Source organism: Haliotis rufescens, unplaced genomic scaffold, assembly GCF_023055435.1.
Source record: "Haliotis rufescens isolate VD_foot unplaced genomic scaffold, xgHalRufe1.0.p SCAF_10, whole genome shotgun sequence".
In the NCBI taxonomy this organism is placed as follows: Eukaryota; Metazoa; Mollusca; class Gastropoda; order Lepetellida; family Haliotidae; genus Haliotis; species Haliotis rufescens.
The window spans coordinates 42229226-42359633 of record NW_025963780.1 but is presented as its reverse complement, the minus strand read 5'-3'; the positions used below and the strand labels follow the sequence as shown (position 1 = coordinate 42359633).

The following is a 130408-nucleotide window of genomic DNA, read 5'->3' as shown; positions in this document are numbered from 1 at the left end:
AAGCATGGCTACATACCACGTCCTATCATACTCTGTGCGCCACTGACGCAATTCCCCATACTTAATACTACTCTGCGTTACTCACACAAGTAAATCATACTTGACCTACTCCACGTAAATATATCGTGTATGTTTGACCTCTTTCAGCATTCGAACAATGATCTTAGTAAAGTGAGTGAGTGAGTATGGTTTTACGCCGCTTTAAGCAATGTTTTACGCCGCTTTTAGCAATATTCCAGCAATATGAAGGCGGGGGACACCAGAAATGGGCTTCACACATTGTACCCATGTCGGGAATCGAACCCGGGTCTTAGGCGTGACGAGCGAACGCTTTACCCACTAGGCTACCCGACCGCCCCGATGTTAGTAAAGGTGGCAGACTTGGGTGCACTTCAATAACGACAATAAAACGACACAGTGATGTGATTTCTTTCAAAAATATATAACTGTGAACAGTATCTTAACAACCAGAATATGTTTACTAGTTTCATATAATATGCCATGTCTAGGAAATAGTTGTAAAATCTGCATTTTTCCTACCATCATTATTTTATTGAGGAGGGCGGTCCTACATTTTGTTTGTTTGTTGTTTAACGCATCTCTCAGCTATACTCCAGCTACTTGGCGGCGGTCTGTAAATAATGGAGTCTGGACCAGACAATCCAGTGATTGATATCATGAGCATCGACCTACACAACTGAGATACAATGACATGCATCAACCAGTAGTAAGGATGGCGGTCCTAGAGTAGTAGTGGTTTTTTTCATATTGTTAATGTCATTATTATTATTGTTATTATTATTGTTGTTGTTGGTCGTTAATATAATCATTATTTAAATTGAATTATGGTGTTTTAATGTTACTATAACAAGTATTCATCTCAACTATTATTACCAGTATCAATATTATGATCATTGATATCTTTGTTTTAATATTTAATTACCATTGGTGTTAGTACTGTGTGAACCTATTCAGTATCAAAGCGGTGGGGTAGCCTAGTGGTTAGAGCGTTTGTTCGTCACCCCGAAATCCCGGGTTTGATTTGGCACACATGGGTACAATATGTGGTGACAATTTGTGGTGTGCCCAGCCGTGATATTGCTGGAATATTCTTAAAAGTGGCTTAAAACTGTCTAACGCCACACTCAACAATATTCCAGCAATATGACCGCACCAGTGCGTGTTTGTCTGTCTAACGCCACACTCAACAATATTCCAGCTATATGACGGCCTCAGTGCGTGTTTGTCTGTCTAACGCCACACTCAACAATATTCCAGCTATATGACGGCATAAGTGGGTGTTTGTCTGTATAAACCACACTCAACAATATTCCAGCTATATGACGGCATCAGTGGGTGTGTGTCTGTCTAACGCCACACTCAACAATATTCCAGCTACATGACGGCATCAGTGGGTGTTTGTCTGTTTAACGCCACACTCAACAATATTCCAGCTATATGACGGCATCAGTGGGTGTTTGTCTGTCTAACGCCACACTCAACAATATTCCAGCTATATGACGGCATCAGTGCGTGTTTGTCTGTCTAACGCCACACTCAACAATATTCCAGCTGTATGACGGCATCAGTGCGTGTTTGTCTGTCTAACGCCACACTCAACAATATTCCAGCTGTATGACGGCATCAGTGCGTGTTTGTCTGTCTAACGCCACACTCAACAATATTCCAGCAACATGACGGCATCAGTGCGTGTTTGTCTGTCTGACGCCACTCAACAATATTCCAGCTATATGACGGCATCAGTGCGTGTTTGTCTGTCTAACGCCACACTCAACAATATTCCAGCTATATGACGGCATCAGTGCGTGTTTGTCTGTCTAACGCCACACTCAACAATATTCCAGCTACATGACGGCATCAGTGCGTGTATAAGTACCGACTTATAATAGCAGCTACCGGCAGTATTTGATATGCGTAATAAACATATACTTGTTATGAATAACGATCTACATATGACTGGCGTGTTTAGCCTTCTCTTGAGTCCAAAGGAGTTGTTAACATGCTTGATATGCGTTGTATATTTCACAACACTAAGACTTTAACAATGTCCTTTCATAGTCATCAGTAGTGAAAATAGAATTCACTTCCTACAACTTATAAGTTAAAGGTTCCAACATGTGTCAAGTCAACACAACATAATCTCTTTGAAGAATTGTACTCGATCTTCTTAACGCTGTGTCAACAAGTATATTTACATCAACCAAGCTACCACTCCGTATTGACAGCAAACTAAATTGCGCTAGGAGCGGCAAGTGGGAATATAACGTCTTTATCTGGTGTTGTATATCCAACTATACACAGGACAATGGGCATGCATATGTTGTGCTTAACAACATAAACTGTAGCTAGTCTAACACACAGCTTACAAATATAAATACGTATAAGGCTAAATATAAAAAGGAACAATGGATCCCCCGAGTTTAAAGGAATGAGTGAGTAGAGTTTTACGCCGCTTCTGGCAATATTTCAGCTCTCACTGCGGTTGGACACCACAAATGGGCTTCGCATATTGAACCCACGTCGGAATCGAACCTGGGTCTTTGGCGTGACGAGCGAACGCTTCAACCACCCACCTACTAAACCGACCCCTCGGAGTATTAATGAAACCTCAAGTTGAGAATGAGAATGGGTTGCTGAGTTGAGAAGTAGTGAGAATGGATATAATATGGAATTATAAACTATGTTTGATATGTTTTATTGAAATATATGTATATGTGTGTCGCTGTAAGCTATGTTGGGTCGCCCTGGGCTACAATTCGACAGCACGCAAGTACTACAACCTCTGTCACCTCACACGTGCACGTGTCACTCACATGTAAAGTACATTCTGTTTAGTCAATACAATGAAGCATAGGATGGTGTATATGTATTCATCTGCAATGTCTACTCGGCAGAGCTCCAGATAAGCTGCGTATCTGCGTAAAATACGCATAAAAATGCAGAAATACGCAGTAAAATAAAATCCAAGCGTATCAAATACGCAACGAACATTACAGATTCGCTACAAAAATAAAACTTGTGCGTATCATCAAAATATTGTGAAGTAACCCTGCGTATTCGATTAGCAAATCAGCAACTTATTTTGAAATTATAAACGGACATTCCGTCAACCTTGCCAAACTCCATGATGACAGTTACATCATGATCATTTGCCATCACACTTTCTTGTGGAAGTATCGTGGTATTTTTGAGTCCCATAAAGCTCTCGAACCCACATGACAACAGTTTGCAGGGACTAGATGAAGTGTTTTTAAATATTTATCTTAAATACCCACATGTGTAAAAACTAGTGGGTAACAGAAATTTGAATACCCAGAAAGAATTACTGATACCTAATGATTTTAAAATGCATGGGTAAAATACCCACAACACCAAAAGCTTATCTGGAGCTCTGCTAATCGTGATAGCGTACTTCATTTCAGGTAAGCACGCGACTGTACACATTAGAATAACAGTATGTAGGTGATGGATGGATGCAGAATGAACGAACGAATGAATAATTATTATGTTAATTGTGTTATTCTAGAACGAATGCTTGGTTTATCCTAATTGTTCAACGAGGAATACAGCTAACGACAACAAAAGTCCCTTGTGTCTCGGTGATATTTGAAACTGATTGTCAAGGTGAACCAACAAATTGTTAACTTTACATAAAATTCAATACAATTAATAATAAATAAAATTACCTGAGCGTAACAAGGCGCTCTGACAGCATTGGTCCACTGCGCCCTGGTCGATAACGAAACTGATACCACAGACAGCACTGAACCGGAATGTCAGACACAAACGAAGTTACCGACTGAAGCGCTGCAATACTCTGTGCAGAGTTATTTCCCTTGGACGTGCAAGAAACCGAGATCGTGGTTCGAATACCAGATCTGCACTGGCAATATTTCTTTGTTTGTCAGGATCATGCAATATATGCATTTTCGAATATTAACGATAAACATGCATATGCAGAGCATCGGGGATAGAACAGAAACACGCAACCTGTACACAACCTATAGTCACATGATGAACTTGAATTGGACGAGACCCGTGAAGATCTGGGGTAGAATAGGACTCCAGCAACACTTGCTTGCCGTAAAATGCGACTATGCTTGTCGTAAGAGGCGACTAACGGGATCGGTTGGTCAGGCTCGCTGAGTTGGTGGATGCATGCCATCGTATCCCAATTGCGTGGATCGACGCTCATGATGTCAATCACTGGACTGTCTGGTCCAGACTCGATTATTTACAGACCGCCGTCATACAGCTGGAATATTGCTGTGTACGGCGTTAAACAACAAACAACAATAACAAATTGGACCAGGATCACAGCTGGCACCGAGGAGCCGTGGTTTACCATCTCCTCTTTCAGCTCTCCTCGGAGGAATGACGTCCATCTCCAGTTCAATCTTACAACTTTCACAGCGTTCAACATTTTGTTTGGTCCCAGAAGAAAATGAGTTATTTTTCTGTTTATTGATATCCGTACAAATAAAATTCCACTCCTACTTACACTGCAAGCCGTACTTCACACAGGCATAACATGATTTGGAGTTTTGAATGCAAATTCCGATGAAAACCAATCTCATTAAAATCAGATGGCACCAATTGACCAATCAGATTCCACCACTCACATCACTTGCATTGCTTCAAACAAAATGGCGACCGCCTCCGTGGTCTTGTGGTAGAGCGTCCGCCCGGAGAGCGGAAGGTCCAGGGTTCGATCCCGGGCCGCGTCATACAAAAAGACGTTAAAAGATTGTACTTGTTGTTACCCTGTCTGGCGCTCGGCATTAAGGGGCTAAAACAAGGACTGGTCGGCTCGGAGTCAGTATACTGTGTCTGAGTGGGGTATTCATGTTAAACTGCGGCATGGTATCTCAGTGAGCCTAGCACTATAAATCGGCATCAGTCCGGACTAGTACAAGCAGCCACACACACACATACACGTGCATGCACGTCGCTATATAAGTGCAATAATCTTGGACGCGACGTTAAACTCAATTTCACCTCACCTCAAACAGAATGGCGGCGCCCAGTCAATAACCTCTACCTTCAGTGAATCCCTGATAGCCCGAGCCTTGACATCCAGGGGTAGCTCTTGGATTCCAGTAGACACCAATCTCATTAAAATCAGAGACCCGTGAAGATTCCGGGGTAGAAGAGGTCTTCAGCAACCCATGCTTACCGTAAAAGGCGACTATGCATGTCGTAAAAGGCGACTAACGTGATCGGGTGGTCAGGCTCGCTGACTTGGTTGATGCATGTCATCGTATCCCAGTTGCATGGATCGATGTTCATGATATTTATCACTAGATTGTCTGGTCCAGACTCGATTATTTACAGACCGCCGTCATATAGTTGGAATATTGCTGAGTGCGGCGTTAAACAACCAACCAACCAACATTAAAATCAGATCTTAATTCTCGCTATCGCTTTAATTTGCGGCAGCGAGAACTTAGATCTGATTTTAATGAGATTGAGTAGACACATGATACCTCCAAACATCATATGGTGGTCCTTGCCATACCTATCACCATTAAATGGGGGAATCCTAGGATAACGTTGATAAACATCTGAAGAGGATTGGGTAGCAGCTTCGGCTGTAGGCTCTGGATTGACAGAGGAAACCATTCTTCCAAGTCTTCAGGTGTATTGGCTTTAGGAGTTTCCTCACCAGGTTTAAACACACCAAGCATTTTCTGAATGTCCTCTTGTGTGAATTCCATGATTATTTCACAACATGGAGAAACACAGTAGTTCTGATATTCACGTATCCAGATTGAAACGCCAATATTCAAATCACAAAAATACCCACCGGACGTAACAAACAAATGTTTCTCATTGTGAGGGTGGAGGGTGGTGCTCCTGTGACGTCACGTACTGTCAGACTCACTTGTAAACCCTTCTCCTCACTGGGGGGTCCATACAAACAAAGTACTCTATTTATCAGACCTCTCTATACTTGCTCCTAACAGGGCCATGAACGCGCCCAAATAATATTTAGGTGATTCATAAACACGATGGAGTGTGTCCAACATTACGAGTGAGTGAGTGAGTTGGCTTTAACGCCGCTTTTAACAATATTCCAGTTATACCACGGCGTGTCAGCTTAATGCGGGAGGAAAGCCCGAAGTGATGCAGGTCTCAGACGTTTACCACTTCGGTGAAACCCACGAGCACGGGTATGGTGCTGACAAACATAGAAACATAATCGGCGCGAACCGGGATTCGAACCCACAATCAAGGAACGCAACTCAAATCGCGGCGCCTTAGACGACTGGGCCATCCGTAACCCCGTCCAACATTACGATGGCTGGTCAAAAGGTTCTAAGGCTGATTTACTTTCAACTATGGGCCATAACAAAGTGAACTGGTACATTGTTTGAGTAGTTCATTGCAAGTGTATTTGGTCTGTTGAGGCCGTTTGTATGTTAGTGACAGCCAGTTGAACGAGATAGGGGTCCAAATGGAAACGGAAAAGAACGAGTACCGAACACTCATCAAGTTTTTGACCAATGTCATGCATTTCGGAGCCCGAGTCGCCAAAGAGCGAGGTACACGCGCGAAGGCCCAACTAACATGTATCACGTGCAAGGGCGACTCACACAATGCTTTAATACTTGAAACATTGAGTTCTTGAATATAACTTTTAAATACGGTTAAAAAAATGTTTAAGCATTTTAGCTTCTTTGAATATTAGAAATGCCTTAAATAATGTGACCACTGGATCCCGATGTTTTATATTTATCATTGAATATACACTTGTCCACCCACACCCTCATCCACCCACCCCACCCCCTGCCCCTACACACACTCCACCTACCCCACCCACCCCACACACCCCACATACTGCGAAGCATATGTACTTTTCCTATTAAACCAGCGTCTTGGTTATTTTTTTTAACCCCGTCCCCCTTATATACTATTCCACTTTTGATAGGGATATATTTCCATGTCCGTATATTTAATTAGTCTGACATCTCATTATCCCTTTCCAATGGTGAGTAGTATATATATCCAACTACCCCGAATGCACTGCATAACCTAACTCAGTAACTAGTCCAATCTGTACTGTAAATAAAAACTCTTCAGCAAAATCATCGTGGACCTTAAGAGAAGGAAAGGTATGTTTGGTTATTTCTGGTCTATCAGTATGCCGTTACGCACGTTGATATAACACGCATGGTCTGATTAATGTTCTATTAGGGAATTGTATGACATTAACATAAATGTATATGGAACCAAAAATATGCAAGGTGAATTATCGAATGCGTTTGGTTTGAGGCTTTTTCTAGTCATTATTTCATTTGTGTGGCGTGTCAGCTTGATGTGTGTGGAAAGCATGAAGTGATAACGGTAATTTAGAACTTTAGTGAAACCCACAACGACGTGTTAGTGTAGGCGAGGCTAGTTGGTGTTGGTGAACCTGGAAACACAGAAAGCGCAAATCTGGAATTCGATTCCACGAATATAAGGGTAAGCATATTGTCAAGGACCAGATCCTTGAAGATCCTGGGTAGAATAGGTCTTCAGCAACCCACGCTTGTCCCCCGTGAAGATCCTGGGTAGAATAGGTCTTCAGCAAACCACGCTTGTCCCCCGTGAAGATCCGGGGTAGAAAAGGTCTTCAGCAACCCATGCTTGCCCTTAAACAACAAACAATGAAACAACAAAATGTCGCTACATAATCACTCTCATTTTTTTGTAGTTGCTACTATTAATGTTGAGGGTTATTTTTATGTCTTCGTCATATGTTGCAGTCTTCCCTTAACTAACGTCTTACATTCAGTGTATGTAAATGCATTATTTGGTTTGGTTTGGTTTGTTGTTTTACGCCGCACTCAGCAATATTCCAGCTATATGACGCGGTCTGTAAATAATCGAGTCGGGACCAGACATATAGCTGGATTATTGCTGGGTGCGGCGTTAAACGACAACCAACCATACATCATTTGTCGACTATGCCCTCATACCATCCAACATAAGTAACTGCATCATACACTGCAGCATACTTGATCATTGTCAGTACGATACTTCGGACCACTTGCCTTGCCTTGTCTGCATACAATGTACACATCAAACTCCACCCAATGTGGAACCAACACATGTTCCAAAGTGGCACACACCAGACGAATTACACATAAGTATGTATACAAAACAAGCTGAGACTCTTCTCTCCTCCGTAGAGGGTGGTGGTTAAAGCGTTAGCTCGTCACGCTGAACACCCGGGTTCGATTCCCGACATGGGTACAATGTGTGAAGCCCATTTCTGGTTTCCCCCGCCGTGATATTGCTGGAATATTGCTAAAAGCGGCGTACTCCCACTCACCCTCCTCCGCATGTATAGCATCTGATAATGCTCAACCTGATGCCATAGAGCACTTTAACGCAGAGTTAAGTAAATGTCTTATGAAGGCTAGCTCTAACCTTATCCCCCAAAGTGTGAAATGAGGGTGGCCAGATGTGAATGGATAGCAGACAATATGGCCAGGGGAGGGAACTCTAGATTATACAAATCCTATAAAAATCCAATAAGGAAATTTAGACGTTTACATTGAAAATCAAAACGTAAACAGGGCAAAGAAATAAGTACAGAACTAGAAAAGACATGTGAAGCCGATATTAATACATTCAAGAACATGTTTGTAATAGCTGAGACGTAAGAGTCCATTTGTCGATAAACTAGTTTACAATGGACGTAGTGCTGTTCCTTCAGCTGATATATGTCAACTGTGGGGTGACTATTATTCAGACTTGGCAAAACCTCACCACTCTTTTGACGAAAACTTTAAACGCACCATTGTATCCAAAACTCATATATTGTAGAAGAGAGCCGTCATCATCATGATCCACTAGATGATATCCTGTATACAGAAATCCAAGTCTCAGAGTGAGTGAGTGAGTGAGTGAGTTGGGTTTAACGCCGCTTTTTACAGTATTCCAGTTATATCGCGGTGTGTCAGCTTAATGTGGGAGGAAAGCCCGAAGTGATGCAGGTCTCAGACGTTTTTCGGTGAAACCCACGCGCACGGGTATGGTGCTGACAAACCTAGAAACATAATAGGGGCGAACCGGGATTCGAACCCACAATCATAGGTTTCTGGCGTGCCCAAGCGACGCAACTCTGCACAGCGAATCCCGGCGCCTTAGGCGACTGGGCCACCCATCTCAGAAATAAGGTCAATAAAAGAAACAAGTCTCGAGGACTTGGTATCACAAATGAGCATCTAATATTTGAAGGAGAGGCGCTTTTTGTAACATTCAAACACTCATTCAATCAAATACTTGCATCCCAGTATTATCCATGTGCCTTCAGAAAAGGTATGATAATACCTATTTATAAAGGCAAAAACGACAAACATGATCCACGTAACTACAGGGGCATAACTCTTACATCGTGTCTATCTAAACTCCTAGAGAAAATCATTTTAAATAGAATTGAAAAATATACACATACAATGTTTTACAGTTTTGTTTCAGAAAAGAACATGGCGAAATCATGTCTGTATTCACTGTTTTAGAATCTGCTAATTTCTACCTGGAAAGAGAATCGCAAGTGTTTGCTGCATGTTTAGATAATGTATTTCGATCGTATTTGGCATGGCGGTCTATTTGTAAAATTACATGACCTTGGTGTGAAGGGTAAATAATGGAACCTACTTTTCCATAACTATACAGAAAGCTGTGTTTTTATATTATACAACGGAGAAAAATCTGATAAGTTTCCCATTAAACAAGGTGTTGGGCAAGGTCGAGTTATGTCAGCATGGTTCTTTCTCGTTTTTATAAATGATCTTACATGTGAACTAAGAAAAGCAAACGATGGCCTCTGTTTATGGAATCTGTACACCCTGTGTTGTATTGGTCGATCACACAACACTCCTGTCTACTACCCCTCGGGGCCTACAGTCCTTACTTGAATCAGTTCGTTTAAATGCCAACAAATGGAGACTCGCCTATAATGCCTCTAACAGTAAATCACTTGTATTCTGCAAAACACGCCAGCTTCATAATAAAGTAAGCTACAAGCTGGGCGATGCAACAATTGACACTTCCGACTCTGACGAATATGGAGGAATAATCATAAACAGTAATTTATCCCGTAAAGAAAGAATCATGACGTGTTGCAAAAGCAAGAAAATGTGTTAATTCATTACGATCACTTGGTCTTAACGATTCCGATCTCCACCCAGTTGCGTGTGTCAATATATGGAAAAGAATGATTTTATCGACAAGCTTTTTTAATGGATGGGAATTATTACCAGTCTTGTACGATAAAGAAGAAATACCTAATGTATATCTACTAGACACTTATACCTTACTGCTCGCAAAATGTACATGGTAAATTGTTTATTCATGTCACTGTATAACATGATTTCATTGCATGTAGTCAAGTAATCTAATTGATGTATTGTAAATAATGTATTTGCCTATGTAAAATCTTCGGATTCAACTCTGGATGAAATAAAGAAATTCATTCATTCATAATTGTATGGTTATGTGAATGAGTGAGTGAGTGGGCTGGGAAAACGCCGCTTTGAAAAATATTTTGCATGTGCCCTTAATTGGCTTTTAATAAAACGTTGTTTACGAGAGACCTCGGGGTATATTTAGTCACGTCAGTGCTTTGTATGTTCAGCCATAAAGTTTAGCTTACAGTCACAGCACAATGAACCGTGAACATACATACATACATAAATTATTTGCTATTGTCAAATGAACAATGGTAGTATATCAACAAACATATATAGTTCGGTTTTCAGTGAATTAGTTTTGTATGCATGCTAGGTTAATCATGCATGACCGTCATGCAGTCCCTTGCCCTACCAATGACATGACCATCATAAGCCTGCTGATACGACAATATGACAAAATAACATTGACTATCATGATTCGTATACACCAACCGACTGGTCATTAGAGACGAAGTGATCGACAAGGCGCGTTCGCATCATAGCTGTGCCATGATTTCTTGTCTTCCAGTTGTCCTGCATGCTCGCCCGTTTCGTCAAAAAACTGTTGCTTTTTTATATGAAATGACTTCGAGTCACTACCTGACTGATAAAACTGTAAATGCATTTGCCTAACATTTTTCACATTTTGTCGCAAGAGGAGTTTTCAAAAGTGTGGCCATGACATATTGTTCCGTTTGTTTTGTTTGTAGTTTAACGCCGCACTCAGCAATATTCCAACGGTCTGTAAATAATCGAGTCTGGACCAGACAATCTAGTGACTGACATCATGAGCATCGATCGACGCAATTGTATCAACCAAGTCAGCGAACCTGACCACCCGATCCCGTTAGTCGCCTCTTACGACAATCATAGTCGCCTTTTACGGCAAGCATGGTTGCTGAAGACCTATTCTACCCTGGATCTTCACGGGTCAAGACATCTAAACGTGACGCCATATTGTAAACAAATTGTGTCAAGGTCGATTTGACATATGGTACCTCGGCCCCAGTTTCTGTCGATCGTACACGCGATACAAACATAATACAACTTTTGAAAACATCAACATAACTTCTAATATGATGACACCAATACCTTTTGTATTTCGGTTAAGCGCTCATGGATACGATGTGCTGTAAAGTTCGATGTCTTTTTGTATTTCCTTTCATTGAAACTGTGATAATGGCGCTATGATTGGTTTGCTGAAATAGTATTTTCCGTGTGCTGGGTGTACGTGTAACAAGATGTGATTGTTCAAGATAACTGATATCTAATTATGTATATATATATTTTTTATCAAATACTCATTATAAATATCATCAGAAAATGGAATATATTATCGTAACATGATAGGGTTCGTTTTTTAAACATTCTGCAATATAGCCCCGAGATCAAATTGATTTTAGATTTACAATATTGATGTCGAGTGTACTCTCGATTATCGTTTGGTAATTTATCGCAAGTCTTTAACTTTCATTTGATATGTTATCTGTAGTATCAGCTATGAGTAAATGTGTTGTTTTTTATTTTTTTTACGTTCAATGATCTCACAATCTGCAATTTTATTTGTGTAGGCATGGGCACTTAATACTTCTTTAGGGACCATGGTGTAGGCTAACAGACGGTCGGGGATTTCCCTCCGCTTGGCAGGTGCGCGTGGTTTGACCGCGCGGGTTGTGACGTGGATCAGAAGGCAGCTTAATCGACTTTTACGGTACGAGTTTCAAACTGGCGACCACGCTTCGAAACATATTTTGGCATATACTCGATTGAAATCTGAAAAACTGAACAACAGAATGTCCTGGAATGGCTAATGGATGGTCTAGATTGTATGAATACAGTCATAAAGCCCATAACTGTCGTTCGGAAAACCCGGTGTGTGATTTTTTTCGAGGTTGCACGATCAAAAATCACATTCTAACTGTCACTTTCATGATCTGATAAGCGATGCTCTGATTGGTCAGATGAAAGGTCGTTCTGACATGACCCGCAATGGGATGTCCTCAGATCTTTGTTCAGCGGTAGCGAGAACTAAGATCTGATTTTAATGAGATTGAAAATCGGTGTCGTAAGTTAATATTTTACAGACTTACGGGCCTTACTCCGTGCTCTAAAGTCGCATTTATTAAAAAATAATATGAAAGAAAATGTTTTTAACAATAATTTAATCCAAGTAATTCATATTTTCGTATTTTTCTCTTTCACTTAATCTAGCTACGATGGCTGGTCAGAAAGTTCTAAGCCTAACACAAAAAATTATGAAAGTGTTTTTTATTTTATTTTTCAACATAATCTCCCTGCTTTTAAATACACTTCTCATATCAACAGTGAAGCTTTTCAATTCCAGTCGGGAATGGAATGTTTTGAAGCCACCCTGAAAAACAGATTCACGGCAGCATTGAGGTCATCGTTGTCGTCATAGGTGTTCTTTCAGTTTAGGAAACAGGTGGGAATCACTTGGTGCCAGGTCTGGCGAGTATGGAGGTGGGGAAGCTTTTCGAACCCTTATTGTCGCACAGCAGCCTTTGCAAGTCGAGAGGCGTGAGAAGAGGCATTGTCATGAAATAGCAGGACTCCAGCAGTCAGCTTTCCTCGTCGCTTTTCTTTGATAGAATCTCTCAGGCGATGAAGAAAATCAGCATGGTTGGCACCAGTAATCCTCTTTTGACTTTCTAAGTAATCTTTGCATCCCAGAATACAGTGGCCATAACTTTCTTAACTGATCTTGAATACTTGAATTAATTGCGTGCCAGAGAAGTGGAATGGTGCCATTCCATGGATTGACGTTTTCACTCGGGATCATATTGGTAGACCCATGTTTCATCACTCGTTACTAATCTCTTTTTCAATTTGACGAAATCCTCCTCGATTAGCTCTAAATTATCTCCTGCAGTGTCAGAGCTTTTTGTCTTAGATCAGAATTTAGAAACGTTGACACACAACGAGCAGATATCTTAGCATAAGTTTTTTCTACCTCCTTTTTTCTAAGTTGAGGGACGTCCAGACCGAGGGTCACCAACAAGGCTTGTTCTCCCAGCCTAAAACATAACTACCCAACGGTGGAATAGCTAGGGCACTTATCCCCATACACTTGTGACATGTGGTCATGATTTTTTGGGGAAGTACTTTTTCTCTGAAGTCAAAACTTAATGACTGCTCGGTACTCGTACTTTTCCATTTTTGTGTCCATTTGGACCCTTTTCACGTTCAACTGGCTTCCAATAATATACAAACGGCATCAACGGACCAAAACTACCAGCCTTCGGAACACAATCTTTGAAACAGTTTGTGCGTGAACTGGTTGGTTTGTTGGTTGTTTAACGCCGCACTCGGCAATATTCCAGCTATATCAGTGTCTTGAGGCTGTTGTCCTTGCATGCATGATCTCAAATAGTGCACGATCTAGACTACTTCTTGTAAACATTTCTTGCAATGTTTGGTGCATATTTTCCAAGTCCAGGGGAAACTCGAATAGCTCGATGGTGGATAGCATTGACAGCTCTATCGTTCACCATATTGCCGATCCATAGTTTAAAACTGACCATACCATAATGTCGTATAGTTTTGTAAAAACGTTAAATGGCAAGCCGTTTGTATTTCGAAATTAAAAGTCCAAGGGATCTGTTTGCTGATTTCGCCGCACGTTTTTACCATTGCGTTACGGTCTAGGTGTTCTGGGCGATCGGGTAGCCTAGTGGTTAAAGCGTTCGCTCGTCACGCCGAAAACCCTTTCGATTCCCGACATGGGTACAATGTGTGAGGCCCATTCTGGAATATTGCTTAAAGCGGCGTAAAACCATACTCACTCACTAGGTGTTCGGTTAAAAGCACACAGAGATAATAATACGAAAGTTCAACGCCTGAAACAATATCACCACAATAGAATACGGTTGCTGTTCTTGGAATGCTATGACCTCTAAAGTGTACAATTGTGGAGTTTATATACAGGGCTGATAATGGATAAGTCTGCTGCACTTTCTGCCAATAGAACGATATCGTCTGCATAAGCTAAAGCAGCAATATTTTCTCTCCGATTTGAATACCCTTTCCAAGTTCGTTGATGGTATTTAGTGGATCATTAATATACATATTAAACAACAAAGGTGATAGAAGACATTCCTGTTTCAGTCCTCTGTTCACAGAAAAACACGATGTATATATGTGATTAATGCGCACCCATCATTCCACATTGTGATATAACGACTTGGTGGCTTGCAACACTTTACCTCCTATGCCCGCTTCATTTAAAATATGTCTGCCAATTCCATCATGTGCCTTTTTAAGATTAATAATCGCTGTGAATGTAGACTTTCTCAATAACTTTCTCTTTTCAATTATACTTGTCAATGATGAGATGTGGTCAAACGTTGATCTTCCTTTTCTAACACCGTCAGATATAATGTCCTTCTTTTCAGTTCGACTTGTGAAGATCCGGGTTATAGAATGGGTCTTCGGCAACCCATGCTTGGCGTAAAAGGCGACTATGCTTGTCGTAAAGAGGAGACTAACGGGATCGGGTGGTCAGGCTCGCTGATTTGGTTGGGGCATGTCATCGATCCCAGTTGCGTGGATCGATGCTCATGATGTCAATCACTGGATTGTCTGGTCAAGACTGGATTATTTACAGACCGCCGTACATACTGATCCATCCTCCAGCACGATTTCCATGGGTATTTCTTTTCTCCGTTCACTACCGATACCGACCTTTCCTATCCTCCAGAACTCTGTTCTCGTCACTTGTTTTTAAACAAAACTGTGAATTAATGACAAAATTGTAAATATATTAACTTGGTCTCGGCGCTATATGGCTGAAATAATGCCGATGCGACGTTAAATTTTAACTCACTCACTCACTCACTGTTCTCGTCACAAATATTTACCAGTTCCTTATGTACCCGACTTCAATATTGTCTTTTCTCTCGTTGAACACACTTGTCAAACTCTTTCCCGTACACACATATGTATTTAACACACCAAGTTGATTTGTGAGTTAGCGACAGCCACAGTTTCCCTTCATATGAATTGTCCCTAGTATTAACATTATTATCTGTATCAAAAATAGTGTCTTATATTACAATGCCTACTCCATCGATCCCCGGGGGCAAGTCTATGTAAACGTGTACGTCCACTGATATAACGTCGTTGTTACTTAAATGAGTCTCTGTAATACGCATTATATCAATGGCCGAAGAGGTTGAAAAAATCTGACGTAGAATGGAGTGAGTGAGTATAGTTTTGTGCCGCTTTTAGCAATAATCCAGCAATATCACAGCAGGGGACATCAGAAATGGGCTTTAAACATTGTACCCATGTCGGGAATCGAACCCGGGTCTTCGGCGTGACGAACGAACGCTTCAACCACTAGGCTACCCGACCGCATGGAGAATAGAATGGAGAATTACTGTCAGTTGACCAGACTTTTACGTTCAAGTAACCTCCTACCCACTAGCGAGACGACGATACACGGTCAGTTTGTGACCGGCTTCTGCCCCGCCTACCCGATGACCTGCAGACTGAGCTGTAGCCAGTGTCTCCATTCATTTTTAAGATATTATATCGCTAGCTTATGATATTTTCAATTGAAAATACAATCTATCATAAAATCAACTGAGAGGAAAAGCTTCTTTTGTGCCTCACTTTATCTGTAAAATAAAGAAATACATCCTTCTTAGGTAGGCTCAACCACCCTTCGTAACATTATTTGGACAATACCTCTGTATACTTTCAACTTTGTCTGCTTCACTACGCATACATATATACATACAACAGATATAAAAATACAATGTTTCTGTAGCTTGTGCAGGGTTATGCATATATATATATATATATATATATATATATATATATATATATATATATATATATATATATATATATATATATACAGTAAACTACGTTTATAACGAATATATATATTTAATGCACAACCGGAAATATTACATTATTTACTTTATGAATACTTTCGATTTTTTAAGAAACATTTTATTGTTTTGTTTTATGCGGATACGTTTTTCAGTTTTCATTAAAAACAACTTTGGCTCGGAATTCTGTAAAAAAAACATGATATATTTCGGCCATATGTTTGTTTCTGTGATAGAAGTAGTAGATAGTAGTTACATGGTCCCGCATGTGCACACACGCGCGCGAATATTTAAGGGTCAATTTCCATTCTTATCGCACTCGGTCACCACATGGTCATTCAACCATTGACCATTGTCCAGGGACATGAAAGAGAGTTATTGTCACACCCCTTATCCCTGCCACAATAACAGCGCTTCTCCATGACCCGTGACGTTTAAACAGTACGTGGCCCTGCATGGCACGTTGCGTAACGAATAACTGTTAATGAACACAATCTACTGAGTAATAAAGAAGGCGAGTTATTAGCGTGTCAAATCTGTCAGCATGTATATATATTTAAACCTGTTGATATTGTCATGGCAGAAAGGCGAAATATATATGAAATATTCATAAAATTACTATTTATTTCCTACTTACTAAAATAAATATTAAATATATATTATACCTGCAGTCCAATTTCGTGTTGTTTCCGTCAGACTTAGTTTTAGCTATAACCCGGAAGACGTCGCGCGCAACTTGGCGGCAAATTTGGACAACAGTACACACATTAGAGGAGCGGCAAGCTGTCCTGGCGGTACAGAAAAAATTCTGGGATCTGTAAGTTTGTCAAGTTCTTGGTTACGGTTTTGAATGAGAAAGAGTTGACAGAAACTCTTTTTGCATATGTGCACTTTAATATTGTTAAATTTAATTTTGCAACCTCAAGCTTTTGTAATCATATGCTCTTCCGTTTCAGACAAAGTATAGGCCTATTGACACAATGCTACATCAATACATTTCTCTAAAACCTTAATGTGCTAAAATGTCGATGTGTTTATTTAGTTTATCGTGTTAAAAAATATATATTAGATATATTGTGAGATTGATCATTCGTACTATGATTTGTGTGATTTATAGTTTGTGGTGGTATATAAATATCCGCTTGGCGCCATTTACTGATCAGTGCCCAAATATAGGTGAATAGAAACTGTATTCAAATCACGATAACCATAATTTATACGAAAATAGGTGTGTGTTTGTTTGCACGTCAAAATATCACTCAATGTTTTCCTTTTAACCGAATAGTTACATCGAAATACTGAATTAATATATCTATACTAAGGTATTGGTAGGCGATTGATGATGATGTCAATATGGCGCGTTCCTGAACAAAAACATACGGATGTTAAATATTCCGAAGAAAATTCGGCGAGCATTGACGATATCTAATATATGATATTATCATTACGACAGCGGTCAACAGAATTGTTTTTGATCATATCGTACAAATTTCAACCTATCCTAGCGTACCCAGGGTTATATAGGTACATATAGGCCTATATAGACCCAGGAACTTGAATAACGAATCTACTCGTGTCCATTCATGGTTTTTCTTCAGATCTTTTCACTGTCCTTTTTCACATTTATTTCGTGGATACATATCGATTACTGCACGTTGCAAAACATCTCCGGCGACGTAAACAATTGCAACTCCGCAGATTGATGACGCAATATCCTGGCAGTAAATAATATTATGCTTCCTTGAGCGTCAAGCGATCTGTCCTCCTTGCCAGTTTGTGTTTATGAATTTACCTATACCCGGGAAGAAATTCAACTGTATCAACCATTCTTGGTCAGCGAACATTTAGACAAAGAGCATGAAATTAACACGGAAATAGTATTTTTGGCGGCGAACAGCGCGTGGGACAATCCTACCTATTGACCAATCGGCGCGCGTCTGAGGTCATCGCGTGCAGACATTTTCATTCATGTGTGTAGTTACACACGAAGCCCACTAAAAACTACGGATTCGGTCCCACGTGGATACCTCATCTTTCACGGGGCGGTTTATCTTCAGTGATATAACGAAGAGTTGGTGAGTAGATTTTAAGCTATAATTGAACAGATTTACCGTATAGAATACCCCCCACACACACACACGTGATTGTGTCACGATTACCAGTATTGATTAGGCCTAGTCGATTGCCCACGTGTTTTGACAGGATATATATCGACATAAGTGATACCAAGTAACAAGCAAAATCCAAACGGTAATACGAAAGGGTATTTTATCAAGCAGTAATATGATTTTTTTTTTAGAAAACGGACACATCAATAAAGTTACCGTAACGTTATTAATTTAAGGTAAATTAGAACTGCTCTGCAGATCTTCGAGCCCTCGACACGTGTTGTACCGGATGCATGCATGTCTGTTCTACTGTGATCAAGTGACTGGACACGGGTCAGTGTTTGTAAAACACCAAAGAGAGAATTGTTTTCATTCTCGAATATTGTTACGTACTTGAAATATATGGAAGTACTCAATACAACACAATTCAGCAATTGATCATATATATGTAATTATCTATATAAATATTACTTTCCTGTTTACAAACAGTAGAGGTTACCATATTTTCAATATGGATATATGCTTTAAATGATAATTATTATTTTAAAATTATTTTTTTAGGAGTGATGTTAATTAAATTCGAAATTGCAGGAAAGTGATAGAAATTAAATAGAATTCTAGTACTGGCCTAAGAATTGATGTTGAATGTTCAGTGGAATCTCTTTTGTTTGTGCAAGTGCATCTGCAGCACTAGAAATGTTATTTTAATTTACATGCAATCTCACTTTGAGACCAAAGGAAACTATCTTATTTATAGACCACCGTCATAGAGCTGGACTGTTGCTGAGTGCGGTGTTAAACAACAAACAAATGTGTTGTTGGTGAATTGTAAAGAAAGAATTGCTTTAACCCAAAGCTAGTTTAAATTCTTGTTCCTATGACTAATTAAATTTTTCAGGAAAACAATTATTGTCCATGTTTTGTCACTGTACCCGTGACCCCAACTCCCCGTGGGGGTTCTGGGTTACAATATACATGTATACCCCAGCAACCTATGTTGGAGACAAAATGGACCAGGTGGTCAGGCTTGACATCGTTCATAGAGTGTCATCGTGCCTTGACCGCACTATCATTGCTTAAAATATCAATCACTTGATTGTCTGGTCCAGACTTGTTTATTGACATGTGGTCGTCATATAGCTGGAACATTGATGAGTGGGAGTTGAACCACAATGATCATATATAACCCTGCCTAACAATATTCTCCATAACATTTTTAGTTTAGGTAATGTATTTTATTGTTTACTTTACAGAAATAAAATAATGTCCTGTTATAATACCAATACTGGAAAAAACAGTTGTGTGGCTTCAAATAGACTAAACTGCAGGTGACAAAGAAAATATACACCCATGTTTGATGGTGGCTAAAAATGAAACAAACAAGAAAAGTCTATTCGATGGCGATATGTTTGATACGTGTATCATTGTGGTGTACTTGACCTTAAGCTTGCAGTGTTTCGGCAACTGTTCTTCAACCTAGTAACATTTTGATAATATTTTTAATTTAATAAATCTAATTTTCAAGTGTATACTTTCTTTTGCCTGTCAGTTTATGAAGACTAAACATTTTGATAATATTTGTAATTTAATAAATCTAATTTTCAAGTGTATACTTTCTTTTGCCTGTCAGTTTATGAAGACTACACAAATTGTATTTGGATCATGTTCATGAATAATCATGATAATGTCCCCAGTGGCGGAGTTGTACTCCGAGCAAGACCGACCTTACCATTGCATGATGAAAGCCCCTTTTCATGACAGCAATTGACCTGAAAATGAGATCTCTTAAATTCTTTCATTTCAATTCTAATTGGAAAATTATGAATATACTGTATCATATTTAGTTATTATAGATTCATCATTTGTGTATATGTTATAGATTCATCATATGAGTCATAATCGCAAAGTAAATTTGCTCATAATTGTGTTTCAGAAATTAGCTCCTTTGTACGCATGCTGAAAAAGCTTCATTGGGTATTTACGCGTGATGATTTTATAATTTGAGTTTTTCATTTAATGCATGTGTGTGTGTGGGGGGGATATTTTACGCAAATGCGCTGCTTATCTGTATATGCATATGTATACCACATATATGTGTTCCATGCATGGCTGGTTTGTGATCTCCCCTCTCTCTCTGGGTGAGGTAGAACGAGTACATTTAAGTTTTAACATCCAAGATTACTGCACTTACACTAGTTCAAATTTGATGCATATATGGGGACGAATATCGGCCTCTGAGCAGGACTAGATAAATACCTGGTAAAATATGTATATAATATAAACATAATATAAAAATAATATTAATATATGAATAATGTAATTGTTGTTGCTTTGTCATTAATACACCAGTTAGGTTTGGATTAAGATGGTTTTGTGACAGCTGTGCCACCCACACATTTGTCAGGAGCACTGAGATACTTGACACTGACACTGGGCAGCTGGTGTACATGGTGGTCCCCTGTGTCAGTACAGCATTGCTGTGGGTGAGATACTCCCTGTCGGTAAGTAGAACCATCAGTTACGTCAGGGTTCCAAATTCTATTTTTTAAAGTGACGCACAGTTGAAAGCGTCGGGCTAGCAAGCCCCAGGTGCTGAGAGCGTATCCCGCTTGTGACCGAGTTGTTATTCTGCCTTGGGATCATCAACAGTGTTGTCACTAGTGTACAGTACATACACCCTGTGCACTGTGCTCAAGATAACCCACTCGTCCGATGGTAGATGACGAGATAGTGGACACACGAATACGTACATACACCCTGTGCACTCAAGAGAACCCACTCGTCCGATGGTAGATGACGAGATAGTGGACACACGAATACGTACATACACCCTGTGCACTCAAGAGAACCCACTCGTCCGATGGTAGATGACGAGATAGTGGACACACAAATACGTACATACACCCAAAACATGTCATGGTGGTTCCCTGTGCAGTGTCCAACCCAGAATTGAAAATCAAGGGGGGACTTGTCCCCCCCATCATGTAGAAAATAGGAGGGATTTTGAAAAAGTAGGGGGGATAATTGCTTTCTTCAAAAATGTCTTATTTTGTATTATGTACTGGAACATCATCATATAAAAAAGTGCAACAGATCAGAATAAAGAACTGAAATGAATAACAATGCTTTGTGCATTTTTCTATTTTGATTAAAAAAGTCTGTAATTCTTTTGATTTGCGCGACATGGTCATTCACTATTCAAAAGATCGTCTGCTATGACAGTCGGCGATTCATATTGTGTGATTTCAGAAACGAAACTAAAACTAACTAAAATGCTCAAAAATATTTTCAGAACTATTCAAGATAGAATATTTATTGTCTTTAAACATCTTGTCAAAGGTTTTTGATTAATAAACAACAAAATACAACATAATTTTGATCAAAGTTTTGATACATTTTCTACTAAAGTAAATCAAATTTCGTTTCCTATGCCAATCCTATCGATAATTTATTCGGCCAAGCTCCTCACAGCGATAGTACGTTCCCGGAGCTCTCTATACTTTGAAGCTGAACAACTTCACTGGTGGAGTACATTAATTATTTTCTGGTGTTTGAACTTTAAATTGTTTTGAAGGAAAGTTAGAGAAAGTTACTTTGAAGCTGAACAACTTCAGTAGTCTTGTTATTATAAAATAATTTTGACTGTTCCAAAATCATGAAAGGTTCAATCTTGACATGCTTTAAGCAAAGACGTATATACAGTATATATACGTCTTTGCTTTAAGTCTTGTTTTTTTATCATTGCGTATCGAGATACGTATTGTATCATGACCAGAATATCAAGATGCGCATCGTATCGTGACCTTCCTGTATCGTTGCAGCCCTAGTAGATATTACAGGTACCTTTCTCAACATATGCACAAACATGTCCAAATAATCATTATTAGTTTGCCATCAATGGTCATTTTCATCTTTATACAGTTTTTGTATTTTCTAAATCCATAAAAAAAGCATCCTTTCAGAGCTGCAGATAAGCAGCGTATTTGCGTAAAATACCCCCAACCCCCCCCTAAATATATTCAAAATCCACGTTAATTTGTGTACAGAAACGCATACATTAAATAAAAAACTCAAATGTATAAAAACATGGTAAATACTCAATGAAGCTTTTCCAGCATGTGTACAAAGGAGCTAATTACGACCTGATTCAAGCCTATTTATTTAGAACAGCTATATACATCTAAAACATTATTTTATTTTTTTAAAGCTTAAAATACCCAACATGCCCAAAAGAGTGATGATTAGATGAGTGAAAAAATATTGGTTACCCAATGAAAAATGTAATAACGCAATTAAAATAGAAACCCAAGAGTAAAAACTCAATGGCTCAAAAGGTTATCTGGAGCTCTGTCCTTCTGCAGATCATGTTGTACTAAACATGGTTAGAACAGATTTCTGCCTAACAAAACCAGCCAGTTTTGGAACTAAGTAAGCTCACATTGCTTGTTTTCAGAGCTGAGGAAGAAATTCAAGATGGCCAGGAACCACTCTGCAACCAGTGAATCTATGAAGCCACTGATGAACACACACAATGATTCAGCTCTCGGCTTCATCACTGATGATGACCCCCCAACCTACAAGGAAACAACGCTGACGTCAACACCCATGAAAGGCTCCGAATCTGTCAAGATAGCCATTGAGGATACACAGAGTAAGTGTCATGGCCGCTCCTGGGATTCTAAGATAAGAATCCAATCTAAGCATGGGGCAGATTTAAAATAAAATCTTATGGTTTAAGACATCAAATTAGGTCTTCAGCAACCCATGCTTGCCGTAAAAGGCGACTATGCTTGTCGTAAAAGGCGACTAACGGGATCGGGTTGTCAGACTCGCTGACTTGGTTGATTCATTTCATCGATCCCAATTGCGTGGATCGATGCTCATGATGTCAATCACTGGATTGTCTGGTCCAGACTCGATTATTTACAGACCGCCGTTATAAAGCTGGAATACTGCTGAGTGCGCGTTAAACAACAAACCAACCAATCAACATCAAATTATGAAAGTCAGAGGTGAGGCAGGCTACTGCATACATATTATGTGGAGTGTGTACTTTCAAATGGCTCACCCTCTCATGGCTATGTCGGCTTCGAATTGATCACAAGCTGTCTGTCTGTCTGTCTCTGTGTGTGTCTGTGTCTGTGTGTGTTAGACAAGACTTGATTATTTAAGGCTGTGTGATATAGCTAGAAAATTGCTGAGAGCTGCGTTAAATAACCAAGTGGCTTATCAGGTTGCAGGCAAATACAAACCCCAAGTATATGAAAAAACATTGACCTTTATAATTTAGTAGTAGCTTCTATTGTTTTAGCTTGTCTTATGTTTACCTGTTTGCATGCTCTGATCATTGAGGCAAGGTTGGACTAGTCGTCTAACGTGACAGAATTCACTCGGAATTGTATCTGGTAGGATTGCCCGAAACGTGTGAATGTGGGGATGGAGTCCTGGGCCCCGTTCCACAAAGCGATCTTAGCACTAAGGTGATTGTAAGTCCAATACTTTAACATAGGTTTACGATCATCGTAGCGCTAAGATCGCTTTGAGGAACAGCTCACCGGTCCTCACTGATCATGTTTCTGGATTGTCAGCGCCAGCACCAGCACCAGCACAAGACCTGCATCACTTCGGTCTTCCTCTCACATCAGGCTAACACACTGTTGTATAAATGTAGTACTGCTGAACATGTTGAAAGTGGCTCGCACACCCATGATCGTTGATCAATCACAGTAATAGCATCTGATAAACTGGAGCTTTGTGTTGTGCAGGTTCGTCCTCAGCCAGCATGGACTCGGGCTCCAGCAGCCTCATCTCCAACCTGACGCTCCTCCACTCCAAGATGGAGGACTTCTTCAAGGAGAAGCAGAAGATCTTCGTGAAAGTGAGTGCATCAGGGTTGATTGTTAAAACTAAAATCCTCGTCCTCATCCTGTATAAAAAAGAACCTGTGAATTACAGACACTGGTCCCTGTATATCAGGATCGGCGACATGGGAAAATACCAGACTATCTTTTGTCAGTCGGCTGCAGAATAATTTGGATTAAGTTGTTTTTTTTACCTTTTGTTTTCATTTCAAGTAGAGTACTGTATTTTTGTTCCAACATGTCTTTACTAGGACTGTTACGATTCACTCGCGTATTCGGTGAATCAAACCGTATCCATTCATGAATTGAATTCGTTATTCGTGGCCCAAATGAATATTTATGAATATGCAGTCATATATCCATAAGAACATATTATATGCATAGATGTCTTCAAAAGACAACACTCTCATAATATTTAATTTGATAGTATTGTGGTCACTGGTCATAGTCGCATTTGTGCAGATACTAGTTCCTGGATCAGTGCAGTATATAAATGTATGATATATTAATAATTAACAAACCATGTCAAATAATTTATGTTGTTATTGTTTCACTGATTACAACAAATAATACATCAACTGCTGACTTGTTATTGTATTCATGAATTGCTCTTCGTATTCGTTATCCTATATTCGTGATACGAATCGTATTCGTCTCACAGTGTATTCGTTGCAGCCGTAGTGTTTACTGTGGTGAATTCTTTTGGACGGCAGCCATACCAAGTTAAATAGTATCGGCATATCAGATCATTAACAAAGTTTGGTAACACAAGTTATTTTACACAACCCCAATGAAAATAAATCAACCAATGGCAATACTGTATTTGTTGTCCACGGCGCCCAACTCCAGGAAGCGCCCCTGCCCACACTAGACCAATCTGTACGACCGTATCAGGGCCCTGACAAAGACCTAAAGTTTACACAACAGTCCATATTTTCTAGTGTATATTACAGATCTTTTGCTAAAAAATCCTCAACAGCGGATAAGGGGTGTATAACTGACTTGTAACTATTATCAAAGATGTTTGCTCACTACTGCTCAATTTCTGAAAACCGTCACTGGGGCGCTTATTGGCGACTACAGAAAATCTGCTACAGATATGTATCACGAGTTGTCTCCCTTTCCCTAACTGAGTTGTCTCCCCTTACAGGGCCTACTGGTTGTACTGGCAGTCGCCTACCTGGCCTACTTCATATATGCACTGTACCTGCACGCCACCCGTCAATGCGAGACCAGCGCTGTCCCTCTCATCGTTGTCACCATCATCGCTCTAGTCTTCATCGTCTTCAGAAACATCAACAACATGTTTGGTGACAACATTAGAAAGTTCATGAAAGTCATTCAGTCTGCCATCAAGAGTAAATGGCACATTCTAAAATGGTAAGTTGTTCACGTACATATGTGTTTTGTTAACAGAAAAGTAACTTCTCACACTAAAACCCCTTGCCTCTTTGTTTTTTAGCTCTGATCCCACAAGTTGAAAGGACTTTGAATTAGGATGCACCTTATGGGAGTGTGTTGGGTTTAATGCCAGTTTGAACGGTATTGGTTATCAATACCATAGAATGTCAGCTTAATGTAGGAGGAAAGTTATGTAAAAGTGTTCTGATTGTAGTTGCTTACAAGCGAGAGCCTAAAGCATTGGTATGGTGCTGACAAATGAGACCACAAGCATGGTACTGTGTTGACAAAAAAGACTACAATCATGGCTACTGTGTTGACAAATAAGACTACAAGCATGGCTACTGTGTTGACAAATAAGACTACAAGCGTGGCTACTGTGTTGACAAATAAGACTACAAGCATGGCTACTGTGTTGACAAATAAGACCACAAGCATGGCTACTGTGTTGACAAATAAGACTACAAGCATGGCTACCGTGTTGACAAATAAGACTACAAGCGTGGCTACTGTGTTGACAAATAAGACTACAAGCATGGCTACTGTGTTGACAAATAAGACCACAAGCATGGCTACTGTGTTGACAAATAAGACTACAAGCATGGTACTGTGTTGACAAATAAGACTACAAGCATGGTACTGTGTTGACAAATGAGACCACACAAGCATGGCTACTGTGTTGACAAATAAGACTACAAGCATGGCTACTGTGTTGACAAATAAGACTACAAGCGTGGCTACTGTGTTGACAAATAAGACTACAAGCATGGCTACTGTGTTGACAAATAAGACCACAAGCATGGCTACTGTGTTGACAAATAAGACTACAAGCGTGGCTACTGTGTTGACAAATAAGACTACAAGCATGGCTACTGTGTTGACAAATAAGACTACAAGCGTGGCTACTGTGTTGACAAATAAGACTACAAGCATGGCTACTGTGTTGACAAATAAGACTACAAGCATGGCTACTGTGTTGACAAATAAGACTACAAGCGTGGCTACTGTGTTGACAAATAAGACTACAAGCATGGCTACTGTGTTGACAAATAAGACCACAAGCATGGCTACTGTGTTGACAAATAAGACTACAAGCATGGTACTGTGTTGACAAATAAGACTACAAGCATGGTACTGTGTTGACAAATGAGACCACACAAGCATGGCTACTGTGTTGACAAATAAGACTACAAGCATGGCTACTGTGTTGACAAATAAGACTACAAGTATGGCTACTGTGTTGACAAATAAGACCACAAGCATGACTACTGTGTTGACAAATAAGACCACAAGCATGGCTACTGTGTTGACAAATAAGACTACAAGCATGGCTACTGTGTTGACAAATAAGACTACAAGCATGGCTACTGTGTTGACAAATAAGACTACAAGCATGGTACTGTGTTGACAAATAAGACTACAAGCATGGCTACTGTGTTGACAAATAAGACCACAAGTATGGCTACTGTGTTGACAAATAAGACTACAAGCATCGTACTGTGTTGACAAATAAGACTACAAGCATGGCTACTGTGTTGACAAATAAGACTACAAGCATGGCTACTGTGTTGACAAATAAGACTACAAGCATGGCTACTGTGTTGACAAATAAGACTACAAGCAAGGTACTGTGTTGACAAATGAGACCACACAAGCATGGCTACTGTGTTGACAAATAAGACTACAAGCATGGTACTGTGTTCACAAATAAGACCACAAGTATGGCTACTGTGTTGACAAATTAGACCACAAGCATGGCTACTGTGTTGACAAATAAGACCACAAGCATGGCTACTGTGTTGACAAATAAGACCACAAGCATGACTACTGTGTTGACAAATAAGACCACAAGCATGGCTACTGTGTTGACAAATAAGACTACAAGCATGGCTACTGTGTTGACAAATAAGACCACAAGTATGGCTACTGTGTTGACAAATAAGACTACAAGCATGGCTACTGTGTTGACAAATGAGACCACACAAGCATGGCTACTGTGTTGACAAATAAGACTACAAGCATGGTACTGTGTTCACAAATAAGACCACAAGTATGGCTACTGTGTTGACAAATTAGACCACAAGCATGGCTACTGTGTTGACAAATAAGACCACAAGCATGGCTACTGTGTTGACAAATAAGACCACAAGCATGACTACTGTGTTGACAAATAAGACCACAAGCATGGCTACTGTGTTGACAAATAAGACTACAAGTATGGCTACTGTGTTGACAAATAAGACCACAAGTATGGCTACTGTGTTGACAAATAAGACCACAAGCATGGCTACTGTGTTGACAAATAAGACTACAAGTATGGCTACTGTGTTGACAAATAAGACTACAAGTATGGCTACTGTGTTGACAAATAAGACTACAAGCATGGTACTGTGTTGACAAATAAGACTACAAGCATGGCTACTGTGTTGACAAATAAGACTACAAGTATGGCTACTGTGTTGACAAATAAGACTACAAGCATGGCTACTGTGTTTACAAATAAGACTACAAGTATGGCTACTGTGTTGACAAATAAGACCACAAGTATGGCTACTGTGTTGACAAATAAGACTACAAGCATGGCTACTGTGTTGACAAATAAGACTACAAGCGTGGCTACTGTGTTGACAAATAAGACTACAAGCATGGCTACTGTGTTTACAAATAAGACTACAAGTATGGCTACTGTGTTGACAAATAAGACCACAAGTATGGCTACTGTGTTGACAAATAAGACTACAAGCATGGCTACTGTGTTGACAAATAAGACTACAAGCATGTCTACTGTGTTGACAAATAAGACCACAAGCATGGCTACTGTGTTGACAAATAAGACTACAAGCATGGTACTGTGTTCACAAATAAGACTACAAGCATGGCTACTGTGTTGACAAATAAGACTACAGGCATGTCTACTGTGTTGACAAATAAGACCACAAGCATGGCTACTGTGTTGACAAATAAGACTACAAGCATGGTACTGTGTTCACAAATAAGACTACAAGCATGGCTACTGTGTTGACAAATAAGACTACAAGCATGTCTACTGTGTTGACAAATAAGACCACAAGCATGGCTACTGTGTTGACAAATAAGACTACAAGCATGGTACTGTGTTCACAAATAAGACTACAAGCATGGTTACTGTGTTGACAAATAAGACTACAAGCATGGCTACTGTGTTGACAAATAAGACTACAAGTATGGTACTGTGTTGACAAATAAGACCACAAGCATGGCTACTGTGTTGACAAATAAGACTACAAGCATGGCTACTGTGTTGACAAATAAGACTACAAGTATGGTACTGTGTTGACAAATAAGACTACAAGCATGACTACTGTGTTGACAAATAAGACCACAAGCATGGTACTGTGTTGACAAATAAGACTACAAGCATGGCTACTGTGTTGACAAATAAGACCACAAGCATGGCTACTGTGTTGACAAATAAGACTACAAGCATGGCTACTGTGTTGACAAATAAGACCACAAGCATGGCTACTGTGCTGACAAATAAGACTACAAGCATGACTACTGTGCTGACAAATAAGACCACAAGCATGGCTACTGTGCTGACAAATAAGACTACAAGCATGGCTACTGTGTTGACAAATAAGACCACAAGCATGGCTACTGTGTTGACAAATAAGACTACAAGCATGACTACTGTGTTGACAAATAAGACCACAAGCATGGTACTGTGTTGACAAATAAGACTACAAGCATGGCTACTATGTTGACAAATTAGACCACAAGCATGGCTACTGTGTTGACAAATAAGACTACAAGTATGGTACTGTGTTGACAAATAAGACTACAAGCATGACTACTGTGTTGACAAATAAGACCACAAGCATGGTACTGTGTTGACAAATAAGACCACAAGCATGGCTACTGTGTTGACAAATAAGACTACAAGTATGGCTACTGTGTTGACAAATAAGACCACAAGCATGACTACTGTGTTGACAAATAAGACTACAAGCATGGCTACTGTGTTGACAAATAAGACTACAAGCATGGCTACTGTGTTGACAAATAAGACTACAAGCGTGACTACTGTGTTGACAAATAAGACTACAAGCATGGCTACTGTGTTGACAAATAAGACTACAAGCATGGCTACTGTGTTGACAAATAAGACCACAAGCATGGCTACTGTGTTGACAAATAAGACTACAAGCATGGCTACTATGTTGACAAATTAGACCACAAGCATGGCTACTGTGTTGACAAATAAGACTACAAGTATGGCTACTGTGTTGACAAATAAGACTACAAGTATGGCTACTGTGTTGACAAATAAGACTACAAGCATGGTACTGTGTTGACAAATAAGACCACAAGCATGGCTACTGTGTTGACAAATAAGACTACAAGCATGACTACTGTGTTGACAAATAAGACCACAAGCATGGTACTGTGTTGACAAATAAGACTACAAGCATGGTACTGTGTTGACAAATAAGACTACAAGCATGACTACTGTGTTGACAAATAAGACCACAAGCATGGTACTGTGTTGACAAATAAGACCACAAGCATGGCTACTGTGTTGACAAATAAGACTACAAGCATGACTACTGTGCTGACAAATAAGACCACAAGCATGGCTACTGTGCTGACAAATAAGACTACAAGCATGGCTACTGTGTTGACAAATAAGACTACAAGCATGTCTACTGTGTTGACAAATAAGACTACAAGCATGGTACTGTGTTGACAAATAAGACCACAAGCATGGCTACTGTGTTGACAAATAAGAACACAAGTATGGCTACTGTGTTGACAAATAAGACCACAAGCATGGTACTGTGTTGACAAATAAGACTACAAGTATGGCTACTGTGTTGACAAATAAGACTACAAGCATGACTACTGTGTTGACAAATAAGACCACAAGCATGGTACTGTGTTGACAAATAAGACTACAAGCATGGTACTGTGTTGACAAATAAGACTACAAGCATGGCTACTATGTTGACAAATTAGACCACAAGCATGGCTACTGTGTTGACAAATAAGACCACAAGCGTGGGTACGGTGTTGACAAATGAGACTACAAGCATGGCTACTGTGTTGACAAATAAGACTACAAGCATTGTTACTGTGGTGACAAATAAGACTACAAGCATGGCTACTGTGCTGACAAATAAGACTACAAGCATGGCTACTGTGCTGACAAATGAGACCACAAGTGTGGGTACTGTGTTGACAAATGAGACCACACAAGCGTGGGTACGGTGTTGACAAATAAGACTACAAGCATGGCTGCTGTGTTGACAAATAAGACTACAAGCATGGCTACTATGTTGACAAATTAGACCACAAGCATGGCTACTGTGTTGACAAATAAGACCACAAGCGTGGGTACGGTGTTGACAAATGAGACTACAAGCATGGCTACTGTGTTGACAAATAAGACTACAAGCATTGTTACTGTGGTGACAAATAAGACTACAAGCATGGCTACTGTGCTGACAAATAAGACTACAAGCATGGCTACTGTGCTGACAAATGAGACCACAAGTGTGGGTACTGTGTTGACAAATGAGACCACACAAGCGTGGGTACGGTGTTGACAAATAAGACCACAAGTGTGGGTACGGTGTTGACAAGTGAGACTACACAAGCATGGTTACTGTGTTGACAAATAAGACTACAAGCATGGCTACTGTGCTGACAAATAAGACTACAAGCATGGGTACTGTGTTGACAAATAAGACTACAAGCATGGTACTGTGTTGACAAATAAGACTACAAGCATGGTACTGTGTTTACAAATAAGACTACAAGCATGGTACTGTGTTGACAAATAAGACTACAGGCATGGTACTGTGTTGACAAATAAGACTACAAGTATGGCTACTGTGTTGACAAATAAGACTACAAGCATGGTACTGTGTTTACAAATAAGACTACAAGCATGGTACTGTGTTGACAAATAAGACTACAAGCATGGTACTGTGTTGACAAATAAGACTACAAGCATGGCTACTGTGTTGACAAATAAGACTACAGGCATGGCTACTGTGTTTACAAATAAGACTACAAGCATGGTACTGTGTTGACAAATAAGACTACAAGTATGGCTACTGTGTTGACAAATAAGACTACAAGCATGGTACTGTGTTAACAAGTATGACTACTGTGTTGACAAATAAGACCACAAGTGGGTACTGTGTTGACAAGTGAGACTACAAGCTTGGGTACGGTGTTTACAAATGAGACCACAAGCATGGGTACTGTGCTGACAAATGAGACCACAAGTGTGGGTACGGTGTTGACAAGTGAGGATGATAATCCATGTCTAGTCCAGACAATGCCTTGACTTTTGATATGTGATGTGTTCATGCACTCTTCTTTAAGATTGAAAATATTGGTCTGAATATGCCATTGATAGAGAACAAGGTTCGCACAGGCTTGAAAAAGTCTTGAATTTTAAGGTCCCTCTTGAAAAGCCTGTTTTTTAGTGTCAAAATTTAAAAGCATTGAAAATCACCAAAAAGTATTTGAGATGACAGATTATATGACTATCAATTATAATTTGCCTTATGTTAAGAAATTGACTCTGATTTTTCAGTGATTTTCAACACTTATGACTTCATGACAGTGATAGAAACTAACGGTTTTAGTCCATTTGTCCTTATAATGATAATGTATAGTACCTTTACTATTGGGCATTTTTGCGAGGACTACAGGACTAGTGCCAATTTCTAACGCTGCATGAGTGACATTTTGACAAGAGATAATTTATCATGTTAGTATTGGACTGTGACTGTTTCAGGGTTGCTTTGTTCTTGGTGTATGGCGGCATGCTTGCACTGATCATCTACACCGTGTGGGAGGTCCCTAGCAACCTGGTGTCCCTCGCCGGCATCATCACCTTCATCATCGTCCTCTTTCTCTTGTCCTCCAGCCCCACACAGGTAACATCTTGCCCACTGACCACAGAATTAGTCATCGCCCACCCTACAACCAATCCCACTCCCACACACTGACCAACCAGTCACAACCACCCACTTTACAACCACCTCTCCCACACCCACTGACCAGTCACACACCCACTAACCAACCAGTCAAAACTACCCACACCACACACACCGACCACAGACTGACCAACCGCTCCCACTCCCACACCCACTCCCACACCCACTCCCACTCCCGCTCCCACACCCACTCCCACTCCCACACCCACTCCCACTGCCACACCAACTCCCACTCCCACACCAACTTCCACTCCCACACCCACACCCACTGACCAGTCACACGCCAACCAACCGCTCAAACTGGTCACAACTACCCACACCTCACACAATGACCACACATACACTGACCAACCAGTCACACGCCAACCAAGGGCTCACCCACCCACTGACACAAGACACTCCCACTGTTTACTCCCCCCCCCCCCCCCCCCACACACACACACACACACTCGCACTACTCACACTGCTTGCTTACCCACTGACTGCTTACTTTCTCAATGTCATATAGCTGGAATATTGCTAAAAGCAGCGTAAAACCATACTCACTCACTCACTCACTGACTCAATGTCATATAGCTGGAATATTGCTAAAAGCGGCGTAAAACCATACTCACTCACTCACTCACTCACTCACTCACTCACTCACTCACTCACTCACTCACTCAATGTCATATAGCTGGAATATTGCTAAAAGCGGCGTAAAACCATACTCACTCACTCACTCACTCACTCAATGTCATATAGCTGGAATATTGCTAAAAGCGGCGTAAAACCACTCACTCACTCACTCACTCACTCAATGTCATATAGCTGGAATATTGCTAAAAGCGGCGTAAAACCATACTCACTCACTCACTCACTGACTCAATGTCATATAGCTGGAATATTGCTGAGTGGCAGCGTTAAACAACAAACAAACTTTCTCAATGCTGGCTACCATAGGAGTTAATGATTTCCTGATCATCGACTGGTATATCTCATTATTGTCCCAAGCCAAGGGCACTTAGTCTGGAATCCAAGATAAATCCCTACACTGTCATATTACTGACTGCAGTGCTTCACAAATCCTTGGTGATGATCCAGTAAGTTATCTTCATCTGTTAATGGGTGCTGGTTTCAGGTGCGATGGCGGCCGGTGCTCGGCGGGTTCACGCTTCAGTTTTACTTTGCTGTGCTAATCCTGAAGTGGGATATCGGCTACAGGGTGTTCTACTTTCTTGGGAAGGAGATTCAGAAGTTCCTGGCATTTACCGATTTCGGTTCCAAATTTGTCTTCGGAGATAAATACACTGACCACATCTTTGCTATGAAGGTAAGTCCACCCACTTCATGTCATACTCTGGTATCATGTTCACAATTTGTATCGCATAGTTTGCTTGGCTATGAGATCAGCACTTCTTACAATAGTTTAAAAGAAATTTGTCCTGTTTTCTCCCTGAAGCTATTCTATGACAGTTTCCACAAGTGACATTTGAAGATCCGGGGTAGAATAGGTCTTCAGAAACCCATGCTTGTTGAAAAAGGCGACTATGCTTGTCGTAAGAGGCGACTAATGGGATCGGGTGGTCAGGCTCACTGACTTGGTTGATACATGTCATCAATCCAAATATCGTGAATCGATGCTCATGATGTCAGTCACTGGATTGTCTGGTCAAGACTTAATTGTTTACAGACCGGCATCATATAGCTGGAATAGTGGTGAGTGCAACATAAAACAACCAACACACACACACAGTTCCCACCAATAGTTTATTGCAGACACCAGAATGCAAACAACAGCTGTTAAACTTTGTTAAACTTTTTTGTGTCTCATCATGTTACAGGGTATTCAGGGTGTAGAACACTTCCAAAAAAACATTAGATGGTAATGAGTGACGCTATATGAATCCTGTCGTCAGACTTGTTGTCTTCGTTGATAGCTTGTCTAACATCCACTGCAGTGATTTCATTAAAGTATCAGTCATTGCTTTATCTGGTGCAAACATTATTCAGGCCCTGTCATATACCTTTAATATTTCTGAACATGGTGTTAAACAAATAAACAAAAATACTATACTACTAAATGTTTATATATAACTTCTGTTTCCATGGTTACAGGTGCTTCCGGTGATCATCTTCTTCAGCTGCTTCATCTCTATCCTGTACTACCTCGGCACCATGCAGTTCATCATCGGCAACATCGCCTTCGTGATGAAGAGCTTGCTGGGTACAACGGCTGCCGAGAGTCTGTGTGCCGCTGGCAACATCTTCGTCGGCCAGGTTAGCAAATAATCTGTCCATTGTCTCCATTGCTGTAAATATACAGTCATTCCCTGCTTATATGGACTTCAGATATCGGGAAACCTCGGTAATCCTTCCGCTGGTGGTAATCGTTTCGCAAGAAGTCAATTAACCAAGTGACACTGAGTTACGTTTGAGACGAGCTCTGTCATCTGTCATGAGTTGCATAATTGAAGGGAAGTAACTCTTCCAGTAAGAAGCTGGTTTCAGTTATACGGAAATTCGTTTATACGGACGAATTGTGAAATGACGCGTGAAGTGTCCGTATAAACGAGGCACGACTAGTCGGGTAGTCTGGCTTGGTAACTTGGTTGCATCATCATGCTTTCAGAATGCACATCACAGGTGTGTCTGGTCCAGACATGATGGGGGCGGTGGGGTCGCCTAGTGGTTAAAGCGTTCGCTCGTCACGCCCAAAACCCGGGTTCATTTCCCAACATGGGTACAATGTGTGAAGTCCATTTGTGATGTCCCCCATTCGTGGTATTGCTGGAATATTGCAAAAAGTTGCATAAAAATTCACTCACTCACTCACTCACTCACTCACTCACTCACTCACTCACTCACTCACTCACTCACTCACTCACTCACTCACTCACTCACTCACTCACTCACTCACTCACTCACTCACCCACCCACCCACCCACCCACCCACTCACTCACTCACTCACTCACTCACTCACTCACTCACTCACTCACTCACCCACCCACTCACTCACTCACTCCAGATATGATGAATTACAGGAAACGGTCACCTGGAATACGGCTGACTGTGGTATTAAGCAAGCAAACTGTCCATTTGCAGGGTTTACCTTGTCTTACAAAAGTGGAGGACTAGGGGATCCCCAATAATAAATTTTAAGGGTCTTTACAGGAAATGTGCGGGTCCTTTATAAATATAAATGGTGTAGTGTAGTGTACTGTAAGTCATTTCTTTAGAGCCTGGAATGAATCAATGATCATGTGGACAGTGTCCATGTTTGATGGATGAAACAACAAACACCCATAACCCATGCTCCTGGTGTGCTGTAAGAATGATGAATGTTATTGTGCGTCCCTTGGGACGCGCTATATTCATTTTTCTCCATCCATACTGGACGCACAATTGTGTCGTGTAAAACCCTGCTTTTGTTTACAGTGAAAATATCTAACTTTTGTTCTTCAACATTAATGTCTTTTCTAGACGGAGGCTCCCATCTTAATCAGACCGTACCTGAACGTGATGACTCGTTCGGAGCTGCACGCCGTCATGGTGGGAGGTTTTGCCACTATTGCTGGGGGTGTGCTGGCTGCCTATGTGTCGTTTGGTGTTCCTGCAGAACACCTGTTGTGTGCGAGTGTGATGAACGCCCCCTGTGCCCTGGCCGTGTCCAAACTGCTCCACCCAGAGACGGAGACTAGCAAGCTGGAGGACATCGATGACTTGGAGCAAGAGGACGATGACAAGTGAGTGAGGCACACCTTGACAAGTAGGGATGTGGTCGATAGAACCAACTCCTGTACCCGTGATATAGCCTTGACTAGAGAACTGCCATGCCATGATAAAGCCTTGACTAGGGAACTGCCACGCCATGATAAAGCCTTGACTAGAGAACTGCCACGCCATGATAAAGCCTTGACTAGAGAACTGCCACGCCATGATAAAGCCTTGACTAGAGAACTGCCACGCCATGATAAAGCCTTGACTAGAAAACTACCACGCCATGATAAAGCCTTGACTAGAAAACTACCACGCCATGATAAAGCCTCAAATAGTAAACTACCACGCCATGATAAAGCCTCAAATAGTAAACTACCACACATAGATCCCAACTCACTCATACTTGTATTTCCAGCAAACCTCGCAACTTCCTTGAGGCTGCAGCTGCTGGGGCATCCACCTCCATCTGCCTCGTCGCCAACATCGCCGCCAACCTCATCGCCTTCTTGGCTCTGCTTGCCTTTGTCAATGCAGTCCTGTCCTGGTTTGGGGCCTTCGTCTGCTTCCCACAGCTCTCGTTTGAGGTGAGGACTTGTTTATTGCTGATCTGTGTGGGTGAATGCTGGGATGGGGTAACTCAAGCACTCAGGTCGGGTGGGCCCTGAGTAGGACCTGGGTACCCAAGGGACTACCACACCCGTGGTTATTCACGTGATACATGTATTTTGATAATGACAATAACAAAAAAACACCATGGTTACACTACAAGTCGCTAATGTACACATTTCTTTCTGACTATGCACATTTTACTTCTGACTATCTAAATAGTTTTGGCCATGGTTCCAGTAAAACAATCCCAATCGGACATTTTGTACCAAACAGCGGGTACGTGGGTCGGGTGAACAGTTCTCAACTGGACATGTGACCTGGGTAGTGAATCTGGTCTTGTCACTGCCCCATTGTTTGAATTGGAATTCCTGCATTCTGATTAGCTAAATTGGTCACATGTTATTGTTATTGCATTCATTTCCCAAGAATGTAAAAAATTAAGCCACGCCCACCATGGCGAAAATGTTTGGGAATCCCAATATAACAGTCGAGGGAATTCCCTTCCTGCTCATGTGTATCGTCATGCACAGGACATTTAGCAGAACTCGTGCATATTCATTGTCCAAACAACCATGAGAGACCGAAGGCCAAGAAGGAATGAAACTGCTCGTTCGCCTGGTTTTTTTTCCACTTGCCTCGGTTCCACAACTTTCATGTCTTAGGTTTCATTTCTAACTAGCATTTTTCCAACTGTGTCTTCCCGTTCTCAGGGATCTAATGTTTGAATCTGGCTACGTGGATTCATAGATCTTTTCAGCGGGTTTTCGATTCATACCTCAATGAAAATTTAATTGTTTATGTCACATGCCTTACATTTCCAACCTTGCTTGAATGGAATATATCAGCTGTTAAGAACATTAATACATTGGTATTTACAGACAATATTAATTCAAGAAACTTTGATATATTTGGAGATAGGTACATTAATGGAGCCTGGTATGTACAAGGTAGACTTTGGTAAATTGGAGGGACAAAGTGGTACATGTCATTCAACTTCTATAACTACACCTTTTGCACAGTCTACACTCCATCAGGATTTTGATGTCTTGCTGTTTCAATACTCAGCTCCATGTTATATAGTCAGGCTCAGCTGTTTGACTAAATCCTGATGTTTAGTAAATGAAGCCTGGGATAAATAAACTTCACAAGCAAACTGGATAAACACATGGAAAACTGACAGACTGACGCCACATAGCTGAAATATTGCTGAGTGCAGCGTTACACAACAAACTAACATTCAGGCGAAGCATCATATATGGCTCTGTTGGCTTGTGTGTTTTCTCAACAGAAAACTTGAGCTACAGTGCCTTGCTCTTTCGACCAGAAATTATTTTGAAAAATTCCTCTTTAAAAAAGAACTAAGAAGACAATAAATTTAAATGTTCCCAAACCGTATAACTTTCTTTTGCTCCAGAAAATCTGTTCCTATGTCTTTATGCCCGTGGCGTACCTGATGGGGGTGGAGTGGAAGGACGCAGGGGTGGTGGGCGAACTAGTCGGCATCAAGACTTTCCTCAATGAGTTTGTGGCCTATAAGGAGCTAGCCAAGTTCATCACCAACCGTGAAGAATGCAAGGATGGAACTACCATCTCCGTAAGTGTTTCTCAACTAAAGATTTTAATCAAGATAACAGCAAAATACCGTATTTGACGTAATAAGTGCCCAGGGAGCTCTCAAAATTAGAAATAAGGGGTTTATAAATTTTGTGGTTTATGCTGACAGCCTGAAATGTTTATATACATATACGACAGATATATTTTACCAGAATTTAATCGCCAATATTTAAGGGTGCATATAACACACGAGTGCGTATTATACGCGAATAAATAAGTCTTGTGTACGTCGAATACGGTAGTCCACATTATTTAGGGGGGAAATAATACACTGGTGCATCGTGAATGTTCATGTGATGATCCCATACATGAAACTTTTTTTTCTGTATTGATACAAGACAAAACACTTGTGTCGTAATTTGTGTTTCAAGTTCTCTACTAAGAAAAGCCGCTATGAACATGTGTCTACAGCTAGCTTTTCCTTTTAAACCTGCTCTGAACTATTTATAGTCAAGGAATTTCAACAAGATTTGACTTAAATATTTGTATTGCAATACGTATCGTATCGTGTCCTGGCTTTATCGTTATACCCCTAACATCATTAAGTAATGCAAAGTATTTTCATGTTCATTGGCCTAGAAGTAGTCACATGTCATTTGACGGTAAAACATATTGACTCTGTGTCAGGTCTGACTAATTATGGTAGTGACCTGTGTTATTTATGATAGAATGGGAATTACCTAGAAATGGTATTCCCCATACCTAAGTCATTCAGATTTCTCTTTTTGTTGGAACCAACTAACATTATTGTAGCTAATGTATATTGAAATGTTAAATCTGCCTTTGTCTCTATATTTCATAATAAATCAATTATGTACTTTATATGCGGTTAATACTTGTTTTTATCAACCTGAAAAAACCCAATATCATCATGTGCTTTGCCCTCTGTCAATATTGCGGGCGATTGGATAGCCTAGTGGTTAAAGTATTCACTTGTCGCACCGATGGCCTGGGTTAGATTCCCACATGGGTACAATCTGTGAAACCCGTTTTTGGTGTTCCCTGTCGATATATTGTGGTAATATTGCTAAAAGCAGTGTAAGCCCCATCTTCCTGAGGCAAGGGAGTTAACTTACTGTATAAGTCCAGTTTCCACCCTTGCTTTTGGTTGGTATTATGGAGTTATATTTTGGCTGGACTAACGAGTCTATGTAAAGTCCAATCAAAATCATGTACGAAATTAACATCTGGTTCCTAAACTGCAGTGCAGATATTGGTTGATTGCAGGATTTTTTAAAGCATGTGTACCGTCAACTTATTTTCCGAATCTTTATGTTTTTTAATGAGGTGCTCACTGATCTTGATTATCAATCAGGTCATCTTCAATGGGCACTAACATTTTGTTTGAAGCAAATGCAAGTGATATTGGGGGTGGAATCTGATTGGTCAGTAGGTGGGACATAGAAGGGACACAACTCGCAATAGCCACTGGTGGCGCTACAATCGAGCCAAAAATTCCATTCTAGTTTGACAAGGGTGGCAACTATAATTGTATTTGTGTTAACACCCTTGCCTCTGGAAGATGTGTAAATCAATCATTTTGTCAATATTGCTTCTTTTGGGGTCAATCAAAACAGGTATTGACCTCATATAATGTCCCATCTTCCCTAGGCAAGAGAGTAAACTGACTATAAAAGTCCAGTTTCCACCCTTGCCGAACTAGGCTGGTATTATGGAGTTACATTTTGTCTGGACTAACGAGTCTATGCATAGTCCAATCAAAATCGCTCACCGAAATCAAAATCCGGTTCGTAAACTGTCGTGCAGATTTCGATCGATTGCAGGATTTGCAAAGCATGTGCACCGCCAACTCGTTATCAGCAGATATTTTCCAAATCTTTTCATGTTTTTAATCAAGGTGCATTTCGCGATGTAAGACCCGTTTTATCACAATATAGATCTTGATTATTGATCAGATCGTTCTGACTGAGCGCCACCATTTTGTGTGAAGCAAACGCAAGTGATACGAGAGGTGGAATCTGATTGGTCCATAGGAGAGGCTTAGAAGGGACATAATTGGTAATAGCCATTGGTGGCGCAACGATCGAGCCCAGTTATTCCAGCCTAGTTCGGCAAGGGTGGAAACTGGACTTTTAAAGTCAGTTAACTCCCTTGCCTCGGGAAGATGATAATGTCCTAGAAAGAGTATTGTAGATTCTTAAGACACTCAAAAGAGGTTTGATTCCCCTTTTGAAAATACATAATATCATTCACATCAAGGACACGAGTATATTGACAATTGACCCCCGACCCCTCAAATGAAAATAAGTAAATCATGTCACGTACATATATGTTACTTTTCTTTGATTGTATGGTATATTTTGATTTGTCACCAGCGGCGGTCTGAGATTATGGCCACGTACGCACTGTGTGGCTTCTCCAACCTGAGCTCCATCGGCATCCAACTGGGTGGCCTTGGACCAATGGCACCCAAACGTGTGAAAGACTTGGCCCAGATTGTCATCCGTGCACTGTTTGGAGGAATTGTGGCATGTCTCATGACAGCCTCCATTGCAGGTAGGTACAGTTGGGGTGATTGGCTGAACAGCCTGTGTATTCAACTGTCGGGCTCACAAAAGAGGCTTAAGCCGTAGTTACCCTAGCTGCTAAGAAGATATAGTTCACCTGTTTGTTTTCGCAGAAGGTATCAGGAGAGGGTCATCAACACATATGTGTCTCTAGGGTCGGGTTCTAAAAAATAAGACACATATGAAGGTCATGAAATCAAATGTACACTTGGGGAAAGTCTCCTAAGAATATGATGTGCAATTGGGGAGGAAAAAACCTCTGACCCACCCATCACTGTAATTAATGACCAGTCGACCCGTGAAGATCCGGGGAGGAATAGGTCTTCAGCACCCCATGCGTGCCGTAAAAGGCGACTATGCTTGTCGTAAGAGGAGACTAATGGGATCGGGTGATCAGGCTCGCTGACTTGGTTGATGCATGTCATCGTATCCCAATGGCGTGGATCGATGCTCATGATATCAATCACTGGATTGTCTGGTCCAGACTCGATTATTTACAGACTGCCGTCATATAGCTGGAATATTGCTGAGGGCGGCGTTAAACAACAAACAAACTAAGTGACCAGTCCCTACAACTAAACTGCAAATCAAGTTGGTTTTTTTCACAAATGTTGTTTTCCTCTCTGTCCAGGTCTACTGATGGCGGACCACTCCGCATCATCCATCCCCTGCATCAACAACGCAACAGCGATTAACATCACATCGAACTCCGTCCTCAACGACACATCATATTCCGTGCTCAATGACACTGTACCCATGGTGTTCAACATGACACTATCTTAGTGTTGCCAGGGAACCAATATATAGCATCTTTGACTGCCAAATTGGTTCCTTTGGAAGAAATGAAAGAGGTGTGTGTTTGAAATGTGTGAAGTGTGTTTGTAAAGGATGATGTCTTGATAGGGACCACAAACAAAGCATTTAATGTATTCAAGGAGTTTGTGGAACAATAATGAAACTCCTCTAAATTTTCAATAAAATGAGCCCTCTTAGTTTTGTGAGGCATTCAAGGTATTTTGCATCCAAATGTATAAAAAGTATACTACTCAAAAGAAAGTCAAAGAACACCCAATTTTCATATTACTATAGTTAATCTCTCATGACAACAACTAGTCATATGAAAGAATCAGGTGTTCTTTAACTTCTTTTGAGTAGTATATTTTAAACATGTCGTTTACATTATACAAAAAATAAGCCCACTGAATTTGGTAAGAACTACAGACAAGGTCGTTGTATTATACATTGTTATGGATTGGTTATATATATTCATGAATACAGTTTCTCTATGTTGCAAGGGGACTGTATTCCATGGGCGAAGGATCTCATTGTAACCTCCATTGCAATACTAGTGCTACAAGTTCATAATAATTATAATAATACACCATCTTCCTGCTTCCAAATATTTTTAATCAAAATCATAACCAAGACTTGTAAATCAAACCTGCCTTGTCCTTCAGCATAATGTGTAGTAACATGTGACAAGCAAGCATAAATACACTTAACACACTTATTAGTAGACTCGGCTCCTTGTTAATGCTATTGTCAGAGTAATCATTATGTTTAGTAACCAGGTGCTAGTAAGAATGAATATTGAGTTTCCCTCTTGTGGTACTATTTAATGACCACGAAACTGTCAGATGTGCTGAGTCAGCAACAGCTGTGTGCGACAGCTGGCCTGTATACCGGTGCTCTGAGTGTATCGATGCGATCAAATTACAAGATACTGCATCTTATGTCATATCGCTTACTCTGATGGCAGAATCCAAATGAAACCAGGTCAGATATTTTAAATTGTACATTGATTCCAGTACACAGACGCCAATAATTGATTTTACAGAAGCATTACAAAATTTTGAGCCAAATTCTGTCAATATGATTTAGTGAAACATATTTTTAGACTAATTAACTGATTACTGTAAATCTTGAAATTAACGCAAGCGTGAATGAAATGTGAAAAATGGGAGGGGTCTTTGCTCACATTATTAAACATTGCATTTATATCAACAATAAGACATTTTGGATAGCAGAAATACCAACCTAGACATACGCTGAAAACAAACAACTATGTATTCCACATCACTGTTTATTGAGCAGCACTTGTTACAATTATCTAAACAATGCCATGCAAACACTGAATTGTCACTCAAGACAAGAGTTCTATGTCATCACTGATCACACCTGACAGATCAGTCCAGACAGACGCCACCCACACAGCACGGCGTCTTTGTTCTTTGCGACTGCATCAAGGGCCGACACAAGCCAGCGCGCATGTATTGTTTTAGCGGAAGTACTCTACTCAGCGCTTATAAGCGGTGCTATTTGGTGTGTGATTGGATTAATGTAAGGTTGGGTTAAGGTGAGGATTCTCCTGTAAATCTGACGGAGGAAGACATAAATCCAATGATACTTGAGGAGGGGGTGTCGCATTTTTTGCTTGGGGCCAGCGGTCGCATTCTTTTGGAGATGCATTTATTTTGCGACTGACAGTATTGACCCCTAATACAGACATCATCATAATTATTACATATACAATAAACGAATAATCACTTGTTACATATTTTGAGTTGTTTGGGGATAAAGTGCCATACCCTCAATGTATTAATGTTTACTTATTTTAGATCCCAGTAGTTCCTGGAACTTTATTTTGAGGATATCATCTCTGCTTGATATTGCATTTATAATATTTTCATGTTCAATTTTGAGTGTTGAAATGCAAATATATCTAGTCTACAACAGCTTATCCATGAAGTCAAGATTATTAATGAAAGTTCCTCATATCTAGTGTATTCTGAAACAGTAGCACCGCAAGTACTACGACCGTTGAGATTGTTTTGTGAGAATAAGCTATATCTCCTACTGCCCAGTAGTACCATGTCAGTAGTCTTCATCTACCGTATCCGACGTTATAAGCGCCCAGGGCGCTCTCAAAATAAATAATAGGGGGCTCTAATTAGAATATTATTTTGGTGAAAAAAAACAGAGTTAAAAGATAAATTTCGTGGTTTATGCTGACAGCCTGAAATGTTTATATACGACAGATATATGTTTCGAGAATTTATTTGCCCATAATTAAGTGTGCATATAACACACGAGTGCGTATTATACGCGAATAAATAAGTCTTGTGTACATTGATCAATCGGAAGGGTTCTAATTGGGTTTGTTCACTAGCCAATATATTAGCAAATATCGCCGTGGGTGCTTATTAGAGCTTATTACGTCGAATACGGTATTCACTTACTCCGTTCCCCAATGTTGAGCTACTTGTTGAATCAGCACTACCCTATCATGAAGATCTCCAGAGAAATCTCATTTGTTTCCTATTGTCGGAACAAATAGTTTATCGTATATACTGAGGAAATAAGGGAACATTCAGGCAGGGCAATACGACACTATTATATTATTTTTATTTTTTAAATAGTGTTTTTTACTTGGCCCTACTTGTATTTCTAACTAATTCTTCTGAGTCTGGGACACGAGTGACAACATTATTATTCAAACATATCTTGTGTTCCATCAATGGACTGTATTCTTTCATAACCTGGCAGCACACATTATTTTGTTCTTGTTTTATTTTATTGAAATGTCTCATTATTGTACATAGCGATTGTGCCAATGCTCCATGTTGGATTACGTTTAAACTTGTATGATACTTGTATGGTATCAGTGTTTATACAGTGGATATAGGGGCGGTCGGGTAGCCTAGTGGTTAAAGCATTGGCTCGTCATGCCGAAGACCCGGGTTCGATTCCCGACATGGGTACAATGTGTGAAGCCCATTTCTGGTGTCCCCCGCCGTGATATTGCTGGAATATTGCTAAAAGCGGCGTAAAACCATACTCACTCACTCACAGTGGATATAGTTCCAACAAACCAAGGTGTGCCTTCTATGACCATGAAGATATGTTATCCAATGGTGGGACGATACACCGATGCATCAGGAGGATTGCAATTGTTTTTTCTCCATACAAGTATTGATCACAATCGCACACTAAGTAAACAGTATCGATTCTTACCTTAAATGTATTCTTTAATAAATCTTACACCAACACTAATTATAAGTGAAAATGAGTAGTGGAAACACTGCTAACAGTAAATAGTTAGTGTGCCATGTTTGCATGAAGATTCCAGGGTAGAATAGGTCTTCAGCAACCCATGCTTGCCGTAAAAGGTGACTATGCTTGTTGTAAAAGGCGACTAACGGGATCGAGCGGTCAGGCTTGCTGACTTGGTTGATGCATGTCATCGATCCCAATTGCTTTGATCGATGCTCATGATGTCAATTACTGGATTGTCTGGTCCAGACTCGATTATTTACTGACCGCCGCCATGTAGTTGGAATATTGCTGAGTTGCGCTAAACAAACAAACAAATAAGCTTGTAATAAAAAATATCAATGAGAAGTGACACTTTTGTGCCCAAGAAACAAATCCATTTGGCCAAGCTCGCTTTTTACATAGCACTTTTTGTTATGCTGTTACACTGTTAATGATGCAACTATGTGAGATTCAATTACATTTTCAACACCGATATATTTGGAGAGTATTTTGTATTGTGGAATGTGGAAATGATGTACAAGGTTATTTAGTATTATTTAATTTATTTGCTTTTGTAGTATTAGAATGACATCATTTTTAGAATTGATGTCATTTTGTCAATGTGTAGAAGATCAATTCTGTCCTGTATTTCATCAAAGGAAGGGAGCCATGTTTTCTATTCAACTTGATGTGCAATACTTCATCATGCATTTCATCGAAGAAAGGGAGCCATGTTTTATTCAAATTATTTTGTCATACTCCATAACATGAGACATTTTCATGTTTTTATGTATCTTTAATCAGAGTGCATATCATTATCTCACAAGCCATATCGCTGATCCACATTATTACGGATAGTTAATCAAATAACATGGTATTTTAACATGTAAAATGGGCATATAATGCCTCAAAAAGAAGCCATATCGCTGATCAATATTTATATTGATAGTTAATCAATTAACATGTTTTTTTAACATGTAAAATGGGCATATATTGTCTCAAAAACAAGCCATATTGATGATCCAAACTGTTATTGATAATCATTTGTTTTATTTGGTTTTTAACATGTAACATGGGCATACAATGTCTTGAAGTAGAAATCTCAAGGGGTGAATGTGGTTTCTGAAGCGACACTCATTTCAAAATGTGCACCTCAAATACGAATAAAATGAAAAATAATTTAGTATTATACCTATCTAGCCATCTGATAATGTTTTTTATGGTATGTAGCATGTCAAAAGATATCTGCCTGTTATGCCAGTGACGGAAATTAACACGACTACCTTGTCACACGAACTAGCCACCACAAACATACAACATTCCATGGACTTATGTACAGGTATGTCTTGTGAACACTGACATGGTATTATGTCTTACAAAGTTTCTGATCTGATGAAATAAGTTCTCCCTTGTACGGTGGGTGGTGAAATACGACAATATGTGTAGGATATCTTTAGGACCATAGGAAATAGTAGCTCAGAATTTCTTGATAGTTTCTGTTGGTGAGGCTGCAGATCTAGTCGTCTTTAATATAAATTTGGAAAAAAATGAGATGGGGAGATATTTTATTTGTTTATTTTCAAGAAATGTGTCAAGCACTTGTGTACATTACTTGTGGATGGATTCACATCCAGACAAGTAGTTTGGTAGGAATGTCATCAAGCAAAGAAAGAAGGGAACTCACATAACTTTTCTTGTCTGTAGATACTTGGGAACATTCAGGTGGAGTGTTTGTCAGTGAGGGAGGTGGGAGTAAATATCTAATAATTGATATTTATGATCTTACACAAGCTACATGTCTAATTAATGTAAAGTACTTAACTGAAGTTAAAGACCAAACCATGGAAAAAATTGGGTGTTATTTTGTTTTAGTACTGTATGTCATGGTACAGTGGTCATGTGCAGGTAGAACATACTACAACTTGCAAGACTTGATATAGTAACTAATTTTCAAAAAAGTTCCTTTCTTTGTTGTTTGTTCTGCAGGAATTGAGAGTATAAATATTAGAATGTGAGCTTAGCTTCTTTTGCTTGCCTGCGTAATCATTTCTGTTTGTGTATGTCAACCATGGTCAACTTACGCTAGCCTGTTAACATTTTTAATGTTTGATATTTCATATTAATATTGCCCCATTTGCTCTCTTTCTCCCCCCTCCCAGGTGCGATGACATTACAGATAGATGTTTTCTGTGTTCTGACATAACCTACAAATGAAATCCAGTATACAGAAACTGTTTTTATGTCATGTAATATTTCTCTCTGCAGTCATTTGCACAAACCTTTTTGTGTGCACAAAATAAAGCTGTTAATTCTACCTTGTGTTTTGCCTCATATTATTGTCCTGATTCAGCAGATTTACTGTGGTCCACCGGACTCATTTAGAAACTGCCTTTAATATGTTTTTGTATTTATGGAGTCATAATGACATCATGGGCATTGATCCACGCTATTGGGATATGATGACGTGCATCAACCGACCCGTGAAGATTCCGGGGTGGAATAGGTCATCAGCAACCCATACTTGTCGTAAAAGGCGACTAACGGGATCGGGTGGTCAGGCTCGCTGATTTGCTTGATACATGTCATCGATCCCAATTGTGTGGATCGATGCTCATGATATCAATCACTGGATTGTCTGGTCCAGACTCAAATATTTACAGACCGCCGTCATATAGCTGGAATATTGCTGAGTGCGGCTTTAAACAACAAACCAAACCAACGTGCATCAACCAAGTCAGCAAGCCAGACCAGCCGATCCTGTTAGACGCCTCTTATGACAAGCACAGTCGCCTTTAATGGCAAGCATGGGTTGCTGAAGACCTATTCTACCCCGGAATCTTCACGGGTCTGTAAAAACAGATATACCACTAGGCTACCCGACCGCCCATACATGTAAAAACATTTATTTCTTACCTACTTACTTACTTTGGAGATTTAACGTGCGCTTTCCGACTGATGCATATTTCGCACACGGACATTTATTTCTTAGACTGGCTGCTTTTCAACAGAGGCAGTGGGCCCTAGTTATGACAAATGTGTGGCCTTAGTATTGTTTGGAAGGCAATTGATGAATGCAGTGTGTGAGTTCGGTTCTAAATGCTTTGAATTATGTCTTAATTTGGGATGTCAGATCATCTTTGTATCCACTAGTTGCAAATTTACACCTGATACTCCAAAACTGATTTATGTACAAAGGCGGTATCGGTTTTCAAAAAGTAATCTTGACAAAATTTTGCAATTACTGCAACTACTCGATGTAATCTTACTGCATACCCGAAACAAACGAATAAATCTCATTGCATAATACTAGCAGAATAAGCCTAAGTTAACCAGTCATGTTTGTTTAAATCTATTTGGTTGATGGTAACAACCACTAGGCCATATAGAAAATGGAGAACTTCACACAAAAATGATGAAAATAAGGCATGAAGATACTTATAATATATAGTGACCTATTGCACAATTGAAGAATAAACCCTTGTGGTCGTTTATCGTACAGAAAAAACTGCAGTGAGAATATACCATGTTTATTCTCCCTGCAGTGTTTTATTGTACGATAAACAACGACCAGAAGGTGTTTAATTTTTATAGGAGATATCAGCATTACATACATCCTCTATAAGAATGTTAGTAAAAAGTAAACGCTTAAAAAATATTACCCGTATTTACGTAATGACTATTCCCCGAATAGAAGTCCAATTTATGAACAGGGGTTGGGGGGTAAATCTGGTCTTTCCCGCATATTCTCACAATTTTCACATCCATAATCAGAACCTGTTCTCCCAGACTGAATGTCACATCTCTCCCACTTTTGGATGCGAACATTCGGCCATTGCGTTCACCTACGTTTCCATGTTACATCTATGGGGAACAACTCACTATAGACACTTCCCTCTAAAAAATAACGTCGTCCAATTTATGACGTCTTCAAGTTGTGTGAGCATTTTCAAATCATCTCCAGAAATGATGGCATGATAGAACAATGTTTTACTGTGCAATAAACAATGTTCTTTGCGATTTATTGTGTACCTATCTTTTATGTTGATAAGTGAGGGAGGTGTATCGTGTGACAGTGTGTCAGCTGGTGGGACAATAACCGCGAGAACCAATTACAGGTATGGTGCTAAGCAGATCTTTCATTATAACCTACTGCTGTGTTCAATAAAAGGTGCCCATCTACAAGCAACTACTCTGAGTAATATCACTTTTGTATATCACAACTCAATTCCCTTCTACAATTCCCTCCGTACATTGACCTACCACAATGACAGAATAAGTATCAGAGCTAACATGTTTATTATCGTACAAAAAATACAATCACAATGTTCAAAAGATACAAAATATTCATTAAATACCAAAGCTGCCACATGTCCTTGTATGTGATATGGAGGATTGAGGTGAGGTGGAATGGGGTTTAATGTCGCGTCCAAGATTATTGCACTTATATATCGACGTGCATGTACGTGTGTGTGTGTTTGTGCATCTTCCCGCGGCAAAGGTGTTAACTGACTTTATGATAGAACGCCTTCTCAAAACATTGGCCATGTCGCTTTACTCAATATCTCCGCAAACCCTAAAGAGTTCGCGTTTACTATAAACATCAGAAGCGGATCCAGGAATTTAAAAAGGGTGTTTGGGGCGGTGCACATAATACGCACGGGTGCAGTTGACATGTAAGGCGTTTGAAAAGGGTGCGTTTAAGTTAAGCACAGGGTCGAGAAACTAATAATAATAACAACAAACAAATTCACAGACGAGGCCGAAAAGTATTCGAACACGTATGCCTCTCCAAAGATAAATAACCAAGGGCGGGTAACCCCTTTTGGTTTTGAATTACCTCCCTTATTCCATCATGGCGTCGACCGGCAAATCCAGAAAATCTCGAAGTAAAAATTCGAGCCCAGGCGCGACTCCATCTAAAAAGAAACGACCGGGAACAGTGAGACATTTTACACGTCGAAGTTGTTTGCTTTCACTTTATGACCACGATAGTGGACAATGAACTGTCGTAGTAATGATTGCATTTGGATCGCACTGGTCGCAGCAATCGCCTGAATCGGTGACCAGCTGGTGATATGCATGATCACAACTTAGCCCCCTTTCAAAGTTTCATTGTGAATGAACCTCCGTAAATAATCCCTAAGTCACACGTTTTAGTGTTGGTGTTGCTACGGTGTAAGCAGAAAGCAGTCTATGTGGTGAACTTGCTTAATAACTAGCCTAGCATGGATATTCGATTGTGGAAAATTGGCAACAATGCAGCTTACCATAGCGCTAATTGGCTCAGACTGCCGACTGTGTCTTTCGCTTCACAGATCTTGCGTGCCTCTTCAATCCTTAGGGTTAGTTGTGTTTGGGTAAGATAACCCAACTCTAGCCTTGGCCTTTGGATCATCGTTCCGATCAAGCACCCCTTTACGATTATCACAATATTAGGGTTAGGTACCTCTTTCTGATCAAACACCCCATCACGATCCTTTGGGAAGGTCACCACTTCCCTATCAAACACCCCTTTATGAAACTTAGGGTTAGGCACCACTTTACGAGGGTTAGAGTTAGTTGTGGGGTAGGGTATGGTTTAGCTATGTCTTAATCAATGAATGAAGTGATCCAACATAATTTGAGCAAACTTCGTTCATTTTTTATGAAGTTTCTAGTTTCACAGACAAATTCCTACTGCATATGCGCATAAAGGTAAACAATCGGGTGCTGATGACTTAGTAAACAAGCACTAATTATTTGTGATAGCACTCGTGGTCCTGTGGTAGGGTGTTCATTAATTAGATTATTATTGCTCATTATTATTTAGCTTCAAGTTGGCAACATGAGTTTGATTCTCCACGCAGCGCTAATCATGCTAATTGAAATCGGAAAAAGTGTGCCCAGTAAAGTAGACCACTCTCGGAATATTCGTTGGCATCCAACAAAACGTGGATAAACGTAGATGTTTCTTGGTACCCTAAAGCGTGAGACCCAGAGGCATGTTTTAAAGGCCCCTGACATTGATACATGTAACTACCTTTGGTATCCAACTTTATTATAAGGTGGTAAAACCTGATGGGTCCAATCAATTCTACTCCTGTCGTGGTTATATTTGCAACATTTTGGTGTTTTCGACCATCAACATCGATTATGGTAACATGGGTAAAGTTTTCTGCTTGCCGAAGGCCAAATAGATATGATGTCTACTTGCTTCTCATCACTTACATTTATTATTTGCTGCAGCAGAGTTCCTGTATGTGTAATGCCTGAACTTCATCAGTAACTACAGATCTGTAAAGAAATACATTATGCAACTTGTTCAGTAACTATAGATCTGTAAAGAAATACATTATGCAACTTGTTCAGTAACTATAGATCTGTAAAGAAATACATTATGCAACTTGTTCAGTAACTACAGATCTGTAAAGAAATACGTTACGCAAGTTGATCAGTAACTACAGATCTGTAAAGAAATACATTATGCAACTTGTTCAGTAACTATTGATCTGTAAAGAAATACATTATTCAACTTGTTCAGTAACTACAGATCTGTAAAGAAATACATTATGCAACTTGTTCAGTAACTACAGATCTGTAAAGAAATACATTACGCAAGTTGATCAGTAACTATAGATCTGTAAAGAAATACATTATGCAACTTGTTTAGTAACTACAGATCTGTAAAGAAATACATTATGCAACTTGTTTAGTAACTACAGATCTGTTAAGAAATACATTAAGCAAGTTGATCAGTAACTGTAGATCTGTAAAGAAATACATTATGCAACTTGTTTAGTAACTACAGATCTGTAAAGAAATACATTACGCAAGTTGATCAGTAACTACAGATCTGTAAAGAAATACATTACGCAAGTTGATCAGTAACTACAGATCTGTAAAGAAATACATTATGCAACTTGTTCAGTAACTACAGATCTGTAAAGAAATACGTTACGCAAGTTGATCAGTAACTACAGATCTGTAAAGAAATACATTATGCAACTTGTTCAGTAACTATTGATCTGTAAAGAAATACATTATTCAACTTGTTCAGTAACTACAGATCTGTAAAGAAATACATTATGCAACTTGTTCAGTAACTACAGATCTGTAAAGAAATACATTACGCAAGTTGATCAGTAACTATAGATCTGTAAAGAAATACATTATGCAACTTGTTTAGTAACTACAGATCTGTAAAGAAATACATTATGCAACTTGTTTAGTAACTACAGATCTGTTAAGAAATACATTACGCAAGTTGATCAGTAACTACAGATCTGTAAAGAAATACATTATGCAACTTGTTTGGTAACTACAGATCTGTAAAGAAATACATTACGCAAGTTGATCAGTAACTACAGATCTGTAAAGAAATACATTATGCAACTTGTTCAGTAACTATAGATCTGTAAAGAAATACATTACGCAAGTTGATCAGTAACTATAGATCTGTAAAGAAATACAATACGCAAGTTGATCAGTAACTATAGATCTGTAAAGAAATACATTACGCAAGTCGATCAGTAACTACAGATCTGTAAAGAAATACATTATGCAACTTGTTCAGTAACCACAGATCTGTAAAGAAATACATTACGCAAGTTGATCAGTAACTATAGATATGTAAAGAAATACATTACGCAAGTTGATCAGTAACTATAGATCTGTAAAGAAATACAATACGCAAGTTGATCAGTAACTATAGATCTGTAAAGAAATACATTACGCAAGTTGATCAGTAACTACAGATCTGTAAAGAAATACATTATGCAACTTGTTCAGTAACTATAGATCTGTAAAGAAATACATTACGCAAGTTGATCAGTAACTATAGATCTGTAAAGAAATACATTACGCAAGTTGATCAGTAACTACAGATCTGTAAAGAAATACATTATGCAACTTGTTCAGTAACTATTGATCTGTAAAGAAATACATTATTCAACTTGTTCAGTAACTACAGATCTGTAAAGAAATACATTATGCAACTTGTTCAGTAACTACAGATCTGTAAAGAAATACATTACGCAAGTTGATCAGTAACTACAGATCTGTAAAGAAATACATTATGCAACTTGTTTAGTAACTACAGATCTGTAAAGAAATACATTACGCAAGTTGATCAGTAACTACAGATCTGTAAAGAAATACATTATGCAACTTGTTTAGTAACTACAGATCTGTTAAGAAATACATTAAGCAAGTTGATCAGTAACTGTAGATCTGTAAAGAAATACATTATGCAACTTGTTTAGTAACTACAGATCTGTAAAGAAATACATTACGCAAGTTGATCAGTAACTACAGATCTGTAAAGAAATACATTACGCAAGTTGATCAGTAACTACAGATCTGTAAAGAAATACATTATGCAACTTGTTCAGTAACTACAGATCTGTAAAGAAATACGTTACGCAAGTTGATCAGTAACTACAGATCTGTAAAGAAATACATTATGCAACTTGTTCAGTAACTATTGATCTGTAAAGAAATACATTATTCAACTTGTTCAGTAACTACAGATCTGTAAAGAAATACATTATGCAACTTGTTCAGTAACTACAGATCTGTAAAGAAATACATTACGCAAGTTGATCAGTAACTATAGATCTGTAAAGAAATACATTATGCAACTTGTTTAGTAACTACAGATCTGTAAAGAAATACATTATGCAACTTGTTTAGTAACTACAGATCTGTTAAGAAATACATTACGCAAGTTGATCAGTAACTACAGATCTGTAAAGAAATACATTATGCAACTTGTTTGGTAACTACAGATCTGTAAAGAAATACATTACGCAAGTTGATCAGTAACTACAGATCTGTAAAGAAATACATTATGCAACTTGTTCAGTAACTATAGATCTGTAAAGAAATACATTACGCAAGTTGATCAGTAACTATAGATCTGTAAAGAAATACAATACGCAAGTTGATCAGTAACTATAGATCTGTAAAGAAATACATTACGCAAGTCGATCAGTAACTACAGATCTGTAAAGAAATACATTATGCAACTTGTTCAGTAACCACAGATCTGTAAAGAAATACATTACGCAAGTTGATCAGTAACTATAGATATGTAAAGAAATACATTACGCAAGTTGATCAGTAACTATAGATCTGTAAAGAAATACAATACGCAAGTTGATCAGTAACTATAGATCTGTAAAGAAATACATTACGCAAGTTGATCAGTAACTACAGATCTGTAAAGAAATACATTATGCAACTTGTTCAGTAACTATAGATCTGTAAAGAAATACATTACGCAAGTTGATCAGTAACTATAGATCTGTAAAGAAATACATTACGCAAGTTGATCAGTAACTACAGATCTGTAAAGAAATACATTATGCAACTTGTTCAGTAACTATTGATCTGTAAAGAAATACATTATTCAACTTGTTCAGTAACTACAGATCTGTAAAGAAATACATTATGCAACTTGTTCAGTAACTACAGATCTGTAAAGAAATACATTACGCAAGTTGATCAGTAACTACAGATCTGTAAAGAAATACATTATGCAACTTGTTTAGTAACTACAGATCTGTAAAGAAATACATTACGCAAGTTGATCAGTAACTACAGATCTGTAAAGAAATACATTATGCAACTTGTTTAGTAACTATAGATCTGTAAAGAAATACATTACGCAAGTTGATCAGTAACTATAGATCTGTAAAGAAATACAATACGCAAGTTGATCAGTAACTATAGATCTGTAAAGAAATACATTACGCAAGTTGATCAGTAACTATAGATCTGTAAAGAAATACATTACGCAAGTTGATCAGTAACTACAGATCTGTAAAGAAATACATTATGCAACTTGTTCAGTAACTATTGATCTGTAAAGAAATACATTATTCAACTTGTTCAGTAACTACAGATCTGTAAAGAAATACATTATGCAACTTGTTCAGTAACTACAGATCTGTAAAGAAATACATTACGCAAGTTGATCAGTAACTACAGATCTGTAAAGAAATACATTATGCAACTTGTTTAGTAACTACAGATCTGTAAAGAAATACATTACGCAAGTTGATCAGTAACTACAGATCTGTAAAGAAATACATTATGCAACTTGTTCAGTAACTATAGATCTGTAAAGAAATACATTACGCAAGTTGATCAGTAACTATAGATCTGTAAAGAAATACAATACGCAAGTTGATCAGTAACTATAGATCTGTAAAGAAATACATTACGCAAGTCGATCAGTAACTACAGATCTGTAAAGAAATACATTATGCAACTTGTTCAGTAACCACAGATCTGTAAAGAAATACATTACGCAAGTTGATCAGTAACTATAGATCTGTAAAGAAATACATTACGCAAGTTGATCAGTAACTATAGATCTGTAAAGAAATACAATACGCAAGTTGATCAGTAACTATAGATCTGTAAAGAAATACAATACGCAAGTTGATCAGTAACTACAGATCTGTAAAGAAATACATTATGCAACTTGTTCAGTAACTATAGATCTGTAAAGAAATACATTACGCAAGTTGATCAGTAACTATAGATATGTAAAGAAATACATTACGCAAGTTGATCAGTAACTACAGATCTGTAAAGAAATACATTATGCAACTTGTTCAGTAACTATAGATCTGTAAAGAAATACATTACGCAAGTTGATCAGTAACTACAGATCTGTAAACTGATAACTAGTGACTGATAACTTGATCTATCGTCACTGATAAATTCCAGTATTTCATTCATATGTATATAATAAAAAGACGTTTCAAGCAAATTGTAAATCAGATAAATACAGTAAAAAATAAAATCAACAAACATATTTTTTTTAAATGTCAAACTTACATTAAGTTACCATGGTTACTATTTCCATCATTTTGTGCGATTGTGGAATGTAGTCAAATGATACCTCACCTTTTATCGCCTCGACACAATGTTTAATGCCAAAATATATGCATGAGAAATCTGTCAGCTTAGATTCTTATAAAAAACAAACTTATTTAAGTTATTGATGCATTATTTAAATAATGTGATAGACTTTACTTTCATATTTATCAATGTTTATAAACAGTAGGATTACACCTTTCAAAGGGTGTATGGCATGTAAGTAGCAAAGATGTTTAACAAGCTGTTTTCTGTCTCTGGGAACTCGGTGTGATAGCAGTAAAGCTTCTGGTTGACTGGTTGACTGGTTGTGTTTTGTAATATACATGTATATAGCAAGAGTATGTCTCCTTGCTTCAGCTATAACGTTTGGGCCTACAGTTTTTCCACTGGATCTTCAGTTTTTTAAATGTGCTGGCCCTTAAGGCTCTCAGGTTACTCTGCTGAGTTTCAGACACTGCTCACAACTGCCACTGTTCCTTGCTTTGTCACCACAAAGGATGTTTCTGTTCTCACAGCCTGGTATTGTGCAGGAAGGAGAGTTGCCTGTTGAGCTGGAGTTGTCTGTCCCTGCCCCTATAATAGATGAGACGCCAGAGAGAGCACCAGCTGTATTCAAAGACCCCAACTTCATTGTAAGTGGGCAAAGACCCGAAAGCAACGTTCTTTGAAAGTATTTTGCAGTGCCGATAGAAAATCTGTCAGTGAATGTTGAAACAGGCTGTTACCTGTATGATCATACATTTTGAAGAAATAGCATTACAAACTTTGCATAAAACTAGGAAGACTAAAAAAAAATAATAGTCTTGGTTCACAGGCACCGCAAGCATCATCATAAAGTCTGCCATACGCTTAGCTTTTATTTCCATTTTCAAAACAATGAAAAAAAATCAAACACTTAAAAACAATATGACACGCAGTTACTTCCCTTTACATCTCGTCTCATGGTCATGGCGACAACAGGAGTTTGTATGCTTGTTATGTAGGGAGGCCCTTTCCCAGGTTGATGGTACACAACTGTTTTGTTTTTTATATACTTGTTTGAACAACACGCTTTATTTTCAAAATTCATTGCCTGAGAACCAATTCTTAAATTTTTTAAGCCAAAAATTGTACTTTTTAATTGTTGTTTTGTGAAAACTATATGACTATGAACATGATGAATTCTAAATTTGTAGAGCATATAATATAAAGAAATAAAAACAGTTTGTGGAATGATACAGAATGAGGCATATTAATATCAAGGTTCATCTTGGAATCTTTTCAGTTTTGTTACCATTAAGTGACTGACAATCACAGAGTTATGTCCCTTTTGTCCCAGCATTCCAGTAAAGGCGCTGCAGGGAACAAGAAGACACGCATCTGGAAGAACCTCAAACAGATCATAGCAGCTGAACGCTCGTTACCATGGCAGCCAAATGATGTCACATGTAAGTTTGGTGTAACATTCAAAGATATCAATCAATAAATAAGACAACACTGTTTTCCAAGAAGGTCATGCGGGTTCTAAGCACCTCAAGCTTTTGTCTCAATTGTACAGAATGAGTAGTCTTTGTTATATTGCAGGATTGGGATATACTGTCTTGATATGTGTTGTTATTGACAGGTCGTTTACAAAGAATTTCAGTTGAGTGAGTGAGTGAGTTTGGTTTAGCAATATTCCAGCAATATCACGGCGGGGGACACCAGAAATGGGCTTCACACATTGTACCCATGTCGGGAATCGAACCCGGGTCTCCGGCGTGACGAGCGAACGCTTTAACCACTAGGCTACCCGACCGCCCCAATTTCAGTTGAAAGCATGAGTTTTGATATTATTCAGTTTCATTAAAATCAGATCTTTCACTCATGATTAATTACCTCTCTGGCGGACACTCCGCAGAATAACATTAGTTTGAGAAAATTCTCAGCTTCCCGAGGCAAGAGAGTTCACTGACAGTTTCCACCCTTGCCGTACTAGGCTGGAAATATGGAGTTCTATTTTGGCTGGACCCCGTCTTCTAGAGGCAAGGGAGTTAACTGAATAATGAGTCAATGCATTCGTCAAAATCGCGTAACGAAAGCGACATCTGGTTCGTAAACTGTCGTGCAGATTTTGGTCGATTGCAGGATTTGTAAAGCATGTGTACCATCAACTTGGATTCAATAGCTATTTTCCAAATCCTTTCATGTTTCTAATCAAGGTGCTGACGTGATTTGATGCACTTCGTTAAGTAATACCTATATTTTCTACAAAATAGATCTTCATTATCGATCTGATCGTCTTGACTGGGCACCCCCATTTTATTTGAAGTGAATGCAAGTGATATGAGAGGTAGAACCTGATTGGTCAGTTTTAGGGACATAGAAGGGACACGATTGAGCCCAGAAATTCCAGCCCAGTTCGGAAAAGATGGAAACTGGACGTTACAGTCAGTTAACTCCCTTGCTGTGGGAAGATGGTAACTCCTTGATAGAAAAGCATTTTACATTACAGATGGTGGAATAGACGCTCCACCCTCCTTTAAACCAGCTAAGAAATACTCCGACCTATCAGGCCTGCAGGTAAGTTATCAAATACACAAACATCATTCAGATTTACTTTCTCCTGTGAAACAGTTCGCAGTTAGGGACATGTGAAGATTCAGGGTAGAATAAGTCTTCAGTGACCCATTCTTGCCATAAAAGGCGACTATGGTTGTCGTAAGAGGCAACTAACAGGATTGGGTGGTCAGGTTCCCTGACTTGGTTGATGCATGTCATCATATTCCAATTGCGTTGATCAATGCTCATGATGTCAATCACTGGATTGTCTGGGCAAGACCTACATCATATATGTGGAATATTGGCCATAGGTAGTCTAACGTAACAAATTAGAGTGCCGATAACAGTCTGTGCTAAAATCTCCTGAGTCTAATAGCATGAACTTGACTCTTAGCATAATTTTCAATAGATTTTGTGGTTAGTTTATGACTATTGTTATTATTAGTGACTATTATTTGCTGAGCTTACTAGACCGAACAGAATTTTACTAGACTCGGGCTTTGGTCTCGTGGCTAATATCTCAGATTGCGGTAAACACGGTAAATGTAACTGCAGTTATCAGTCATTGCTGTTGTAATCAGTGGAAATGTTGGATAACAAAAGAAAGGGGTAAGATGTCTACAGGTATAGTTTGGAATCACTAAAACAAAACGTCATAATCGTTCAGTGTTCTAAAGCAGAAATATGGTGCCTAAATTTGCTGTGCAGAGTTACGTAACTTAGCTGTGCCAGGATCCTTACTGTGTTCTCGTCTTTGAATCCCAGATCCCCTTTGGATTATGTTTCTAGGTTTGTCAGCACCTGCCATGCTCTTGGGTGTCACCAAGTGGTAAACGTCTAATACCTGCATCACTTTGGGCTTTCCTATAGAGTTGATAGGGGGCATGGGTGGCCCATTTATCGAAGGTGCCGCGATTCGATGGGCAGAGTTCGTCCCTTGGGCACTCCAGAAACCTATGATTGTGGGTTCGAATACCGGTTCGCCCCGATTATGTTTCTAGGTTTGTCAGCACCATACCCGTGCTCGTGGGTCTCACCGAAGTGGTAAACGTCTAAGACATGCATCACTTCGGGCTTTCCACTCACATTATAGCTGACACGCCATGATGTAACTGGAATACTGTTAAAAGCCGCGTTAAATCCAACTCACTCACTCACTATAGAGAAATAAACACCTGCCAGTAGGCCTGTAGATGTCGTGTCGGGGCCAAAGTTGTATGGGTCCTTATAGCCTACAGCAAATTTATGTGTCTATCTATTTATATATAAAAATAAGCTGCATTTTTTTAAATGAGGTCCTGAAGTGGGAGTGACCCGTGAAGATCCGGGGTAGAATAGGTCTTCAGAAACCCATGCTTGCCGTAAAAGGCAACTATGCTTGTCGTAAAAGGCGACTAACGGGATCGGGTAGTCAGGCTCGCTGACTTGGTTGATGCATGTCATCGATCCCAATTGTGTGGATCGATGCTCATGATGTCAATCACTGGATTGTCTGGTCCAGACTCGATTATTTACAGACCGCCGTCATATAGCTGGAATATTGCTGAGTGCGACGTTAAACAACAAACCAACCAATCAAAGTGGAAGTAAACCAGATTCACTCACACATGTAAAAATGGGCTGCATTATTGCTGATGATCTGGGAGGATTTACTTGGTTAAAGAGACACCCACGAAGCAATGGATGTTACATTGTAAAAAAATATTATTCTAGCCATTAAGGATAGCCTTTCAAGACCAAACCACTATTCTCTGTATCTTCTGCTGTGATTATGCTGCTATGTACAACTGACATTCCTGCATTCACTATTTTAATAATAATGATATTATAGAGGATAAATAGAGGATATTTCATGTGTCAAGTGAAATATCATGTTTCTCTCATCTCTACCTCGTCATGAGATGAGAGAAACATGATATTTCATGAGACATGTGGAATATTCTATTTATTATATACTTTTTGTGTAGGTCTACATGATGAAAATTAAATTATTTCATTACAAATGTAAAACCTTTAAATGTAAATTCTCCCTACCTAACTCACAGGGATGGTTCACCCCCCCACTGCAGTGAAATATCAAGTGTTATGTTCACTGCAGTGAAAATGTCACTTTTCTCAACTTCAGAAACTCAGTCTTCACACTGAATAGGGGCGGTCGGGTAGCCTAGTGGTTAAAGCAATTGCTCGTCACGCCGAAGTCCCGGGTTCGATTCCCGACATGGGTACAATGTGTGAAGCCCATTTCTTGTGTCCCCCGTCGTGATATTGCTGGAATATTGCTAAAAGCGGCGTAAAACCTCACTCACTCACTCACTCAATTCACAGTGAATAATAACACTGGTTTATGTCACGTGTCATGTTGCAGGCTCCGTACACAGACCCTCAGACCAAGATGAGGTATGCTACGACTGAGGAGTTTACGAGAGCAAGGATGTTGCCGAGTGATCTCGTTACCGGGTACCTAGCGCTGCGGAAAGCCAACCCACCAGTACCATGATAAACGTACATATGATGGATGTTCTGATGAGTTGATCAAACAGGGTCAGGACTGTCAGTGACAAGACTATCAGTACATTATTCCATGAGGAGAGAATACTCCCCTGGGTCTGCAGCGACCACAATGGCAGCCGAGGGGGGATTAGATGGCTGCCTCTCTGTTGTCTCCTTGGTAACATTGCTGATTGACAGGACATGGGGCTGCTTACTGGTAGTCATAAATCGTGATATGATGCATGTTGTTAGTTATGGTGATATGATACAAGATGCTGTGAATAGAGTCTAATTACTTTCTCCGTAATGAAATATTTATTATATTTTCATCCTCTTCGTGTCACTACAAACCGCCCAATGGCACATCATTGTTCCAAAGTTCCTGCAGATGAAGAAAATTAGTGTATGTGTTGACTTCCTTCTTCATGATCATGAGCATACTGCTTCATAGTCAGACCAAACATTCAGGCATCGTATGAGTTAGACCTGTGAAGATCTGGAGTAAAATACATCCTTGCTATAAAAGACAACTATGCTTGTCGTAAGGTAACCCCGAGCCTGACCACCCGATCCCATAAGTCGCCTCTTATGACAAGCATAGTTGCCTTTTACGGCAAGCATGGGTTGCTGAAGACCTATTCTAGCCTGGATCTTCATGGGGAGACAAGCATGGGATGCTGAAGACCTATTCTAGCCTGGATCTTCACGGGGGGACAAGCATGGGATGCTGAAGATCTATTCTACTCCGGACCTTCACGGGGAGACAAGCATGGGTTGCTGACGCCCTATTCTACCCTGGATCTTCACAGGGAGACAAGCATGGAATGCTGAAGACCTATTATACCCTGGATCTTTACGGGTCAGAAGAATAATCTTGTGCATGACGATAAAAGCCATTTCACCTACCCTGACGAGGGTCTGATTCCGATTTATAGTGCGAGCCCACTGAGATACCATGCCACAGTTTAACATGGATATTCCACTCAGACATAGTAACCCCACTCCGAGCCGACCAACCCTTGTTTTAGCCCCTTAATGCAGAGCGCCAGACAGGGTAACAAGTACCGACTTTTAATGTCTTTTGGTTTGACGTGGCTGGGATCGACCTCAGACCTTCATCTCTCCGGGCAGAGGCTCTACCACTAGACCAGAGAGACAGTCTTCTCAGAACAGTTCAAGGACATGGCGGATCCAGGTACTTCAACACACCATATGTCATTTCTCCATATCACATACGACCGCCTCCGTGGTCTAGTGGTAGAGCGTCTGCCCGGAGAGCGGAAGGTCCGCGGTTCGATCCCTGACCGCGGCATACCTGAAGACGTTAAAAGATGATACTTGTTGCTATCCTGTCTGGCGCTTGGCATTAAGGGGCCAAAACAAGGACTGGTCGGCTCGGAGTCAGTATACTGTGTCTGAGTAGGGTATTTATGTTAAACTGCAGCATGGTATCTCAGTGACCTAGCACTATAAATCGGCATCAGTCCGGGCTAGTACAAGCAGCCACACACACACACACACGTACATGCACATCGATATATATGTGCAATAATCTTGGACGCGACGTTAAACCCCATTTCACCTCACCTCAACTCACCATATCACATACAAGGACATGTGACAGCTTTGGTATTTAATGAATATTTTGTATGTTTTGAACATTGTGATTGTATTTTTTGTACAATAATAAACATGTTAGCTCTGATACTTATTCTGTCATTTTGGTAGGTCAATGTAAGGAGGGAATTGTAGAAGGGAATTGAGTTGTGATATATAAAAGTGATATTACTCAGAGTTTTTCTTGTGGATGGGCAGCTTTTATTGAACACAGCAGTGGGTTATAATGAAAGATCTGCTTAGCACCATACCTGTAATTGTTGGTTGCACCAATCTGGTTCTCGCGGTTATTGTCCCACCGGCTGACACACTGTCAGATAATTCAAATTAAAGGTTACGATACACCTCCCTCACTTATCAACATAAAAGATAGATACACAATAAATCGCAAAAAATAATGAAGCATGGTTTATTGCACAATAAAACATTGTTCTATCATGACACATCAAGAGAGTTAACTGACTTTGAAAGTCCAGTTTCAACCCTTGCCAAACTAGGCTGGAATTACTGTGCTTGATCGTAGCGCCACTTACCAGTTATGTCCCTTCTAAGCCTCTCCTATGGACCAATCAGATTCCACCTCTCGTATTACTTGCGTTTGCTTCACACAAAATGGTGGCGCCCAGTCAGGACGATCTGATCGATAATCAAGATCTATATTTTGATAACTTGCATTGCGAAATGCATCAAATCATGTGAGCATCTTGATTAAACTCATAAAAAGATTTGGAAAATATCTGCTGTTGGTGGTGCACATGCTTTGCAAATCATGCAATTGATCAAAATCTGCACGACAGTTGACGAACCGAATTTCGATTTCAGTGCGCGATTTTGATTGGACTATACATAGACTCGTTAGTCCAGCCAAAATGTAACTCCATAATACCAGCCTAGTTTGGCAAGGGTGGAAACTGGACTTTTATAGTCAGTTAATTCTCTTGCCTCGGGAAGATGGCCTGACATCATTTCTGGAGATTTGAACATGCTCACACAACTTGAAGACGTCATAAATTGGATGACGTTATTTTTTTAGAGGGAAGTGTCTATGTTGAGTTGTTTCCCATAGGTGTAACTTTGAAACGTAGATGTAACGAAATGGCCTAATGTTCGCATCCAGAAGTGGGAGAGATGTGACATTCAGTCTTGGGAGAACAGGTTCTGATAATGGATGTGAAAATTGTGAGAATATGCCGGGAGGACCAGATTTACCCCCATCCCTTTTTCATAAATCCGACATTGCCGCGATCGGATTCTATTTTGGGAATAGTCATTACTTAAATACGGGTAAAGCATTTACTTTCAACTGACATTCTTAAAGAGGCTGTATGTAATGTTGATATCTCCTATAAAAATTAAACGACTTGTTTATCGTACAATAAAACACTGCAGGGAGAATATACCATGAGGGGCGCAGCAGCCCTCATGGTATATTCCCCCCTGCAGTGTATTATTATCAACCATTTTGATTTAAACAAACATGCCTGGTTAATTTAATCTTATTCTGCTAGTATTATGCAATGAGATTTATTAGTTTGTTTCGGGTATGCATTTAGTAGTTGCAAATCTTTGTAAAGATTACTTTTTGAAAACCGATACCGCCTTTGTACATGAATCGGTTTGGGAGTATCAGGTGTAAATTTGCAACTAGTGGATACAAAGATCTGACATCCCAAATTAAGACATAATTCAAAGCATTTAAAACCCAACTCACATACTGCAATCATCAATTGCCTTCCAAACAATACAGAGGCCACACATTTGTCATAACTCGGGCCCACTGCCTCTGTTGAAAAGCAGCCAGTCTAAGAAATAAATGTCCGTGTGCGAAATATGCATCAGTCGGAAAGCGCACGTTAAATCTCCAAAGTAAGTAAGTAGGTAAGAAATAAATGTTTTTACATGTATGGGCGGTCGGGTAGCCTAGTGGTATATCTGTTTTTACAGACCCGTGAAGATCCAGGGTAGAATAGGTCTTCAGCAACCCATGCTTGCGGTTAAAGGCGACTGTGCTTGTCATAAGAGGCAACTAACGGGATCGGCTGGTCTGGCTTGCTGACTTGGTTGATGCACGTTGGTTTGGTTTGTTGTTTAACGCCGCACTCAGCAATATTCCAGCTATATGACCGCGGTCTGTAAATAATCGAGTCTGGACCAGACACATTTTCTATTTTACGTTTCCTGGGCCCACTGCTCCTATTGAAAAGCAGCCAGTCGAAGAAAATAAATTACACATATAACATATATTTTCATTTTGTCTCTCCCTACAGATCTCTTATACAATACAAAATGTTATGATTTTATATAAATTCCATGTCTATCAGTGATTCAAGCGGCCACCTTAGTTTTAACTCCACATCAGAATGACTTCCATACAAATAGATAATTCACATTTATTTTAGTTTTTACTTTGACCGACCTGGTGTGGAAAAGCTAGAATAAATCTGTGAAACCAAATTTAAAAAGTGTGGCCTAAATAAAGTGATTGGCTGACAAAGCAATTTCTTCCCTCATTTGTTTCCATAAAGCAAAATGAAAATAGGCCATGACAACTATAAACAAACCTGTGGTTATCATTTTTTACATATTTACTTGATTATTTTACACTGTATGCACATCTGTTCTTATTAGTGAATTAGTGAGTGAGTGGTTTTACTCCGCTTTTGGCAATATTCCAGATATATCATGGCGGGGGACAACAGACATGGGCTTGACACATTGTATCCATATGGGGAATTGAACCTGGGTCTTCGGGGTGACGAGCGACAGCATTAACCACTAGACAACCCAAACGCCCATATCTGTTTTTGCAGACCCGTGAAGATCCGGGGTAGTATAGGTCTTCAGCAACCCATGCTTGCCGTAAAATGCGACTGTACTTGTCATAAGAGGTGAATAACGGATCGGCTGGTCAGGCTTACTGACTTGGTTGATGCATGTCATCGTATCCCAATTTCGTGGATCGATGCTCATGATGTCAATCACTGGAGTGTCTGGTCTTGATTATTTTCAGACCGCCGTCATATAGCTGGAACATTGCTGAGTGCGGCGTAAAACAACAAACAAACAACTGTTTTTACATTTATGACTCCATAAATACAAAAACATATTAAAGGCAATTTCTAAATGAGTCAGGTGGACCACTGAATCTGCTGAATCAGGACAATAGTACGAGTGCAAACACAAGGTAGAATTAACAGCTTTATTTTGTGCACACAAAAAGGTTTGTACAAACGACTGCAGAGAGAAATATTACATGACATAAAAACAGTTTCTGTATACTGGATTTCATTTGTAGGCTATGTCAGAACACAGAAAACATCTATCTGTATTGTCACCACACCTGGGAGGGGGGAGAAAGAGAGCAAATGGAGCAATATTAATATGAAATATCAAACATAAAAAAATTCAACAGGGTAGTGTAAGTTGACACACAAACAGAAATGATTACGCAGGCAAGCAAAAGAAGCTAAGCTCACATTCCAATATTTATACTCTCAATTCCTGCAGAACAAACAACAAAGAAGGGAACATTTTTGAAAATAAGTTACTATATCAAGTCTTGCAAGTATGTTCTACTAGCACATGACCACTGTACCATGAGTAGTATAGTGTCAGTCCGCAGCAACCCCCTTTTGGTTGAGGGAGGTTGAGTGAAAATAGGGAAGATGATTGGTTGATCCAAGTCACGTGATCGGATAGGATGACTCATGCATCAACAGCGCGTCACAGGTGAGGGGGAATGAAAGGTGTGTGTTTATAAGACAGAAAAGAATTCATAAGAATACAAAAGTAAAAGGTTATGAATAGAGCTATGCGTATAGCGTGCTGCCTTGAATAGACACACCGTACCCGTCAGCCCAGTTTGAATTGAGCGCGCTTGACAACTCACGTGACCACATATTTGTATAGAAGGCGTTCAGCCCTGTCCCGACTTGCATAGTTGATGTTTCAATGCTAGCTTTTCCATTTAACGCGATGACAAATAAGCCCTACGGTTTGAGTTTTAACCCTGTAACATGATGTGCACAGTTTTACTTCAGAACGTGCTATTTTGAAAATAGATAGAAAACTGATAAGTACATGTACCAGTGTGACGGCACGAAGCTAGGTTTGTTGGGAAAGTGATGGAAGCAATCTATAGGACATTTTCATGTTTACAATACTCGCCCTTAATTCGAAGAGAGAACAGAGTTTATCGTGGAAAATTGTTTGACGAGGAAAATGTTTTATTGGAAATATAGGTTTATTCATAGCTAATGTATAGCAGAGAGACTAAGCGACCGGCCGCCCATAACAATGTCAACATACCCCGGCCTTACAATTAATGTTATCATAACAGCCTCGCCTGAAGCTTCCCATTCATAACTTGTGTGACCAGCGTCCCGTATGTATGATACGTTAGGGAACATGCGTTGTACATTTGTTATTTTAAAAGGGAGTCATTTCAGAGAGGATATATATGGGTATTCCCCCCTCATTAAACTTTTCTTTCGTTGGTGTCTATTAAACGTATCCGGTATTTAATACATTTGAATGATGTAGGAAAGTATGTGCGTGAAGATGTTGTACCTATATCCGAACACGAATGTATGACACCTTTCAATAGATCAATTACCGTTCTAACCACGACACGCAACATGACTATGAGCGTGGTTAGCAGTTCATATTTATAAACACATCGTAAATGACAGATTTCTGATGAATGAACTCGCCCGCACACATGTCTATAGGGTTATGTTCGCCCGAACTGTAAACAGTGACACATTCATAACAGGAAGGGTGTGTGGAATGCACTCGTCCTTGTAAGGGTAAAATACGCGTTTAAACTCACCATTTAAACGATGACATTACTTTTTTAGATGTATTGGTATCAGTGAGTGAGTGAATTTAGTTTTACGCCACACTCGGCATTATTCCAGCTCTAGGACGGTGGTCTGTCAATAAACGAGCTTGGACCAGACAATCCAGTGATCAACAGCATGAGCAGCGATCTGGGCAACTAGGAACCGATGGCACGTGTCATCCGAGTCGGCGAGACTGACCAACCGATCCCCGTCAGTCGCCGATAAGCATGGGTTACTGAAGGTCAATTCTATAACCCGGACCTTCACGGGTGTAGTATAACGAAGACTATATACTAATATGCAAAAACTGAGAAAAAACAACAACAATTCATTCGTTTCATTATTGATTCGAGTCAATCGGTTCCATACAAAGCCGTGATATACGAATGGACAATAGTGTTCACTCTGGAACATTATTTAGTCACTCATATACACATGCTGCTGCTGCTGCTCGAAGGCCCTATTGTTTAAACAGCGAGTCCATGTTTTGAAACACATTTCGCACTGTTGAATGTTTCCTTTCCTACGCTGTTTTAAGGTTGAATGGTTGTCTATAGTCTATGCTTTATCCATTGCTTGTAACGATTTCCGTCCAGGAGGTCCCAGTTTCACCATTCCTCTCACGTAGAGGGAAATTCGGCGTTTCTTATCGTTCAAACGCCTCAGTTTAGGAGGTGTTTTCAAAATATGAATCAAACTAGACGCGTGGCGTTGACTCGGCATTCTCTTCTGACTGTTAGACTGATATAGTAGTGATGGGTATTTATGCCTAATCGTTCTGCTCACGATCATCATCCTCCTCCTCGTCATCACCGTCGTTATCCTCTGCAACGCTATCAGATTCAGTCTCACTTTCTATTTCCGGCATGTCCATCAAAGGCAGGATCTCTTTCATCTTGGGTTTTAGGAGGAGTTTGATTTTATTTTTGAGAACGGATTGTTCCGTGGAAGGATTCATGTCTCCCAGGTTGTATAGCATGTTTTGAAACAGAGGTGCCTCTTTAAAGTACGTGGTATATTCCATCGCATAGTTGAGAGTACTACGCACTAGATCCTCCCACCTCAGTTTCAATCTTCTCTCAATCCATTCTTGCGTTCGTCCCTGTCGCTTGTACTGTTTTTTCTGCAGTTTCATCTTGTCATGAAACGTATCGTACACCTGCTTCCAGATGCGTTGTAAGCCTACATTTTGCCACTCCTCGGCTTCCATATTAGTGAATGTTGACTTCCCACGTGGAGGTTTGACGGCAAGACCACTGCCTTTCTGGGAAGAGGCTAGGTCGTCAAAGTCACTGTCATCGTCATCACTCTCGAGTCTGGCACGCTTTCTCTTAGGTTGAAGGCTATTGGCCGGACACCAGTGTTTGATATGTCGCTGTAGATCGTGCATGTTATCTATCAGCACCCCGCAATCTGCGCAAGCCGTGGCCATAGTCAATGATGTCTCACTACTCGTGTCTGAATCGGTTTCAATTGGCGTGAGCTGATGTTGGGGCAATCTCTCTTCTTGTGTCAGAGGACGATCCAGAGATTCTGTTGTAGTCAACTTCTCCCTACGCAGATCAGGTTCAGTCTGTGCTGTCATTTATGAGGTTAACATGCAGTCGATCCTTATCTTTGGTGGTAGGTTTTAGATCGATGGTGAGTTGTCCAAAGGGTGTTTCAGCAACCTTTTCATACATAGCCATAAAGTGATCCATATGTTCGGTGAAAATTCTACGAGCGAAGAGTTAGATTTGCTGTTTATCTATGGGGGAATGAAACAGGGTCACATAATGCGCGTTCAAAGCAATGTCTCTCGATTCCTTACCTCTCGGAAACAGATTTTGTATCAAGAGAAAGATCAATACATTCTTGTGATGTGAGGTTTGAGTAAACAGCCGCGAAATACGCTTGTCGTGCTTTGCTTCGACCAGGAAATCATCCAGGACCAACACGTTCTGTTGACGAGCATCAAAGTAATCCTCGTCCAAGATATCGTAGGGAATTCCTTTGACAAAGGTCAGCTGAGGCAGCTGCTCACCGAGGTCCTGATATAATGGCTGCCATTGAGTATAATACCAAACGATGCGGGTAGGTTGGGGTTGGATCAGGCCATGCCGGAGTACATGAGAGGTAAACACAGACTTTCCACAACCACTGGGTCCCACAACGAGCGCATTTGAGGGAATCAGGAACTTGATTTGTTCTCGAAGATCAGATATACATGGTAAATGAGGCAGCCACGAGTGGACTTGCGATGGCGGCGGCGGCGGCGGCGGGTGTGCTTGAAACGGCGGGTTGGCTTGACGCAGCGGCGGCGGCGGTGGATGGACTTGCGGCGGCGGCGGCGTTAGCGGGTGGGCTTGTAATGGCGGGTGGATTTGCGGCGGCGGCGGCGGCGGCGGTAGCGGATGGGCTTGCGGCGGCGGCGTTAGCGGGTGGGCTTGTAATGGCGAGTGGACTTGCGGCGGCGGGTGGGCTTGTAACGGCGGCGGCGGTATGCTATGTTTATTTCTCCTGTGTCGTTACATGACATCTCTCCTTGAAAACATTTTTTCACAGACCGGACAGGTGGCAACCCCCATGGTGATCCAATACGGTGTGCGATTAGAGGGTATGAAGCTTTCTTTTATACCCTTGACTCTGTTGACGCTTCAAAGCAGCAAGTGCCCGTTCCACCACAGCCTTCACCTCCGACACATGTTGTATTTTTACGGGTTGGGGTGTTGTCTTCGATCCCTGTTTGGTTGTCATCGTTTTCATTTTAGGTGGTACCTGTCTCTTCTTTGTCTTCAGCGTCGACTTCTTGGCTGTTTGTGGTTTCTTTCTCTGTTGTGATTTTCTCAACGTAGTCTTCCTAAATATATCTCCAGGGTCAAGTCTAATCTCTGATGCTTTCTTCATGTTGTTCACGTCCAATCCGTTTGCTGGCGAGAGTAAAACTGTTTGTCGGGCTACACTACTGTAGAGTTTATACTGTCTTACACGTGCAGGGATTCTTGGAAGACACTCTTTTCTCCACAGCACACTTGTGAGTATGTTAAAAAAGCGATCATATTAGTATATAGTCTCCGTCATACTACACCCGTGAAGGTCCCGGGTTATAGAAACGACCTTCAGTAACCCATGCTTATCGGCGACTGACGGGGATCGGTTGGTCAGTCTCGCCGACTCGGATGACACGTGCCATCGGTTCCTAGTTGCCCAGATCGCTGCTCATGCTGTTGATCAACTGGATTGTCTGGTCCAAGCTCGTTTATTGACAGACCACCGTCCTAGAGCTGGAATAATGCCGAGTGTGGCGTAAAACTAAATTCACTCTCTCACTGGTACCAATACATCTAAAAGGTAATGTCATCATCATTAAAATTGTGAGTTTAAACGCGTATTTTACCCTTACAAGGACGAGTGCATTCCACACACCCTTCCTGTTATCAAAGCGTCACTGTTTACAGTTCGGGCGAACATAACCCTATAGACATGTGTGCGGGCGAGTTCATTCATCAGAAATCTGTCATTTACGATGTGTTTATAAATATGAACTGCTAACCACGCTCATAGTCATGTTGCGTGTCGTGGTTAGAACCGTAATTGATCTATTGAAAGGTGTCATACACTCGTGTTCGGATATAGGTACAACATCTTCACGCACATACTTTCCTACATCATTCAAATGTATTAAATACCGGATACGTTTAATAGACACCAACGAAAGAAAAGTTTAATGAGGGGGGAATACCCATATATATCCTCTCTGAAATGACTCCCTTTTAAAATAACAAATGTACAACGCATGTTCCCTAACGTATCATACATACGGGACACTGCTCACACAATTTATGAATGGGAAGCTTCAGGCGAGGCTGTTATGATAACATTAATTGTAAGGCCGGGGTATGTTGACATTGTTATGGGCGGCCGGTCGCTTAGTCTCTCTGCTATACATTAGCTATGAATAAACCTATATTTCCAATAAAACATTTTCCTCGTCAAACAATTTTCCATGATAAACTCTGTTCTCTCTTCGAATTAAGGGTGAGTATTGTAAACATGAAAATGTCCTATAGATTGCTTCCATCACTTTCCCAACAAACCTAGCTTCGTGCCGTCACACTGGTACATGTACTTATCAGTTTTCTATCTATTTTCAAAATAGCACGTTCTGAAGTAAAACTGTGCACATCATGTTACAGGGTTAAAACTCAAACCGTAGGGCTTATTTGTCATCGCGTTAAATGGAATGCTAGCATTGAAACATCAACTATGCAAGTCGGGACAGGGCTGAACGCCTTCTATTCAAATATGTGGTCACGTGAGTTGTCAAGCGCGCTCAATTCAAACTGGGCTGACGGGTACGGTGTGTCTATTCAAGGCAGCACGCTATACGCATAGCTCTATTCATAACCTTTTACTTTTGTTTTCTTATGAATTCTTTTCTGCCTTATAAACACACACACCTTTCATTCCCCCCTCACCTGTGACGCGCTGTTGATGCATGAGTCATCATATCCGATCACGTGACTTGGATCAACCAATCATCTTCCCTATTTTCACTCAACCTCCCTCAACCAAAAGGGGGTTGCTGCGGACTGACACTATACTACTACCATGACATACAGTACTAAAACAAAATAACACCCAATTTTGTCATGCCATGGCTTTGTCTTTAATTTCAGTTAAGCACTATACATTAATTGGACATGTAGCTTGTGTAAGGTCATAAATATCAATTATTAGATATTTACTCCCACCTCCCTCACTGCCGAACACTTCTGAATGTTCCCAAGTATCTACAGACAAGAAAAGTTATGTGAGTTCCCTTCTTTCTTCGCTTGATGACATTCCTACCAAACTACTTGTCTGGATGTGAATCCATCGAAAAGTAATGCACACAAGTGCTTTACACATTTCTTGAAAATAACAATAAAATATCTCCCCATCTCATTTTTTTTCAAATTTATATCAAAGACGACTAGATCTGCAGCCTCACCAACAGAAACTATCAAGAATTTCTGAGCTACTATTTCCTAAGGTCATAAAGATATCCCACACATATTGTCGTATCTCACCGCTCACTGTACAAGGGAGAACTTATTTCATCAGATCAGAAACTTTGTATGACATAATATCATGTCCTTGTTCACGAGACGTATACCTGTATAAGTCCATGGAATGTTGTATGTTTGTGGTGGCTAGTTCGTGTGACAAGGTAGTCGTGTTAATTTCCGTCACTGGCATAACAGGCAGATATCTTTTGACATGCTACATACCATAAAAAACATTATCAGATGGCAAGATAGGTATAATACTAAATTATTTTTCATTTTATTCGTATTTGAGGTGCACATTTTGAAATGAGTGTCGCTTCAGAAACCACATTCACCCCTTGAGATTTCTACTCCAAGACATTGTATGCCCATTTTACATGTTAAAAACCAAAAAAACAAATGATTATCAATAACAGTTTGGATCAGCGATTTGGCTTGTTTTTGAGACAATATATGCCCATTTTACATGTTAAAAAAACATGTTAATTGATTAACTATCAATAATAATGTTGATCAGCGATTTGGCTTGCTTTTGAGACAATATATGCCCATTTTACATGTTAAAAAAACATGTTAATTGATTAACTATCAATAATAATGTTGATCAGCGATTTGGCTTGTTTTTGAGACAATATATGCCCATTTTACATGTTAAAAAAACATGTTAATTGATTAACTATCAATAATAATGTTGATCAGCGATTTGGCTTTTTTTGAGACAATATATGCCCATTTTACATGTTAAAAAAACATGTTAATTGATTAACTATCAATAATAATGTTGATCAGCGATTTGGCTTGTTTTTGAGGCATTATATGCCCATTTTACATGTTAAAAAAACATGTTAATTGATTAACTATCAATAATAATGTTGATCAGCGATTTGGCTTGTTTTTGAGGCATTATATGCCCATTTTACATATTAAAAAAACATGTTAATTGATTAACTATCCATAATAATGTGGATCAGTGATATGGCTTGTGAGATGATATGCATTCTGATTAAAGATACATAAAAACATGAAAATGGTTCATGTTATGGAGTATGACAAAATAATTTGAATAAAACATGGCTCCCTTTCTTCGATGAAATGCATGATGAAGTATTGCACATCAAGTTGAATAGAAAACATGGCTCCCTTCCTTCGATGAAATGCATGATGAAGTATTGCACATCAAGTTGAATAGAAAACATGGCTCCCTTCCTTCGATGAAATACAGGACAGAAATGATCTTCTGCACATTGACAAAATAACATCAATTCTAAAAATGATGTCATTCTAATACTACAAAGCAAATAAATTAAATAATACTAAATAACCTTGTACATCATGTCCACAATCCACAATACAAAATACTCTCCAAATATATCGGTGTTGTAAAATTTGCATTGAATCTCAAACAGTTGCATCATTAACAGTGTAACAGCATAACAAAAAGTGCTATGTAAAAAGCAAAGCTTGGCCAAATGGATTTGTTTCTTTGGCACAAAAGTGTCACTTCTCATTGTTGTTTTTTATTACAAGGTTGTTTGTTTGTTTGTTTGTTTAACGCCACTCAGCAATATTCCAACTATATGACGGCGGTCTGTAAATAATCGAGTCTGGACCAGACAATCCAGTTATTAATATCATGAGCATCAATCCACGCAATTGGGATCGATGACATGCATCAATCAAGTCAGCAAGTCTGACCACCCGATCACGTTAGTCGCCTTTTACAACAAGCATAGTCACCTTTTACGGCAAGCATGGGTTGCTTAAGACCTATTCTACCCTGGAATCTTCATGCAAACATGGCACACTAACTATTTACTGTTAGCAGTGTTTTCACTACTCATTTTCACTTATAATTAGTGTTGGTGTAAGATTTATTAAAGAATACATTTGAGGTAAGAATCGATACTGTTTACTTAATGTGCGATTGTGATCAATACTTGTATGGAGAGATAAAAATTTGCAATCCTCCTGATGCATCGGTGTATCGTCCAACCACTGGACGACATATCTTCATGGTCATAGAAGGCACACCTTGGTTTGTTGGAACTATATCGACTGTATAAACACTGATACAATACAAGTATAATACAAGTATAATACAAGTTTAAAGGTAATCCAACATGGAGCAATGGCACAAGAGCTATGTACAATAATGAGACATTTCAATAAAATAAAACAAGAACAAAATAATGTGTGCTGCCAGGTTATGAAAGAATACAGTCCATTGATGGAACACAAGATATGTTTGAATAATAATACTGTCACTCATGTCCCAGACTCAGGAGAATTAGTTAGAAATACAAGTAGGGCCAAGTAAAAATACCATTTAAAAAATACAAATAATGTAAAAGTGATGCCCAGCCCATATGTTCCCTTATTTCCTCAGTATATAGGAGAAACTATTTGTTCCGACAATAGGAAACAAATGAGATTTCTCTTGAGATCTTCATGATAGGGTAGTGCTGATTCAACAAGTAGCTCAACATTGGGGAACGGAGTAAGTGAATACGGTATTCGACGTAATAAGCTCTAATAAGCGCCCACGGCGATATTTGCTATATTGGCTAGTGAACAAACCCAATTAGAACCCTTCCGATTGATCAATGTACACAAGACTTATTTATTCGCGTATAATACGCACTCGTGTGTTATATGCACACTTAATTATGGGCAAATAAATTCTCGAAACATATCTCTGTCGTATATAAACATTTCAGGCTGTCAGCATAAACCACGAAATTTATCTTTTAACTCTGTTTTTTTTCACCAAAATAATATTCTAATTAGAGCCCCCTATTATTAATTTTGAGAGCGCCCTGGGCGCTTATAACGTCGGATACGGTATGTCCCTTTTGGCAATGCTCCTCAACACAGGGTGAGTGGGACACCAGAAATGGTCAGATGAAGACTACTGACATGGTACTACTGGGCAGTAGGAGACATAGCTTATTCTCACAAAACAATCTCAACGGTCGTAGTACTTTCTGTGCTACTGTTTCAGAACACACGAGTGATGAGGAACTGTCATTCATAATCTTGACTTCATGGATAAGCTGTTGTAGACTAGATATATTTGCATTTCAACACTCAAGATTGAACATGAAAATATTATAAATGCAATATCAAGCAGAGATGATATCCTCAAAATAAAGTTCCAGGAACTACTGGGATCTAAAATCAGTAAACATTCATACATTGAGGGTATGACACTTTATCCCCAAACAACTCAAAATCCAGAACAAGTGATTATTCATTTATTGTATATGTAATAATTATGCTGATTATGCTGATGCCTGTATCAATGCCTGGGTCATTACTGTAAGTTGTGAAATAAATGCGACTCCAAAAGAATGCAACCGCTGGCCCCAAGCCAAAAATGCGACTCACTATGAATGCGACACCCCCCTCCTCTCAAGACAGTGGATTTGCCTTAAGAAAATGTCCTCTGTCAGGTTTACAGAATTCTCACCTTTATCCAACCTTACATTAATCCAATCACACACCAAATAGCACCGCTTATAAGCGCTGAGTAGAGTACTTCCGCTAAAACAATACCTGTCTGCTGGCTCTTGTCGGCCCTTGACGCAGTAGCAAAGAACTAAGACGCCGTGCTGCGTGGGCAGCGTCTGTCTGGACTTGCAGGTGCGATCAGTGATGACATAGAACTCTTGTCTTGAGTGACAATTCAGTGTTTGAATGGCATTGTTTAGATAATTGTTACAAGTGCTGCTCAATAAACAGTGATGTGGAATACATGTTTGTTTTCAGCGTATGTCTAAGTTGGTATTTCTGCTATCCAAAATGTCTTATTGTTGATATAAATGCAATGTTTAATAATGTGAGCAAAGACCACTCCCATTTTTCGCATTTCATTCACGCTCACGTTAATTTCAAGATTTACAGTATTAATTAGTCTAAAAATGATGATTTCTAAAAAATATGTTTCACTAAATCATATTCACAGAATTTGGTTCAAAATTTTATAATGCTTCTGTACAATCAATTATGCCATCGGAGTAAGCGATATTACATAAGATGCAGTATCTTGTAATTTGATCGCATTGATACACTCAGAGCACCGGTATACAGGCCAGCTGTCGCACACAGCTGTTGCTGACTCAGCACATCTGACAGTTTCGTGGTCATTAAATAGTACCACAAGAGGTAAACTCAATATTCATTGTTACTAGCACCTGGTTACTAAACATAATGATTACTCTGACAATAGCATTAACAAGGAGCCGAGTCTACTAATAAGTGTGTTAAGTGTATTTATGCTTGCTTGTCACATGTTACTACACATTATGCTGAAGGACAAGGCAGGTTTGATTTACAAGTCTTGGTTATGATTTTGATTACAAAATATTTGGAAGCACGAAGAAGGTGTATTATTATAATTATTATGAACTTGTAGCACTAGTATTGCAATGGAGGTTACAATGAGATCCTTCGCCCATGGAATACAGTCCCCTTGCAAAATAGAAGGAACTATATTCATGAATATATATAACCAATCCATAACAATGTATAATACGACCTTGTCTGTAGTACTTACCAAATTCAGTGGGCTTATTTTTTGTATAATGTAAAGGACATGTTTAAAATATACTACTCAAAAGAAGTTAAAGAACACCTGATTCTTTCATATGACTAGTTGTTGTCATGAGAGATTAACTATAGAAATATGAAAATTAGGTGTTCTTTGACTTTCTTTTGAGTAGTATACTTTTTATACATTTGGATGCAAAATACCTTGAATGCCTCACAAAACTAAGAGGGCTCATTTTATTGAAAATTTAAAGGAATTTCATTATTGGCCACAAACTCCTTGAATACATTAAATGCTTTGTTTGTGGTCCCTATCAAGACATCATCCTTTACAAACACACTTCACACATTTCAAACACACACCTCTTTCATTTCTTCCAAAGGAACCAATTTGGCAGTCAAAGATGCTATATACTGGTTCCCTGGCAACACTATGATAGTGTCATGTTGAACACCATGGGTATAGTGTCATTGAGCACGGAATATGATGTGTCGTTGAGGACGGAGTTCGATGTGATGTTGATCGCCGTTGCGTTGTTGATGCAGGGGTTGGATGATGCGGAGTGGTCCGCCATCAGTAGACCTGGACAGAGAGGAAAACATCCATGTACATGTCGAAAACATTATTAAACGTTTGTGAAAAAAACCCAACTTGATTTGCAGTTCAGTTGTAGGGACTGGTCACTTTGTTTGTTTGTTGTTTAACGCCGCACTCAGCAATATTCCAGCTACATGACCATGGTCTGTAAATAATCCAGTCTGGACCAGACAATCCAGTGATTGATATCATGAGCATCGATCGACGCCATTGGGATACGATGACATGCATCAACCAAGTCAGCGAGCCTGATCACCCGATCCCATTAGTCGCCTCTTACAACAAGCATAGTCGCCTTTTACGGCACACATGGGGTGCTGAAGATCTATTCTTCCCCGGATCTTCACGCAAACCTGGCACACTAACTATTTACTGTTGGCATAATATTTTTAGAAGACTTTGCCCAAGTGTACATTTTATTTCATGACCTTCATATGTGTCTTATTTTTTAGAACCCTATCCTAGAGACACATATGTGTTGATGACCCTCTCCTGATACCTTCTTCGAAAACAAATAGCAGAAATATATCTTCTTAGCAGCTAGGGTAACTACGGTTTAAGCCTCTTTTGTGAGCCCGACAGTTGAATACACAGGCTGTTCAGCCAATCACCCCAACTGTACCTACCTGCAATGGAGGCTGTCATGAGACATGCCACAATTCCTCCAAACAGTGCACGGATGACAATCTGGGCCAAGTCTTTCACACGTTTGGGTGCCATTGGTCCAAGGCCACCCAGTTGGATGCCGATGGAGCTCAGGTTGGAGAAGCCACACAGTGCGTACGTGGCGATAATCTCAGACCGCCGCTGGTGACAAATCAAAATATACCATACAATCAAAGAAAAGTAACATATATGTACGTGACACGATTTACTTATTTTCATTTGAGGGGTCGGGGGTCAATTGTCAATATACTCGTGTCCTTGATGTGAATGATATTATGTATTTTCAAAAGGGGAATCAAACCTCTTTTGAGTGTCTTAAGAATCTACAATACACTTTCTAGGACATTATCATCTTCCCGAGGCAAGGGAGTTAACTGACTTTAAAAGTCCAGTTTCCACCCTTGCCGAACTAGGCCGGAACTACTGGGCTCGATCGTTGCGCCACCAGTGGCTATTACCAATTATGTCCCTTCTAAGCCTCTCCTATGGACCAATCAGATTCCACCTCTCGTATCACTTGCGTTTGCTTCACACAAAATGGTGGCGCTCAGTCAGAACGATCTGATCAATAATCAAGATCTATATTGTGATAAAACGGGTCTTACATCGCGAAATGCATCAAATCACGTGAGCACCTTGATTAAAAACATGAAAAGATTTGGAAAATATCTGCTGACAACGAGTTGGCGGTGCACATGCTTTGCAAATCCTGCAATCAATCGAAATCTGCACGACAGTTTACAAACCGGATTTTGATTTCGGTGCACGATTTTGATTGGACTATGCATAGACTCGTTAGTCCAGACAAAATGTAACTCCATAATACCAGCCTAGTTCGGCAAGGGTGGAAACTGGACTTTTATAGTCAGTTTACTCTCTTGCCTCGGGAAGATGGGACATTATATGAGGTCAATACCTGTTTTGATTGACCCCAAAAGAAGCAATATTGACAAAATGATTGATTTACACATCTTCCTGAGGCAAGGGAGTGAACACAAATACAATTATAGTTGCCACCCTTGTCAAACTAGAATGGAATTTTTGGCTCGATTGTAGCGCCACCAGTGGCTATTGCGAGTTGTGTCCCTTCTATGTCCCACCTACTGACCAATCAGATTCCACCCCCAATATCACTTGCATTTGCTTCAAACAAAATGTTAGCGCCCATTGAAGATGACCTGATTGATAATCAAGATCAGTGAGCACCTCATTAAAAAACATAAAGTTTCGGAAAGTAAAGTTGACGGTTCACATGCTTTGCAAATCCTGCAATCAATCAATATCTACACTGCAGTTTTCGAACCAGATGTTGATTTCGTACGTGATTTTAATTGGACTTTACATAGACTCGTTAGTCCAGCCAAAATATAACCCCATAATTCCAACCAAAAGCAAGGGTGGAAACTGGACTTATACAGTAAGTTAACTCCCTTGCCTCAGGAAGATGGGGCTTACACTGCTTTTAGCAATATTACCACAATATATCGACAGGGAACACCAAAAACGGGTTTCACAGATTGCACCCATGTGGGAGTCTAACCCAGGCCATCGGTGCGACAAGTGAATACTTTAACCACTAGGCTATCCAATCGCCCGATATATTTACAGAGGGCAAAGCACATGATGATATTGGTTTTTCTCAGGTTGATAAAAACAAGTATTAACCGCATATAAAGTACATAATTGATTTATTATGAAATATAGAGACAAAGGCAGATTTAACATTTCAATATACATTAGCTACAATAATGTTAGTTGGTTCCAACAAAAAGAGAAATCTGAATGACTTAGGTATGGGGAATACCATTTCTAGGTAATTCCCATTCTATCATAAATAACACAGGTCACTACCGTAATTAGTCAGACCTGACACAGAGTCAATATGTTTTTCTGTCAAATGACATGTGACTACTTCTAGGCCAATGAACATGAAAATACTTTGCATTACTTAATGATGTTAGGGGTATAACGATAAAGCCAGGACACGATACGATAAGTATTGCAATACAAATATTTACGTCAAATCTTGTGGAAATTCCTTGACTATAAATATTTCAGAGCTGGTTTAAAAGGAAAAGCTAGCTATAGACACATGTTCATAGCGGCTTTTCTTAGTAGAGAACTTGAAAAAACCAATTATGACACAAGTGTTTTGTCTTGTATTGATACAGAAAAAAAAGTTTCATGTATGGGATAATCACATGAACATTCACGATGCACCGGTGTATCACTTCACCCCTAAATAATGTGGACTACCACATTCGACGTACACAAGACTTATTTATGCGCGTATAATACGCACTCGTGTGTTATATGCACCCTTAATTATGGGCGATTAAATTCTGGAAAAATATATCTGTCGTATATAAACATTCCAGGCTGTCAGCATAAACCACAAAATTTATCCTTTAACTCCTTATAGAGAGCCCCTTATTTCTAATTTTGAGAGCGCCCTGGGCGCTTATTACGTCAAATACGGTATTTTGCTGTTATCTTGATTAAAATCTTTAGTTGAGAAACACTTACGGAGATGGTGGTTCCATCCTTGCAATCTTCACGGTTGGTGATGAACTTGGCTAGCTCCTTATAGGCCACAAACTCATTGAGGAAAGTCTTGATGCCGACTAGTTCGCCCACCACCCCTGCGTCCTTCCACTCCACCCCCATCAGGTACGCCACGGGCATAAAGACATAGGAACAGATTTTCTGGAGCAAAAGGAAGTTATACGGTTTGGGAAAATTTAAATTCATTGTTCTTCTTAGTTCTATTTTAAAGAGGAATTTTTCAAATGGGTACAAAATGTCTGATTGGGATTGTTTTACTGGAACCATGGCTAAAACTATTTAGATAGTCAGAAGTAAGATGTGCATAGTCAGAAAGCAAAGATGTGCATATTCAGAAAGCAATGTGTACATTAGCAACTTGTAGTGTAACCATGGTGTTTTATTGTTATTGTCATTATCAATATATCACGTGAATAACCACGGGTGTGGTAGTCCCTTGGGTACCCAGGTCCTACTCAGGGCCCACCCGACCTGAGTGCTTGAGTTACCCCATCCCAGCATTCACCCACACAGATCAGCAATAAACAAGTCCTCACCTCAAACGAGAGCTGTGGGAAGCAGACGAAGGCCCCAAACCAGGACAGGACTGCATTGACGAAGGCAAGCAGAGCCAAGAAGGCGATGAGGTTGGCGGTGATGTTGGCGACGAGGCAGATGGAGGTGGATGCCCCAGCAGCTGCAGCCTCAAGGAAGTTGCGAGGTTTGCTGGAAATACAAGTATGAGCGAGTTGGGATCTATGTGTGGTAGTTTACTATTTGAGGCTTTATCATGGCGTGGTAGTTTTCTAGTCAAGGCTTTATCATGGCGTGGTAGTTTTCTAGTCAAGGTTTTATCATGGCGTGGTAGTTTTCTAGTCAAGGTTTTATCATGGCATGGTAGTTCTCTAGTCAAGGTTTTATCATGGCGTGGCAGTTCTCAAGTCAAGGCTTTATCATGGCGTGGCAGTTCTCAAGTCAAGGCTATATCACGGGTACTGGAGTTGGGTGTACCGACCACATCCCTACTTGTCATGGCGTGGTAGTTCTCTAGTCAAGGCTATATCACGGGTACTGGAGTTGGGTCTACTGACCACATCCCTACTTGTCAAGGTGTGCCTCACTCACTTGTCATTGTCCTCTTGCTCCAAGTCATCGATGTCCTCCAGCTTGCTAGTCTCCGTCTCTGGGTGGAGCAGTTTGGACACGGCCAGGGCACAGGGGGCGTTCATCACACTCGCACACAACAGGTGTTCTGCAGGAACACCAAACGACACATAGGCAGCCAGTACACTCCCAGCAATAGTGGCAAAACCTCCCACCATGACGGCGTGCAGCTCCGAACGAGTCATCACGTTCAGGTACGGTCTGATTAAGATGGGAGCCTCCGTCTACAAAAGACATTAATGTTGAACGAAAGTTAGATATTTTCACTGTAAACAAAAGCAGGGTTTTATGCTACAGACAGATGTGCGTCAAGTATGGATGGAGAAAAAAATATATATAGCGCGTCCCAAGGGACGCACAATAATATTCATCATTCCTACAGCACAACAGAATGGGTTATGGGTGTCTGTTATTTCATCCATCAATCATGGACACTGTCCACATGATCATTGATTCATTCCAGGCTCTAAAGAAATGACTTACAGTACACTACACTACACCATTTATATTTATAAAGGACCCGCACATTTCCTGTAAAGACCCTTAAAATTTATTATTGGGGATCCCCTAGTCCTCCACTTTTGTAAGACAAGGTAAACCCTGCAAATGGACAGTTTGCTTGCTTAATACCACAGTCAGCCGTATTCCAGGTGACCGTTTCCTGTAATTCATCATATCTGGAGTGAGTGAGTGAGTGGGTGGGTGGGTGGGTGGGTGGGTGGGTGGGTGAGTGAGTGAGTGAGTGAGTGAGTGAGTGAGTGAGTGAGTGAGTGAGTGAGTGAGTGAGTGAGTGAGTGAGTGAGTGAGTGAGTGTGAGAGAGAGAGAGAGAGAGAGAGAGAGAGAGAGAGAGAGTGATTTTTATGCCACTTTTTGCAATATTCCAGCAATACCACGAAAGGGGGACATCACAAATGGACTTCACGCATTGTAGCCATGTTGGGAATCGAACCCGGGTCTTTGGCGTGACGAGCGAATGCTTTAACCACTAGGCGACCCGACCGCCCCCATCATGTCTGGACCAGACACACCTGTGATGTGCATTCTGAAAGCATGATGATGCAACCAAGTTACCAAGCCAGACTACCCGACTAGTCGTGCCTCGTTTATACGGACACTTCACGCGTCATTTCACAATTCGTCCGTATAAACAAATTTCCGTATAACTGAAACCAGCTTCTTACTGGAAGAGTTACTTCCCTTCAATTATGCAACTCATGACAGATGACAGAGCTCGTCTCAAACGTAACTCAGTGTCACTTGGTTAATTGACTTCTCGCGAATCAAACGATTACCACCAGCGGAAGGATTAACGAGGTTTCCGGATATCTGAAGTCCATATAAGCGGGGCATGACTGTATATTTACAGCAATGGAGACAATGGACAGATTATTTGCTAACCTGGCCGACGAAGATGTTGCCAGCAGCACACAGACTCTCGGCAGCGGTTGTACCCAGCAAGCTCTTCATCACGAAGGCGATGTTGCCGATGATGAACTGCATGGTGCCGAGGTAGTACAGGATAGAGATGAAGCAGCTGAAGAAGATGATCACCGGAAGCACCTGTAACCATGGAAACAGAAGTTATATATCATCTTTTAGTAGTATAGTATTTTTGTTTATTTGTTTAACACCATGTTCAGAAATATTAAAGGTATATGACAGGGCCTGAATAATGTTTGCACCAGAAAATACAATGACTGATACTTCAATGAAATCACTGCAGTGGATGTTAGACAAGCTATCAACGAAGACAACAAGTCTGACGACAGGATTCATATAGCATCACTCATTACCATTTAATGTTGTTTGGGAAGTGTTCTACACCCTGAATGCCCTGTAACATGATGAGAAACACAAAAGGAGCATGAAACAATGAAGTCAAGATCAGATCCAAGTTTAACAGCTGTTGTTTGCATTCTGGTGTCTGCAATAAACTATTGGTGGAAACTGTGTGTGTGTGTTTGTTTTATGTTGCACTCAGCACTATTCCAGCTATATGATGCCGGTCTGTAAACAATTAAGTCTTGACCAGACAATCCAGTGACTGACATCATGAGCATCAATCCACGCTATTTGGATTGATGACATGTATCAACCAAGTCAGTGAGCCTGACACCTGATCCCATTAGTCGCCTCTTACGACAAGCATAGTTGCTGAATACCGATTCTTCCCCGGATCTTCACGGGTCACTTGTGGAAACTGTCATAGAATTGCTTCAGGGAGAAATCAGAGGACACATTTCTTTTAAACTATTGTAAGAAGTGCTGATCTCAAGCCAAGCAAACTATTCGTTACAAATTGTGAACATGATACCAGAGTATGACAGGAAGTGGGTGGACTTACCTTCATAGCAAAGATGTGGTCAGTGTATTTATCTCCGAAGACAAATTTGGAACCGAAATCGGTAAATGCCAGGAACTTCTGAATCTCCTTCCCAAGAAAGTAGAACACCCTGTAGCCGATATCCCACTTCAGGATTAGCACAGCAAAGTAAAACTGAAGCGTGAACCCGCCGAGCACCGGCCGCCATCGCACCTGAAACCAGCACCCATTAACAGATGAAGATAACTTACTGGATCATCACCAAGGATTTGTGAAGCACTGCAGTCAGTAATATGACAGTGTAGGGATTTATCTTGGATTCCAGACTATGTGCCCTTGGCTTGGGACAATAATGAGATATACCAGTCGATGATCAGGAAATCATTAACTCCTATGGTAGCCAGCATTGAGAAAGTTTGTTTGTTGTTTAACACTGCCACTTAGCAAAATTCCAGCTATATGACATTGAGTCAGTGAGTGAGTGAGTGAGTATGGTTTTACGCCGCTTTTAGCAATATTCCAGCAATATGACGGCGGGGGACACCAGAAATGGGCTTCACAGATTGTACCAATGTCGGGAATCGAACCCGGGTCTTTGGCGTGACGATCGAACGCTTTAACCACTAGGCTACCCGACCGCCCCCATTGAGTCAGTGGGGAAGCAAGCAGTGTGAGTGGTGCAAGTGTGTGTGTGTGTGTTGTAGGGGGGTGGGATGGGGGGGGTATTGGGGTGTAAACAGTGGGAGTGTTGTGTGTCAGTGGGTGGGTGAGCACTTGGTTGGCGTGTGACTGGTTGGTCAGTGTATGTGTGGTCATTGTGTGTGGTGTGGGTAGTTGTGACCGGTTGGTCATAGGGTGTTTGAGCGGTTGGTTGGCGTGTGACTGGTCAGTGGGTGTGGGAGTGGGAGTGGGAGTGGGTGTGGGTGTGGGTGTGGGTGTGGGTGTGGGTGTGGGTGTTTGAGCGGTTGGTTGGCGTTTGACTGGTCAGTGGGTGTGTAAGCGGTTGGTTGGTGTGTGACTGGTCAGTGGGTGTGACAGCGGTTGGTTGGCGTGTGACTGGTCAGTGGCTGTGTAAGCGGTTGGTTGGTGTGTGACTGGTCAGTGGCTGTGTATGCGGTTGGTTGGCGTGTGACTGGTCAGTGGGTGTGTAAGCAGGAGTGGGTGTGGGTGTGGGTGTGGGTGTGTGAGCGGTTGGTCAGTCTGTGATCGGTGTGTGTGGTGTGGGTAGTTTTGACTGGTTGGTTAGTGGGTGTGTGAACAGTTGGTCGGTGTGTGACTGGTCAGTGGGTGTGGGAGAGGTGGTTGTAGTGTGGGTGTGTGAGCGGTTGGTCAGTCTGTGATCGGTGTGTGTGGTGTGGGTAGTTAAATTGACTGGTTGGTTAGTGGGTGTGTGAGCAGTTGGTCGGTGTGTGACTGGTCAGTGGGTGTGGGAGAGGTGGTTGTAGTGTGGGTGTGGGAGTGGGTGTGACAGCGGTTGGTTGGCGTGTGACTGGTCAGTGGCTGTGTAAGCGGTTGGTTGGTGTGTGACTGGTCAGTGGCTGTGTATGCGGTTGGTTGGCGTGTGACTGGTCAGTGGGTGTGTAAGCAGGAGTGGGTGTGGGTGTGGGTGTGGGTGTGGGTGTGTGAGCGGTTGGTCAGTCTGTGATCGGTGTGTGTGGTGTGGGTAGTTTTGACTGGTTGGTTAGTGGGTGTGTGAACAGTTGGTCGGTGTGTGACTGGTCAGTGGGTGTGGGAGAGGTGGTTGTAGTGTGGGTGTGTGAGCGGTTGGTCAGTCTGTGATCGGTGTGTGTGGTGTGGGTAGTTTTGACTGGTTGGTTAGTGGGTGTGTGAGCAGTTGGTCGGTGTGTGACTGGTCAGTGGGTGTGGAAGAGGTGGTTGTAGTGGGTGTGTAAGCGGTTGGTCAGTCTGTGATCGGTGTGTGTGGTGTGGGTAGTTTTGACTGGTTGGTTGGTCGGTGTGTGACTGGTCAGTGGGTGTGGGAGAGGTGGTTGTAGTGTGGGTGTGTGAGCGGTTGGTCAGTCTGTGGTCGGTGTGTGTGGTGTGGGTAGTTTTGACTGGTTGGTTAGTGGGTGTGTGACTGGTCAGTGGGTGTGGGAGAGGTGGTTGTAAAGTGGGTGGTTGTGACTGGTTGGTCAGTGTGTGGGAGTGGGAGTGGTTGTAGGGTGGGCGATGACTAATTCTGTGGTCAGTGTGCAAGATGTTACCTGTGTGGGGCTGGAGGACAAGAGAAAGAGGACGATGATGAAGGTGATGATGCCGACGAGGGACACCAGGTTGCTAGGGACCTCCCACACGGTGTAGACGATCAGGGCAAGCATGCCGCCATACACCAAGAACAAAGCAACCCTGAAACAGTCACAGTTCAATACTAACATGATAAATTATCTCAAAATGTCACTCATGCAGCGTTTTTATGGGTTTTACAATACATTATAATTATAAGGACCAGTGGACTAAAACCGTTAGTTTCTACCGCTGTCATGAAGTAATAAGTGTTGAAATAACTTAACATAAGGCAACTAATAATTGATAGTCGAATAATCTGTCATCTCAAATACTAAAATATGATGACGTCGTCGCTGGAAACCAGACTTTCAAAACAAGTGCTGAAGGGGACTGACATGATATAGATGAGCCATGACACCGGCAGCATGATCAGCAGACATGTTACACGCCTGTAGTGTGTCGTAAACATCAATGGTACATAGTCATGTGTGCTCTAATACTTTCATTAACAAGTATATGTCATTTGGTACACATGCAAGGCTTTTCAAGCCATTTGTGATTTTCAAGGCTTTTCAATTTTGACACTAAAAATCAAGGCTTTTCAAGAGGGACCTTAAATTTCAAGACTTTTTCAAGTCTATGCGAACCTTCTTCTCTATCTATGGCATATTCAGACCAATATTTTCAATCTTAAAGAAGAGTGTATGAACACAGTAGTCATACTTGTGGTCTTATTTGTCAACACAGTAGCCATGCTTGTAGTCTTATTTGTCAACACAGTACCATACTTGTAGTCTTATTTGTCAACACAGTAGACATGCTTGTAGTCTTATTTGTCAACACAGTAGCCATACTTGTAGTCTTATTTGTCAACAAAGTAGCCATGCTTGTGGTCTTATTTGTCAACACAGTACCATACTTGTAGTCTTATTTGTCAACACAGTAGACATACTTGTAGTCTTATTTGTCAACACAGTAGCCATGCTTGTAGTCTTATTTGTCAACACAGTAGCCATGCTTGTAGTCTTATTTGTCAACACAGTACCATACTTGTAGTCTTATTTGTCAACACAGCACCATACTTGTAGTCTTATTTGTCAACACAGTAGACATACTTGTAGTCTTATTTGTCAACACAGTAGCCATGCTTGTAGTCTTATTTGTCAACACAGTAGCCATGCTTGTAGTCTTATTTGTCAACACAGTACCATACTTGTAGTCTTATTTGTCAACACAGCACCATACTTGTAGTCTTATTTGTCAACACAGTAGCCATACTTGTAGTCTTATTTGTCAACACAGTAGCCATGCTTGTGGTCTTATTTGTCAACACAGTACCATACTTGTAGTCTTATTTGTCAACACAGTAGCCATGCTTGTAGTCTTATTTGTCAACACAGCACCATGCTTGTAGTCTTATTTGTCAACACAGTAGCCATGCTTGTGGTCTTATTTGTCAACACAGTAGCCATGCTTGTGTGGTCTTATTTGTCAACACAGTAGCCATGCTTGTGGTCTTATTTGTCAACACAGTAGTCATGCTTGTGGTCTTATTTGTCAACACAGTAGCCATGCTTGTAGTCTTATTTGTCAACACAGTAGCCATGCTTGTAGTCTTATTTGTCAGCACAGTAGCCATGCTTGTAGTCTTATTTGTCAACACAGTACCATGCTTGTAGTCTTATTTGTCAACACAGTAGCCATACTTGTGGTCTTATTTGTCAACACAGTAGCCATGCTTGTGGTCTTATTTGTCAACACAGTACCATACTTGTAGTCTTATTTGTCAACACAGTACCATGCTTGTGGTCTTATTTGTCAACACAGTAGCCATGCTTGTGGTCTTATTTGTCAGCACAGTACCATGCTTGTGGTCTTATTTGTCAGCACAGTAGCCATGCTTGTAGTTTTATTTGTCAACACAGTACCATGCTTGTGGTCTTATTTGTCAGCACAGTAGCCATGCTTGTAGTCTTATTTGTCAACACAGTAGCCATGCTTGTAGTCTTATTTGTCAACACAGTAGCCATGCTTGTAGTCTTATTTGTCAGCACAGTAGCCATGCTTGTAGTCTTATTTGTCAACACAGTAGCCATGCTTGTGGTCTTATTTGTCAACACAGTAGCCATGCTTGTAGTCTTATTTGTCAACACAGTAGCCATGCTTGTAGTCTTATTTGTCAACACAGTAGTCATGCTTGTAGTCTTATTTGTCAACACAGTACCATGCTTGTAGTCTTATTTGTCAACACAGTAGTCATGCTTGTAGTCTTATTTGTCAACACAGTACCATGCTTGTGGTCTTATTTGTCAACACAGTAGCCATGCTTGTAGTCTTATTTGTCAACACAGTAGCCATGCTTGTAGTCTTATTTGTCAACACAGTAGCCATGCTTGTAGTCTTATTTGTCAACACAGTAGTCATGCTTGTAGTCTTATTTGTCAACACAGTACCATGCTTGTGGTCTTATTTGTCAACACAGTAGCCATGCTTGTAGTCTTATTTGTCAACACAGTAGCCATGCTTGTAGTCTTATTTGTCAACACAGTAGCCATGCTTGTAGTCTTATTTGTCAACACAGTAGTCATGCTTGTAGTCTTATTTGTCAACACAGTACCATGCTTGTGGTCTTATTTGTCAACACAGTAGCCATGCTTGTAGTCTTATTTGTCAACACAGTAGCCATGCTTGTAGTCTTATTTGTCAACACAGTAGCCATGCTTGTAGTCTTATTTGTCAACACAGTAGCCATGCTTGTGGTCTTATTTGTCAACACAGTACCATGCTTGTGGTCTTATTTGTCAACACAGTACCATGCTTGTAGTTTTATTTGTCAACACAGTAGCCATGCTTGTAGTCTTATTTGTCAACACAGTACCATGCTTGTGGTCTTATTTGTCAACACAGTAGTCATGCTTGTAGTCTTATTTGTCAACACAGTAGCCATGCTTGTAGTCTTATTTGTCAACACAGTAGCCATGCTTGTAGTCTTATTTGTCAACACAGTAGCCATGCTTGTGGTCTTATTTGTCAACACAGTAGCCATACTTGTGGTCTAATTTGTCAACACAGTAGCCATGCTTGTAGTCTTATTTGTCAACACAGTAGCCATACTTGTGGTCTTATTTGTCAACACAGTAGCCATACTTGTGGTCTTATTTGTCAACACAGTACCATGCTTGTGGTCTTATTTGTCAACACAGTACCATGCTTGTGGTCTTATTTGTCAACACAGTAGCCATACTTGTGGTCTTATTTGTCAACACAGTAGCCATACTTGTGGTCTTATTTGTCAACACAGTGACATGCTTGTGGTCTTATTTGTCAACACAGTACCATGCTTGTGGTCTTATTTGTCAACACAGTAGCCATACTTGTGGTCTTATTTGTCAACACAGTAGCCATACTTGTGGTCTTTTTTGTCAACACAGTACCATGCTTGTAGTCTTATTTGTCAACACAGTAGCCATACTTGTAGTCTTATTTGTCAACACAGTACCATGCTTGTAGTCTTATTTGTCAACACAGTAGCCATACTTGTGGTCTTATTTGTCAACACAGTAGCCATACTTGTGGTCTTATTTGTCAACACAGTAGCCATGCTTGTGGTCTTATTTGTCAACACAGTAGCCATGCTTGTAGTCTTATTTGTCAACACAGTAGCCATACTTGTAGTCTTATTTGTCAACACAGTAGCCATACTTGTGGTCTTATTTGTCAACACAGTAGCCATGCTTGTGGTCTTATTTGTCAACACAGTAGCCATGCTTGTAGTCTTATTTGTCAACACAGTAGCCATACTTGTGGTCTTATTTGTCAACACAGTAGCCATACTTGTGGTCTTATTTGTCAACACAGTAGCCATGCTTGTGGTCTTATTTGTCAACACAGTAGCCATACTTGTGGTCTTATTTGTCAACACAGTAGCCATACTTGTGGTCTTATTTGTCAACACAGTACCATGCTTGTAGTCTTATTTGTCAACACAGTAGCCATACTTGTGGTCTTATTTGTCAACACAGTAGCCATACTTGTAGTCTTATTTGTCAACACAGTAGCCATACTTGTGGTCTTATTTGTCAACACAGTAGCCATACTTGTGGTCTTATTTGTCAACACAGTAGCCATGCTTGTGGTCTTATTTGTCAACACAGTAGCCATACTTGTGGTCTTATTTGTCAACACAGTAGCCATACTTGTGGTCTTATTTGTCAACACAGTACAATGCTTGTAGTCTTATTTGTCAACACAGTAGCCATGCTTGTGGTCTTATTTGTCAACACAGTAGCCATACTTGTGGTCTTATTTGTCAACAGTAGCCATACTTGTAGTCTTATTTGTCAACACAGTAGTCATGCTTGTAGTCTTATTTGTCAACACAGTAGCCATGCTTGTAGTCTTATTTGTCAACACAGTAGCCATGCTTGTAGTCTTATTTGTCAACACAGTAGCCATGCTTGTAGTCTTATTTGTCAACACAGTAGCCATTCTTGTGGTCTTATTTGTCAACACAGTAGCCATGCTTGTGGTCTTATTTGTCAACACAGTAGCCATACTTGTAGTCTTATTTGTCAACACAGTAGCCATGCTTGTAGTCTTATTTGTCAACACAGTAGTCATGCTTGTAGTCTTATTTGTCAACACAGTAGCCATACTTATGGTCTTATTTGTCAACACAGTAGCCATGCTTGTAGTCTTATTTGTCAACACAGTAGTCATGCTTGTAGTCTTATTTGTCAACACAGTAGCCATACTTATGGTCTTATTTGTCAACACAGTAGCCATGCTTGTAGTCTTATTTGTCAACACAGTAGCCATGCTTGTAGTCTTATTTGTCAACACAGTAGCCATGCTTGTAGTCTTATTTGTCAACACAGTACCATGCTTGTAGTCTTATTTGTCAACACAGTAGTCATGCTTGTGGTCTTATTTGTCAACACAGTAGCCATGCTTGTAGTCTTATTTGTCAACACAGTAGCCATGCTTGTAGTTTTATTTGTCAACACAGTACCATGCTTGTGGTCTTATTTGTCAACACAGTAGTCATGCTTGTGGTCTTATTTGTCAACACAGTAGCCATGCTTGTAGTCTTATTTGTCAACACAGTAGCCATGCTTGTAGTCTTATTTGTCAACACAGTAGTCATGCTTGTAGTCTTATTTGTCAACACAGTAGCCATGCTTGTGGTCTTATTTGTCAACACAGTAGCCATGCTTGTAGTTTTATTTGTCAACACAGTACCATGCTTGTGGTCTTATTTGTCAACACAGTAGCCATGCTTGTGGTCTTATTTGTCAACACAGTACCATACTTGTAGTCTTATTTGTCAACACAGTACCATGCTTGTAGTTTTATTTGTCAACACAGTACCATACTTGTAGTCTTATTTGTCAACACAGTACCATGCTTGTAGTCTTATTTGTCAACACAGTAGCCATGCTTGTAGTCTTATTTGTCAACACAGTAGCCATGCTTGTAGTCTTATTTGTCAACACAGTACCATGCTTGTAGTCTTATTTGTCAACACAGTAGCCATGCTTGTAGTCTTATTTGTCAACACAGTAGCCATACTTGTAGTCTTATTTGTCAACACAGTAGCCATGCTTGTAGTCTTATTTGTCAACACAGTAGTCATGCTTGTAGTCTTATTTGTCAACACAGTAGTCATGCTTGTAGTCTTATTTGTCAACACAGTAGCCATGCTTGTAGTCTTATTTGTCAACACAGTACCATGCTTGTGTAGTCTTATTTGTCAACACAGTACCATGCTTGTAGTCTTATTTGTCAACACAGTAGCCATGCTTGTGTAGTCTTATTTGTCAACACAGTACCATGCTTGTGTAGTCTTATTTGTCAACACAGTACCATACTTGTGGTCTTATTTGTCAACACCGTAGCCATGCTTGTAGTCTTATTTGTCAACACAGTAGTCATGCTTGTAGTCTTATTTGTCAACACAGTACCATGCTTGTAGTCTTATTTGTCAACACAGTAGCCATGCTTGTAGTCTTATTTGTCAACACAGTACCATGCTTGTGTAGTCTTATTTGTCAACACAGTACCATGCTTGTAGTCTTATTTGTCAACACAGTACCATGCTTGTAGTCTTATTTGTCAACACAGTAGCCATGCTTGTGTAGTCTTATTTGTCAACACAGTACCATGCTTGTGGTCTTATTTGTCAACACCGTAGCCATCCTTGTAGTCTTATTTGTCAACACAGTAGTCATGCTTGTGGTCTTATTTGTCAACACAGTAGTCATGCTTGTAGTCTTATTTGTCAACACAGTAGTCATACTTGTAGTCTTATTTGTCAACACCGTAGCCATGCTTGTAGTCTTATTTGTCAACACAGTAGTCATGCTTGTGGTCTTATTTGTCAACAGTAGCCATGCTTGTGGTCTTATTTGTCAACACAGTAGCCATACTTGTAGTCTTATTTGTCAACACAGTAGCCATGCTTGTAGTCTTATTTGTCAACACAGTAGCCATGCTTGTAGTCTTATTTGTCAGCACAGTAGCCATGCTTGTAGTCTTATTTGTCAACACAGTAGCCATGCTTGTGGTCTTATTTGTCAACACAGTACCATACTTGTAGTCTTATTTGTCAACACAGTACCATGCTTGTAGTCTTATTTGTCAACACAGTACCATACTTGTAGTCTTATTTGTCAACACAGTACCATGCTTGTAGTCTTATTTGTCAACACAGTACCATACTTGTAGTCTTATTTGTCAACACAGTACCATGCTTGTAGTTTTATTTGTCAACACAGTACCATGCTTGTGGTCTTATTTGTCAACACAGTAGTCATGCTTGTGGTCTTATTTGTCAACACAGTAACCATGCTTGTGGTCTTATTTGTCAACACAGTAGCCATGCTTGTAGTCTTATTTGTCAACACAGTAGCCATGCTTGTAGTCTTATTTGTCAACACAGTAACCATGCTTGTGGTCTTATTTGTCAACACAGTAGCCATGCTTGTAGTCTTATTTGTCAGCACAGTAGCCATGCTTGTAGTCTTATTTGTCAACACAGTAGCCATGCTTGTAGTTTTATTTGTCAACACAGTACCATGCTTGTGGTCTTATTTGTCAACACAGTAGTCATGCTTGTAGTCTTATTTGTCAGCACAGTAGCCATGCTTGTAGTTTTATTTGTCAACACAGTAGCCATGCTTGTGGTCTTATTTGTCAACACAGTAGTCATGCTTGTAGTCTTATTTGTCAGCACAGTAGCCATGCTTGTAGTCTTATTTGTCAACACAGTAGCCATGCTTGTGGTCTTATTTGTCAACACAGTACCATGCTTGTAGTCTTATTTGTCAACACAGTAGCCATGCTTGTAGTCTTATTTGTCAACACAGTAGCCATGCTTGTAGTCTTATTTGTCAACACAGTAGCCATGCTTGTAGTCTTATTTGTCAACACAGTAGCCATGCTAGTAGTCTTATTTGTCAACACAGTAGTCATGCTTGTAGTCTTATTTGTCAGCACAGTAGCCATGCTAGTAGTCTTATTTGTCAACACAGTAGCCATGCTTGTGGTCTTATTTGTCAACACAGTAGCCATGCTTGTAGTCTTATTTGTCAACACAGTAGCCATGCTTGTAGTCTTATTTGTCAACACCGTAGCCATGCTTGTGGTCTTATTTGTCAACACAGTAGCCATGCTTGTGGTCTTATTTGTCAACACAGTAGCCATGCTTGTAGTCTTATTTGTCAACACAGTAGCCATGCTTGTAGTCTTATTTGTCAACACAGTAGCCATGCTTGTAGTCTTATTTGTCAACACAGTAGCCATGCTTGTAGTCTTATTTGTCAACACAGTAGCCATGCTTGTAGTCTTATTTGTCAACACAGTAGCCATACTTGTAGTCTTATTTGTCAACACAGTAGCCATGCTTGTAGTCTTATTTGTCAACACAGTAGTCATGCTTGTAGTCTTATTTGTCAACACAGTACCATGCTTGTAGTCTTATTTGTCAACACAGTAGCCATGCTTGTAGTCTTATTTGTCAACACAGTAGCCATACTTGTGGTCTTATTTGTCAACACAGTAGCCATACTTGTGGTCTTATTTGTCAACACAGTAGCCATGCTTGTGGTCTTATTTGTCAACACAGTAGCCATGCTTGTAGTCTTATTTGTCAACACAGTAGCCATACTTGTAGTCTTATTTGTCAACACAGTAGCCATACTTGTGGTCTTATTTGTCAACACAGTAGCCATACTTGTGGTCTTATTTGTCAACACAGTACCATGCTTGTGGTCTTATTTGTCAACACAGTAGCCATACTTGTGGTCTTATTTGTCAACACAGTAGCCATACTTGTGGTCTTATTTGTCAACACAGTACCATGCTTGTAGTCTTATTTGTCAACACAGTAGCCATACTTGTGGTCTTATTTGTCAACACAGTAGCCATACTTGTAGTCTTATTTGTCAACACAGTAGCCATACTTGTGGTCTTATTTGTCAACACAGTAGCCATACTTGTGGTCTTATTTGTCAACACAGTAGCCATGCTTGTGGTCTTATTTGTCAACACAGTAGCCATACTTGTGGTCTTATTTGTCAACACAGTAGCCATACTTGTGGTCTTATTTGTCAACACAGTACCATGCTTGTAGTCTTATTTGTCAACACAGTAGCCATGCTTGTGGTCTTATTTGTCAACACAGTAGCCATGCTTGTAGTCTTATTTGTCAACACAGTAGCCATACTTGTGGTCTTATTTGTCAACAGTAGCCATACTTGTAGTCTTATTTGTCAACACAGTAGTCATGCTTGTAGTCTTATTTGTCAACACAGTAGCCATGCTTGTAGTCTTATTTGTCAACACAGTAGCCATGCTTGTAGTCTTATTTGTCAACACAGTAGCCATGCTTGTAGTCTTATTTGTCAACACAGTAGCCATTCTTGTGGTCTTATTTGTCAACACAGTAGCCATGCTTGTGGTCTTATTTGTCAACACAGTAGCCATACTTGTAGTCTTATTTGTCAACACAGTAGCCATGCTTGTAGTCTTATTTGTCAACACAGTAGTCATGCTTGTAGTCTTATTTGTCAACACAGTAGCCATACTTATGGTCTTATTTGTCAACACAGTAGCCATGCTTGTAGTCTTATTTGTCAACACAGTAGTCATGCTTGTAGTCTTATTTGTCAACACAGTAGCCATACTTATGGTCTTATTTGTCAACACAGTAGCCATGCTTGTAGTCTTATTTGTCAACACAGTAGCCATGCTTGTAGTCTTATTTGTCAACACAGTAGCCATGCTTGTAGTCTTATTTGTCAACACAGTACCATGCTTGTAGTCTTATTTGTCAACACAGTAGTCATGCTTGTGGTCTTATTTGTCAACACAGTAGCCATGCTTGTAGTCTTATTTGTCAACACAGTAGCCATGCTTGTAGTTTTATTTGTCAACACAGTACCATGCTTGTGGTCTTATTTGTCAACACAGTAGTCATGCTTGTGGTCTTATTTGTCAACACAGTAGCCATGCTTGTAGTCTTATTTGTCAACACAGTAGCCATGCTTGTAGTCTTATTTGTCAACACAGTAGTCATGCTTGTAGTCTTATTTGTCAACACAGTAGCCATGCTTGTGGTCTTATTTGTCAACACAGTAGCCATGCTTGTAGTTTTATTTGTCAACACAGTACCATGCTTGTGGTCTTATTTGTCAACACAGTAGCCATGCTTGTGGTCTTATTTGTCAACACAGTACCATACTTGTAGTCTTATTTGTCAACACAGTACCATGCTTGTAGTTTTATTTGTCAACACAGTACCATACTTGTAGTCTTATTTGTCAACACAGTACCATGCTTGTAGTCTTATTTGTCAACACAGTAGCCATGCTTGTAGTCTTATTTGTCAACACAGTAGCCATGCTTGTAGTCTTATTTGTCAACACAGTACCATGCTTGTAGTCTTATTTGTCAACACAGTAGCCATGCTTGTAGTCTTATTTGTCAACACAGTAGCCATACTTGTAGTCTTATTTGTCAACACAGTAGCCATGCTTGTAGTCTTATTTGTCAACACAGTAGTCATGCTTGTAGTCTTATTTGTCAACACAGTAGTCATGCTTGTAGTCTTATTTGTCAACACAGTAGCCATGCTTGTAGTCTTATTTGTCAACACAGTACCATGCTTGTGTAGTCTTATTTGTCAACACAGTACCATGCTTGTAGTCTTATTTGTCAACACAGTAGCCATGCTTGTGTAGTCTTATTTGTCAACACAGTACCATGCTTGTGTAGTCTTATTTGTCAACACAGTACCATACTTGTGGTCTTATTTGTCAACACCGTAGCCATGCTTGTAGTCTTATTTGTCAACACAGTAGTCATGCTTGTAGTCTTATTTGTCAACACAGTACCATGCTTGTAGTCTTATTTGTCAACACAGTAGCCATGCTTGTAGTCTTATTTGTCAACACAGTACCATGCTTGTGTAGTCTTATTTGTCAACACAGTACCATGCTTGTAGTCTTATTTGTCAACACAGTACCATGCTTGTAGTCTTATTTGTCAACACAGTAGCCATGCTTGTGTAGTCTTATTTGTCAACACAGTACCATGCTTGTGGTCTTATTTGTCAACACCGTAGCCATGCTTGTAGTCTTATTTGTCAACACAGTAGTCATGCTTGTGGTCTTATTTGTCAACACAGTAGCCATGCTTGTAGTCTTATTTGTCAACACAGTAGTCATACTTGTAGTCTTATTTGTCAACACCGTAGCCATGCTTGTAGTCTTATTTGTCAACACAGTAGTCATGCTTGTGGTCTTATTTGTCAACAGTAGCCATGCTTGTGGTCTTATTTGTCAACACAGTAGCCATACTTGTAGTCTTATTTGTCAACACAGTAGCCATGCTTGTAGTCTTATTTGTCAACACAGTAGCCATGCTTGTAGTCTTATTTGTCAGCACAGTAGCCATGCTTGTAGTCTTATTTGTCAACACAGTAGCCATGCTTGTGGTCTTATTTGTCAACACAGTACCATACTTGTAGTCTTATTTGTCAACACAGTACCATGCTTGTAGTCTTATTTGTCAACACAGTACCATACTTGTAGTCTTATTTGTCAACACAGTACCATGCTTGTAGTCTTATTTGTCAACACAGTACCATACTTGTAGTCTTATTTGTCAACACAGTACCATGCTTGTAGTTTTATTTGTCAACACAGTACCATGCTTGTGGTCTTATTTGTCAACACAGTAGTCATGCTTGTGGTCTTATTTGTCAACACAGTAACCATGCTTGTGGTCTTATTTGTCAACACAGTAGCCATGCTTGTAGTCTTATTTGTCAACACAGTAGCCATGCTTGTAGTCTTATTTGTCAACACAGTAACCATGCTTGTGGTCTTATTTGTCAACACAGTAGCCATGCTTGTAGTCTTATTTGTCAGCACAGTAGCCATGCTTGTAGTCTTATTTGTCAACACAGTAGCCATGCTTGTAGTTTTATTTGTCAACACAGTACCATGCTTGTGGTCTTATTTGTCAACACAGTAGTCATGCTTGTAGTCTTATTTGTCAGCACAGTAGCCATGCTTGTAGTTTTATTTGTCAACACAGTAGCCATGCTTGTGGTCTTATTTGTCAACACAGTACCATGCTTGTGGTCTTATTTGTCAACACAGTAGCCATGCTTGTGGTCTTATTTGTCAACACAGTACCATACTTGTAGTCTTATTTGTCAACACAGTACCATGCTTGTAGTTTTATTTGTCAACACAGTACCATACTTGTAGTCTTATTTGTCAACACAGTACCATGCTTGTAGTCTTATTTGTCAACACAGTAGCCATGCTTGTAGTCTTATTTGTCAACACAGTAGCCATGCTTGTAGTCTTATTTGTCAACACAGTACCATGCTTGTAGTCTTATTTGTCAACACAGTAGCCATGCTTGTAGTCTTATTTGTCAACACAGTAGCCATACTTGTAGTCTTATTTGTCAACACAGTAGCCATGCTTGTAGTCTTATTTGTCAACACAGTAGTCATGCTTGTAGTCTTATTTGTCAACACAGTAGTCATGCTTGTAGTCTTATTTGTCAACACAGTAGCCATGCTTGTAGTCTTATTTGTCAACACAGTACCATGCTTGTGTAGTCTTATTTGTCAACACAGTACCATGCTTGTAGTCTTATTTGTCAACACAGTAGCCATGCTTGTGTAGTCTTATTTGTCAACACAGTACCATGCTTGTGTAGTCTTATTTGTCAACACAGTACCATACTTGTGGTCTTATTTGTCAACACCGTAGCCATGCTTGTAGTCTTATTTGTCAACACAGTAGTCATGCTTGTAGTCTTATTTGTCAACACAGTACCATGCTTGTAGTCTTATTTGTCAACACAGTAGCCATGCTTGTAGTCTTATTTGTCAACACAGTACCATGCTTGTGTAGTCTTATTTGTCAACACAGTACCATGCTTGTAGTCTTATTTGTCAACACAGTACCATGCTTGTAGTCTTATTTGTCAACACAGTAGCCATGCTTGTGTAGTCTTATTTGTCAACACAGTACCATGCTTGTGGTCTTATTTGTCAACACCGTAGCCATGCTTGTAGTCTTATTTGTCAACACAGTAGTCATGCTTGTGGTCTTATTTGTCAACACAGTAGCCATGCTTGTAGTCTTATTTGTCAACACAGTAGTCATACTTGTAGTCTTATTTGTCAACACCGTAGCCATGCTTGTAGTCTTATTTGTCAACACAGTAGTCATGCTTGTGGTCTTATTTGTCAACAGTAGCCATGCTTGTGGTCTTATTTGTCAACACAGTAGCCATACTTGTAGTCTTATTTGTCAACACAGTAGCCATGCTTGTAGTCTTATTTGTCAACACAGTAGCCATGCTTGTAGTCTTATTTGTCAGCACAGTAGCCATGCTTGTAGTCTTATTTGTCAACACAGTAGCCATGCTTGTGGTCTTATTTGTCAACACAGTACCATACTTGTAGTCTTATTTGTCAACACAGTACCATGCTTGTAGTCTTATTTGTCAACACAGTACCATACTTGTAGTCTTATTTGTCAACACAGTACCATGCTTGTAGTCTTATTTGTCAACACAGTACCATACTTGTAGTCTTATTTGTCAACACAGTAGCCATGCTTGTAGTCTTATTTGTCAGCACAGTAGCCATGCTTGTAGTCTTATTTGTCAACACAGTAGCCATGCTTGTGGTCTTATTTGTCAACACAGTAGTCATGCTTGTAGTCTTATTTGTCAACACAGTACCATGCTTGTAGTCTTATTTGTCAACACAGTAGCCATGCTTGTAGTCTTATTTGTCAACACAGTAGCCATGCTTGTAGTCTCATTTGTCAACACAGTAGCCATGCTTGTAGTCTTATTTGTCAACACCGTAGCCATGCTTGTAGTCTTATTTGTCAACACAGTAGCCATGCTTGTAGTCTTATTTGTCAACACAGTAGCCATGCTTGTAGTCTTATTTGTCAACACAGTAGCCATGCTTGTGGTCTTATTTGTCAACACAGTAGCCATGCTTATGGTCTTATTTGTCAACACAGTAGCCATGCTTGTAGTCTTATTTGTCAACACAGTAGCCATGCTTGTGGTCTTATTTGTCAACACAGTAGCCATGCTTGTGGTCTTATTTGTCAACACAGTAGTCATGCTTGTAGTCTTATTTGTCAACACAGTAGCCATGCTTGTGGTCTTATTTGTCAACACAGTAGCCATGCTTGTAGTCTTATTTGTCAACACAGTACCAATGCTTGTAAGCAACTACAATCAGAACACTTTTAAATAACTTTCCTCCCACACTAAGCTGACATTCTATGGAACTGATAACCAATACTATTCAAACGACTTACCATTTTAGAATGTGCCATTTCCTCTTGATGGCAGACTGAATGACTTTCATGAACTTTCTAATGTTGTCACCAAACATGTTGTTGATGTATCTGAAGACGATGAAGACTAGAGCGATGATGGTGACAACGATGAGAGGGACAGCGCTGGTCTCGCATTGACGGGTGGCGTCCAGGTACAGTGCATATATGAAGTAGGCCAGGTAGGCGACTGCCAGTACAACCAGAAGGCTCTGTAAGGGGAGACAAATCAGTTAGGAAAAGGGAGACAACTCATGATGCATCTCTCTAGCAGATTATTTTAGCAGATTTACTGTAGTCACCAATTAGCACCCCACTGGCTTAAAAATCGGTTTTCAGAAATTGAGCAGTAGTGAGCAAACCTCTTTCGTTGGTTGGTTGGTTTGTTGTTTAACGCCGCACTCAGCAATATTCCAGCTATATGGCGGCGGTCTGTAAATAATCAAGTCTGGACCAGACAATCCAGTGATTAATATCATGAGCATCGATCCACGCAATTGGGATCGATGACATGCATCAACCAAGTCAGCGAGCCTGACCACCTGATCCCGTTTGTCGCCTTTCACGACAAGCATAGTCGCCTTTTACGGCAAGCATGGGTTGCTGAAGACCTATTCTACCCCGGAATCTTCACTGGTCGCAAACATCTTTGATAATAGTTACAAGTCAGTTATACACCCCTTATCCGCTGTTGAGGATTTTTTAGCAAAAGATCTGTAATATACACAAGAAAATATGGACTGTTGTGTAAACTTTAGGACTTTGTCGGGGCCCTGATACGGTCGTACAGATTGGTCTAGTGTGGGCAGGGGCGCTTCCTGGAGTTGGGCGCCGTGGACAACAAATACAGTATTGCCATTGGTTGATTTATTTTCACTGGGGTTGTGTAAAAAAACTTGTGTTACCAAATAACTTGTGTTACCAAACTTTGTTAATGATCTAATATGCCGATACTATTCAACTTGGTATGGCTGCCATCCAAAAGAATACACCACAGTAAACACTACTGCTGCAACGAATACACTGTGAGATACGATTCGTATCACAAATATAGGGTAACGAATATGAAGAGCAATTCATGAATACAATAACAATTCAGCAGTTGATGTATTATCTGTTGTAATCAGTAAAACAATAGCAACATAAATTATTTGACATGGTTTGTTAATTATTAATATATCATACATTTATATACTGCACTTATCCAGGAACTAGTATCTTCACAAATGCGACTAGGACCAGTGACCACAATACTATCAAATTAAATATTATGAGAGTGTTGTCTTTTGAAGACATCTATGTATATAATATGTTCTTATGGATATTTTTAAGTACAGGGTATGTAAATGCACATGACTGCATATTCATAAATATTCATTTGGGCCACGAATAACGAATTCAATTCATGAATGGATACGGTTCGATTCACTGAATACGCGAGTGAATTAAAACAGCCCTAGTAAACACATGTTGGAACAAAAATACAGTACTCTACTTGAAATGAAAACAAAAGGTAAAAAAACCAACGTAATCCAAATTATTCTGAAGCCGACTGACAAAAGATAGTCTGGTATTTTCTCATGTCGCGGGCCCTGATATACAGGGACTAGTGTCTGTAATTCACAGGTTCTTTTTTATACAGGATGAGGACGAGGATTTTAGTTTTAACAATCAACCCTGATGCACTCACTTTCATGAAGATCTTCTGCTTCTCCTTGAAGAAGTCCTCCATCTTGGAGTGGAGGAGCGTCAGGTTGGAGATGAGGCTGCTGGAGCCCAAGTCCACGCTAGCTGAGGACGAACCTGCACAACACAAAGCTCCAGTTTATCAGATGCCATCACTGTGATTGATCAACGATCATGGGTGTGCGAGCCACTTTCAACATGTTCAACAGTACTACATTTATATAACAGTGTGTTAGCCTGATGTGAGAGGAAGACCGAAGTGATGCAGGTCTTGTGCTGGTGCTGGTGCTGGCGCTGACAATCCAGAAACATGATCAGTGAGGACCGGTGAGCTGTTCCTCAAAGCGATCTTAGCGCTACGATGATCGTAAACCTATGTTAAAGTATTGGACTTACAATCACCTTAGTGCTAAGATCGATCGCTTTGTGGAACGGGGCCCAGGACTCCATCCCCACATTCACACGTTTCGGGCAATCCTACCAGATACAATTCCGAGTGAATTCTGTCACGTTAGATGACTAGTCCAACCTTGCCTCAATGATCAGAGCATGCAAACAGGTAAACATAAGACAAGCTAAAACAATAGAAGCTACTACTAAATTATAAAGGTCAATGTTTTTTCATATAATTTGTATTTGTTTGTATTTGCCTGCAACCTGATAAGCCACTTGGTTATTTAACGCAGCTCTCAGCAATTTTCTAGCTATATCACACAGCCTTAAATAATCAAGTCTTGTCTAACACACACAGACACAGACTCAGACACAGACACACACAGAGACAGACAGACAGACAGCTTGTGATCAATTCGAAGCCGACATAGCCATGAGAGGGTGAGCCATTTGAAAGTACACACTCCACATAATATGTATGCAGTAGCCTGCCTCACCTCTGACTTTCCTAATTTGATGTTGATTGGTTGGTTTGTTGTTTAACGCGCACTCAGCAATATTCCAGCTATATGATGGCGGTCTGTAAAATAATCGAGTCTGGACCAGACAATCCAGTGATTGACATCATGAGCATCGATCCACGCAATTGGGATCGATGAAATGAATCAACCAAGTCAGCGAGTCTGACAACCCGATCCCGTTAGTCGCCTTTTACGACAAGCATAGTCGCCTTTTACGGCAAGCATGGGTTGCTGAAGACCTAATTTGATGTCTTAAACCATAAGATTTTATTTTAAATCTGCCCCATGCTTAGATTGGATTCTTATCTTAGAATCCCAGGAGCGGCCATGACACTTACTCTGTGTATCCTCTATGGCTATCTTGACAGATTCGGAGCCTTTCATGGGTGTTGACGTCAGCGTTGTTTCCTTGTAGGTTGGGGGGTCATCATCAGTGATGAAGCCGAGAGCTGAATCATTGTGTGTGTTCATCAGTGGCTTCATAGATTCACTGGTTGCAGAGTGGTTCCTGGCCATCTTTTCTTCCTCAGCTCTGAAACATACAATGTGCGCTTACTTAGTTCCAGAACTGGCTGATTTTGTTAGGCAGAAATCTGTTCTAACCATGTTTAGTACAACATGATCTGCAGAAGGACAAGGCTAAAGATAACCTTTTGAGCATATGAGTTTTTACTCTTGGGTTTCTTTTTTAATTGCGTTATTACATTTTTCATTGGGTAACCAATATTTTTTCACTCATCTATTCATCACCCTATTGGGTTTTTCCCAAAATAAGTGGTCATTTTAAGTTTTAAAAAAAAAGAAATAATGTTTTAGATGTATAGAACTGTTCCAAACATATAGGCTCGTAATACTGACTGACTGAGTATGGTTTTACGCCGCTTTTAGCAATATTCCAGCAATATCACGGCGGGGGACACCAGAAATGGGCTTCACACATTGTACCCATGTCGGGTCTTCGGCGTGACGAGCGAACGCTTTAAAGGGGCACTGATCTAACGCAATTCCCCGGACTGGTTGTTGCCTTTGTTATTGTTTTTTCCCCCGTGAGTACCCGGATGATACGCAACGCAACTGAGCGTGACCAGAGACTGGGCTACCGTCTGCAAGGACAGTTAAATAAACTTGGAGGCTGGAGGCAATATTTGTTTTACGCATTTTTGCATAAACACTGATTGGTTAACAAAAGGCGCATGTTAATTAATTTCTTCAGCCCAAACAAACAGACAAAAAGAACGGCGGAGCTCATCGGATGTTGTCATTTGGAAATACCCCAGATGGTTATAGTTTAATACTAACAAAAGTATCCATGCAGTGAAAGCATTTTCGGATTTCAGATTGCGTCGATAATACGATTACTACTCCCTTGTCATCCACGTTTTCTCGTATAACCCCTACACTTGTGTATTTGTTGTCATTCACTTGATGCTCAGTTAATGAATTTATTACAGGTACAATTAGTGGTAGCATCACTTAGATTACCTGACAAAGGTTCCCATTTGGCATTTATTGTGTCTGGGGTAATTATTCAATCTAAATCCATGTTTGAAGTGAGGTGAAATGTGTGTTATGTAATATGCACGTGGCAGCCCAGCAAGAGATGAATGATCAGTTGATTTACTTTTTTTTGTATATCAACGGATCGTTCCTAGTCATCAAAGGATTAACAGAAAATACGTTGATTGATTAATCACTGTTATCTTGCACAGTGGATATGTCAAAAGTGAGTGTGTACATGTCTAGGTTAACTAAAACAAAGGGAATACACTCATATCATGGCGTGAAGTGCCCATGTAAAAACAACATACTTTGTTCAAAGGGTTAACTGATAATACGTTGATTCATTGATCATTGTTATCTATCACTCAATGGATGTTTTAGGAACCGTGGACGTTATGAAAATAGTTGTCACGTGGGCTTTCTCAGCCGACCCTTGAGACTTGACACCTATGTGAAACACCTGAAACAATCCAAGTGATCAGTTGAGAAACGAACACGGGTTATAATATCCCGAAACGATATATATCTTTTAAAATATTTGATTGTTACAGAGGCACGAGACATCGAATAAGTTTCTTTATACAGCTGCAGACGAGTGTCATATTGTTCCTTTGTGTGGATATTCACGGATACATTCCTCGAACAAGGAAGCTGCCTAAAATTTATACACATAAATTTGGTAGGTTGTAATTATGGTATTTGCATTTTGTTTTCCTTCATTTGAACCGATAATTCGTTCTTGTTTCTCTACGTCTTGGTTGGGAAATTCTTCAATGCGCGATAGACGTTGTTTTCACAGGTCTTTTCCTTTGTAAGCGTGTATATATTACCGTCAATTTGTAAAATGTGATTCTCTCAGGCAATTTATAAAAAGTGTAAATATTTCAGTCCTTTATTCCAAATTTAAAAATTCCAAAAATCCAATACAAGCAACCCCTAAAAGCCCCCTCTTGGGTAGCACACACCACTTTCACCCTTTTCGGAATACACTAAATGGTCCGGCCAGGGCCGTGTGCGAAATACACTACAGTCGGAAAGCGCACGTTAAATCTTCTATATCAGTCAGTCAGTCAGTCATTTTGACTAAAAAATCTGTCCAGATTGATTAAGACTATCAAAAGGGCCTACAAACATCACAACAGATTATTATGTAGGATTAGAAGCCAAACAACATAGAAATGTACTTTTCAACTAACATTATCAGTCTCTTGGTGATGACATTAAACATCAAAATGTTTGGAATTCGTTATCATAATAATAGAGATGGAAATGTTTTTCAGTCAATTTGTAAAATAACTGAATATTTAGACGTTTCATAAATATGTTACACATTTTGACAGTAAAATAATATACACACTATAAAAAAAGCAATGCTCAGGTGAAATATTTACTTTATGTTGCAAGTAAAAATAGTGTAAACGAAAATCGCAAAATTACCAAGCAAGTGACTTATCAAAACTTCGTCACCATTACCGATGCTACCCACAAATATACCTACATTTCCTTATTATCTCGAAAACTGTATTTCATTTTGTTGATCAATGTGACCATACGCCCTAATTACTACCGGTATCCATAAAAGTGACAATGCGCTTACGAATGGCGCAGCAGAGGTCGCGAACTAGTCTAGATTTCTGCTATACATCCGGGTACTCACTGGGAAAAAACAATAACAAAGCCAACAACCAGTCCCGGGGAATTGCGTTAGATCAGTGCCCCTTTAACCACTAGGCTACCCGACCGCCCCTAGGCTCATAATAAGCTCCTTTGTACACATGCTGGAAAAGCTCCATGGGTATTTACCATGTTTTTATACATTTGAGTTTTTCATTTAATGCATGCGTTTCGGTACGCAAGTTAATTGAAAGTACAGTAGGACACGGATATAACGAACACGGATAGAGCAAACAAACGGATACAACGAACTGTTAAAAAATCCCCGATTGATCTCCTATATAATATCATATAAAATTTGCGTATATAATGAACTCTCTACAGCGAACTAACATCTGATCACCGACAAGCCCATCTATCACTAATATTAGTGACGTGTATAGCGAACAGAGAAATCTCACTCAGTGTCAAGTGTCACTGACAACTGGCTGTACGCAATCAGCGGCGAATCAACACAATGGCGCCAAATCAATACAATCCGCGGTGACGGATCAACCTTGTTAAATAAGCATTGTGTGTGAATCTTACCTGTACATGTAATATTGTCTGTAAAATCAGAGACCATATAATATATTATATGGTCTCTGGTAAAATATTATGTCTGTCACTGGAAAATCTGTGTTATGTCATCCAAGATGGCGGACGTTTCCGAGCGAAAACGTGTTAACCCTCATGGTGCCTGGACGTCAGTCAGCCTGCAAACCGCACAGTGCCGCACCGTGCTGACGTCGCGGTTACAAAAACGTATACATTGTATCAAAAGTGTTGCAACGTCAACGTATAAAAACAGGACAGCTAAACAAGCAATACACCATAGGCATATTCCTCGACTTCTCTAAAGCTTTCGATATGGTATGGCACCACGGGCTAATACAAAAACTAAAAAAATAGGACTAAAAGGCCAAATAATAAACTTCATCCAAGATTTCCTAAACAATCGCAAAATTACCGTGGGTATAGACCATACGCTATCGGACCAGTGTCCCCTAGAAAATGGCACTCCCCAGGGCAGCATTCTCAGCCCAACCCTCTTCAATATAATGATAAATGATCTATTCGAGGGCTTATCCCCTAAACTAAACACTTCAAAATTCGCGGATGATGGAGCCCTATGGATCCGCACTAAAAGCATTAAAATGGCAGAAAACTTAATCCAAAAATCTCTAAATAAAATACAACAATGGGCAGACAAATGGGGCTTCTCCCTTAACTCAGATAAAACAACAGGAGTAGTATTCAAACATAAAAACATGAAACCTGCCTACCCAATCCTCCAGCTAAACAACCAAACAATCAAATTCCAAAAACAAACCAAATTCTTAGGACTTATGTTCGATCAACACCTCACCTGGGAGGCTCACGTCCAAAACCTAAAAACTAGATGCAGCAAAGACCTTAACACATTAAGATGTCTCACCGGCTCCAACTGGAGAGCCTCCAAAGATACCCTCCTCTCACTATATACAACACTAATTAGATCAAAACTAGACTACGGCTGCGCCATATACAATACCCTAAACAACTCTCTAACTAAAAAACTTGACTCAATCCAATACCAAGCCCTTAAACTAATTACACGCACCCAACATGGCACCTCCTACACCTCACTTCAGGCCCTTACAGGAGAAATGCCACTAAATCTACGCAGGGAACATCTAAGCCTTAATTTCTGGGCCGCGTCCCAAACAAACCCTCTCATCCAAAACCTAATTAACCAAAACATTAGCCCAAGAAACCAAGCTCTAGCTCGCAAACACCCCTTACTCACCCCAATATCCCAAAGAATAACTAACTACCTCAATGAACACCAAACTCAAAATCTTAAACAAAACTGCAAAAAATCAAATATCTTCACCCCTAAACTCAAAATACCCCAAATAGACACAACGCTAACTAACCAAATAAATAAACAAACCGACCCAAACATAGCTAAAACCACCACACTTTCATACATACACGAAAATTGGCCAAATTGGTGTCACATATACACTGACGGATCTTCAGACCCGATCTCCAACCACACAGGTTTCGGAGTCCATACCACACAACCAGTTATATCCACCCAATCTTACCGACTCCCTAACAACCAATCTATATTCACGGCCGAACTTATGGGCATGGCCTCAGCCCTGCATAACCAACAATCAAAAAACAAAAACAAAATCCTAATTCTCACTGACTCGCTTAGTGGGCTACAAGCCCTCCAAACCAAAAATACCAAAAAACGACCTAAATTAATAAACCAAATACTTAAAAGCTCCAACGACCTAACAAAAGCAGGCAAACAAATAACCTTCTTGTGGATCCCCGCCCACGTAGGAATTTACGGCAACGAAAGCGCCGATAAAGCAGCTAAATTATCTCTCAAAATACCAGAAATAAGCCTAAACCTACCCGTCTCAAAATCAGAAATTAAAAGTGTAAACAAACAAAAATAACCAAAAAATGGCATAATCAATATCAAAACTCAAATAGCCAAATCCAAAAAGTGCTCAGAAAACCACTAGCGAAACCTAAAATCCTACACCCCTCAAAAAAAATTGACAGATTAATTACAAAACTCCAAACAGGACACACGTACCTAAATAACCACCTAAAACAACTTAAAAGACACACCACAGGCAACTGCCCCCACTGCAAACAACCCGAAACCACAGAACACGCACTCATCCACTGCACCCACTACCAAACACACAGAACCACACTACAAACCAACCTCAATCTAAATAAGGTTCCTACTCTAGATGAAATACTAAACCCTCAAAATAAACTAGAAAACTTCAAGGCCCTAGGCGTATTCCTAATCAAAACAGGCCTAATCAAGCGCATCTAAAAACTAATTAATCTACCAATCCAAAATCCAATAAACATACATACACCCACCTCACCCGGCTCCCTTAGTTCCCTCCTCCACCCACCTCGGCATTTATTCCAAATTTTAAAATTTCAAAAAATCGATGTAAGCAACCCCTAAAAGCCCCCTCTTGTGTTGCACACACCACTTTCACCCTTCTCGGAATACACTAAATGGTCTGGCCAGGCCCGTGTGCGAAATACGCTGCAGTCGGAAAGCGCACGTTAAATCTTCTATATCAGTCAGTTGCAACGTCTTTATTTCTTCACACAGTGTAACCAAATTGTATAACATGCAACTCGAGTTGATTGTCTTTCCAACAGTATCTAAAGTCACCAATTCCAAAAGATCTATGCACTGCCCAGCCATCGATGAAAGTGCTAGTATTAATAAGTTTCCTACTTTTCCACATTAATCGTAATATGGACGCACCCGAATATGGCAAGCAAAGTCAAGTAAGCGCCCTTGTTTGAAATCTAAATGACCAATAATTCATATCATTGGCAAGTACATGTCCTAACAGTGATAGACATATGATATTTATGTTGAAGTACACATTCACTGAGAATTTTCCGTGAGTTATATTTACCGATAAAAAATCCCGATGAAATTGTGCGTGTTTTTGACGTCAAAATAAAATTGACGGAAGTGGTCGTGATTAATTCATAGCAGACTGTTTCAAAGATTATGTCACAAAACGAATGACAGTTTGGAATGTATATCTTGAAGAAATCCCGGTTACGTCCACGTATGTTTCAATGACCGTGCTCTTTTATTAGTGATAAAAACAACTTCGGGGTAACTGACATCGTACATTTTCAAAGGACAAAATGTGAAAGATCGCTAAACAGCCCTAACAATACTCAAATTGACATCGCTCAATATCGGGCATCATTATTATTTTTTAATAATTAACAAGATTATACTAACGTTACACCACCCAAGAGTAAGTACATGTTGATTCAATCAAAATTGTTGAAACGTTTTCATGGGCAGCAAATCTATTCAACAAACCTATTTTCGATCACTCGCAACTCGGGCGCCATATGTCATTTTTTCACTATTGCCACCAGAAAACATACATCCTCGTATCAGCTCGTATTTCAGAGGTCGTGTTCAGTACTTTTGCTTGGCCTAAAATGCCAGTGGATGATATCACAGAACAGGGAATTTCCCACCTTATTCAAAACTGTAAAGTGGAGTTGTGAGGGTGATGTATTTTGAATTTTATTCGACTTCAAAGTGAGGGTTGTAGAGGAGGGACATATATGTCCCTCTGGCATCCAGGGGGTTAACGAACAACGGATATAACGAACTGATTTCTCTGGTCCCTTGCAGTTCGTTATATCCGTTATATACTCAAATAGGCTGCTTATCTGCAGTTCTGATAGGATGCTTTTTTATGGATTTAGAAAATACAAAAACTGTATAAAGATGAAAATGACCATTGATGGCAATAGGGCTCCATGATACAGGAAGGTCACCATACGATACGCATCTCGATATTCTGGTCACGATACGATACATGTCTCAATACGCAATGATAAAAAAAAAACAAGACTTAACATGCTTAAAGCATGTCAAGATTGAAGCTTTTCGCGATTTTGGAACAGTCAAAATTATTTTATAATAACAAGACTACTGAAGTGGTTAGGCTTCAAAGTGGAACTCTCCCTAACTTTCCTTCAAAACAATTCAAAGTTCAAACACCAGAAAAAAATTAATGTACTTGACCAGTGATACAACTTTAAAGAATTGTGGTGCAATGGTCGAATAAATTGTATCTGAAATTATTGTTTTAGCAGGAATAATATATTCCGATATCGTGTTACTTTAGTTGCAGCTTTTACTACATATATTCTTAAAATTATAAGAACCACAAGCGTAGGATTTTGGTACTGGTGATTGCTTTTGCAGGATATTTTTACGTATGAAACAATTTGAACAGTCACTGCAAGGACTTCCCGCACTACATGTATTTCAATTGCGAAAACGTTATGTTGACATATATTAGCCAAATTGCCACAAATATGACTTTTAAAAAGTCAAAGTAGGGCATTGTTAATATATGTATCCATTCTCTAACAACCTAAAGTTTGTTTCAATGCGTCAAAAGCGGTAATCTGACCGTGGTTGCTGTATCTCTTCACACACGATTTCACATAACTTAATGAAAACAATATTAAATGAAATTTTGAATAAAATCAATAAAATATATTACAAACACAAGTCCAGATATACAATGAACACGTTTTAATAACAAGATAGTATAATAATGGTATTGAATTGCGTACTTCAGTTCGGATTTGCTGACTGGTATTTTCGGTGTTATGTGCTTGCGGTGATCAGCTGACAATGTTTTTGAGATGGGGAAAAACACCTGTCAGTGTAAAACCCGAGCTTATTAAAAATGTAAGTACGTTTTTTGGAGCCATGCGTTACCGCGCGCTATAACCAAGTTAGCGATTTATTGAAAGGCACAATAGCGAAGAAACGCTGTACTTGAGATTTGCGTTCCGTATCGTGGCGTATCGATAAATGGGCCCACGTTTATCGTATAGTGGGTCAAGCATCGCGATGCATCGGAATATCGGTGTATCGTTCCATCCTTAGATGGCAAACTAATAATGTTTTATTTTGACATGTTTGTGCATATGTTGAGAAAAATACCTGTAATATCTACATATTGGTTTCCCAAATATATGGCAAATCATCTTGTAGATGTCCATGTATTAAGTAAAATTCAACCTGTACTACTTCGCCTGCATATTTCCAGAAGCTGAATGTAGAAAGCTTGCAGTGCTAGGTGGTAACAAATCAATGATGTTGAAACACTACAGATCCAGTATTTCCAGTTATGGCAACCATGATAATAGACGCCAAAGACAGGTGAGCAGCCCTACCTGCACACAAACTGCTTACAGTACAAGGATAAAACAAAGTGCACCACAGAACACTCAAAAAGATGTTCAAGAGCCGCTTTTGGAATTTAAGTGCACCAACAGAGTGAGGGAGTATGGTTTTACGCCGCTTTTAGCAATATTCCAGCAATATCACGACGGGAGTCACCAGAAATGGGCTTCACACATTGTACCCATGTCGGGAATCAAACCCGGGTCTTCAGTGTGACAAGCGAACGCTTTTACCACTAGGCTACCCGACCGCCCTTGCACCAACAAGAAGAAAATGTTTCAAAGAAAGAAAGAAATATAAAAAAATCAGCCCATTGAGCTTATTCTCCTATTTATCATTTTCCTGTGTTTTTCCAGTTTATCATATTTACATATCTCGATATAAATGTGATTTGTAAGTTTGCCATTATTATTATTATTATTATTATTATTATTATTATATATACCACAGGTATCCAGATACTGGTATCTTCTCAAATGCAATTATATTTGTTCCCAAACAAGTGGATCTGTTTTCAGTCCAGTTATCATTTTCAACTCCTTGGGGAGTATACAAGCCAAGCTGCCTAGGGGCGCTAGGACATTTTTACACCCACCTCACAAATCCGGTACCCATTCCCTGCTGATGAGGTATCCACGGGGGGGACGAATCCGTAGTTTTTAGTGGGCTTCGTGTGTAACTACACACATGAATGAAAATGTCTGCACCTCAGATGCGCGCCGATTGGTCAATAAGGTAGGATTGTCCCACGCGCTGTTCGCCGCCAAAAATAATATTTCCGTGTTATTTTCGTGCTCTTTGTCTAAATGTTCACTGACCAAGAATGGTCGATACAGTTTAATTTCTCCCCGAGTATACGTAAATTCATAACCACAAACGAAAGGAGGAGAGATCGCTTGACGCTCAAGGAAGCAGGATATTATTCGCTGCTAGGATATTGCGTCATCAATCTGCGGAGTTGCAATTGTTTACGTCGCCGGAGATGTTTTGCAACGTGCAGTAATCGATATGTATCCACGAAATAAATGTGAAAAAGAAAAGTGAAAAGATAAGAAAAAATACCATGCATGGACACGAGTAGATTCGTTATTCAATTTCCTAGACTATATCGGCCTATATCATCATATGTACCTATATAACCCTGGGTGGGTGCAGGCTAAAACGGCACCTCAGCAAAACGTCACCGATTTCTCTGGCGAAAACGGCTACTATGTGTCGGGCGAAAACGGCACCTCTATTTTGAATGATAAGAATGATAAGAACGATTTTTGTAGTAATATATATGGTTTATTTACATGGTATTTGATGCTGCATGTTGATTTTTTCTGACATTCTTCTCGCATGCAACACATCGAATCGTCTAATTTCTTACTTGTTTTATGTAAGTTTATTATCATTTATTTGACCAAGGTGTAAGTTATAGGTACGATCATGAGGGTTTGGTACCCGTTTAGTGGCTATTAGATTATCCGAACTCTATCCTTAGCCCTTGGATCCCCTTTACGATCAATCAACCCTAGCTTTATGGTTATAAGGGTTAGGTACCCGTTTAGTGGCTATTATAGATTCTACAGCGGCTCCTAATATTCTTCACACAAAAAACGTCGAAAAAGCAGGATGAAATGGTTTAGTGTCGAATATTTTAGCGAATGTAAACTGTCCTAGAACATTCATAGAAGCTAGGGACGAGTCCAAAGTTACTACCCGGGTACTCCCCCCCCCCCCCCCCACCCCCACACCCCACACCCCACCCCCCCCCCCCCCCCCCCCCCCCCCCCCCACCCCCTATTACCCGACTCTACCCGGGTATCCACTGTAGGTCTTAGGAGATGTCTCAAAATGTCCGATTGGGAATATTTTTAGCATCGCCCTGACAAAACGTATTTAGATACACGTATATTCAACAATTTGGTCACACATACACTGAAGTTGAATTAAGTTATATCTTTATTCAACCATATGAAAAATCAGAAGGAATGGATGCACAGTCAGAGAGAAATGCGAACATTAGTGACTTGTAATGTAACCATAGAGTTCTGTATTTTTTTTGTCATTAAACAATATATCACGTGACTAACCACGAGTCCGGGTAATCCTGTGGGTACCCGGGTCCTACCCAGTACCAACCCGACCCGGGTACCAAAGTTACCCGTCCCAGCCCTAATAGAAGCCACTTTCATCTGCAACGTTTGTTCAGTGATGATTCAGAAGTGGACTGACCCATACATGTGGCGTCACTACCCATGCATATTCCTCCCTCGTTCCTTACCGTGATCCACAGTGTTCTCTACCACACTTTTCTGTCACAAAAATCCCCATCATCATCATGACGCCTGACACTGTGCCAATGGCATCGGTATCACCCGTAAGCGTCCGTAGATTAAAGTCACGAGACACCACGCCAACGTGTGACCTTCGTAAGTCTCCGTTACCTATTCGACCCTTTTCGTTTCGATGCTCATGATATCAATCACTGGATTGTCAGGTCCAGACTCGATTATTTACAGACCGCCGTCATATAGCTGGAATATTGCTGAGTGCGGAGTTAAACAACCAACAAACCATCCAGTTCACGCACAAACTGTTTCAAAGATTGTGTTCCGAAGGCTGGTAGTTTTGGTCCGTTGATGCCGTTTGTATATTAGTGGAAGCCAGTTGAACGTGAAATGGGTCCAAATGGGCACAAAAATGGAAAAGTACGAGTACCGAGGAGTCATTAAGTTTTGACTTCAGAGAAAAAGTACTTCCCAAAAAAATCATGACCACATGTCACAAGTGTATGGGGATAAGTGCCCTAGCTATTCCACCGTTGGGTAGTTATGTTTTAGGCTGGGAGAACAAGCCTTGTTGGCGACCCTCGGTCTGGACGTCCCTCAACTTAAAAAAGGAGGTAGAAAAAACTTATGCTAAGATATCTGCTCGTTGTGTGTCAACGTTTCTAAATTCTGATCTAAGACAAAAAGCTCTGACACTGCAGGAGAAAATTTAGAGCTAATCGAGGAGGATTTCGTCAAATTGAAAAAGAGATTAGTAACGAGTGATGAAACATGGGTCTGCCAATATGATCCCGAGTGAAAACGTCAATCCATGGAATGGCACCATTCCACTTCTCTGGCACGCAATTAATTCAAGTCTTCAAGCAAGATCAGTTAAGAAAGTTATGGCCACTGTATTCTGGGATGCAAAGATTATTTAGAAAGTCAAAAGAGGATTACTGGTGCCAACCATGCTGATGTCCTTCATCGCCTGAGAGATTCTATCAAAGAAAAGCGACGAGGAAAGCTGACTGCTGGAGTTCTTGGATTTCATGACAATGCCTCTTCTCACACCTCTCAACTTGCAAAGGCTGCTGTGCGAGAGTTCGAAAAGCTTCCCCACCTCCATACTCTCCAGACCTGGCACCAAGTGTTTTCCACCTGTTTCCTAAACTGAAAGCTAGAACACCTATGACGACAACGATGACCTCAGTGCTGCCGTGAATGGGTTTTTCAGGGTGGCTTCAAAACACTCCATTCCCGACTGGAATTGAAAAGCTTCACTGTTGATATGAGTAGTGTATTTAAAAGCAGGGAGATTATGTTGAATAATAAATTAAAAAACACTTTCATAATTGTTGGTTTTTGTGTTAGGCTTAGAACTTTCTGACCAGCCATCGTAGCTAGATTTAGTGAAAGAGAAAAATACGAAAATATAAATTACCTGGATTAAATTATTGTTAAAAACATTTTCTTTCATATTATTTTTTAATAAATGCTACTTTAGAGCACGGAGTAAGGCCCGTAAGTCTGTAAAATATTAACTTACGACACACCGATTTTCAATCTCATTAAAATCAGATCTTAGTTCTCGCTACCGCTGAACAAAGATCTGAGGACATCCCATTGCGGGTCATGTCAGAACGACCTTTCATCTGACCAAGTTAGAATGTGATTTTCGATCGTGCAACCTCGAAAAAAATCACACACCGGGTTTTCCGAACGACAGTTATGGGCTTTATGACTGTATTCATACAATCTAGACCACCCATTCTCCATTCCAGGACATTCTGTTGTTCAGTTTTTAATTTTTCAATCGAGTATATGTCAGAATATGTTTCGAAGCGTGGTCGCCAGTTTGAAATTCGTACCTTAAAAGTCGATTAAGCTGCCTTCTGATTGGCTATTGTCGACTTCTTGTTAGTCATTCCATTGGTCGGTCAAAGTTCGCGAAAGGTCGGTCTGACGTGACCCGTAATGGGATGTCCTCAGATCTTTGTTTAGCGGTAACGAGGACCAAGATCTGATTTAAATGAGGTTGCACCGATTTTCGAACTCAAATAGTTTTTTGAGAAAATTGGTCCCTTTTGAAAACTTTTTAAATATTCAAAACGACATCACAAACAATGCAAACATTTTGTCATTCAGAAATCGATTATCTATAAAGTTTTTGTAATTACTATTACTGTTTATGTTATTAATTAGACCATTTGAGATTCTAATGTGTATGGCTAAACTATTAAAAAAGCTGTTTAATGTTGGATCTATTTTGACAGCTTTCTCACTGTAAAACAATAGGCTTACTCAACAATATACCCAAATTGTTTTGAAATATCACGCCTTCAAACAGATGAAAAGTACATGTCGACATGGCAAAAATTAGAAGCTGCGCCAAATTCTAACAGTGTTAGCCAAGCGATAAACGGTCTCTTTTATTCGCTGTGGACATTTTCCCAATCGTTTTGTAGTGGATCTATGTTCTCGTTCAGATCGGTTCTGTTAAAGATAATATCATTACTTAGAAACCGAAAACCATATGTGTATCAGTTATACGTCCACAACATTAGTTCAACTGTTTGACTTGAGGTCATCCACGTCACAACCCGCGCGGTCAAACCACGCGCACCTGTCTATCAGAGGGAAATCACCGACCGTCTGTTAGCCTACACCATGGTCCCTAAATAAGTATTAAGTGTCCATGCCTACACAAATAAAATTGCAAATTGTGAGACCATTGAACATAAAAAAACACCCTAAAAACACATTTACTCATAGCTGATACTACAGATATCATGTCAAATGAAAGTTAAAGACTTGCGATAAATTATCAAACGATAATCGTGAGTACACTCGACATCAATATTGTAAATCTAAAATTGATTAGAACTCATGGTCATATTGCAGAATGTTTGAAAAACGAACCCTATCGTGTTACGATGATATATTCCATTTTTTGAGGAGATTTATAATGAGTATTTGATAAAAAAATATATATATACATAATTAGATATCAGTTATCTTGTACAATCACATCATGTTACACGTACACTCAGCACACGGAAAATACTATTTCAGCAAACCTATCGTAGCACCATTATCCAATTTTCAATAAAAGGAAAAACAAATAGACATCGAACTTGACAGCACATCGTATCCATGAGCGCTTAACCGAAATACAAAAGGTATTGGTGTCATCATTTTAGAAGTTATGTTGATGTTTCAAAAGTTGTATCATGTTTGTATCGCGTGTACCATCAACAGAACCTTGGGCCGAGGTACCATATGTCAAATCGACCGTGACACAATTTATTTACAATATGGCGTCAACTCACGTTTAGATGTCTGGACCCGTGAAGATCCGGGGTTGAATAGGTCTTCAGCAACCATGCTTGCCGTAAAAGGCGACTATGCTTGTCGTAAGAGGCGACTAACGGGATCGGGTGGTCAGGCTCGCTGACTTGGTTGACACATGTCATCGTCACCCAATTGCGTCGATTGATGCTCATGATGTCAGTCACTAGATTGTCTGGTCCCGATTCGATTATTTACAGACCGCCGTCATGTAGCTGGAATGTTGCTGAGTGCGGCGTTAAGCAACAAACAAAACAAACAGAAAAATATGTCATGGCCAAACTTTTGAAAACTCCTCTTGCGACAAAATGTGAAAAATGTTAGGCAAATGCATTTACAGTTTTATCAGTCAGGTAGTGACTCTTAGTCATTTCATATAAAAAAGAAACAGTTTTTTGACGAAACGGGCGAGCATGCAGGACAACTGGAAGACAAGAAATCATGGCACAGCTATGATGCGAACGCGCCCTGTCGATCACTTCGTCGATAATGACCAATCGGTTGGTGTATACGAATGACAATAGTCAATGTTATTTTGTCATATTGTCGTATCAGCAGGCTAATGATGGTCATATCATTTGTAGGGCAAGGGACTGCATGACGGTCATGCATGGTTAACCTAGTATGCATACAAAACTAGTTAACTGAAAACCGAACTATATACTCTATATGTTTGTTGATATACTACCATTGTTCATTTGACAATAGCAAATAATTAATGTGTGTTCACGGTTCATTGTGCTGTGACTGTAAGCTAAACTTTATGGCTGAACATACAAAGCACTGACGTGACTAAATATACCCAGACGCCTCTCGTAAACAACGTTTTTTTAAAAGCCAATTAAGGGCATATGAAAAATATTTTTCAAAGCGGCGTTTTCCCAGCCCACTCACTCACACATTCGCATAACCATACAATTATGAATTAATGAATTTCTTTATTTCATCCAGAGTTGAATCCGAAGATTTTACATAGGCAAATACATTATTTACAATACATCAATTAGATTACTTGACTATATGAAAATGAAATTATGTTATACAGTGACATGAATAAACAATTTACCATGTACATTTTGCGAGCAGTAAGGTATAAGTGTCTAGTAGATATACATAAGGTGTTTCTTCTTTATCGTACAAGACTGGTAATAATTCCCATCCATAAAAGCTTGTCGATAAAATCATTCTCTTCCATATATTGACACATGCAACTGGGTGGAGATCGGAATTGTTAAGACCAAGTGATCGTAATGAATTAACACATTTTCTTGCTTTTGCAACACGTCATGATTCTTTCTTTACAGGATAGATTACTGTTTATGATTATTCCGCCATATTCGACAGAGTCAATTGTTGCATCGCCAAGCTTGTAGCTTACTTTATTATGAAGCTTGCGTGTTTTGCAGAATACAAGTGATTTACTCTTGGAGGCATTATAGGCGAGTCTCCATTTGTTGGCATTTAAACGAACTGATTCAAGTGAAGACTGTAAGCCCCGAGGGGTTGTAGACAAGAGTGTTGTGTGATCGACCAATAAAACACAGGGTGTACAGATTCCATAAACAGAGGCCATCGTTTGCTTTTCTTAGTTCACATATAAGATCATTTATGAAAACGAGAAAGAACCATGCTGACATAACTCGACCTTGCCCAACACCTTGTTTAATGGGAAACTTATCAGATCTTTCTCCGTTGTAGGATATAAAAACACAGCTATCTGTATAGCTATGAAAAAGTAGGTTCCATAATGTACTCTTCACACCAAGGTCGTGTAATTTGACAAATAGACCGTCATGCCAAATACGATCCAAATACATTATCTAAAAATGCAGCAAACACTTGCGATTCTCTTTCCAGGTAGAAATTAGCAGATTCTAAAACGGTGAATACAGACATGATTGCGCCATGTTCTTTTCTGAAACCAAATTGTAAGACATTGTATGTGTATATTTTTCAATTCTACTTAAAATGATTTTCTCTAGGAGTTTAGATAGACACGATATAAGAGTTATGCCCCTGTAGTTACGTGGATCATGTTTGTCGTTTTTGCCTTTATAAATAGGTATTATCATACCTTTTCTGAAGGCACATGGATAATACTGGGATGCAAGTATTTGATTGAATAGGTGTTTGAGTGTTACAAAAAGCGCCTCTCCTTCAAATATTAGATGCTCATTTGTGATACCATCAAGTCCTGGAGACATGTTTCTTTTAAGGTTGTGTATATGTGACCTTATTTCTGAGGACCGCCTCCGTGGTCTTGTGGTAGAGCGTCCGCCCGGAGAGCGGAAGGTCCAGGGTTCGATCCCGGGCCGCGTCATACAAAAAGACGTTAAAAGATTGTACTTGTTGTTACCCTGTCTGGCGCTCGGCATTAAGGGGCTAAAACAAGGACTGGTCGGCTCGGAGTCAGTATACTGTGTCTGAGTGGGGTATTCATGTTAAACTGCGGCATGGTATCTCAGTGAGCTAGCACTATAAATCGGCATCAGTCCGGACTAGTACAAGCAGCCACACACACACATACACGTGCATGCACGTCGCTATATAAGTGCAATAATCTTGGACGCGACGTAAAACCCAATTTCACCTCACCTCACCTTATTTCTGAGAGTTGGATTTGTGTATACAAGATATCATCTAGTGGATCATGATTATGACGGCTTTCTTCTACAATATATGAATTTTTGATACAATGGTGCGTTTGAAGTTTTCGTCAAAAGAGTGGTGAGGTTTTGCCAAGTCTGAATAATAGTCACCCCACAGTTTACATATACTCAACAACAAAAGTTCCCGTGACACAAATATTTTAGTGTATTTTTCAAACAAGTAAAGTTTGGTTTTTTAATATTGTAGTACATGTATGGAATGAAGTCACAAAAACGCAACTGCTACAGAAAAGCATGCATTCCATGCAAAAGTTGACTTTTATGCAAGCCCCATGCATTTCACCCCCTAAGAATGGGTATAAAAACGTGTGCGTTAACGGGATTCCATATGCATTGCTTAGCATCGTGCTGACAACAACCACTCAGAAAAACAACAAAATTACGCAATTATTCAACGTTACGAAATGCCACGCCTGTCCAAAAATGAGTCAATGAGTTCATCTAATGCATTTACATACACTGAATGTAAGACGTTAGTTGAGGGGAGACGGCAACATATGACGAAGACATCAAAATAACCCTCAACATTAATAGTAGCAACTACAAAAAAATGAGAGTTAGAAAGAACGACATTTTGTTGTTTCTTGGTTTGTTGTTTAACGCCGCATTCAGCAGTATTCCAGCTATATGACGGCGGTCTGTAAATAATCGATTCTGGACCAGACAATCCAGTGATTGCCATCATGAACATCGATCCACGCAATTGGGATACGATGACATGCATCAACCAAGTCAGCGAACCTGACCACCCGATCCCGTCAGTTGCGGGATCTTACGGCAAGCATAGTCACCTATTCTACCCCGGAATCTTCACGGGTCTCTGATTTTAATGAGATTGGTGTCTACTGGAATGCAAGGGCTACCCCTGGATGTCAGGGCTCGGGCTATCAGGGATTCACTGAAGGGAGATGCCGCCAAGATAGCTGTGAACATGAGGCCTGGAAGTGATACCTCCGCACTCCTGGGGAAGTTGAAGATTATATTTGATGCTGAAGCGAGAAAGGAATCTAAGATGGCGCAGTTCTACAATGCAAAGCAGAAAGAGGATGAAGATGTTTCTATGTGGGGTTGTCGCCTGGAGGAACAGTTGGCTCATGCAATAAAGGATAGCCATGGACAAATGGATGGAGATGAGATGCTTTTGAAGTTCTGGACTTGACTCAGACCATCCTTAAAGAACATCTCTGGGCACAAGTTTGATTCTTCGGACAACTTCGATGACCTATTGTAGGCTTTAAGACAAATTGAGAATGATCTGCTTTGCCCAGCCAAGTAAACCCACCACAGCCACTGCAAGGTGTGCCAGAGAGCAGCAACTCGGGCTGTGACGAGTCCAAATTTAGTACCCGGGAATCCGACCCCCTATTACCCGACCCAACCCGGGTGCCAACTGCAGGTCTCAAGAGTTGGGAACAAAATGTCTGATTGGGAATTGTTTTACCGCAGCCCTGGCCAAAACTATTTAGATATATGTACCAAACGATGAGAATTTGTCTGAAGCGTTACCTTTTCTCAAACATATGCAAGTCAAAAGGAATGTGTGTGTCGTCAGAAAGAAATGCGAACATTAGCGACATGTAGTGTAACCACTGAGCTGTATATGTTTTTGTCATTAAACAAAATATCACATGACCAACCACCGGTCCGGATAGTCCTGTGGGTACCCGGCTCCTTCTCAGGACCCTACCGACCCGAGTACCCGAGTTACCCGTCCCAGCCCTATAGCAGCGACCTCCTGCGTAGACGGAGGAAACGGATGGCCAAGCTTACAACAGAGGTAGCTGGAATTAAACAAGCAATTACAACAGGAGGGGACTTACAATATCGTGGTAGGGGAATAGACCAAGACAACAAGCACGTGGACATTATAACTGGACCAGCAACCCAGGTCGTGGTCAATCACAAGCAACGTATGCTTCCCAGTGGCATACTCAGTAAAAATATTTATGCCACTTCAGCCTTGAGCTTGACTGAGTGAGCGAGTGAGTTGGATTTAACGCCGCTTTTAACATTATTCCAGTTATATCACGGCGTGTCAGCTTAATGTGGGAGGAAAGCTCGAAGTGATGCAGGTCTCGGACGTTTACCAGTTCGGTGAAACCCACAAGCACGGGTATGGTGCTGACAAACCTAGACACATAATCGGGGCGAACCGGGATTCGAACCCACAATCATAGGTTTCTGGCGTGCCTAAGGGACGCAACTCTGCACAGCGAATCGCGGCGCCTTAGACGACTGGGCCACCCGTGCCCCCCTATGCCACTTCAGCCTTGAGATTGAACAGAGAGACAATACACCCAGACACTACGGGATAGACTTACACAAGCCTACAATCTTGCTTCTAAAGCTGGGAATAAATCTCAAGCAAGACAGAAAGAGACTTATTACGTCAAAGCTAGAGCAGGATGGGGATGGGAGATCAGGTTCTGGTGAAAATAGTAGCATTTGACGGCAAGCCCAAGATCGCTGATGAATGGGAAGAGGGCGTCTATGTCGTTCTTTAACAACCAAACCCAGCTATCCCAGTATGATTGGACAGGGAGGAAAATGGAGAAGGGAAGACAAGGACACTCCATAGGAATCTGTTACTTCCCGTTGGTTCTTTACCAGTCCAAGACACATCTGTACCAGTTTTACGATATAAAGCCAAGATGTCAAGTCCTGATGCATTCTGGAGCATCTGACAAATAGCCCACCAAGGAGAGGTCAGAGGATGAGGTGAGGTGAGGTGAAATTGGGTTTAACGTCGCGTCCAAGATTACTGCACTTACATAGCGACGTGCATGTACGTGTGTATGTTTGTGTGGCTGCTTGTACTAGTCCGGACTGATGCCGATTTATAGTGCTAGCTCACTGAGATACCATGCCGCAGTTTTAACATGAATACCCCACTCAGACACAGAATACTGACTCCGAACCGACCAGTCCTTGTTTTAGCCCCTTAATGCCGAGCGCCAGATAGGGTAACAACAAGTACCATCTTTTAACATCTTTTGGTATGACGCGGCCGGGGATCGAACCCCGGACCTTCCGCTATCCGGGCGGACGCTCTACCACAAGACCACGGAGGCGGTCGGTCAGAGGATGACAACGATGATGATGATGATGATGATGATGATGATGATGATGATGATGTTGATGTTGATGATGACGATGACGATGACGATGATGATGATGATGATGTTGATGTTGATGATGATGTTGATGTTGATGATGATGATGATGGTGTTGATGTTGATGTTGATGTTGATGATGACGATGACGATGACGTTGATGTTGATGTTGATGTTGACGATGACGATGATGTTGATGATGATGATGATGTTGATGATGATGTGTCTTACATCCACAGAACAATCTAACAACAGGGCAGCCCGCAAGCGCCAGTTTCCGTGCAAGGGTGAAGGAGGAGAAGAAGAAAGTGGATACAAAGTGAGACAAGTTTTAGTATCGCTTTGTATATAGGTACATACCGTAAATGTATTAGGGTTGTTCAACAGACTACTGTTTGTTTACAACAAGTGTCATAATTAGTTGCCTATCTCTATCACAGGTTAGTCAGGTTATAGGGTCAGTACATTCTTCTTTTAAGGGTAGTCAGGTTATTTCATTTTAGTTTTCTTGTTTTCGTGTCTCGATCAAAAGGCTGAAGCCCAGGTCTTTGCAATGACTGGTGATTTTGAATGTCTGTGTCACCGGCCATCTTAACACCTGTCGCCATTTGTCATCACTGTACTGCACCACAGTACAAGTTCACAGGGTAGTTAATTCTATTACTTACGGAACTAAGTCTAGTGTCTAAAAGCATATCAAACTCACAAATTACATTAAATAACTGTTAGTAATCTGATATTTGTGATATTGTAAATGGTTATGGATTAGTGAGCATGAATATAATAAATAGGTTTAATAATGAATGTTTTAGATTTGACTGTGCTGGTTGTGTACTATTTCAATCTAAATGCATAATGTAACCTTTATCTGTATGAATATTATCCGATTTGTAATAATCAGGGATATTGTAAATATTGGCATAATGCTGTTTAGGAAGGTATATGTTGTCTGTTGTGTATTCATGATCAACAATGTTCGATAGTATATGAATCTTATTTGTCATGTTGTTGTTAGTTTGTTGTTTAACGCCGCACTAAGCAATATTCCAGCCATATGGCGGCGGTCTGTAAATAATCGAGTCTGGACCAGACAATCCAGTGATTGATATCATGAGCATCGATCCACGCAGTTGGGATCGATGACATGCATCAACCAAGTCAGCGAGCCTGACCACCCGATCCCGTTAGTCACCTTTTACGACAAGCATAGTCACCTTTTACGGCAAGCATGGGTTACTGAAGACCTGTTCTACCCCGGAATGTAGGCCACTGCGTGCAATACTGTAACGTCTAATTCATCTTCATATGCCAAGATGTAAATATCATACTGTGGGGGTGCGGTCGGGTAGCCTAGTGGTCAAAGCGTTCGCTCGTCACGCCGAAGACCCAGGTTCGATTCCCGATATTGATGAAGGATGTGTGTTTAGGTGTTCTTATTACATATTGTGTCATGCCATGGCGACACTATCGACAGGGTCAAGCAGTTTCAAAACAAATACCATCGTTTACGTATTTTGATATCACGTGGCCAGTGGATCGAAACCGCGACCTTCCGCTCTCCGGGCAGACGCCCCTTTCACTCTAGACCACAGAGACGGCGCTGGTTATGTTAAACAGTGTGCGAGCTTAGCCTCAATTTTGTAATTGATATCTTTTCCCGTGAAAACCAAGCCTCGTTCTCAAATGCGACCTACAAACAGTAAATACAATTTGCTAGCAGATGACATATTCACTCTCTAGTTTCTGTCAGCTGGATAAACAGGTTTCTACTAAAACAACTGTGTTTTTGTACTTTTATTAGTTTTCCATGTTACGAAATATATTCACTGAATATTCATGCTTTTCACCTGGGTGATAAGGTTTATTCATTTCATGATGAGGACCATCTTTGATAAAATGTTCCCAACTGTATGCATACCTGACAGGGACTACATGGGCTACCATAATGATGCGATGTCTTACATTTTTTCTCAGGAGGAATGCCATCATTCCAGCTTTTGTTTCTATTTCCTTTCTGACTTTTTGGCACAAAATGCACACACATTCACAAGATGCAAAATTATGCTAGCGTTTACAAGTTCTACATAATATTAATGCATACACAAGCATTACTTGTAAAAATGTACTCTTGATATTTTCCACTTGAAAATTCATCAGTTTTAGAGGCGTCAGAATTCCAATATGTTCATACCTTTCTTGACAAATCTTCAGTGGTGTCAGTTGGAAGTCGCATCATGATAAATAGTTAGTAAGAAACTGGTATTCCAAGTGAGTGCCAAGAAAATAACAGTTGAAACACACAATTTGGCCATGATTGGGCATAAAAATGCAATAGCCAAGGTATTATCCAAAAGTAATCGTCCACCACAACAGAAACAGTAGAATACTGCTACAGCAGACGATGGGTTTGAGCCAATCATTTTACTGATAGAGGTCACGTGACTAACATCCTGACTACTTCCGGTGCTGTGAAGGGTTACTTTTCCTAATTAAAACTAACAAACCAATACATATTTGAGATTTAAGTTCTGATTTATTTAAGCGCAAATGTCTGTTCAGTGTGATAACACTCACAAACTATGTCCAGACAGCTTAAGACAGAAAGAACCAAATGTCAAACACCACAACCTGTAAACCATCAGTTTAGACCCCTGACACACAAATTAGACCCTCAATGACATATCAGTCAACACAAATTTAAACAATCGGTGTAAAACTGCCTAAAGTAACATATCTGTCATTAGAATGTGATGCTATCAGTTAGGTGCCAGATTTATTTATGTTTCTGGCCGCTCTGTGTGGGACTCCTTGGACGCTTCGAGGGGGAAACTGGGGACTGTCTTTTATCCAATTAAAAACATGTTTACAGTTCTAGCTCCTCCTATTTTAAGTTGGATATAGGAAGCTTAGTGATCAGTGATTGCAGGAAACACAGGAATTGGCCCCTCCTCCGATGGAACCCATATTTTTGTGAATGACTTCTTACCCGTGAGAGAATATTTTGAGGTCACGTGACTTCAATAAACATGTTCTCACAACTTCTACAGTGCATGGATGGGTTATATTTTGGTAGTATTTTGATAAATTGACATATGTGGAAATGGTAAATATATGAAAACACTACATGTTCATATAGGATTTGTAATAAAAGTTTTATATGAGGTAGGTGTAGAGCCCGATGATCCAGGTAGAGAATAGGTTTTTAGCAACCAATGATTGCGATAAGTGCCGACTATGCTTGTCGTAAGAGGCGACCAACGGGATCGGGTGGTCAGGCTCGCTGACTTTGTTGATGCATGTCATCGTATCCCAATTGCGTGGATCGATGCTCATGATGACAATCACTGGAGTGTCTGGTCCAGACTCGATTATATACAGACCGCCGTCATACAGCTGGAATATTGCTGAGTACGGCGTTTGACAACAAACAAACATGATATCAGTTACTGTTTAATATCATGAAATTAATCCATAATATCTTTTACCTAGGTGTATCAAAATAATTATTGGTGTCATAAATATAACTTATGATATCATGGATTGGATTACCATAAAATTCATCGACTGATGTCAATACGTGTAATTCATTTCATGATAACATTAATTCAGTCAGGATATTTATTCATATACATACCATAAATGGTTGTTATACATTACTGATAAACAATATTTACAAATGTTATAAATAGATTTTATTTCATTATTTAATAAATACCTATCTCATGAAAAGATTCAATGAAGCTACTTTGTACATAGAGAAATGAATTTCACTGAAGCATGCATTTAGCATGCATGCCTCATATACAAACCATTCGACGTTATAAGCGCCCCGCTCTAATAGCGATATTTGATAATATATTGGCTAGTGAACAATCCCAATTAGCACCCCTTCCCATTGACCAGTGTACACAAGACTTATTTATTCGTGCATAGTCGCAATCGCAATGCACAATTAAGTATGGGCATTTAAATTCTGGAAAATATATCTGTCGTGTATAATACGTACAGACTTCTCTTTTGTATCATAATAGGCTGTCAGCCACATAAACCACGATATTAACGATCTTTCGACTGTTTTTTCTTACCCAAACTATATTCTAATAAGAGCTCCCTTTTTTCTAATTTTGAGAGCGCCCTGTGCACTTATTATGTCGATTACGGTATTATTGTTTCCGCGAAGATGCATAAATATATGGCACTACACCATGCCATATGTTTTTCAAATGAACATGTGCTCCATAGGAATCAATTTCACATATATATTTCACATTTCATAAGAGTTTTCTAAAATGTGGCTTAATTTATTGTTATTCATACAATTAAGGAAAACACTACGTTTCCAAGATCAGGAATGAAATATTTAACTACGTCTTCAGCATTAATAATCAATATCATAATTAACTCAAAATATTTTGTATTGCGAATGCTATTCCACAGTAAATTTGCCTTTACACACCATCCTTCTGTATTAAAGTAAGACGTGTCAGTGTGTTAATATGCCATGTCCACAACAGTGTGATTTCTTCATCTTACTAAATTGTTAGAATGGATGTTTATCAACAATGAAAAACAAACACACACGCGCAAGTGAAGGCAGTGTGGAATGTCGATCAGTTGAGCGTGTCGCCTTGCATTCGTAAAGCTCACATGCAATACTGCTGTAATTAGAGAGTGTTCGGAGTTTCCAAAACTCAGAGCACCGCTGTTATCCATCATGTATCATCTCAGCGAATGCTACTACTGAAAATGGAGTTTAAATCAAGGGAAGTAACTGTTATGCATCGTCGTTTTGAGATCTTTGTTGATGTGTGGATTTCTGACTCTTTTCTTCGATGGCTGATAAAATGAGCGGGGTATGATAAACTCTTTCAGTTTGCACCTCTCATCTCTAATAAATAGCTATTTTTGTGTTCATGCCGTGGTATTTATTATCGTTAATTCGATAAATGTAGCCTACACATCGAAGAAACATGCACGCTTCTTGGAATTTGAAATCCGACTCTAAGTCTCAAATAAAAACCTATATCTTTATCACATGTCCAACCGAGAGGTTAAGACCACTTGTAATGGCACGACACATCTCTGTTCAACAGAGAACCTAGGCGTAATGGCATAACGAACGGCTTTGATGTAAAACTAGGGGGGGGGGGGGGGGGGGGGACCAAATTGATAATCTATATTTGGATATGTTGTGAGAGTTCCCTCATCTTGAATGCCTGTTGCACGCTCTCGAACGCACATGTCGCTGTTTTATTCACAAGAAAACACAGAAACTGGAAGAGCCAGTTGTTTTCTCCATTTTGTATTAGTTGTGTTACATATTCGTTTCGTTTGGAAATTAGCTGCAGTTCTTATAGTTATAATGTATTACTGGCAATTAATACGTTCTGCTGATTTGATGATAAATGAAACTGATTTTTTAAAAATATTTAGCCTTGATAAATTTTAGCTCCAAGAGAATTGTGTAAAAATAATATTTGCATTAAAACTAAACTCAGATTCTGTCTTGTACAGTGTAGCAAATTTGAGATTTTCCACAAAAGTTGTTTGTTTTGTTATACTTTGTTTGACAGTTACCAGCACCCCCCTGATCAACGAACAAATTCAGTTAACTCCATTTCTTCGCTATCATGGTGTCCAGGTTATTGATACATGCCATGTGAAGATCTGACGAATAGGATCGAATGACTTGGTTGAGGCATGTCATTGTATCCCTATTGTGTAGACCGACATCATATAGCTGGAGTATTGTTAAGTGTCATGTTAAACAACAAACAAACAAAACAAATGATATATACCATGTATGCAGATTTGAACCCAACCCCATATTCATGACAGTGCCAAGTTTGCAATTCTTTTAGTAAGCAGCAAGACTGTTATTAATTCTAGTATTAATAGTAATACATCCTGATCTTAATCTTCAAAACATTACTTTCTGCTTCTAAGTTTTTTTCAAACCATGACATATAGTTAGCTTTAGGGAATAAATCCAAATGCAATTTTTTTTTATGCCATCCTGAGTTATCTTGTGTAGTACTGTATATCTAAATTCTATCATGATAAATTCCCTGGACCAATTCTTGGGCATGGATGTGATGTCACAAACTCCATTTCTCCTATCATTAACTCAACACATAATTTTGTACTAGGGCAATCTATAGATATATATCATAGAGATTAATAATCACTAACTAAATATAGTTCAATTATCAATAAATATCAGGAAAAAGGAACTTTTCATCTCACCTGACTTACTATAGCCCTGAAAAGCAAGATTTTAGTTTTGTAAAGGTCTTAAAATGGACATATTTTGTGTACCATATTTTGTATGAACTGTGTAATGTACAGTGAATGAAAATATGGTTCATCTCTCAATTAAATTGTGACAGGCAGGTGAACGGATGTTTCACAAGGGAGGTGATGGCAAGCCCAGAGGATTTGGATTTGGAGGATTTGCCCTAGGAAAGAAGGAAGATGGGGGACAGCCCAAGGCTCTCTCGGGGTTTGCCGGAGTGCCAGGAATGGCCGGGAACTCCAGCACCTACATGCCCGGCCGAACACTGGGCTACCACATGAACCTGGGCAAGAAGAGGGTGAAGAGTGAAGAAGAGTAAGTGATTTGACATTATCATTATTGGAAATACTCCGAAACATTGTGTTGAGATTCTTTAGAGCTATTATTTTGGGTATTCCTCAACTGAATCACAGGTAGGTCAGAGGAGCAAGAGGCATGGTCAACCAAGTACTCTCACCTGCCTCTCCTATCAGCTTGTGTTGTGTCCTCCCCAGGGAGTTGAAAAATCAGTTTTAAAGCACAGCAATATTTTTAACTATTTTTAGAAAATTTCTTTTAAAAATTATTTTCATGTTTTTAATCAAGGTGCTCATGTGATTTGATGCATTTCGCGATGTAAGACCCGTTTTATCACAATATAGATCTTGATTATCGATCAGATCGTTCTGACTGGGCGCCAC

General features: G+C 40.0%; 4 protein-coding genes across 6 annotated transcripts in view; 3 read left to right on the top strand and 1 right to left on the bottom strand.

Moving 5' to 3' along the window:
• Window positions 1–17059: 17059 nt before the first annotated feature.
• LOC124146761 (solute carrier family 28 member 3-like) lies at window positions 17060–44030 on the top strand. 2 transcript variants are annotated; one of them, XM_048390889.1, is made up of 12 exons: window positions 17060–17141; window positions 22886–23083; window positions 24198–24310; window positions 25444–25673; window positions 32485–32626; window positions 33807–33998; window positions 34784–34945; window positions 36150–36412; window positions 36802–36970; window positions 38410–38589; window positions 40946–41126; window positions 41769–44030. In XM_048390889.1, exons 2-12 carry the CDS (start codon window positions 22906–22908, stop codon window positions 41918–41920), a joined length of 1962 nt encoding a protein of 653 aa, XP_048246846.1. In that variant the 5' UTR covers window positions 17060–17141; window positions 22886–22905; the 3' UTR covers window positions 41921–44030. The 2 variants fall into 2 exon arrangements, with proteins under 2 accessions (XP_048246846.1, XP_048246843.1); XM_048390886.1 differs by lacking the exon at window positions 17060–17141 and adding an exon at window positions 18058–18399.
• A 5984-nt stretch (window positions 44031–50014) lies between these two features.
• On the top strand, window positions 50015–61374 carry LOC124146760 (INO80 complex subunit C-like). Its single transcript, XM_046517211.2, has 5 exons — window positions 50015–50111; window positions 56557–56673; window positions 57360–57468; window positions 58515–58582; window positions 60927–61374. Exons 1-5 carry the CDS (start codon window positions 50025–50027, stop codon window positions 61056–61058), a joined length of 513 nt encoding a protein of 170 aa, XP_046373167.1. The 5' UTR covers window positions 50015–50024; the 3' UTR covers window positions 61059–61374.
• Window positions 61375–75782: 14408 nt separating this feature from the next.
• Window positions 75783–112953, bottom strand: LOC124146759 (solute carrier family 28 member 3-like). 2 transcript variants are annotated; one of them, XM_046517210.2, is made up of 13 exons: window positions 106872–106928; window positions 106807–106832; window positions 103443–103636; window positions 102195–102307; window positions 100487–100716; window positions 86591–86732; window positions 84408–84599; window positions 83462–83623; window positions 82024–82286; window positions 81456–81624; window positions 80881–81060; window positions 78315–78495; window positions 75783–77673 (listed from the first exon to the last, which is right to left on the bottom strand). In XM_046517210.2, exons 2-13 carry the CDS (start codon window positions 106812–106814, stop codon window positions 77522–77524), a joined length of 1986 nt encoding a protein of 661 aa, XP_046373166.2. In that variant the 5' UTR covers window positions 106815–106832; window positions 106872–106928; the 3' UTR covers window positions 75783–77521. The 2 variants fall into 2 exon arrangements, with proteins under 2 accessions (XP_046373166.2, XP_046373165.2); XM_046517209.2 differs by lacking the exons at window positions 106807–106832; window positions 106872–106928 and adding an exon at window positions 112641–112953.
• Window positions 112954–128178: 15225 nt separating this feature from the next.
• LOC124146757 (ATP-dependent RNA helicase DDX42-like) overlaps window positions 128179–130408 on the top strand; it is a 40290-nt gene continuing 38060 nt past the window's right edge. Inside the window, exons 1-2 of the mRNA XM_048390875.1 lie at window positions 128179–128286; window positions 129823–130043. Of these exons, the coding sequence (XP_048246832.1) occupies window positions 128266–128286; window positions 129823–130043 (242 nt within the window). The 5' untranslated portion in view covers window positions 128179–128265. The remainder of the gene's footprint in view (window positions 128287–129822; window positions 130044–130408) is intronic.

Coding starts and splice junctions, on each gene's coding strand:
- LOC124146761 (XM_048390889.1), top strand. CDS start 22,906: ATGGCCAGGAACCACTCTGCAACCAGTGAATCTATGAAGCCACTGATG. Junction 24,311..25,443: donor AGCAGAAGATCTTCGTGAAA/GTGAGTGCATCA, acceptor CTCCCCTTACAG/GGCCTACTGGTTGTACTGGC. Junction 41,127..41,768: donor CATGACAGCCTCCATTGCAG/GTAGGTACAGTT, acceptor CTCTCTGTCCAG/GTCTACTGATGGCGGACCAC.
- LOC124146760 (XM_046517211.2), top strand. CDS start 50,025: ATGGCGTCGACCGGCAAATCCAGAAAATCTCGAAGTAAAAATTCGAGC. Junction 50,112..56,556: donor AAAAGAAACGACCGGGAACA/GTGAGACATTTT, acceptor CTGTTCTCACAG/CCTGGTATTGTGCAGGAAGG. Junction 58,583..60,926: donor CCGACCTATCAGGCCTGCAG/GTAAGTTATCAA, acceptor GTCATGTTGCAG/GCTCCGTACACAGACCCTCA.
- LOC124146759 (XM_046517209.2), bottom strand. CDS start 112,660: ATGGGTACCGGATTTGTGAG. Junction 81,061..81,455: donor TCCCACAGCTCTCGTTTGAG/GTGAGGACTTGT, acceptor CTTTTGCTCCAG/AAAATCTGTTCCTATGTCTT. Junction 78,496..80,880: donor AGGATGGAACCACCATCTCC/GTAAGTGTTTCT, acceptor ATTTGTCACCAG/CGGCGGTCTGAGATTATCGC.